Genomic DNA, 144,179 nt, shown 5'->3' with positions numbered 1-144,179 from the left:
ATTGAATTTAAATAAAATATTTTTAAAAGAAATTAAGATTATACAATTTTGGGTTTTTAACCACAATTTTAAAAAATGTTATTAAAAATACAGATAAGTATTGGAGTTTGCAGAGAGGGAGTCTGTGTGTTCTGGATGACCCAGAGGGGAGCAGTCTGAGGCTTCTCTCTTAGGCGGAGGTCTGGGTGTAGTTTGCTTTCTACTAAACCTCTGAAAAGCTGCAAAAAGCCCCCAAAGAACAAAAACCCCCAGAGAACAAAAGCCTGTCCAGCATTGGACACCCTGGAACTCTTTTACGTTGCTGGTGGGAGTGTAAAATGGTACAGCCACTTTCAAGAAGTAATTTGGCCCCCAAAGAACAAAAACCTCCAGAGAACAAAAGCCTGTCCAGCATTGGACACCCTGGAACTCTTTTACGTTGCTGGTGGGAGTGTAAAATGGTACAGCCACTTTCAAGAAGTAATTTGGCAGTTTCTTAACAAAAACATAAACTTGGGCCACCTGGGTACCCCAGTCTTTAAGCTGCTGCCTTCATCTCGGTCATGATCCCAGTGTCCTAGGATCGAGCCCTGCATTGGAGGGGGGTGGGGTGTCCATGCTCAGGGGGAGGCCTGCTTCTCCCTCTCCCACTCCCCCCTGCTTGTGTTCCCCCTTTCTCTGTCAAATAATTTTAAAAAAAGTTCTCTGGGACAGGATGGCAGAGAAGTAGGAGACCCTATTTCACCTGGTCCCCTAAAGTGAGCTAAATATCTACCAGAATACTCTGAACACCCAGGAAATCAGCCTGAGATGCAAGATTGTATACTTCTGGATTTCTATGGGAATAGAAGACATCAGTGAAGAGGTAAAGTGGAGTATGAATACTTGGACGGTTATTGGAGGATAAACAGAAGGGGGAGGGAGACACCAGAAGCAACCCTTGGAAAGTAATACACCAATACGAAAGTTCCCTGTCATTGGGGACCAGCATTAACTTGAAGTCTGGTTAAAAGCACTCAAAAAAGATCAAAAGATCTTAAGGGGCAATTGGTGGAATTGGGTGGTCACGGGCATGGGCCTAAGCATAAGAACCCGGGATGGCCACCACCAGAGATCACCTATGCCAGAGACAGTGCAGTGGAGGCTCCAGTCCATGGTCCCAGAGCCCCTGGCTCTCCGTTGCTTGCACCACTGCTTGGCTGGGAGCACTCCCACCTGCGTGTAAGAGAGTCAGGTGTAGGCATCAACCAGAGCTCTCTAGGTCCACACCGTTCTTCAGTCTGCAAGCCCTGGGTGGACCTTAGGTCTGAATGCACTCTTGCCTCTGCCTGAGAGAACTTGGTGTGGGCATCAGCCAGCGTTCTCTAGGACTGAGGCCTTCTGCCACCAGCTGAGGGTCAGCCCACACCTGAGAGAACCCCACTCAATCTCTGGTGGGATCCCTCAGGGGGCAACCTTCCATGACCCACACAACCATGGGGTCTCAGCATACCCTGAGCACACCCTGTGTGGACCTGCACCCCAGACAGCAGTCCTGGCAAAGACAGCCACCGGAAGCAGATTCCCTGGAACAATATTGCTTGGGGTTTTAGTGGCACAGGGGTGCAGAGACAAGTCAGTGCCTTGGTCAACCACTGGGACAGTGGAAGTTTGTGCTCTTCAGTGGAGTTTGCAGAGAGGGAGTCTGTGTGTTCTGGATGACCCAGAGGGGAGCAGTCTGAGGCTTCTCTCTTAGGCGGAGGTCTGGGTGTAGTTTGCTTTCTACTAAACCTCTGAAAAGCTGCAAAAAGCCCCCAAAGAACAAAAACCTCCAGAGAACAAAAGCCTGAATAACTGGTTTCCACAGAGCCCAGCCCCTTGATAGGGGGCAGGACAACAAAACCCAAGCAAGACTGACTGAAAAACTATACAGCAAGCCCTGCCCACAAAAGGCAAGCCAAAAGAACAAGAAGACAACCACCACAGAGTCCCCATAAAACTGTAAAACCCCAACATCAGGGCAAAACAATATATTAAGCTTCCAGTATTGCCCTAAAACCTGTATATTTCATAGATACAAACTTTTTTTTTAATTTGTTGTCACGATTCTGTTCTTTTAATTTATTTAACCTACTTACCTACAACCTACTTACCTACTTACCATTACAACTAGAGGTTTTATACAACATATTCCATAGTACTCTTTTAACTTGAACTTTTGTCCTACATATACCTGTGTTTTTCTTTTTCTTTTCTTTTTTCTTTTTTTTTTTGATATGCATATAGATATAAGCTTCAAGGTGATAATTTTTCCCTATTCAATACTATCCCTATATATGAACCAGTTTTTTTTAAAGATTTTATTTATTTATTTGTCAGAGAGAGAGAGGGAGAGAGAGCGAGCGAGCACAGGCAGATGGAGCAGCAGGCAGAGACAGAGGGAGAAGCAGGCTCCCTGCCAAACAAGGAGCCCAATGTGGGACTCGATCCCAGGCTGCTGGGATCAAGACCAGAGCCAAAGGCAGCTGCTTAACCAACTGAGCCACCCAGGCATCCCTATAAACCAGTTTTTTTTTTTTAAGATTTTATTTATTTATTTGACAGAGAGAAATCACAAGTAGATGGAGAGGCAGGCAGAGAGAGAGAGAGGGAAGCAGGCTCCCTGCTCAGCAGGGAGCCTGATGTGGGACTTGATCTCAGGACTCTGAGATCATGACCTGAGCCGAAGGCAGCGGCTTAACCCACTGAGCCACCCAGGCGCCCCCCACTTAACTTTTTAAAAAAATGTATTTATTTATTTATGTATTTATTTGACAGAGATCACAAGTAGGCAGAGAGGCAGGCAGAGAGAGAGAGAGGAAGGGAAGCAGGCCCCCTGCTGAGCAGAGAGCCGGATGCGGGACTCGATCCCAGGACTCTGAGATCATGACCTGAGCTGAAGGCAGCGGCTTAACCCACTGAGCCACCCAGGCGCCCCCTATAAACCAGTTTTAATCTCCCTTTGTCTCTGGAAAGTTGAGTACTTTTAAGAAGATATCAAGATATACACCCAGGAAGAACCAATCCCACATCAATGATTTATAACCACCCTCCCATCTTTCTCTTCTGTCAATGTTTCTGTGTATATGTTTTTCTTCTGATATTATATAAATCTTATTCTTGGAGTTTATTTTGGCTGTGTTCTTTTTTTACTATCACTTACTTTTGTCAGTCTTTTTGACCATTTGCATTTATATACCTCATGAATCTTACTTTTGGGGCTTGTTTTGGCAGGTTTTCTCTTTTTATTCTCTCTCTTTTTCTCTCTCACTTTTTTTCTTTTTCCTTTCTCTTTGGTGGTGACTTCTGATTGCTCCAATAGTTCCAGGGTGCACCTTACCTGGATTGTGGTTGATATATTCAGCTAAACATCCCCTCAACCACCTCCCACCAAAATGACTAGGAAGAGGAACATGCAATAGAGGAAAAATTCAGAGACTGTGCCCTCTCCATCAGAACTACTGGATATGGACATAAACAGTATGTCAGAAATGGAATTTAGGGAAACAATTATCCAGGCAATAGCTAGGTTGGAGAATACCATTATTGACAACACAGAATCTTTAAGGGCAGAAGTGAGAGTGGACCTGGCAGAAGTTAAAAATGCTATCAATGAGATACAATCTAATCTAAATACTCTAACAGCCAGTAACCAAGGCAGAAGATACAATTAGTGATCTAGAGTACAAATTGATTAAAAAAAAAAAAAAGATCAGGAAGAGTCCTGGGATGAACAACTTAGAAGCCATGAAAACAGAATTAGGGAAATAAATGACACCATGAAATGTTCCAGTGTCAGAATTATTAGAATTCATGACAGCGTGGAGAAAGAGAGAAGACTAGAAGATATAATTGAACAAATTCTGGATGAAAATTTTCCCAATCTGGGGAATGGAACAAGTGTTCATGTCCTAGAGGCAGAAAGAACACCCACCAAGATGAATGAATTTAGAAAGACCTCAAGACATTTGATTGTGAAATTCATGAATCATAATTTTAGACAAGAGCTTCTGAGGTCTGCTAGAAGGAAGAGATTCTTATATACAGAGGAAGGTCCATCAGAATATCATCAGACCTGTCCACAGAAACCTGGTAAGTCTTTCTGGGCTGGCAAGACATATTCAGGGCACTAAATGAGAACACGAAGCCAAGAATATTTTATCCAGCAAGACTGACATTGAAAATGGATGGCGAGATAAAGAGCTTCCAAGACTGGCAAGGTTTAAAAGGTATGTGACCACCAAGCTGGCACTACAAGAAATATTAAGGAGGGGTTCTATAAAAGAAGAAAAAATCCAAGAGTGACATACAACAGAAATTTACAGAGACAATCTATAGAAACAAAGACTTCCCAGGCAACATGATGTCAATGAAAACTTATCTTTCAATAATCACTCTCAATGTGAATGGCCTAAATACTCCCATAAAATGGCACAGTGTTGCATACTGGATAAAATGACAGGACCCATCCATATGTTGTCTACAAGAGACACAATTGGAATGTAAAAATACATCCAGACTGAAAGTGAAGGGAATGAAGAACCATGTTTCATGCCGACGGACCTCAAAAGAAATCTGGGGTACTGATTCTCAAATCAGATATATTAGATTTTAAGCTAAAGCCTGTAGTCAAAGATATAGAAGGACACTACATCATTCTTAAAGGGTCTATCCACCAAGAAGATCTAACAATTGTAAATATTTATGCCCCAAATATGGGATCAGCCAAATACATCCATCAACTGTTAATCAAAATAAAGAGTAATATTGATATGAATACATTAATTATGGGGGACCTTGAAGAACTTAATGAAAAAGAAATAAAATAAAACTTCCCAAATTAAAAAAAGGAGGGCATGTATTACATGGAGCACTGGGCATGGTGCATAAACAATGAAACTTGGAACACTGAAAAAATAAAATTAAATTCAAAAAAATCTAAACTTTACCATATAAGTACTGGGATTTTATACTTAGGATTTTACCCAGGAGTAATAAAATGTATGTTCACAAAAAGACATATGCATGCATGTTCATAACAGCATTATTCCTAATAACTAAAAATTAGACAATCCAAATGTCTATCAACTGGTGAATAGATAAACTGAATGGTATATCCATACAATGGAATATTATTAAACAATATAAAGGAACAATCTACTGATACATCCTAAACATGTTTGAACATCAAAAACACTTTGCCAAATGAGGAAACCCAGATGCAAAAGACCTACATATTGTATGATTCCATTACATGAAATGTCCAACAAAGGTAAATGTCCACAGAAGTACAAAGATTGAAATAAAGCAGATCAAATAAAGCAATTGCCCTGGTGTGGGAATACACAAGCAGATGAACTATAAACAAGTACAAAGAAATTTGGAGGGTGATGAAATGTTTTAAAACTGGATGGTAGTAAGAGTTGTACTTGATAAATTCACCAAAAATCATTGAAAGGTACATTTTAAATTGGTGAATTTTTTTCTTCCAAATTTTTGTTTAGATTCTAATTAGTTAATGTTTAGTGAAATATTGGTTTTAGGAGTTAGTGATTCTTCACTTACATAACCCAGTGCTCATCATAGTAAGTGCCCTCCTTTTTTAAAAAAGATTTTATTTGACAGAGAGAAAGAAAGAGAGAGAGAGAGAGCACAAGCAGGGGGAGTGGCAGGCAGAGGGAGAAGGAGAAGCAGATTCCTTGCTGAGCAAGGAGTCCTCTGTGGGGTTCAATCCAGGACTCTGGGATCATGACCTGAGCTGACGCCAGATGCTTAACGAATTGAGCCACCCAGGTATCACCATAACAAGTGCCCTCCTTACTATCCATCACCCATTTAGCCCATCTCCCAGCCGCTTCCCTCCCTCAATCTCCAGTTTGTTTTCACTCACTGAGTCTCTTATGATTTGTTCCTTCCCCCCTTTTACAGTCCTTCCTTCTTAGTCATATGTTTTATTTCTTAAATTCCACACATGGATGAAAATCATGTGGTATTTGTCTTTCTCTGACTGACTTAGGATCACTTACCATAATACATTCTACTTCCATCCACGTCATTGCAATTGGCAAGATCTCATTCTTTTTGATGGCTGAGTAATATTCGTGTGTGTGTGTGTGTGTGTGTGTACACCACATCTTCTTTATTCATTCATGAATTGGTGGACACACTTGGGTTTGTTCCATCGTTTGGCTCTTGTTGATAATGCTACTGTAAACATTAGGGTGCATGTACCCCTTGGAATCTATATTTTTGTATTCTTTGGATAAATACCTAGTAGTACAATTGTTGCGTCCTAAGGTTGCTCTATTTGAAACTTTTTAAAAAAAAGATTATTTATTTATTTATTTATGTAGGACAGAGAGAGCATGAGAGGGTAGAAGGTCAGAGGGAGAAGCAGACTCCCCATGGAGCTGGAAGCCTGATGCAGGACCTGATCCTGGCACTCTGGGGTCATGACATGAACTGAAGGCAGTCACTTAACCAACTGAGCCACCCAGGCGCCCTATTTTTAACTTTTTGAGGAACCACCATACTGTTTTCCAGAGTGGCTGCACCAGCTTGTATCCCCACTAAATTAGTGAATTTTATAGTATATAAATTATACTTCAATAAGATCAATAATAAAGATAAAATTAAAAATAACACACCCACATATGGTGAACCATCTTAGAAATAGATTCTCCAGACTGTTCACACTGCCAGGACAAGTGCTTCTTGGAACAGATGTGAGCTATCTCAGTTGAGCTCTGCCCAATATGAAGAATTGTGAGCAAAATAAATCCAAATACATATAAGTAAAATCTTATATTTCCACAGATTCTAACTTGCTTCCCCTACCATGGAAGAATTCCTACCAGTAAAGTGCACTTTACACACATAATCACTCTTCTACCTTCTAACAACCTTGGGAGGTAGGCAGTACATAGAATATATAATAGCACTGATTGTCAGATACCCTAATTTCACAAACACTAAAATTCAAAAATTCTGCTTTTCAGTTAAAGATAAACTTGTTAGCTTCATTTTACCTATTTTACATTTACATTTTACATATATAGAAACTGAAATTTATTTAATTTACTTATTTATTTTATTTTATTTATTTACTTTATTTATTTTACTTTATTTTATTGTATTGTGTTTTTATTTTGTTACTATTTTATTGTGTTATGTTAGTCACTATATAGTACATGGTTAGTTTTTGATGTAGTGTTCCTCGATCCATTGTTTGTATACAACACCCAGTGCTCCACAATCTGTGCCCTCCTTAATACCCATCACCGGGCTCACCCCTCCCCCCAACAACCTTCCCCTCTAAAACCCTCAATTTGTTTCCTGGAGTCCATACCCTCTTATGGTTCGTCTCTCCCTTCATTTTCTCCCCCTTCATTTTTTTCCTTCCTTCTCCTAATGTCCTCCATGCTATTCCTAATGTTCCACAAATAAGTGAAACCATATGATAATTAACTGTCTCTATTTTAGAAACTGAAATTTAAAGAGAAAAAAATTTTTCATGAGGTCACATAGCCTGTAAGTGACTAAGCTAATAGCTGTGCTGTTAGCCATGGTACTTTACAGCCCTACTCTACACTACAACATATTTTGTCTAAATACATATGCTCCCTCTCCAATAATCCCTCTTTCTTAAGAACTGTGGATTCTCAGAGGGTGGGATTTGGCATGACTGCTGAACATGGTTGGCCCTGGCAGTTAGGCCAAAACTGTTACTTGTCTTTCTGTTATAGAGAGGACAGGCAGGGTGACTCTCAATTCTGTGAGCCAGTCCCTTTTGCACACCTGTCTCTCTGGCTTTTATCTGTCAAAGAACTCCATCCATTGCTGTTCTGGGGAAAAGGGCCACACCCTCTCTTTAGATGACCAGGAAATGAGAAGAGATTAAAAATGAGGGGAGGTCAATCTACTTTGTAAACCTTGGAAGTAGAGAGAGTACAGCTATCTGGGAAACAGTGAAGAGAAAGTGTATTTGACGAGGAGAAAAAGGGTGAGACTTTAGGCAGTGGCCCTTTGTTTGCTAGGGGATAACTATGTTGTTTTGCTGCTTGCTTGTTGGAAAACAAGGAGAAGGCAATTAAATAGAAATGGAAAAGAGAGCCACAGATACTAAATTTTGACAAAAACATCCCACAAAGGGTGCACTTACATAAGAGACTGTTACGTTGTTAATTTCTTATGTATCTCCAGCCCAACACCTTTGTGGGCGATGGGAAAAAAATGAGTCCCATCTTAATATTAACATCCTATCCACCTCTAAACAAGGCAAATTTCGGTGTCTGGATTGAAGTTTCTCTTACCTTTGCAGGAAAAGGAGGTAGAATTAGTGTGAATGTTAGGTGTTGTAACTACACAGATGAGTCCCATCTTAATATTAACATCCTATCCACCTCTAAACAAAGCAAATTTCGGTGTCTGGATTGAAGTTTCTCTTACCTTTGCAGGAAAAGGAGGTAGAATTAGTGTGAATGTTAGGTGTTGTAACTACACAGCTGCTGTAGCCTTAATACCTTAAAAAAGAAAAATCACTTTATTCTATTGGTGGTGTTAAAAAGCCCCAGGCAACTGACAGGTTTAAGAATATTAAGCCTCTTGGAACAATTCTCAGGTATTACCAACATAGAATCCTAGGGGTTGGTCGCAGAGAGAGAGGAAGAATGAGTGAGGGAGACAGAGAGGAGTGCAAGGCAGAAAATTCAGTATCAGAGGCAGGAAAACTGCAAAGTTGTCCCTGCATATGTCATTTAATGTTGGAGTCCACAATCCCCTGGATTACTGTGTGGTTAGCATTAGGGCAGCCATGATATAGCTGCCCTGAGTTTAGAGCCTAAAAGAGTAAAATTTAATAACAATTAAGTTACATAGATTTATGGACACACAAATGATCCAGTTAAGTGCCAAGGGTGATGTTAACCCTGGGTACTAACTACATTCGGCTCACCATAGAAAATTTAAGCATAATAGAAACTGCCAGCAATTCTAAACAATGTCAGTAATAACTCCTGTCCCAAAAATCTTTAAGTTCTAAACTATTACTTCAGTTCCTCCTGAGGTGTTTTTGTTTTTTTTGAGGTTTTTTTTTACATTTTGATTATGATATAATTTTTTTATATTTTGATTTATGATTGTGAAGTCATAAAGTTCCCCTTTTTAGGGGTGCCTGGGTGGCTCAGTGGGTTAAAGCCTCTGCCTTCGGCTCAGGTCATGATCCCAGGGTCCTGGGATCGAGCTCCATATCGGGATCTCTGCTCAGCAGGGAGCCTGCTTCCTCCTCTCTCTCTGCCTGCCTCTCTGCCTACTTGTGATCTCTGTCTGTCAAACAAATAAATAAAATCTTAAAAAAAATCCCCCTTTTTAAAGTATATAATTCAATGGTTTTTAGCATATTCAGAGTTATACAGACATCACCACATCTAAGTTTAGAATATTTTCTTCACATACTGGGTTTTAGTAATACATATGTAAGCTTCTAATTAGCACATTTTTATTACTAATACTTTAATAGATTCGGATATTGCACAGAAGTTAATTTGGAGAATTTCCAATTATACTGTTGGTCTCTGGCCCAATGGACTTTAGCTACATACATTTGTTTTGAAAGTAAGTTCACAGTGATCTAGAATTGTTTCAGGTCATTGGGCAGCTACTGTCTCCGACCATTGTAATTTACATATTCACACATTTAAATAAGAGATTCCAAATAAACAATGATAGGTGTAAGCATTTCTTTTAAGTTATCTTTTTTTCTGGTAAGAAGTTTTTAGATGAGGTAAATCAGATACAAAACTATTTGCGAACAGCAAGAATCAGACTTTAATAATATCTGGTAAAACAAGCTTTAAAATTGTTCTTGGAAGATCCGTGCATAGCAATTGAGGAGAAGACTATATAACAACAAAATGTAAGGAAATGGGATATTTACATTAAGGAAAAGGAGGGGTGCCTGGGTGGCTCTCTGCTGGTTAAGCATCCGACTTTTGATTTTGGTTCAGGTCATGATCTCAGGGATGTGAGATCAAGCCTGATTCAGGCCTTGCACTGCGTGTGGATCCTGCTGAAGATTCTCACTCTCCCTCTTCCTTTGCCCCTCCCTTTAGAAAAAAAGAAAAAATAATAAAAGGTCAAAGAAGTGAGATGCCTAAATTATAACCATTACCGCTATGTCTGCTTCTGTACCTTCGCTTACTAACCCATGAGGAGATGATAAAATACCAGCAGACTTTCTATAGACACTCTGTAACCACACATCCCCCTCCCAGAATTGAACCTGACAGCAAGGCTGCCCCAGACCCCTCCCCCGCCTCTGGGCCAAGAGATAACAGCCATCTGACGACAGAGAAGCCCCCACCCGGAACTGGACGTAACAGAATGACTGCTCCCAGAGCCCCCATCCAGCTCTGAGCCCAGAGATAACCACCGTGGCTTGAGAGGAAGACCCCCGTCAATCCTGAGGTGACACATACCCTAGCAGCGCCAACTCAGCAGTTTGAAGAATGACCCTTTGTTTGAAGAGCCCTTTGCCCTAACCAATAATCCGTTCCCAGCCTTTTCCTGCTCTATAGCGCGCCAGTCATATTATAGAGTTCCTTTTTGATTTTCCCGCGGTATGTGGCGATTTGTTACAAGATACTATGATGTATGCTAAGTCCCTGCCTCCCCAAAAATAGTGTATAAAAAGTGTTGTGATCCTGAGCTCGAGACCTCTTAGCGTCACCGGCAACGAGTGCGCGGAGGTGCGGGTTCGAACTGGTAATAAATGACCCTTACTGTTTGGCTTTGACTCTGGACTCTGGTGGTCGTCTTTGGGGGGGTCTCGAAATTTGGGCACAACAGAAGAATGTCAGGAGAAACCATGGAAGACGCTGTTCTTACATTGCTAGAAGAAATAAAAATTCAATGTTTGAGTTCTAAGCACTGGACACTTTCTTTAAAGCAATGGATCAAAAAATACCAATATTTACTATTATTCATTTATTTTGTCAGATTTTTTTTTTTCCTTCAACAACATAAATTTATTCCTCACAGTATTCCTGGGTAAGAAGTTCAGGCATGGGTGGGCTTGGTTCTCTGCTCAGAGTTTGATTAAGATTAAATCAAGGTGATAGGTAGGTCACAATTTCATCTGAAGTTTAGGTCTTCTTTGGAGTCACTGACTATTGGCAGACTTCACTCCCTTGATATTGTAGGAACAAGATACTCAGCTCCTAGAGTCTGCCTGCCATTCCTTGTCAGGTAGCCTTCTCTATAACATGATAGGTAGTTTCTTCAGGACCAGCAGCAGGGTTTCTCTCCCAGGGTTTTTTTAATAGATGAAAAACTTCAGGGGTCCCTGGGTGGCTCAGTGGGTTAAGCCTATGCCTTCAGCTCAGGTCATGATCTCAGGGTGCTGAGATCGAGCCCCATGTCGAGCTCTCTGCTCAGCGGGGAGCCTGCTTCTCCCTCTCTCTCTGCCTGCCTCTCTGACTACTTGTGATCTCTCTCTCTCTGTGTCAAATAAATAAATAGTCTTTAAAAAAAAAGATGAAAAACTGGAAATTTTTACTAAATTACAGAAAAAGTAATTTCTGGTAAAGACAACATTTCAATGAAAAATTTTCATTGTGGAGACATTTGAAAGCCTCTATAATCTATCTTGAAGACAAAGACATGGAGAATATTGTAATTTCTGGAAATTTTTGTTAAATCTTATTTTTAACACTGCCAAATTTTCCTCACATTTAAGACTTTCCCTGACTCTTGTACGTCTGTTTTCTTTGTGTGAAAGAAACTCTTCTAAGTTAAAATCATTAAAATATGTAATTTGCTCTGAAGAAAGATCAACAAATCTGGATATACAATCTATTGAATGTTAAAACACGCAATCATTGACAAACTTTTCTAAATTAACACTCAAAACTAGAAAATATTATTCATTTCTTTCAAAGTCCAATAGGTACATCTGCCTCTTTCAAAAAACACATTAATGTAATTAAAAAGCATTGATGTTTTGCTTTTCAAAATTTTACCAAAATATTTCAATTTTTATTTTTATTTTTACCAACATGTTTATATATATGAAGTTAAATATATGAAAATTTTCTCCATTGGCATTTCTTTTCTGGCCATTAGTGTTATTCATTGCTTTTTATATTATTGAAACAAGTTTCATCATAAAGAATGGGTATATCTAGATGTCAGATATGCAAGACATTTGACTGCTACATTGATTGTCTTTGAAAATTATTTTTATGTTTGGTTTCTTTTTTTAAAACATATGTTATCATAATTACAGATATACTAATGACTTCCTGAAAATTACTCTGTTAGGACCTGGGGAGAAACATGACTCACATCTGGTACTCACAGCTGTCAGATGCTAGGACCAGCAGTTCTCATGTATTCAGTCATCACAATAACTCCATGTGGTAGGTTTTATTAATTTGATTTTACAGATGAGGTTGGGAGAGGTTTAGCAAAGTAAACAAGGTTTAGCAACATGGTTTCTAATTTGCGAATTTGAATCAGCCTCCAATGAGTGGTATTGTTCTGCAGGTGTTTAGGGTACAAGTTAGAACACATAAATGAAGATAAAAAAAGATAACATACTATAAATAATATATGTTAACTACCCATAAAGACATGACCAATACTTTTATTGGATCAAGACAGGGAATCATCACTAGGGACTCTCACAGTTGAAAAGGCTTTGTAGGAAAAGGATAGAGCAGGGCCTGTAAGAGTGTGTTTCCATACAGAACTACAAAAGAAATCTGTATTAAAAAATGTGCAAAGTTGGGTCTGCTCCTGGCTTGTCAGGACTCTTAAGTGCTGAATGTAATTGATTTAGAAGGACCTGCTTAGAAAAGAAAATTCATGTCCTTTTGGTCTACCCACCTATTAAGATAAAATTGTACCAACCATTTCCAATCATTTTCAAATTTGGGCTTGGATTTCAGAAGCTAATTTCACTATATTCAATGTAACAAATATTTAGAACATAATAGCTATGGACAAAGCTTTTGATTCTTCTTAAAATTTTATGATTTTTAATTACCATGTATATGCATTACACAGAAATATATATACACACAAATATCTTTTTTCACAAAAGGTAGTGATTAATAAAGCATATACATATTCTTCACACGTTGCTTTTTTATGTGAACATGTTATAGACATATATTATAGAGAGTATTAATGGTTTCATTTTAGCCAAATGCTATAATTTATTCAATCTGAACACTATTTTTAACCTTAAATTGTTTCTTTTGGTTTGCTATTACAAACAGTGCATCACATAGTAATCTTAAAACTATACCTTTTAATTTATGGGTGAATAAATCTATAGGATTTCCTAGAAATGGAAGATCTGGGTTAAATGGTATATTAATTTTTAATTTTTAAAGACAGTGCCAGGGTGCCTGGGTGGCTCAGTGGGTTAAGCCTCTGTCTTTGGCTCAGGTCATGATCTCAGGGTCCTGGGATCGAGGCCCGCTTTGGGCTCTCTGCTCAGCAGTGGAGCCTGCTTCCTCCCCTCTCTCTGCCTGCCTCTCTGCCTACTTGTGATCTCTGTCTGTCAAATAAATAAATAAAATCTTTAAAAAAAAAATGTTCTAAAATCTCCTTCATAGAGATTGACACTGATGGTTTTCAATGTAACTGGAACCAAATTATTTTCTTTTAGAAACAAAAGATTGACCCCTTACTGCTTTACTGTCTGCTGGCTCCAACAAAGCAGCTCACCATAAAAGTGCATTAGATTCAGTTTATCCCATATTATTGGAGCCTATATTGTGTACAAAACAAAACTTGAAATAGGAAGCAAGAAAATGGACAAAGGGAGTATAGGAGATACACTGCAAACACAAGAGAAGAGAGAAATCCTACTGCACAAAAACTCTTACTTTCACACAGGTCAAAAGTGCAGGGAAGTCTGGAAAGGAGGCCTTTTGTGTTCTTCCCTAGACCTCTCTCAAAGCCTTAAGAAGTCCGGGACAGGAAGGTCAGAGTCTTGGCTGTCCCAGTCTCCAGACAGGCAGGAGACTCCAGTAACGGAAGTCAAGCTTGGGTAAGTTCATTGGGAAAATGAACCCAACCAAGGTGATTAGCTAAGAAAAAGTTTGGGTGGCTGGAGATGGAGAGGAGAGCAAAGGCCTTGGAGAAGAACCAGGAAGTAAGAGGAGCTGGGGTTCTTGGGGAATAGAGGGAAAATATCTTGGGGCAAGGGGCACGTTAGGGGCCAGGAAAAGGGAGGTAGTTTATACAGGGAAAGGTCGCATTTGGGAGGTGGGGAAATGGAGATGAAGTTTGTTGAAAAGTTTCATTATAGTTACTTTCCTGTCATTATCTCTCAAGTTTTGACTTTGAAAACCACTTTAATGGGTCCCTAACACCTAGACTCACATCATCCCTATTTTATTTTCCCATTGCAAAACAGGCCAAAGCATGTGATATTGCTCAGTTCTCGCCTCTTTCTTTTTCTGCACAAATGGTTAGTACAAACCGGGACAGATAGCTATCTCATTTGTGGACCTGTATCCCTTCCCCACCTCAAAAGACAGAATGTATTATGTAGGGAGAATCCATCGTCTGGTGCAGACTAAGGTTTGCTTTGCTAAAAACAAAATCAAAAACTAAAACTAATTCCAATCCCTTTGTCATGTCCCACAACTAAAAATTCCCCTTATAGATCAAACTCAAGAAGAAAATATAGCTGGATTGCCAGATGGAGGCAAAAATGCAGTAGCTTTATAAAGTCATGGACTGGAAGTTGGGAAAAGATGTCAGGGATGCCTCTGTCTCCCACGTCAACAAATACAGGAGTCCCCAAGCCACCGACATGCATAACAAGAAACTGTGAGAATCTCTATTAGGGGTTTGAACAGGACACCATGCGGCAACAAAGGAGAGAGTAATGGAACATGCAAATGGGGGACCAAAGGGAGCACCCACATTCACAGTTAAATAAATATTTGATCTGTGATTTGAAGGATGATTATGTATTTGGCAGCTAAAGAAATGGGAAGGGAAATTTAGGAGGTTTTGGGTTCAAGGGATTTGGGGGGTACTTAGAGAAAGGCAAATTTACCTGGAGGTCTAAAATTCTTTGCTCTCTATGGTGGACAGATTTATAACTGTTCCCCAAATTCCCCATCTCCTAGTACTTATGCCTCTGTGAAATCCCTTCCCCTTGAATGTGGGCAGGTCCTGTGACTTGCTTCTAATCAACAGAATACTGCGAAGGTGACCGCATGTCACTTCTGTAATTCATATTACATGAAGTATAACACCCATCTTCCTGGCATTTATGAAGCAAAGGTCATGTTGATGACAGCCATGTGACAAGGAGCTGAGGATGTCCTTAGCCAACGACTAGCCAGGAACTGAAGAGAGCCTCTGCTGACAGCTAGAAACCCAGGCTCTCAGTCCGCAGGCCACAGGAACTGATTTCTGCTAACAATCCTCTGAGTTCGAAATAGATCCTTCCACAGTCAAATCATGAGATGGACCACAATCTGTTCAAACCTTGATTTCAGTCTCATGAGACCCTGAAGTAAAGCCCAGTCTGAATTCCTGACCCACAGAATTGTGAGACAATAAACATGTATTGTTTTAAGCTATTAAATTTCTGGTGATATTTTTATGCAGCAACAGAGAACTGATATACTCATGCCTTTTCTCTTCCTGTTTATTTTTTCCCTCTCTTTTAACTTCATTATTTTGAAGTATCTCCTTTCCTTTCACTTCCCTCTGTTATAGAGAGGAACTAAGCTGTCTTTCTTCCAGCCTTTGTCCAGAATGTTCTTTCTCCTCTTAAAATACAGCGAGTAATAACTTTAGCATTCATCTTTGTCTGGGATTGAGTGAAAAATGGAATTGTGTGCAACAGCTTGGATTTTTAGAGGCAGAGAAACTTGGGTTCAAATCCTGACCTGCCTGATTATGTGAATGTGGACAAGGTATTTAGCCTCTCTGAGCTTTGCTTCCAGGGAAATGTGTACAGAAGTAAAGGACCAGAGGGGAAACTATAAATTTCAGGAATTTGCTTGTAATTAAGCTGCAACTTCTACAGACAACTCTAAATACTGTGTTCTCAACTGAATAGCAGCAGGATCAGTGGCTGATCTCTTTAGTAATGCCAGCTGGTGTTAAATAGTATAAATATTAAAAAGGGTCCTGGTTCTAAAGGAAAAAGTAAGTGCTAGCTAGACACAGGTAATAGAAGAGGAAGGAGGAAAAAAGGATTTTATCCAGTAGAAGAGGGTGTAGCAAGCTTTATGAAAAGATGCAAAAACTAAAGTATGGTATGGTCATCCCTTTGGACCGTAATATTGGAACAGGATTGTGGAGGCCTTTAGTTATTGAATCATAGGGAACTGGGTGGGAGAGCAGAGTTTGGGAGAAGACCCAGGAAAGCTGGGGCAGCACTTGAAGGGGTCATCCATGGGCAGTGAGCATTGACCAACTTGTTCAGAGGAATTTCAATAATTTAACATCTGAAACAGCCACCCTGATGTTTCCTGGGCTGAACATGAGACTTACCATTGCCTACCCAGGAGCCCCCTCAGGTTCTTCTTACTGGGATAAGGGGAATCAATGGGTCAAATGTCTGTCTTCAGTTTCCTTTTCTCTTTGGGCTACCTGGGGAGAGATACTTAAATGTTATCACTACTTTTCCTTTCAAACAACACACACACACACACACACACACACACACACAGACAGACACACACACACACAGTTTTAAAGGAAATTGTTATGTGATGAATTTTGATCAGTCTTTCACAGTATCCCCACCTCATACCAAAATGTCACAAGGACCATCCAAAATTTGCAAACTCCAGAAGCAAAGACACACCATATATAACAGAGGAAAACAACCAATACTCTTTTAGGAGCATAGACTCACTGTAGATAAAAGCATGGAAGTCATTCACCTCCAGATCATAGAATCCCAAGGGTTCCTCTGGACTCCTCTTTTTGAAACCCTCCATTAGTGTGAGTACTGTGTGTGTACCTGACTCCAGTGTTGTTAGCGGGCTTGGTGCCATGCTGCTGCTGCATTCAGTGCCCATAGGATGGTTGCTTCCACAGGGCACTTGTTATGTGCAGTGAGCCTTGCTACTGCTGCTTTCACCAGACTTCTCAAAAGGAAATCCAGATCATGTCCTGGATCTCTATTGCACTTAAGTTGCACTGTGCTCTCTGCAGCCCTGTGTCCTAATGTTACACTGTGCTTGGTGCAAGAGACTGTGGAGTATTCCTCCTTATCTTTTCCAAACAGCTCAGACATGGTCTTAGTTTCCAGCTTAGAGGCATTCTGCATGACCAGTCTCTGCATAATTGCCCCCAAACTTGGCTCACTCTATCTCTTCCCTTTTCTTAAACTCTTCAGTCCTTTTAAATCCCTCATTCTCAGGACTTAAATTGTTCTTATTGCTGGGGTTATCAGATGACCGGGGATTTTCAGATTCTGAAGGCAGGACAAGCAAAGGGAAAGAGGTCCACTCAGTACTCTGGTCTTATGGTAGAGTCCCTAAAAGAAAGTTAACTTTTTGCACTGTTAAAATTAGCCTTCCGTTAAGTTATATGGTGACAAATAGTAGCTACATTTGTGGTGAACATAGCATAAATAGCATAGTATAGGGCTGTGGAACCACTATGTTATATACCTGAAATTAATGCAACATTCTATATCAACTATACTCCAAAAAAAAAAAAATTAGCTTCGATCTCCTTGGCTTTAATTATATTACCAAGGCTTCTCTTTGTTTTCATAGCTGTCATACATACCAGGATTCAAAAAGGAAATGTGTGAGAGAAGTTTGCCCTACCATGCCTTGTACCACTACATCTTCTAGAATTTAAGGAGAATATACTTTCAGTTTACATTTGAAGCATTTCCCCCTTTTCCTCACCTCCAATTTTCTCAAGTAAACTTTGGGAGTGAGCGCATGGAGAAAGTGGAGACTTGGCTCAATGAATAGTATGAGAAGAAAAATCACGTGTTACTTAAAATTATTCCTAATCCCAGTCTTTGGTACTAGATTAGGCTTGTCTGCTTCTCTTTCTCTCTTTAAATTATAGCATACCTTACACATATAAAAAGTGTCAAAATTATATAAAGACCCCCAACTCCTATGTTCACCCCCCCAAATATAATGAATATTTATGTTTTGCCATATTTACTATTAAAGTTAGGCATTTTATTCCCCTACTTCTTTCTGGAGAGGTGGCTTCTATTTTGAAGTTTTGTGTGATACTGTTGCATGTTTTTACAACTTGGTCACACATTTGTGGATACACAGCTATATGTAATATTATATATATCTGTATAGATATTAAAATATTAGTTATTTATAATATTGGCTTGTATATTATATTTGTGTCTTAGAATAGTACATGAATGTATCACAGTTCATCAATCTATAATTTCCTTTCTTAGCTCAAGAAAATGTTTTTGAGTTTTATTTTGATGCATATACAGTTTAAATACTTTAATTACTATATATTATATATAAATATACCACAACTTATCCATTAGCTACTGTCAATGGACACTTAGATTGTTTCAATTTTTTCTATTACTAATAATGTGTCCCTAATAGCTATTGCTTTTTGGATCTTTTTTTTTTTTTTTAAGATTTTATTTATTTGTCAGAGACAGAGGGAGAGAGAGCGAGCGAGCACAGGCAGACAGAGAGGCAGGCAGAAGCAGAGGGAGAAGCAGGCTCCCTGCCGAGCAAGGAGCCCGATGTGGGACTCGATCCCAGAACCCTGGGATCATGACCTGAGCCGAAGGCAGCTGCTTAACCAACTGAGCCACCCAGGCGTCCCGCTTTTTGGATCTTAAAATTAAGCAGTTTTTCTAGGTTAAATTCTAGAAGTGAAATTGTTGGGGCATAGAGTATACACATCTTTAACTTTACTCAATATTGCCAAATTGCTCTATAAACTCTTATGCCAACTTGCATTCCCTCATTTTCTCCCAACATTTAGTATTGCCAGGCTTTTTTGATAATCAGATGAATGGCAAGTTATTATTATTTTAAAATCTGAATTTCTCTGATTACTCCATAGATTGAGCATCTTCTACCCGATTATTGATCATTTGAGTGTCCTTGTGTATGAATTGCTTTTCACATCTTTTGTCAATTTTTCTTTTTTTTTTCTTTATGAGTTTTTAGAAGTTTTTTATATATTCTGGATACTAGATGGGTTGTTTTTAGTCAAATGGAAGTTTTAAATATCTGTGTAATCAAATATCTATGTGATCTATATAATCAGGTCTTCCCCTTCAGAGTTCATGTGTTTAGGGTCTTGTTTAAGAAATCTTCCCTATCTCAATGTCATTAAAGTGGTCTGCTACATTTTTTTCCGAAACGTTTTATAATTTTCACTTTATATTTTGTTCTTCAATTTACCTGGAACATAAGGATACAGGAACCTAATTTTATCTTTCTCCAATGGTTGAACAATTGCTCTGTTACAGTTCATATATAAGTAGATCTGGTAGGGGCTTCCTGTTCTTTTTCAAAGGTATTTTTGTCTCATACCAAACCAGATTATTTCAATTACTCTAGCTTTATAATGAGTTTTGTTTTCCTGTAGGACAAGTGCCCTTCTCTTATTTGCCTTGAAAACTAAGTTGCTTATTCATATGAATTTTAGAATCAGCTCATCAAAGTACGTGGAAGACCCTATAGGGATTTCAGCTGCAACTGCATTAAATGTAAAGATTAATTTGGGGAGAAACTGGTCTCGTTGTGATGGTGATTCTTACCATTCTTGATCATGCTATAGTCTTCATTTACTTAGGTCTTCTTAAATGTTTCTTTACTAAATTCGATACATTTTCCCATAAAGATTTTTGCATTTTTTTCTTAAATTAATTTCTTGACATTTTTGTAATTATTTGTTGCTAGTTTATAAGAATATGATTGATTTTGGTATCACAATTTTGTATTCAGTAATTCTATATGATCTTATATGTTCTAATTATTCCAAGATTTTCACACTGACAATCTTTATGGTATCAAAGTCAAAGTATACATTAAAGTGTATCCCAAAGTCAAGACTCATTACAATGTCATAGTTAAGACTCTTCAGGGGCTTTAACCTTCTGCCTTTGGCTCTGGTCATGGTCCTAGGGTCCTGGGATAGAGCCCCAAATCAGGCTCTCTGCTCCGAAGGGAGCTTGCTTCCCCCTCTCTCTCTGCCTGCCTCTCGGCCTACTTGTGATCTCTGTCTGATAAATAAATAAAATCTTTAAAAACAAAAGACTTCAAATTACCAAGTAACAAATAGACCATTTAGAATTGTGTTTGTTCTTTTCAATCTCTTTGTCTCTTAAGTATCTTATTCTCCCTCTTTTCCCCATCACCTCTTAAACTGACTAGGACTTTCAGAGACTCATCTGAACATAGTTTTCATAGCCAAGTAGTACAAAAAGGCCCTGAAGAGAAAACAGCTGTCCTTTGCTATCTATCCAGTTTTTATAAAATCAAAGCTAGTGGTTTAATTATCATAACCACATAAATATTATTCACAGCACAGCCACACAGGACTTTTTCTTTTCTTTTATCATATTTACTTGTCTTGGAGTTTATAATGCACCTATTAATTTCCAAATTCTCTGTTATTTATTTGTTTCTGTTTTTCATGTTAGAGGTTTATCTCACAGGCCTAGTGATCATTGCCTATCATTTCACTTTTAAGAGGAGGCACTTAAAAAGCTGGTTTCAGTCTCTGCATGAATAAGTAGGATTTGCTGACCAAAGGGTATTATTTTTGAGCTATCTACTTAAGTTACAAATGTCAATATTTTCCCTTGGCTATTCTGTCGGCTGGGGTGGTGCTACAGACAAAATATTTGTGTCTTCACCTAAATTCCTATGTTGAAGCTCTAATGTGATGGCCCTTGAAAGTGGGGCCTTTAGGAGGTATATCATCCATGAAGATGGAAGATGGAGACCACATGATGGGATTAATATCCTTATAAGTAGAGGAAGAGAGTTAGCCTTCTGCCATGTAAGGATAGCATGAGAAGATGTTCTTCTGCAAACAAGGATGCGGGCTCTTACAAGACACAGGATCTGTTGAGCAACTTGATCTTGGATTTTTCAGCCTCCAGAAGTGTGAAAAATAAATGTTTGTTATTTAAGCCACCCAGCTAATGGTTGTTATTCTTGTTACAGTAGCTTGAACTAAATAAGGTGGGAAGGAAATATAGAGAGAAGTTATAAGCAATCCATTAGGAAAAGGAGCTCCAGGTCTTGCTATACAAATTTTTAACTTAGCCCTCCTCTTTTAAATCCAGGCCCTTGCCAATTCTAGAGTCTTGAAGTCCAGAGCCACCCATGACAGCCTTTCTCCAGAGTAAAGATCAAATCATCTTTCACCGAGTGGGGCAAGGGGCAGTTAACTGCCTGTGGCCCTGACAGGGAATTTCACAGTGGAAGGTGTTTATAGCCCTTAGTCAGATATCTAATGTATCCTCTTGTTTTCAGGACCATACTCTTTTCCCCATGTTCATGGTTAGCCCAATTCCTGAATCTCGGTAGAATTCTATTTTTCTTCTTAGTATTTTTATTATGAGATTTTAAAAACAAGACTTTTTTATTAATACAGACTTTGACAAATAAAAGCATGTATGTCTATGATTCTTACAAGTATAACTCTATTCCACCACTTTCTTGTTTCTTTTGATTTTTATTTATTGGGTGTTTGTCATGCAGAATTTTTTGTTTTGTTTTATTTTTATTTTTTTAATTTTTTTAAAGATTTTATTTATTTATTTGACAGACAGAGATCACAAGTAGGCAGAGAGGCAGTCAGAGAGAGGAGGAAGCAGGCTCCCCGCTGAGCAGAGAATCTGATGTGGGGCTCGATCCCAGGACCCTGGGATTACAACCTGAGCCCAAGGCAGAGGCTTTAACCCACTGAGCCACCCAGGCACCCCCTTTGTTTTATTTTTAAAAATGATTTCAAAAGTTATGCCTTCCGTGTTTTGTGTTATAAATTTTTTTTCTACTTCAAGAGTTAAAAACTTTTCTTCTTTCTTTCAGAACCTTATAGTCTCTCCAAGTCTTTACATTTGGGGGGGACAATTATCAATTATAGTAATATATCAGGTAGCAGCAAGTATGCAACATTTTTTTCTTCCAGTTGGCTATTAGTTGTTTCAACACAATCCTTTGAATTATTTATCTTTTATTAAACGATGAGAAATGTCATTTTTATTTTAAATCCCAATTTGAATTAAGGTCCTTCCTAAACTATTCTTTTTCATAGACTTTTTTTTTTTTAAGTACAAATTCATACTCCATTATCACGCCTTTTCGATTATTATTGTAGTTTAATAATAGGTTGGATAATCTAAGGTTGCTAATTTGGGTTTTAATAGGTTTTGCTACTCACCCCACCCCCATAGCATTCTGGAGAACATCTCAGTAAAACTTAGGTCAAGTCCTCACCATGACCCTTCCTATTTCTCTCATATTCTACACACAATCCATCAGCTATTCTGATCCATTCTACTTTAAGAATATATCCTGAGTTTGACCCCTTCTTGCTCCATCCTACCCAAAGCTACCTTCATTTCTCTCATCTGGATTATTGCAGTAGCCTCCCAAATGCTTTTCTTGCTTCCAGGCCTAGAGTCCCTACAGTTCATCTCCATACAAAAGTGTGGAACACATGTAAATCAATGTCAGCATCCTGCTCAAAAACCCTCTGGTAACATTTGAGCTTACTCAAAGTAAAAGACAAATACTCACACAGCCCCACTGACTTCTCTGACTTCCTAGACTCCCACTCCCTCCAGTTCCAGGAGCCTCCCTGCTATCCTTCAAATACATAAACAAAACCACTTAGCATAATTTACCACAGGCCTTCGCACTCACTCATCTACTACCTGGAACTTACTTCCTTTGTATATCTATTTCAGTTGCTGTCAGAGAGGGAAGTTAAGAAGTTCGGATATTCTGTTATAATTTCTTAAGAAGTAGCTTCTAGGCACTATCCTAACAAACAGAAGATAGAGTATATTTCATAATAAAGTTAACGGCAAAAAGCAAAATACAAACTTCCCAAGTTTTCAGGATACATATACCAGCATAAAACAAACACAGGACATATAGTGAGAAATTATATTTAAAAAGCTAAAAATAAGAAAGAAATAATAAACAATGATAAAACTAAAACATACCTATTATATCCATATATGTAAATATGCTAAAACATACCTACTAAAAAAAAGACTGGTTGAATTATAAAACAAAGAGCATTCCATATTGTACATTCTGTACATAGAGAAAACACTAAATTAAAATTATTCAGAATATTTGAAAATAAAAAGATGAACAAAGATATTCTATGAAAATACATAAAAAGAAAGAGGGGTTGCAATATTAATATCAGATGAGATTAAATTCTGGAAAATAATTACAAACATGACACTTTATAAAGAATGCAATATACAATGAAGGTTTTATGATATGCCCAGCTTATATGTACAATTTGACTCAAATAGCTGGAAGTTGCAGGTGAGGTTGGGAGTGGGCAATGGTAGAAAATCTGGCAGGCTCATGCGTTGCTTTCTGTGGCCTTGAACCATCATTTAAGCACCAACTCTGCTTTTAAGGTCATATCCAATTATTGCCTGTCTAGTTATTTACCATAATTTTTTAATGGCACATTTCCATTTTTTTTTCCACGTTTTTATTTAAGTTTCTGTTAGTTAACCTACAGTGTAATATTAGTTTCAGGTGGAGAATTTAGTGATTTAACACTTCCATACATCACCTGGTGTTCATCATAACAAATGCACTCCTCAATACCAATCACCTGCAGGTGCCTGGGTGGCTCAGTCGGTTTAGTGTCTACCTTCAGCCCAGGTCATGACCCCACAGTCCTGTAATTGAGCTCAGCATCTGGCTTCCTGCTCAGTGGGGAGCCTGCTTCTATCTTTCTCTTTCCCCCTCCCTCTGCCTGCCATTCTTCTGCTCTCTCTCTCTGTGTCACATAAATAAATAAAATCTTTAAAAAAAAATTACCAATTACCTATTTCATCCATCCTGCCACCGACTTCCCCTCCAGTAACCCTCAGTTTGTTCTCTATCATTAAGAGTCTGTTTCCTGGTTTTCCTGGTTTTCTTCTCTTTTTTCCCCTCCTATGTTCATTTGTTTTTCTTTTTTTTCCTTAAGTTCCATATATTAATGAAATCATATGGCATTTGTCTTTTTCTGACTGATTTATTCAGCATAATACCTTCTACTTTCATCCATATCATTGCAAATGGCAAGCTTTGATTTTATTGTATGTATATACATCATCTCTTCTTTATCCATTCATCAGTCAATGGACATTAGGGTTCCTTCTATAACGTAGCTATTGTTTGTTGATAATGCTGCTATAAACAGGGTGCATATCTCCCTTCAAATCTGTATTTTTGTATTCTTTAGGTAAATACTTAAATAATAGTGCAGTTGCTGTATTATAGGGTAGTTCTATTTTTAACTTTTTGAGGAAACTCCATACTGTTTTCCAGAATAGCTGCACCAGTTTTCATTCCCACCACCAGTGTAAGAGGATTCCCCTTTCTCCACATCCTTACCAACATCTGTTGTTTCCTGTGCTGTTAATTTTAGTCATTCTGACAGGTGTGAGGTTATATCTTGTTGTAGTTTTGATTTGTATTTCCATGATGACGAGTGATGTTAAGCATCTTTTTATGTGTCTTTCAGACACATGTCTTCTTTGGAAAAATGTCTATTCATGGCTTCTACTCATTTCTTAATTGGATTATTTGGTTTTTGGGTGTTGAGTTTGATAAGTTCTTTATAGATTTTGGATACTAACCCTTTATTAGATGATGTGTCATTTGGAAATATCTTCTCCTAAAAGCTGCCTTTTAGTTTTGTTGTTTCCTTCACTGTGCAGAAGCTGTTTAACTTGATGAAATTCTAATAGTTTATTTTTGCTTTGTTTTCCTTGTGACAAGAGACATATCTAGCAAGAAGTGTCAGAAAGGTTACCACCTATATTCTCCTCCAGGATTTTGATAATTTCCTGTCTCACATTTAGGTCTTTCATCCATTTCAAAATTATTTTTGTGTATGGTGTAAGACAGTGGTCTGGTTTCATTCCTTTGCCCATTGCTGTCCAGTTTTCCCGACACTGTTTGTTGAAGAGAATTTTTTCCATTGGATATTCTTTCCTTTTTTTTGTTAGAGACTATAGTTGTGGGTATAGGTCTGGGTTTATTCTGTTCTATTGACCTATGTGTCTGTTTTTGTGCCAGTAGCTATTCTGGGTCTTTTGTGGTTCTACATGAAGTTTAGGATTGTTTGTTCTAACTCTGTGAAAATGTTGTGGGTATTTTGATAGGGATTGAATTAAATGTGTAGATTTCTATGTAGTATAGACATTTTAACTATATTTATTCTTCCAGTCCATGAGCATGGACTGTCTTTTCATTTCTTTGTGTCATTTTCAATTTTTTAAAATGTATGTTTTATAGTTTTCAGAGTACAGATATTCTACCTCTTTGGTTAGGTTTATTCCTAGGTATCTTATGGCTTTTGATGCAATTATAAATGGAACTGAATTCTTGATTTCACTTTCTGCTGTTTCATTTTTGGTGTACAGAAATGCAACAGATTTCTGTACATTAATTTTATATCCTGTTACTTTACTGAATTCCTTTATCAGTTCCAGCAATATTTTGGTGGAGTCTTTTGGGTTTTCTATACAGAGTATCATGTCATCTGCAAATAGTGAAAGTTTTACTTCTTCCTTACTGATTTGTATGCCTTTTACTTCTGTTTGTTGTCTGATTGCTGAGGTTAGGACATCCAGTAGTATAATAACAGTGGTTAGAGTAGACATATCTGTCATATTCCTAACTATAGAGGAAAAGTTCTTAGATTTTTCCCATTGAGGCTGATATTAGCTGTGGGTTTCTTGTATATGACCTTTGTTGTGTTGAGGTGTGTTCTCTTTCAATCTTCTTTGTTAGGGTTTTGTTAAAATAATTTTTTTTTAAATAATGAAGGGATATTTTATTTTGTCAAATGTTTTTCTGCATCTGTTGAGAGGATCATATACTTCTCATCTTTCTTTTATTTTTTAATTATTTTTATTAACATATAATGTACTATTTGCCCTAGGGTACAGGTCTGTGAATCATCAGGCTTACACACTTCACAACACTCACCATAACACATACCATCGCCAATGTCCATAACCCAACTAATCTCTCCCTATCCCCCCACCCTCCAGCAACCCTCAGTTTGTTTTGTGAGATTAAGAGTCTCTTATGGTTTCTCTCCCTCCTGATCCCATCTTCCTTCAATTTTATTTCCCTACCTCCCAAATCCCTGCCCTGCCTCTCAAATTCCTCATATCAGGAAGATCATATGATAATTGTCTTTCTCTGACTGACTTATTTCGCTCAGCATAATACCCTCTAGTTCCGTCCACATCATTGCAAATGGCAAGATTTGATTTCTCTTAAGACTGCATAGTATTGGGGTGCCTGGGTGGCTCAGTGGGTTCAGGCCTCTGCCTTCAGCTCAGGTCATGATCCCAGGGTCCTGGGATCAGGCCCCGCATCGGGCTCTCAGCTCAGCAGGGAGCCTGCTTCCTCCTCTCTCTCTGCCTAGTTGTGATTTCTCTCTGTCAAATAAATAAAATAATAAAAAAAAGACTGCATAGTATTGTATTGTATATGTATTTTCCACATCTTATCCATTCATCTATTGATGGACATCTAGGTTTTTTCCATAGTTTGGCTATTGTGGACATTGCTGCTATAAACATTCAGGTGCACAGGCCCTTTGGGATCCCTACATTTGTATCTTGAAGATAAATACCCAGTAGTGTGATTGCTGGATCATAGGGTAGCTCTATTTTCAACTTTTTGAGGAACCTCCATGCTGTTTTCCAGAGTGGCTATACCAGCTTGCATTCCCACCAACAGTTTGGGAAGGTTCCTCTTTCTCTGCATCCTCATCAACATCTATCATTTCATGACTGTTAATTTTAGCTATTCTGACTGGTGTGAGGTGGTATCTCATTGTGGTTTTGATTTGTATTTCCCTGGTGCTGAGGGATGTTGAGCACTTTTTCATATGTCTGTTGGCCATCTAGATGTTTTCTTTGCATAAGAAACAAAATCTTTATAGATTTTGGATATTAGCCCTTTATCTGATATGTCATTTGCAAATATCTTCTCTCATTCTGTCGGTTATCTTTTGGTTTGGTTGACTGTTTCCTTTGCTGTGCAAAACCTTTGATGAGAGACTTTGATGAAGTCTCTCAAAGATTAGTTGACCACAGAGTTGAGGATCCATTTCTTGGTTGTCTGTTCTGTTCCATTGATCCATGTGCCTGTTTTTATGCCAGTACCATGCTCTCTTGATGCTTACAGCTTTGTAATAGAGCTTGAAATCTGGAATTGTGATGCCACCAACTTTGGCTTTCTTTTTCAACATTCCTCTTGCTGTTCAGGGTCTTTTCTGGTTCCATATAAATTTTAGGATTCTTTGTTCCATTTCTTTGAAAAAAATTGATGGTGTTTTGATAGAGATTGCATTAAATGTATAGATTGCTTTAGGTAGCATAGACATTTTCACAATATATTTTCTTCCAATGCATGAGTATGGAACGTTTTTCCATCTCTTTTTGTCTTCCTCCATTTCTTTCATGAGTACTTTTTTTTATTTTTCTATTTTTAAACATTTTTTATTTTATTTTTTATTATTATCTGAGTACAGATTCTTTGTCTCCTTGGTTAGGTTTATTCTTAGATATCTTATGGTTTTGGGTGCAGTTGTAAATGGGATCAACTCCTTAATTTCTCTTTCTTCTGTGTTGCTGTTTGTGTATAGAAATACAACTAATTTCCGTGCATTGACTTTATATCCTGACACTTAACTGAATTCCTATATGAGTTCTAGCAGTTTTGGAGTGAAGTCTTTTGGGTTTTCCACATAAAGTGATAGTTTGACTTTTTCTTTGTCAATTCAGATGCCTTTTAGTTTTTTTTGTTGTCTGATTGCTGAGGCTAGGACTTCTAGTGCTATGTTGAATAGCAGTGGCGATAGTGGACATCCTTGCCTTGTTCCTGAGCTTAAGGGAAAAGCTCTCAGTTTTTCCCCATTGAGAATGATATTTGCTGTGGTTTTTCATAGATAGCTTTGATGATATCAAGGTATGTACCCTCTATGCCTACACTATGAAGAGTTTTGATCAAGAAAGGATGCTGTTCTTTGTCATATGCTTTTTCAGCATCTATTGAGAGTATCATATGGTTCTTGTTCTTTCTTTCATTAATGTATTGTATCACTTTGATTGATTTGCAAATGAACCAACCTTGTCACCCAGGAGTAAACTCCACTTGGTCATGGTGAATAATCCTTTTAAGATACTGTTGGATCCTGTCGACTAGCATTTTGGTGAGAATTTTTGCATCTGTGTTCATCAAGGGTATTGGTCTGTAATTCTCCTTTTTGATGGGGTTTTTGTTTGGTTTGGGGACCAAGGTAATGCTGGCATCATGAAATGAGTTTAGAAGTTTTCCTTCCATTTCTATTTTTTGGAACAGTGTCAGGAGAATAGATATTAACTCTTCTTTTTTTTTTTTTTTTTTAAAGATTTTATTTATTTATTTGACAGAGAGAGATCACAAGTAGGCAGAGAGGCAGGCAGAGAGAGAGAGGGGAGGAAGCAGGCTCCCTGCCGAGCAGAGAGCCCGATGCGGGACTCGATCCCAGGACCCTGAGATCATGACCTGAGCCGAAGGCAGCGGCTTAACCCACTGAGCCACCCAGGCGCCCCGATATTAACTCTTCTTTAAATGTTTGGTAGAGTTCCCCTGGGAAGCTCTCTGGCCTTGGGCTCTTGTTTTTTGGGAGGTTTTTGATGACTGTTTCAATATCCTTACTGGTTATGAATCTCTTCTATTTCTATTTCTTCCTGGTTCACTTTTGGTAGTTTATATGTCTCTAGGAATGCATCCATTTCTTCCAGATTGTCAATTTTGCTAGTGTATAGTTGCTCATAATATGCTCTTATACTTGTTTGTATTTCTTTGATTTTGGTTGTGATCTCTCCTCTTTTATTCATGATTTTATTTATTTGGGTCCTTTCTCTTTCTTTTTGATAAGTCTGGCCAGGGGTTTATCAATTGTATTAATTCTTTAAAAAACCAGCTCCAAGTTTTGTTGATTTGTTCTACTGATCTTTTGGTTTCTATTTCGTTGATTTCTGCTCTGATCTTCATGGCTTCTCTTCTCTTGCTAGTTTTAGGCTTACTTTGCTGTTCTTTGTCCAGCTCCTTTAAGTGTAGGGTTAGGTTGTGTACTTGAGATCTTTCTTGTTTCTTGAGAAAGGCTTGTATTGCTATATACTTTCCTCTCTTGACAGCCTTCGCTGTGTCCTAAAGATTTTGAACAGTTGCATTTTCATTTTCATTTGTTTCCATGTATTTTTAAAATTCTTCTTTAATTTCCTGGTTGACCCATTCATCCTTTAGTAAGGTGCTCTTTAGCTTCCATGTATTTGAGTTCTTTCTAGCTTTCCTCTTGTGACTGAGTTCTAGTATTAGAGAACTGTGGTCTGAAAATATGCAGAGAAAGATCCCAGTCTTTTGGTACCAGTTGAGACCTGATTTGTGACACAGGATGTGATTTATTCTGGAGAATATTCCATGTGCTCTAGAGAAGAATGTTATTCTGTTGTTTGGGGATGGAATGTTCTGAATATATCTGTGATGTCCATCTAGTCCAGCATGTCATTTAAAGCCTTTATTTCCTTGTTGATCTTTTGTTTAGATGACCTGTCCATTTCAGTAAGGAGGGTGTTAAAGTTCCCTACTATTATGGTATTATTATCAATGTGTTTCTTTGATTTTGTTATTAATTAGTTTATATAATTGGCTGTTCCCATGTTAGGGGCATAGTTATTTAAAGTTGTTAGATCTTCTTGTTGGAAAGACCATTTAAGTATGTTATAATGCCCTTCCTCATCTCTTCTTATAGTCTTTTTCTTAAAATCTAATTTATCTGGTATAAGGATTGCCACCCCAACTTTCTTTTGATGTCCATTAGCGTGGTAATTGTTTTCCACACCCTCATTTTCAATCTGGAGGTGTCTTTGGGTCCTAAATGACTTTTTGTAGATAGCATATTGATGGATCTTGTTTTTTTATCCATTCTGATACTCTATGTCTTTTGATTGGGGGCATTTAGCCCATTTACATTCAGGATAACTATTGAAAGATATTAATTTAGTGCCATTATATTGCCTGTAAGATGACTGTTACTGTATATTTTCTCTGTTCCTTTCTGGTTTACTACTTTTAGGCTCTCTCTTTGCTTCGAAGATTCCTTTCAATATGTTCTGTAGGGCTGGTTTGGTGTTTAAATTTTGTTTGTTCTGGAAGCTTTTTATCTCCTCTTCCATTTTCAATGACAGCCTCACTGGATATATTATTCTTGGCTGCATATTTTTCTCATTTAGTGCTCTGAATATATCATGCCAGTTCTTTCTGGCCTCCCAGGTCTCTGTGGATAAGTCTGCTTTAATCTAATATTTCTACCATTGTATATTACAGACTTCTCGTCCCAAGCTGCTTTCAGGATTTTCTCTTTGTTATGAATACTTATAAGTTTTACTATTAGATGACAGGATGTGCATCTATTTTTATTGAGTTTGAGGGGCATTCTCTGTGCCTCCTGGATTTTGATGCTTGTTACCTTTGCCATATTAGGGAATTTCCTCAGTTAGGGAAATTCTCTACTATAATTTGCCCCAATATACCTTCTGACCCTCTCTCTTTCTTCTTCTTTTGAAATCCCAATTATTCTAATATTGTTTCATCTTATGGTATCACTTATCTCTTGATTTTTGCCCTTGCAGTCCAGTAGTTGTTTGGCTCTCTTTTACTCAGCTTCTTTATTCTCCATCATTTGGTCTTCACTAATTCTCTCTTCTGCCTCATTTATCCTAGCAGTAAGAGCCTCCATTTTTGTTTGCACCTCATTAATAGCTCTTTTGATTTCAACTTGGTTAGATTTTCATTCTTTTATTTTTCCAGAAAGGGATTTTCAAACATCTTCCATGCCTTTTTTGAGCCCAACTAGCACCTTGATAATGGTCATTCTGAATTCTGGTTCTGACATATTACCAATGTCCATATTGATTAGGTCTCTAGCTGTCGGTACTGCCTCTTGTTCTTTTTGTTGTTGTTGTTGTTGTTGTAAGTTTTCTGCCTTGTTATTTTATCCAGAGAAGAATATATGAACAAGAGAATAAAATACTAAAAGGGTGGCAAAGACCCCAGAAAATATACGCTAACCAAATCAGAAGAGACCTGAGACTGGGGGGAGAAGAAAGGAGGAAAAAATAAAACTAAAAAATTAAATAAATAAAATTAAATATATATATATATATATATATATATATATATATATATATATATATAATACTGGTGAATAGAACAGAGCCACCACTTGATTTTTTTTAAAGATTATTTATTTATTTATTCGACATAGAGACATCACAAGTAGGCAGAGAGAGAGAGAGGAGGAAGCAGGCTCCCCGCTGAGCAGAGAGCCCGATGCGGGACTCGATCCCAGGACCCTGAGATCACGACCCGAGCCGAAGGCAGTGGCCCAACCCACTGAGCCACCCAGGCGCCCCACCACTTGATTTTGAATGTATTCTGGTCTCTTAGAAGAAACTAACTCCCAAAATGTTAAAGAAAAAAAACCTTATATATAAACAAAAATAAAGGTAAACATGATGAAGGGATGGAATATGACTGTAAAGATGAAAATTTTATAAAGATTCTGAAAAAGGAATTGATAAGTTGGTTGGAAAAGAAAAAAAGAAGAGGAGAGAATGAACAGGCTGGAGACTAGAAGAAAGCAAATGCCATATTTAGGGTATATTTTGATCTATTAGAATAAATTATATTCCAAAATTTTAAAGAAAAAAAAACTATATGTATACAAAAATAAGGTTAAATACAATGAAGGGATAAAATATGACTATAACAATGAAAATTTTAAATTTTTTTCCTTAAAAAGGTATTAAGATAAAATAGTTTAAAAACATTAAAAGAGGAAAGGAGAAAGGTTTAAAAAAATAGAATAAGAACATAAATTCTTAATTTTTTTTTTATAATGTGTTAGGAACTTTTCTTTTTTTTTATTTTTGCATTATTATTTTTTTTATTTATAATTTTTTATTTTTTATAAACATATATTTTTACCCCCAGGGGTACAGGTCTGTGAATCACCAGGTTTACACACTTCACAGCACTCATAAATTCTTAAAATTTAACTTTGCAAGACTAAGGAATCATGGGGGAAAAGCTATGAATTCTATGCCTTGCTTTCCCTTAGCTCTGGAGTTCCATAATTCTTGTTGATGGGTGAACTTCATCTTGGCTGGAAGTTCTTGCTGATCTTCTGGGGGAGGGGCCTGTTGCAGTGCTTCTCAAATGTCTTTGCCCAATGGAATGGCACTTCCCTGTGGCTGTATTCTTATAACATTTTATCTTCAGAAACAGATAGTGAGTCAGTTTTGACCCATGGGCAATAGTTTGCCAATCTCTGTAGAGATAGGCAAATCACAGACTTATACCCCTGAGAGATGGAGCCCAAGACACCTCCAGTTTATATTGGCTCTTGGAGTATGTATAAATGTCATTTTTCTTTTATTAATGTGGTATAGCATATTGATTGATTTGTGAATATTGAATCACTCTTGCAGCCCAGGAATGAATTGCACTTGGTCATAGTGAATGATTCTTTTAAGGTACTATTGAATTTGATTTGTTAGTATTTTGTTGAAAATTTTTGTATCCATGTTCTTCAAGGATATTGGGCTGTAGTCCTCCTTCTTAGTGGAGTCTTTGATTTCAGAATCAGGGCAGTGCTGGCCTCATAGAATGAGTTTGGGAGTTTTCCTTCCATTTCTATTTTTTGGAATATTTTGAGAACATACATATTAAATCTTCTTTAAATGTTTGATAGAGGAGGGCTTGGGTTGTACAGTTGGTTAAGTGGCTGACTCTTAATTTTGGCTTAGGTGGTGATCTCAGAGTTCTAAGATCAAGCTCCTCATCAGGCTCCACACTCAGTGAGGATTCTGCTTAAAAGATTCTCTCTTGGGGCACCTGGGTGGCTTAGTGGGTTAAGCCTCTGCCTTTGGCTCAGGCCATGATCAGGGTCCTGGGATTGAGCCCCACATTGGGCTCTCTGCTCAGCATGGAGCCTGCTTCCCCCTTCTCTCTCTGCCTGCTGCTCTGCCTACTTGTGATGTCTATCTCTCTTTCTAATAAATAAATAAAATCTTTAAAAAAAAAAAAAAAAAGATTCTCTCTCCCTCTCCGTCTGCCCTGCACTTGCACACATACAGGTGTACTCTCTCACTCTCTCTCTCTCAGAAAAATAAATAAATCCTTAAGGGAAAAAAAAAAAGTTTGGTAGAATTCTCCTGAAAGCTGTCTGGCCCTGGACTTTTGTTTGTTGGGAGATTTTTGATTAGTGATTCAATTTCTTCATTGATTATCAGTATGTTCAAGTTTTCTATTTCTTCCTGTTTCAGTTTTAGTAGTTTTTGTGTTTCTAGGAATTTACCCATTTTTTCTAGGTTGCCCAATTTGTTGACATATAATTTTTCATAGTATTCTCTTCTTATTTTTCTGTTTCTGTGGTGGTGTTCTTATTTCTCTTCTCTCATTTGTGATTTTATGTATTTGGGTCCTCTCTCTTTTCTTTTTGATAAGTCTGGCTAGGGGTTTATCAATTTTATTAATTTTTTTGAAAAACCATCTCCTGATTTCATTGATCTGTCCTAGTGTTTTTGTTTTTGTTTTTTAGTTTCTATATAATTTATTTCTGCTCTAAACTTTATTTCACTTCTACTGGCTTTAGGCTTCATTTGTTGTTCTTTTTCTAGCTCCTACAGGTGTAAGGTTAGGTTGTGTATTTGAGGTTTTTATCACTTCTTGAGATAGGTCTATATTGCTATACAATTCCCTCTTATGACCATTTTTGCTGCGTCCTAAAGGTTTTGGATAATCGTGTTTTCATTTTCATCAGCGTCCATGTATTTTTTAAATTTCTTCTTTGAGTTCCTGGTTAATTCATTATTCTTCACTAGCATGTTGTTTAAAATCCATGTTATTTGTGGTCCTTCCAGAATTCTTATGGTTGACTTCAAGTTTCATAGCATTGTGGTCTGAAATATGCATGGCATGATCTCAACTTTGTTGTACTTGAGGCATGATTTGTGACCTGGTATGTGATCTATTCTCAGAATGTCCCATGTGCACTTGAAAAGAATGTATTTTGTTGTTTTAGGATGACATGTTCTGAATATATCTGTTAAGTCCATCTGGTCCAGTATGTCATTCAAAACCATTGTTTCCTCATTGATTTTCTGCTTAGATGATGTGTCCATTGATGTATGGGGCATGTTATAGTCCCCTACTAGTATTGTAATATTATCAGAGTTCCTTTATGTTTGTTATTGTTTTATATATTTGGGTCCTCTCATGTTGGGGGCACAAATATTTACAATTGTTAGATCTTCTTTTTGGATAGTCCCTTTTATTATAATACAGGGCTGTTTATCTCTTATTAGAGCCTTTGGTTTAAAATCTAGTTTGTCAGGTTATACATATTGCTACTCTGGCTTTCTTTTGACATCCATTTGCTTGATAAATGACTCACCATACCTCAATTTCAATCTGCAGTTGTCTTTAGGCCTAAAGTAAATCTCTTGTAGGCAGCATATAGATGGGTTTTGTTTTTAATCCAATCTTACATCCCATGTTTTTTGATTTAAGCATTTAGTTCACCTGCATTTGCAGTGATTATTGATTGGTATGTATTTAGTGTCATTTTATTGATTAAGTCATTGTTTCTGTAGATTTTTTCTGTTCCTCTCTAGTCTTTGTCATTTTGTCACCATGTACATTTGAGTGATTATTGATAGATATGTATTTCTGTTAAATATTTTTTCTGGAGATTTCCTTATTCCTTTCTAATGTTTTTCTCTTTTGGTCTTTCTTTCCCACTCAAAAAGTCCCCTTTTATTTTTCTTGCAGGGCTGGTTTCATGGGCATGAACACTTCTAGCTTTTGTTTGTCTGGGAAACTCTTTATCTCTCCTTGTATTCTAACTGATAGCCTCGCTGGGTAGAATATTATTGGCTGCAGATTTTCCCCATTCAGCACATTGAATATACCATGCCATTTTTTTTTTTTTTCCAAATTGCCTGGTTTCTGTGTAGATATTTTCAGCTTGCCTTCTTCTCTTGTAAGTAGGGGCTTTTGTCTTGCCACTTTTAGGATATTTCACCACTATATTTTGCAAATTATCTACAATATATCTTGGTGTTGGTCTGCTTTATTGATTTTTATGGGAGTTCTCTGTGCCTCCTGGATTTATATGCTTGTTTCATTCCCCAGATTAGAGAAGTTTTCAGCTATTATTTTTCAAATAAACCTTCTTCTCCCTTCTCTCTTTTCTTCTGAGACTCCAATGATATGTTACTATGTTTGTTGGAGTCACTGAGTTCCCTAAGTTTACTCTCATGATCCATAATTCTTTCTCTCCTTTGTTCAGCTTCATTATTTTCATAATTCTATCTTCTATATCACTTATTCATTGCTCTGTTTCTTCCATACTTTTGATCATTGCATCCACTTTATTTCAAATCTCAGTTATTACATTTTCTTCATTTTGACGTAATTTTTTTAACTTTTATTTCCACAGTAAGGGACTCCCTGATGTCTTCCATGCTTTTCTCAAGCTCAGTGAGTATCTTAATGGTTGTTGCTTTAAATTCTCCATCAGACATATTACATTATATCTATTTTGATTTTATCTCCAGTTGTGACCTTTTCTTACTCTTTTTGAATGAATTCCCCTGGCTTGGCGTTTTGTCTAGGTTTCTGTCTTTTTCTCTGTGTTGGAGAAGCTTGTTGTATTTCCTGCTCTGTAAAGTAATGGCTTTATGAAGAAGAGGTCATATAATGTCCAGAGCCTGGAGCTTCAGGGAGTGTCTCTGATGTGTACTGCATGACACTGATGCTGTGTTTTGGCTGCTATATCCCTCAGGTCAGTTGTCAGCAGAAGGCAGTGTTTGGACCTTGTCTAGAGTATGGTGAGTTTTAACTACGTACGATGTTTTGCTTGTTAAATGAGACCTGATGCTAATTCTATTAGAACTGAAGCCTTTCAGAACTCTGTGGTTGGCAGACATGATATATATATAGGGGTTTGTGCTGTTCTCCTGGGGAATGAGCCTGCTATGCTGGTCCTAAGACATCCTTGCCTGAGAAAAGCAGTATCAGGAGAGCATAGGTTTGGGTGGGACTTGGTGTAAGCAGGTTAGGCAGCATTATGGGTGCTGTGCTGTTTATTAAAGTTGGTTTACACTGAGGGATGGGGGAGAGAAATTGTACCAGCCAGCACCTTTGTCCCCAGAGGGGGAACCTCGTGCTTGCTGCTTTCAGAGATGTGCTCCCAGAGAAACAAATAATTTCCCCCTTGTGTGTTCAAGTATTTTTTTGATCACTGTTTTCATGCTGTCTGTCTCTGGGTTGCTTGTCTGCCTGGAGCAGCACAGTACACTTTGGGCTGTATTCCAGCCAAGTCTGCTAACTTTCAAAACTCCAGACTTTAGGGATGTGGTATAGACAGGGTCCTGTGCTGGTCTTCTGGTGGATGGTCTTGCCACACTGGGACTGATGCAGGTTTGACCAAGAAGGGGAGTGGCAGGCACCAGGATGTAGGAGAATGGGATATGGAGCAAAGCAGGCTGAACAACCAGTGTCCAGGTTAGCCACCCTTAGCAGATGTTTTTGTGCCCATGCTGAGGTGCAGGGGAGGGAAATGGCACCTTCTGGCTCTTTTGTTCCAGGAGAGGGAACTCTGTGACCAGCACATCTCACATATGTGCTCCAAGAAGAGCTAATATTCTCTTCATGCCTTAGGCTATTTTCAGATAGTGCCATCTGCCCCAGGGTTGCTCGTGTGCCTTCTCTCCAAGAGCAGGACAGTACATTCAGGGCTCTATCCCAGCCAAACCCTTGATCTCTAATCTCCAGTCTTTGAGCCCAGCTGGTTGCAAAAACTCACAAAAATCAGCCCCTCTTGATTTCCCAGCTAGTGGCTTTGGGGGAGTGTTATCTTTGTGCATATCCTTGTGCATTCTACCCACTCACCTTTTTCTGCAACCAGTGCTCCATTTCCTCTGCAGCACCCAAGATCGGTTTCTCTCCCAAACCATGTCTCTGCACTTTCTACTTTCTTTGATGTAGCATCATTTCTCCTTCTATTTGTGCAGTTTGTTTTGTCAGTCCTCACATCAATTTCTTGGGTATTCAGGATGATTTGATAGTTAATCTAGTTGTGTTCAAGGGAGAAGGCAAGCCTAGGGTCCTCCTACTATGCCACCATCTTAGCTCCCCCTCCCAATCACATGTTTCTTAACTGAAATAAGTTTAACAAAAAGAGTTAAATGAGAGTTAAGCCCCCCCCCCCAGAAACCCAGCTGTTCCTCACATCTGAAAAATGTGTTCCATGTTACCAAATTATTCAAATGAAGCAGAAATCCATCTTATTATATAAAATCTTCTGACTTTTTACTGTTAGCTTGAAGAAACAAACAAAAACTGCCTGTTTCTCTTTTGACCACGGGTCTACCAGCACTCAGTTGTTGTGTTAGTAGGTACTGAGGACAAACAAATATATTTCCTTTATTGTCTCCTCCCTCCAGCATCAGCCAATTGTTCTTACAGTTCAGTTACCCCTACTCCTTCTCCCTTCATCCTCAGCCATTGATAATGCCTCTTATGAATTGCCTGGACTGTGAACTCTTTAAGAACATCCTTTCTTATTACATCCCCTCTCCACTTCCTCCTGTCTACCATAGTTTCTGGTACTTAATGGTGTCATGCATTTATTTGTTGATTCATATACTCACTCAACAAATGTTAGATAGCAGAGAAACAGAAGAGTTTATAGGCTAAATGAAAAGTTTTATAATAAGTATAATAAGGACTTGAACAAAAAATAAGAATAGTCCTGTGGGATGCAAAGAAGGGGCACCTAATCCTAAATGAAGGGCTAGAGATGCCTCCCCCACTCCCCAGAGGAGGCAATATCTGGAATAATTCTTTGATTCTTGAAGAAACTGGTTTTATCCAGAAAAAAGAAAAAAGGTGTGCAGAGCCATTCCAAGAAGAGAAAGCAGTCTGATATGGGAGCTCATTCCAGAGCATTGGTTGGGAATGATGGATGATGGTGCCAGAGGGTAGTCAGGATTGGTCAAAAAGAACTACATTGAAGGCGGCACCTGGGTGGCTCAGTCAGTTAAGCATCTGCCTTCAGCTTAGGTCATGATCCCAGGGTCCTGGGATTGAGCCCCACGTCAGGCTTTCTGCTCAGTGGAGAGTCTACTTCTCCCTCTCCCTCTCCCTGCCTTTCCACCTGCTTGTGCTCTCTCTCTCTCTCTCTCTCTCTGTCAAATGAATAAGATCTTAAAAAAACTACATTGAATAAGTTCATGTGAGACCAGCACACAATGCAAACTAATGCCTCTTTCTCTCTCTCTCTCTCTCTTTTTTTTTTTCCAATTGTTTTATCCCCCCAGTCTATAATTTCTTTCAATTCTCTGACTGGGAAAATCTCACTTATCCAGTGAGATTTACTAGTACAAATTCCAGTTTTTCTGGAAAGATGGTCTCAACCTCCCTCTAACCCTTATGAACAGAATTTGAGTTGATTGAACCTTTGTACTTTGCACATATTTATATTTTCATTCTAATTATTTGTTTTATATTTATTATCAGTTTTTCAGCTAGGCTGGAATCATCTTATGTTTATAAAGTTAATTTTTTTTAAGTTCATCTTGGTATCTAAAACATCCATTAGATATTTCTTATTTGTTCCTTGAATGAAGAGATTGTCATCAGCTTCTCAGAGGAAATAGCATTTTAGATGGATGTTGAGAATAAGTAACATTAGACACACACACATGCATGAGGGATGGCATATCATGCAAATGGAAAAGGAGCAAAGATTTTTTTTTTCTTAAAGTTTTTATTTTAGAGAGAGAGAGAGAGGGACAAGCAGACTCTGAGCTGAGTGGTGAGCCTGACCCAGGGCTTGATACCATGACCCTGAGATCATGACCTGAGCTGAGTTGGATGCTCAACCAACTGAGCCACCCAGGTGCCCCAGGAGCAAAGATATTTCTTATTAAATCATTTTGGTTAAAATGACTGCCCAAGTGATTAGAAAAGATAAAGAAATTTTTTAAAAGTTTATTTATTTATTTGAAAGAGAGAGAGAGAGAGAGAGTGAAAGAGAACATGAGAGGGGAGAAGGTCCGAGGAAGAAGCTGACTCCCCATGGAGCTGGGAGCCCAATGTGGGACTCGATCCCAGAATTCAGAGATCATGACCTCAGCTGAAGGCAATCGCTTAACTAACCGAGCCAGCCAGGTGCCCCGAGGATAAAGAAATTTTGATGGCATTTGCTAAAAGGAAGGCTGTCATGAAATTCCGTTTCACACTGAATTCTTCCACTGCTTTGACCTATGTTCAAATATTTCTGAAAAGGTGAAAGTATTTATTTATGCAAGTGCAGTTGAAAAGACAACTATGACAGGTCTTTCTTTCCTTATTGTGTGTATTTTAATACCCAGTTTATATTTGACTTTCTCTATGCAGTCTTTTCCAATTATTGAAATCCTAGGGGCTCCTTTCTCGTTTCCAAATCCCTCCAGACTTTCTGCTGGTACTTCTTCCAATAAAGATTATAACCCCTGAAGAGATGCTTACTTCTTTTGTAATTGCATATTTTATACTTTGAATTGTATTTATAAAATTACTTTTTTGGCATGTGGTTGATATTGTAAGACATCATATTTACCACACATATGCGTATAGAACAATATACATACATTATTGACTCTTCGTTTTACCTTCTCACAGAATTATAAATATATGGAATCCTTACTAAGAAGGAAAAAAAATCTCAAACTTCAGAAAAATATTATTAGAGAAATGTTCACTCAAGAAATGTATTATTTTCAATATTTCCTTTGTTTAAAATATATTTGAAGACAATGGGAGATCAAAAATTTTATTTGATATTATACATGAAGCTTCTTAGAGCTCGTTTTTTCTCAGCCTACTGATAAGGAACAGTCTGAGATCGCTTGCTTGCTTTGATCTTCCTACTATTTGTAGTTTGATTCTGCCCTCAGGGTTTACATTCTCCTCTTTTTCTCCTAGGACACTAATACAAAATTTAGCTGATTGGAATGGCTCCTTTGAAATCAATTGGTACACTCCCTCTAGTCAACAGTACTCCAGTTTTCCTGATCTTGATTAAACGTTAATGAGAAACTTTTAGAAAAGAGACTTTTCACCGCCCTGGTATCTTGGAATAGAAAGGCGTGCCCAGGACTCCCCCTGGTGGTGATGGTCACTGGGGACATACATGGGAATGTTTAGAATTTTGCATTTCTCACTAGGCTTTCCTTCTTCTTTTTTTTCCCCCCTTATTTATGTATTTATTTATTTATTTTGCTAGTTCCATGGATTCTTTCTTTCTTTCTTTTCTTTTTTAATTTTTTCAATTTATTTATTTTCAGAAAAACAGTATTCATTATTTTACCACACCCAGTGCTCCATGCAATCCGTGCCCTCTATAATACCCACCACCTGGTACCCCAACCTTCCACACCCCTGCCACTTCAAACCCTTCAGATTGTTTTTCAGAGTCCATAGTCTCTCATGATTCACCTCCCCTTCCAATTTACCCCGACTCCCTTCTCCTCTCTAACACCCCTTGTCCTCCATGATATTTGTTATGCTCCACAAATAAGTGAAACTAGACTTTCCTTCTATGGAGTGGTTACTAATAGATGAGGCCAAAGGAAGAAAGGGGAAGGATGACATTTAGGAATGTCATTTGGGTTACTTCTCTCAGTTTAACTTTCCAATCTCATCAACTCTGTGTGGTGTGTTTATTGTTTTTGTTCTTTTTTAGTTACTTGGTCTTAGACTGTATCTATCAAAGGATATATTAATCGAACCAACTTTGTACTCAAATTATAGTTTTTGATCAAGAAAAAGATTTCTTTGAATTAAAATGGTCATGGTAATGTAGTAGTAATGGCTCATACAGCATTCTGATATGCTAACAGGTGAACAAGAATTGACAGTAGTGAACAATTGAGCATACTTTCCAGGTGTTGGGCACTATGTAAAAGACTTCATATACATTTTATATGCATTCATCTTCATGACAGTGCTATGAGATAGTCCTATTATCCTTGTTTTACAGGGACTCAAATAGATTAATTGGTCAACTAAGGTCATACAGTCGAAAAGGTGGAGTCTTTAGCTCTTGGCTTTGTTAGGAAACTTCCAACGTACTTACTCACTGATGGTTAATGAATACCAAGAATGGTTTTAGTATAAATATCCACTTAATTTTCCTCTTCAACATTACATTATGGTATAGTTTAACTTAAAAATCACTATTATTACTGAGATTATGAAACCTTTCATATTCAGATCAAGTATTTTTCATTATGCAGTGAGAACATTATAGAACACCATTGATTTAACTTCTTGTCCTCTCTGGTGACATGATCAAGGTTGAATACAGGACCTTTTAAGTTCTCGCTAAAGCAATAAGGGCTAACCTCTTCTACCTGGGTTTAATGCTAACTTTGTCTGCTTTCATCTGGTTAGTCAGGGATGACAACTGGATTTTATCTTACACATTAAAAATTGGGAAAAAAAATACTGAGAATACAATCATTCCACAAGAAGTTGCACTGCTGACATAACAAGTTTAGGTAGAGCCAATCAGGGCCATGTTGGATGAGAGGGTAAGGTGATCTCTGGTCTTCCAGACTTGAAACTTTCTCTTCCCCTTCAAACACTTACTCATTCTGCCTTAACCTGGTTCTGGATTTTTGCCCCTTGTACTCTTACAGTGTTTGTACTTATCTCCGTAAGGGCTATTCAGCTAGAGCAGCCCCACCCCATTTTGTTGTTTGTGCGGTAAAACTAAATTGACCCTGCCCCCCAGGGGAACTTAAAAGCAAGTCCGGGAAACCAGTCCCAGGCAACAAAGCCCAAATACAAGGGTGGGTCTGGTCAAGTGGAGTCAGTGGGGGCACATACTGTCTCCTAGCTACCAAGAAGTATAGGCCGCGCCCTTAGGGTGCCTTTTGGGTGCTAAGGTGGTAGGCTAATTCAAAGAGATACTATGGGGTGACTTGTCGTTCAATTGGCCACCCGTGTTTGACCTAGCATGACTGTGCAGCTTTCTCTGTGTATTGCAATCTCATTGGCCACCTGTGTGTGGTCAGGCTCAACCACATGGCCTTTGCTCTATAAAAGTTAGTCTGAGGCAGGGAGTGGTCATGCTCTCTGTAAGAGGTGTGGCCCCGGCCAGTCGGTTTGATTCTCGATGCTTGGCATGAAATAAAGCTTTGCTTGACCTTCGCTTTCTATCAGTCTCGCTCCTTTAATCACGGACTCATTATTGGGGGACCTAACATTGAAGACCCAACAATCTCCTTCACCTCATCTCTCTAATCATACTAATAAGGGCCTGTTGTAATACCACCCTTTACCCCTCCTAAGACTTGGGGGCTGATAAACTCTGTAAAGGCAGGGATTGTTTGAGTCTTGTTACTTACAGCCTGGCAAACAGTAGGTGCAGAGTAATTAGTTGTAGAAATTACTATAGAAAGACCTTATAATTAACAACAAAACCTGCTTTTTTCCCCAGGAAAAACTGGAGACTATTTTAGAAAAATGTCCTGGGAATGTTAACAGAAGTATGCCAATATTGAATCATTTCTCGGTATTATTTGTGTAGAAAACAGCTCTGAATCTTTTTGTACTACTTTTAGCAGGAGACACGCTTTTGCGGTAAGGAAGCCAAGACAGTTTGTATTATGTGATTAGAAGGAATTGGCTCATGAGATTGTAAAGGCTGCTGACAAGTCCCAAGATTTGCAGGGTGAGTCAGCAAGCTGGGGACCTCAGAGATCCAATGGTGTAGTTTCAGTCCAAAGACTGGCAGTCTTGCAAGAGTCACTCTCGGGAAGAGCAGATGTTTCAGTTCAAAGGCAGTCAGGCAGGAAGAATTCTTCCTCTGGGGAGGGTCAGCTTTTTTGTTCTATTCGAGCCTTCAGCTGGTTGGATGTGGCCTACTCAACATTAGGGAAGACAATCTGCTTTAGTCTATCAATTTAAATGTTAATCTCATCTAAAAACACCCCCATGGAAATAATTAGAATAACATTTGGCCCAATATCTGGGCAGTCTGTGGTTTGGTCAAGTAGACATATATAACTAACCATCACAGAGGCCCACAGAAAATTATTTCTTCCAGTAGCAGAGCAGGGATTTTAAGATGTCTGATTTAAAGAGCTATATTGTTGTGTCAGGGCACACACTGCCTCCAAGGAGGTAATAAATGCAATTAGAAAGCCTTCCAGGTTGACAAACTTCAAAACTTTTAGTCTTTTTCATAGCAGTTCCCTCCTCCCCCCAAAAAAAATCCTAAAGCAATGTCCACAGATTTTAAATATTCTAAGTACCATAATTTTCCCCCAATTATAATGCATCATGCACATACTGTCCTCAAACAAGCTGATTTGGGTTGTAGGATTTGTTGGTTTTTATCCTAGAAGTTTAGGCATGTTTAAGTATTAATTAGACTAAATTATATCACTAATCTTGTCAGGGTAAGAGAGCTACTTAGTAAATTTTCCTAATAAGCATGTCCAAAGGTATATATACTGGATGTAAAGGAGCAAATTTGAAAAAAGGAAAGATAACCAGGACTTGGGGGTAGAACAAGACAAAAATATTGACTTTTGGGGGATTATCATTGTATCCTTTTAAAATTACATTCCAATCTCTTACTAATTAAAACAAGTCTTTATTGAGTACTTGCTATGTGCTTATATTGTTCTGGGTACGGGGTATATTGTAATTAGAATTTGAAAATTTTTCCTTCTCAGGGGTTCAAAAAAAAGTGAGTCATGTAGCATGACCAAGGACTTTGGCAAACAAGATGACAAAAGCATAAGGAGTAACAAAGCCAAAAACTGCAAACTGCTGTAAGTGACCAGCCTCTTGGGGGTACAAAGATACTAGAGGAACAGGGACTTGAGTGCATACACTGGATGGCAATGTTTTGAGAAATGTAACTTATGGTTTAAAATTTTTATTATCAGAGAATCTATACTAGGTGGCATCCGGGGTTCGAATGGAAGTGGTAACCAGCAATGGAAAACCAATGTATTTTAGCTTCTGTGCTAGAAGCAACTTCCCAGTGGATGCCGGAAGAAATAGTATTAAAGAACTGATTGCTTAAGTGATGATCAAAATGCTCTCCATTTGAAGAGACACAGAGATGAAGAGATCGGAGAAAGGGTCATGTGATGACTCCAGGGCAACTGCAAGTTGGGAAGATGAAGGCTGAGGAATTTTAAAAGTATAAAATAATAGTATTAAAGTGAATATACAGCCTTCTTGTCTAGAATGAAGCAAGCCTGTATCAAGAAAGTCTCGGATAAAGAAAACGGATTTCTGTGCAGATGGAGTACATAAATGAAACTCTTTCATGGTTGGGAGATTTTGAAATATAACAGATTTAGCTAAGTGTAATGGATGATACGGCTGTTAAGAGACATACTCTCTCTTGTCTATCTTGAATATGGAGTTAGATCAGCCACTCACTGCCTAATCCAATAATGAAAATGTTAGTAGACAGGATTACCAGCAGAAGAAATAATTTATCCCCTAGTAATGAGCATGTAGGCAGGTGGGCAATATTCACAATTATTTTAAACATAAGGCTGGAAATCTATACGACTCTATACTTACTAATGAAAACAACTTTTGAACTCAGGAAAACCAGGTCTTAACAGAAATTGACCTCTGCTTATCTGTAAAAGAAAGGCTGAAAGAACAAGAAATAGTCTATTCTCACAGGTAACAGGGGTGGCTGAAAACCATTTAGTTTACGCAATGTCTGGCTGACATTCTGAGCTTGGCATTCTACTCTTCATGTTTGAGGCTGTACTGCCTTTTTGTTATTCAGATTTTAGGGGTAATACCATATCAATGCCCCTAATCTATAATCCTAACTATATTCACCAATTTATTGATTAAAATTTTATTCCGTCTTTCCTCTTTGTCATAATTCCTGGCAACTTTAGTTAACTTATACCATTCTTTTGTTTATGAAATACTTAAGTCCACAAAAACATAGATTTTTCTCAGGAAAGGCATATACCCAATTAACGATCCTTTCTAAATTTCTGTGTTGTATATTTTAATGCTTTAAATAAAGGATTAAGATGGATAGCCATTATTCTTAGTTTGGACCCATTCCATGATCATACATCTGAATGGAAATAATGATTTCTTGGGGTGCCTGGCTGACTCAGTCAGTTGAGCATCTGCCTTGGGCTCAGGTCATGATCCCAGGGTCCTGGGATCCAGCCCCAGTGTCAGACTTCGTGCTCAGCAGGGAGCCTGCTTCTGCCTGCCATTCTGCCTGCTTGTGCTCTCTGTCAAACAAATAAAATCTTAGAAAAAAATTCATTCTTTAAAAAAATGATTTCTTCTAAATTTACTTTGCATGAAACCTCAACACATTGTAATCATATGTGAAAATTTTCAAATATATAAACTATCAGAATGAATAAAACTGTATTGTTTTAATATCCTAATAAAACAGTAAGTCCCAGAACTTTAGATAGGATCACGGGTTAGTGTTTCCCAGGTTTCCAGATTTCATGTAGTTAAAAAAAAAAAAAAAAGTGGGGACCAATACAGAGCTGTCAACTTTTTATTTTGCCAAGTAAGGATACTTTAAAGCAACTAATAATACTATCAACATTTCATAAAAGGATATTTCAATACCACAAAAGTTGGAATGATCTTATAATAAGAATTAAAGTCAAGCTACCTATCAGCCTTTAACTTTTTTTCCCCCTTCTGGATGCTGAAAATTTAGGGTTGTCCTAAAATTTGCAAATAAATTGCCTAAAATCCCATTTTCTCCAACCATTTTAAATAGAGGCTGAAAGGTGAGTGGCTTTGTCTGAAATCAGCTTGTGTTAAACTCAGAGAGGAAGCATAGCTTCTGACAACTAGTAGATAATACACTCTCACAGAAACATAATCACTAAACATGTTGCTGATTAGGAACCTTAATCAATGTTTATCTTCAAACCAAACCAAACCCAAATCCTTCCTAACTAATGAAATTCAAATCCACTTACTTTGTAGTATAAAGACTTGTTATACGCAGCCATACATATTATAAGGAAAACCCCAAATCATAAATTATAATTATGTAACCTATATCATAAATGATATAATCTTATCTGTAAGCTTTTAATTATCCAAAATGTTTCATTCTTAAGTACATGGTCTATGGAAGATGCTTAATAAATGTCTGTTGTACTAACAGAGGAGTGTCACTTTCAATCACTGCAAAACAAGATTCTTCCTAACATTAGAAACTCTCAACTTAGCATGGAATCCTATTTTGGAAATCACTGGAACATTAATGTATAGAGAAAAAAAGATAGTGGTGGTGTTGGGGAACCCAATTTGCCTGACTTCTCAAAAAAAAAAAAAAAAAGCAATCAGATACTTTGCAGTGCTTAATGAGAACAGTATTTGCACACAGTGATTTTTGGGTAAAAACATCACATTAATTTAACCATACCCACTTAACCTTTTTAGGATAAGTAACAGGAAAGTCTTAATATTCTAAAGGAATAGTTCAAGAGCATGAAACAAATTTTTACCATCACCCTGAGGATACATTTATCTAATTATTTTGGACTAACAAAATTCTACAGTAGATCTGCATTTCAATTAGGCAATCACCTCTAATTCCGCCATAAACATACACATAATCTTATTCCTTTGAAAAATAGTTTTGAGAATTGGCACTAATTCCCCCCCATAGCTATAAAAATGCATGACCAATAGTGTAATTTCAAATTTAAAATTAAAAATACAGTTTAGTGTGTTAAAGGGATGCCCCTTTATCAGAAACCAGGAGTTCATGGATTTTTTTTTTCCTTAAATCAACCAACCTTTAAAAGCATGATGCTTCTTTTGCAGACCCGCTCATACTTAAAACAGGGAGCAGAGGTAAGGAAAGAAATTCATCTTAAGAAACTGATAGGCAGGGGCGCCTGGGTGGCTCAGTGGGTTAAGCCGCTGCCTTCGGCTCAGGTCATGATCTCAGGTTCCTGGGATCGAGTCCCGCATCGGGCTCTCTGCTCAGCAGGGAGCCTGCTTCTCTTTCTCTGCCTGCCTCTCCGACTACTTGTGATTTCTCTCTGTCAAATAAATAAATAAAATCTTAAAAAAAAAAAAACTGATAGGCAGAATCAGGGTTTGTAGTATTTTACATTGTATATTTAAGATGTGCCTTTAAGACACATCCGTATTAAGTCATATAGGCTGCTTACTATCAGTATACACAATTTTGGTAAAAACTTTACCTACTGTAATACACAAAATTGTACATTTAAAAAAATATCACTGATCGTACATGAAATATAGGAATGCTAATATTTGGTTTAATTCCTGTGACTTCCATGGTAATTCTGGGTTTTGGCATATAGAAACTTGTTATTGACTACTACTGAGAATTCAAGTAGACTAAAAGAAATGGTAAGAATATTTTTGTTACCTTTGTCAAGTTGTTTGTATTACATATATATTCTGTCCTGGCTTTTCCTTCTAATCCATAAAACCCAAAGAACTAATCTCTAAAAATTCACCCGTTAACTACTCCTGTCTTAATATTTTTATTGCTAATTATTTTCAGTTTTCACTTTTTTTCCTGAATCAGGAATGAATGCAATATTTCTGAGTCTTTGAAAAATATTATATAAACAAAAACTTGTTTTCAAATTTTTGCTTTTAAGATCATGTAATTTAATAGAATGTAGTTGTTTTTTTCCTCCCAAGTTTCTTTACTAGAAATATGCATGTGCCTGATTTTCGAGAGTAGGAAATAAAATCTACCTGTGCCTTTGATCTAGCTTTGTGACTACTATTTCTGTCATGGATGTGTGGCTTTCTGTTCAAGAGGCTTGACATCATGTGTTCCAAATCTTTCAATGTTCCTGCTTCAAGTGCCACTTCTTGGAATAGAACCCTAGAACATTAACATTTTAAGACCTTCTTCATGACTACTTTAAATCTAATATCACTTTGATCTAAATTTCCAGTACTGGTTCCTTTAATAGGTCAATTAAATACACATGAAAATGAATAAAGAAGCTACTGTGCCCTTTTATTTTAGGCCCAGCCCACGTATAATTAAGCAGAATAACATTCCAAGTTCATTTTGATTAAAAACTATGAAAATATAGAAGCTATATTTTCTCAGTGTCATCATCTCTGTCAAGTAGAGAATCATGGTCGTAACAGGTTTTTCCTATATTAAGAGATTAGTATACCTTAATCACACCCAATTTACTTTCTAGGTTAACTAAGTAATATTAAAAGGTGGTAGTTTTCTTTGAAACTTATAAGTACAACCTGCATATACAGGATTTTGACAATAATTTAATGGTAACTTTAATACAGAACTATATTCTAATATAATTACTTTAAACATAAAGAAACGGATCCTTACAAGACCAAAATAACCCACAAGCCATGAAGTTGGTTTTTACTTTTTCCTTTTTTACGTTTTAACAAATGTGCACCACAATGGTTCAACAAGTAAGGCAAATGCCATGAATATGAAAGCTGCAGTTTCCAAGAGACCACATCTAGGACCCAGGGGAGGCGAATTAGACAGAAGTCGCAGTCATTCTAATTAAACAATCAGAAAACATCTTAAGTTTGTTTGCAGTGTCAAAACTGTCTATTTAAGTTTCCTTTCTCTTAATGATCAGAGGTCCCACGTTGTCACCAGTCTCTTCGTTGTGTTTTGTGTGAGATCCATCGCAGAATGGGAACTAGAAAAAGAGAGAATGTCAATGTCTAATTGCAAAATCACTATTAGCTTAGCAGAGTGGGGGTGATGCTTTTTCTCAATAAAAAGATTTTCTTAGCCCACCTTATATAAGTATTCTTAAAGAGCACATTTGAAGTACAAACACCAAGCAGAAGGAAGAAATCAACTTGTGGATAATACAGATGATTAACTGCATTTCCATTTGTGGTATTTGTTCATGGATGCTGAGTATCTTTTCTCTGTTTATATGTTACAGTTACAATTCCCCATCTAGTGAACTATGTCCATTTAGAGCCTCAGTTCATTTGTTTAGAATCAATTTGTGTGTTATCCCTTTGATCATCTTTGCAGCAATTTTTCCCAAACGTTTTTGCTAATTTTTTCATGTTACTTTCCTATTAGTTTCATACAAACATGCCAGTATTTCCCTTTTTAACATTCTTCATGGAGACATCTTTCTCCTAGAGTAAATTTCTTTACATGATTTCACATTTTAAATATAACTGACATTTTGGGATTCAGTGGTAGAAAAGTGACAGTAGTAAATTTCTTTTAATTAATATTTTGACAAAGAAAGATAGCAAAAGCAGGAAAACAAGCAGGGGGAGTGGGAGAGGAAGAAGCAGACTCCCCACTGGGCAGGGAGCCGGATGTGGGGCTAGATCCCAGGACCCCGGGATCCTTACCTGATCCGAAGGCAGACGCTTAACCCACTTAGCCACCCAAGCACCCCAGAAGTAAATTTCTTTCCTTTTTTTAAAGATTTTATTTTTATTTATTTGACAGAGACACAGCAAGAAAGGGAACAGAAGCACGGGGAGCAGGTGAGGGAGAAGCAGGCTTCCCTCTGAGAAGGGAGTTAGATGCGGGGCTCAATCCCAGGAACCTGGGATCATGACCTGAGCAGAAGGCAGACTCTTAATGACTGAATCACCCAGGCACCCCCAGAAGTAAATTTCTAACAGTGCCTGTCAGTGTGCTCCAAAGAAGTCCTAACAGATGTTCTGATTTGGTTTCATTATGTTTTAAAAAACATATATAATTCTCTTGATTTGTAGCATACATTTTTAAAATAAGTCCTGTTATTAAAAAATACAATTTTAGCTCAAAATTTCCCAGGCTGACTGAACCATGGATGCTTTTTTTGTTGTTGTTGAAGATTTTATTTATTTATGTGACAGAGAGATCACAAGTAGGCAGAGAGGCGGCGGGTGTGTGGGGGGAACAGGTTCCCCACTGAGCAGAGAGCCTGATGGCAGGGCTCGATCCCGGGACCCTGAAATCATGACCTGAGCCGCAGGTAGACACTTAACTCACTGAGCCACCCAGGTACCTCTGCCATGGACGCTTTTAACTCTGATATCTATTATTATAGTGTTCTACAGAACACACTTTACAAAATGATGTTCTAAGATCCTGTTGCTTCAATATTAATAGAGTTTGTACAATTGTTACACCTTCATTCCTAATTTTACAAAGTAAGTTGTACCTGTAAAAATGCCTATTGATAGGTTCTACATTATCATACTCATCAATCTACTCTGCTGGGGTAATAATGATGTCTAAAATATGCTTCAGTATTTGGTAGAGCTAGGTTTCCTTCAAATTATTCTTGTTAGACTTTTCTTATTTATTCTCTACCTATCTTTATTAAACTTTGCCAATTTTTCTTCCAGATAAACCTGAGAATTATTTTTTTGCCAAGTACTATTTAATTTCTCTTGGAATCCTCATCTTAAGGTCTCATGCATACTCTGATAACATTATTTCTGTCTTACATATTTTATAGTTATCATAATTAGGTATATTTTCATACCTAACTACTTATATATTATCAACAGTTTTTGCAGGTACAGCCTTCCTACTGTTAAATGACAAAAATAGGAATGTTTTACGTGTCTCCTCAGGATTTTACACTTAGAAGGTCCAATTACTAGTAAATTATTTTTTCTTTCCTTCTATATTTATACCTTTTATTTCTATTTCACATTAAGTAATGATAGCTAGCATCTTTGTTTTATTCTTGATGTCTGAAGTGTACCTAACATTCTAGAATCTAGAGTCACTGTTTGGTTTAAGGTACACTAACTATTGCACTGAAGAGGCCAATTTAGATGACTGGAATCTTAGCCTTAAGATTAAAATTGCCTCATTACTCACAGTGGAGGCAGTATAGTTTTAGATACCTGAAAACAGACAATAAGGGTATATAATCTTCAACTCTGACATTAGAAGTGTCTATTCTAAGATTAAAATCTCATGTTAAAGAAATTCAATTTTAATTTTACTATTTGTATATAATTCCAAGATACAGTAAATTAGTTAAAATTTACAGCAAAAGTCAAGGTACGAGCATATCTAATATTTCCAAGTAAAAATTCTATCTTGGGGTAGATGGCAACATCAATGCAATGTATGTAATGCTTTCTTTTCTTCTTTCCTTTCTCCTCCCTCCCCTCCTCTTTTCCTCTTTCTTCCCTCAATAGGATATGGTACACAGTATATTCCTGTTAAAAACAAGTCCTCACAACAAAAACAATCAATCAAAACTCATTTTTTTCTTGGCATGGATAAGAGGCCATAACAATCCACAAAAATCAAACTAAAATGTACCCTATAGCAGAGATCAGCATTTCAAGGTGACATACATTTAATAAACAAACACAGATGATTTTACAGTGAGAATACAAATTTACATTGTAAAAGACTCCATTTTTTATAAACAGCACACACAAAACATGTTACTGAACAGTTTTACATATACAGATTATAAAATGTATTTCTAAAATATAAAGTATTTAAAATAGAAAAGCCTTAAATAACTTACTGAAATAGCATGTTTCTTTCTTTTTGAATCTCATTTTTAAAATACTGAAAAATTCTAGAAAAATAATACATGTTCAAAAATTATCTCCCTCTCTATATAGAATCAAGAACAGGAGAGAAATCTACAGAGAAATCTACAAAGAACATCTTATAAAACGTTAAGAAAGCCATATATCTAAGATGAGAATATACTTTTTATATGATAATCTAGGTATGCCTAGAAACAGAAATTTGTCTGTTTCCTGTTTTAAAAGAAAACATATTTCTTTAAAAAGCAGCGAACAGGGGCACCTGGGTGGCTCATTGAGTTAAAGCCTCTGCTTTTGGCTCAGGTGATGATCCCAGGGTCCTGGGATCAAGCCCCACATCCGGCTCTCTGCTTCCTCCTCTTTCTCTGCCTGCCTCTCAGCCTACTTATGATCTCTGTCAAATAAATAAATAAAATACTAAAAAAAAAAAGCAGCCAACAGTAGATTTTGGCTATTTGTTCAAAAAACTTTCATGCTTTCATAATATATAAAGTTTTTATGACTTTAAAATGTAAACTAAGCATTAAAAATCATTTTGTTCAGAGACACATATATCTTTTAATAGTACCTTATTAATCTCAGGAATTACTGACTTAGGGCAGAATCTTCTCCCAAACTTCATGTGAAGATTAGGTATTTTCATATTTACTCATCAGAGTTTTCACTATAAGTTAATGAAAAAAACTAAACTCCTCCCCCCCAACCAGGACCAAGATGAGTTACTACAGGACCGGATTAGCAATTTCTTAAGAATACACTATACATATAAATGGGATATATTTATTGAAATTAATTCATGATTCTCAATATGAATGTCAATTACATGGCATTAAAATCCAGGTGGTGGGTATTTATAGAGGGCATGGATTGCATGGAGCACTGGGTGTGGTGAAAAAATAATGAATACTGTTTTTCTGAAAATAAATAAATTGAAAAAATTAAAAAAAATTCAAATTGTAAATTATGTAACAGTATTTATGTTTTTCAGGAAGTGTCTTGTTCTATTTTTTAACTTTACTATGCGAGAGAAAGAAAATATGTGTATACTTTCAAATGTAATCTAGGAAGTATAGTATTTTTTGTATTAATGCAATTATATATCAAAAACAAAAAATACCCTTTCACTGAAGATTTGAAATTTGTTAAACAGTCAAGCAAAGAGATGAAATAACAAAAAAACCCACAAAGGGTATATTTAATTCACGTAGTCATCAATATTTAAAAGTAAAACCTAAATAACCGATGGAAAAAAGTTTAGCTCATGAGTGATTCTAAAATCTAACATGCCAGTGTTTGTTATTATTAACAAATTCTGGAGAAAAGCTTGCAAACTGAATTGGCTGAACTTCCTGTATGTCCAGAAAATATCATGTATTTGTTAACCCAATTAGTAAACTACAAATCCCACAGATTTTTAAAATTAGAGAAGAGAGGACTTAGAGAAGAGGCTTAAAAAATGATTAGGGTCGGGGCGCCTGGGTGGCTTAGTGGGCTAAAGCCTCTGCCTTCACCTCAGGTCATGATCCCAGGGTCCTGGGATCGAGCCCCACGTCGGGCTCTCTGCTCAGTGGGGAGCCTGCTTCCTCCTCTCTCTCTGCCTGCCTCTCTGCCTACTTGTGATCTCTGCCTGTCAAATAAATAAATAAATAAAATCTAAAAAAAAAAAAAAAAAAGATTAGGGTCAACCAAAAAAGGCCTAGAAATTCTTTTCATTTAGAAAGCTAGCAACATCATCAGTCTTCATAAAATACACAAGATTTGCATCTTTTTAAAGGCTTTAATCTCGAGTTATGTTTCTGGTTTTTGGGTATTTCAAGATAAAAATAAATAAATGATCCTCACCTTTTTTATCTGCAACAATTAAAACAAATTATTTTCCTTCTCCAAACTTTGTATTTTTAATGAGTTTGAATTGTATTTCCCAAGGAAGTTGCCAGGGGCCATTTTGACTACCATAAACTCTGAGAAATAGTCTTGCTTTGGTTGAGAAAGAAAAGCAGTAAGATCTGACATAATCTGAGAGGATACGACATTTTATTCCATTCTTAGCGACTTACTTTAAGTAAAATGTAAGATAGTAGTAAAATATATTAAGAGAAATTAAGATTTTATAAGACTATCCTTATGTGGATTGGTCAAGCTATGCAACCGTCACTCAGAATTTTGTTTCAGACTCCATGCACTCTCTTCCAAATCATTAATAGGCTGGAGACTTCCATAAAGCACAGACACACACAACCTAAAACAAAACACACCACTAACAAAAGACCTAATTAAAATCCTGAAGTTGTAAATGAAACAAAATGATTCTACACAGTATGTTCAGTTGCATTTCAACTTCATTTGAGTTCCTGACAGTAACTGGCACACCTTTCCTCTATTCTTATTTCTTAGTGTGTGTGCATCTACTGTCCTTGTTCAAACTCTCTCCTGCCTCCTAGATGGCCAAAACACAACTCAGGTGAGTGGGGGTAGGGTGGCAATCTAGCAAGACTATGCTGCATACTCTTCCCTCTAACATTAAAGTCCTCTCACTTTCTTATTTCTAAAATAAAGCTCTCTCTTCCTTCCTGAGTTTCACATTTGAGCTCCCACTCTCATCTTCCACCTCTTTCAAGACAGCACTGTCTCAAACACTATCTTTCCTGCAGTCACTTCTCTATTGCCTCCTTTCTTTCTCCTGTCACATATGGATAGCCCTTTTGTGAAATATGATGAAATAACCATGTTTCTGAAACAGCAGACGGCATACCAATCCTGGGGGGGGGGGGAGGACAAACAAGGCATATTTAAAAATGTAATTTCTGCACACTGCTAAGAGAGGATTCATTAGGCCTGAGAAAACCACTCAAAAATGTTAAACCCACACAATGGGCTACACTAGTGATTGTACCTTAAGAATGAATCAGAACAGAATTAAAGATTGTATCATATGTAACTTTTCTGAGATAAGTAGAAAGGTGTTTTCATTTTGTTGCATTATAAACACAACTGGTTTATATGAAGAAAAAAAAATTACTGATTATGAACTCAATACAGCCAAAGGTATTAATTAAAGTCTTTTGTACACTGGTAGAGAAATGTGTGAGTTGGCATCTCTGTGATAACCTTACATACCTCCAGAATGGGGGAGTTTCCAAAGATATCAGAAGAATAAGAACATCCATTAACAAGAATAAAATTCAAAGTGAATTCTTAACTGATTCATGTGGGAATAAAAAGTTCCTAAAATTCAGTGAAAATTCAGAACTGACAAATACTAGATGCAAAGAGGATCACTAACAGCATAAAAGATAAGTTTAAAAAAAAAAGAAAACGGGAAATAAATTCACTGGTCTGTCATTCCTTTCCTTGATGTCTACTTATGGGAAATGACTATCTCTGGTTTAAGAATCTGGAAACTGTGGGATGAAAAAATAATCCCAGAATGTTTTGTTGAATTATAAAGTCTAATAAACATTTAAACCAGTAGCTTGTGTCCATTTATGATTCTTCCTGATATACTTAAGATCTTAGACCTCATACGTTCCTATTTGCTTTTATTGACCCTTTCTTTACCCTCTGGGAAAATCCAACCAAGGCAAACACCCCTTAGTTGACCCCAAATCTACGCTTTAGATTTCACTAAAGCAGTCATCTTTCTTTTCCTTTCTATTTACTATGAAAGTTACTGAAATTTTAACATATACTCAGACTCAGACTCTTAGCATTTCACTTTTAGTAATTCACACGTTAACCCACTTAGACACAGCATAGCTTCTATTCTAATTATTCTGTTGAAATGACAACAAAAGGTCAATTGCCTAATTGTTTAATGCAACTCATACTATAATATTGACCTAGTTGTCTTTACACAAGCCTATGTTCATAGCCAAGTCTTTAAGAATATCATGGCTTCATAATGGAAAGGAGAAAGTTCCAGTTTTCTTCTGACTCTGGCCCATTTCATCTCCTTTTTTGGCTCTTATTCCTCTTTCCAAAAATGCAAAAAATTCCCCAAGATTTCATGCTTGATTTTTATCTGCATCACGGATCTTCTTAAGCATTCTTAATGCTTAAACATAAGCATTCTTACGTTTAACTCCTCAGTTTTGCTGATTTCTATCTCCAAACCTGATATCTCAGCCTTAGACCCACATTTCAGATTATCTGCTGAACATTTCCATTCAAATGTCACCTCAAATTCACTTTGGAATTGAATTCCTTGTCACCTTTCTAGAAAATCAGCTTTTCTTCTTGGAAGTCCTATTTCTGTTAGCAGCACCATCTCTTCTAATACAACAGGTTTAAATTCGTTAATTAGTTTCAGTTTTTCTCCACCAATCTCCCTTATCAATCAGTCAGTGCATTAAGCTTATCCTTCCCTCAAAATGTTTCCTCTATGGGTTCATTCTTTTCCATTCGTAGAGCTATCACTCTCGCATAAGTCTTATAACTTTGGAAATTCCTGACAAGAAGTTCCCCATGTCTGCAGGCACAAACTCCTCGCAAAGATACTTAAGACTCTCCTCAATTTGGACTTATTCCTGGGGGGGATGGAAGAGCAGTGACCAGACTAGATTCTTTATTGATCCCACCACTTTGCTCACTTGAGTCCTTTCCTACAGATTTTAATAAAGACTTTCCCCCCAAACTGGTAGTTTATTTAAATACCATCACACTTTCCAAGGGCAATTTAACTCCCATGTATATCACTACGCTATCCTAGAAAATTCTAGCACAGTGTAAGCCCTTTCTTTTATTTAAAGCACTGAGTCTACTGTACACATTTATGATACTTGGTATATTACAATTTACCTTTTCTAATAAGTATATAGTAGACACTAAATGATCATTGACTAAAGAACTACTAAACTGACTTAAGATTCCTGAATTTCTAAAGGCATTGTTTTGTATATTTTGGTGATCAACAGCAGAATAAAACCTATAATGAACATTATTTTTAAAATACAAACCAGGTCTGGTCTACAGAATATTACTGAGGATTATTTTCTAGCAACCCCACTAGTACTTATAAATAATCCTACATACCAAATGAACACTGTTCTTTTTAAGGTACAACCTGTAATGGAACTATTAATTTTTCACATTCCATATGTTCATCACCAAGCAGTTTCAAATACAATGACATTATCTCGCAACGTATCACTGGATTATACATCATCATTTTATTGGTGAAGAGAGTTAGAATACACTTTCTAGTACCTAGTTTGTAACGTCTTCCTTATTTGATATACAATTTGTGATAATGGTTTCCCACTGTGGAAAGAGATGGTCCCTGACACGTGCTTTCAGAAACAGATAAATCATTTTTATCGTCTATTTTCTTTCTTTTTTTTTTTTTTTTTAAGATTTTATTTATTTATTTGACAGAGAGAGAGAGAAAACATAAGCAGGGAGAGGAGTGGGAGAAGCAGGCTCCCTAAGAAGGGAGCCTGATGCTGGACTCAATCCCAGGACTCTGGGATCACGATCTGAGCTGAAGGCGGACGCTTAAGCCACCCAGGTGCCCTATTGTCTATTAAGTGTTATAGTATCATCTTTGGTGAAATCCATCTTATTTAAATACAAATAGTGGCAGTACACTCACCATATTTCTTACAATACATCACATTCAATGTATGAAGCTTTTCAAGATGACCTTAGGAAAGGATTTACCATCTTTACCTCACTACCTGCCATCACTGTCTAAAAGCTGCAGGTATCACAGATAAGAGTTCCAAATGGAACTTGATGAAATGTAATTATCACAAAAGAAGATTTATTTATTTATTTATTTATTTATTTCAGAGGGAGAGAGGGGGAGAGAGCAAACACAGGCAGACAGAATGGCAGGCAGAGGCAGAGGGAGAAGCAGGCTCCCTGCTGACCAAGGAGCCCGATGTGGGACTTGATCCCAGGAGGCTGGGATCATGACCCGAGCTGAAGGCAGCTGCTTAACCAACTGAGCCACCCAGGCGTCCCACAAAAGAAGATTTAAAAAATCCTGTTATGTATTTAATTACAGGAGCTATAGCTTAAAGAAAGCTTAGATACAGTGTCAATATATCAGATAAGAAATTTTCAAAGATAGTTTTCCAAGTTTCTCCTGAATTTTCTAAAACTTGTCCTAGAATTCAGGAACTTAAAAAGCTCAAGAAAAGAATCTACCCTTCTGTGTTTCTTTGTGTTTTAGGCTGCATACTCTTTCCTGGGAAAGTGGAGGCAAAGATCCACTTGGGGAGGAAATCCTAAGAATAAATAAAGGGATTTTTTTTTTTTTTCTCTTCTTGATCAAGAATACAGTTACACTCACCTGAACTCAGTAAGGGAATAACGCAATTTTACTGCATAATAGTTATACATTTTAGGAAATATACTCATGAAGAGAACATGAAAAACAGAGAAGAACAGAATGCATTAGAAAAGAAAGAAAGAAAAGGGGAGCCTGGTTGGCTCAGTCAGTGGAGCAGGTGACTCTTGATCTCAGGGTTGTGAGTTCAAGCCCCATGATGGGCACAGAGATTACTTACAAATGAAAAAAAAAAAAAAGATGAAGAGATATCCTAATAATATCTAGTGATACATGTTTGACAGAATAGTTTAAAAAGAAATGTTACATTAAAGATGGCACTAACATAAAAGACTTGTTTTCCTCACCTTTTTGGACCTCCAACAACGGCAATACACAGCTTTATCTCCCAAATCCTCCATATCAAAAGCATGTACTATCTTGGGGTTGTCTTTCTGGATGTGAAGGTTTACCATAGATTTGTTGCGATGATCTTTAACATAAAATCTTTTGTAAGCTAGATAACCAACTGCAGCTGTCCCAGCAGCAATAGTAACTGCTGCGATCCATTCAACTAGAGCGGGGAAGGAAAACAGGAATAATCATCAAAACCAAAATATAAACTAATAATGTGTATTTTTACTAATATGATATGTTCAGGAAATCTAGTTTTTGAGTTAAGCATTCCGACAGTCAAAAATTTTTACTGTTAACAAAATAATCACAACACAATGGTGTAACAATTCTTAAGATTTTCCCCAGCCTTTACTGAGGCTATTGCGTATTTTCTATTGAAAGATAATAGCTAAATTGAGATAGAGGAAATCTTAAAAAAAAAAAAAAAAGAAAAGAAAAAAGAAAAAAATGATGTTTAATAATAATTTTTAAAGTGTTCATAGATTTAAAATAAAATGTAAACCTGAAGATACCTACTGCTTAAAAAAAAACCTGATAAAAAAATTCAGATTATAAAGACTACCCCCACCCAAAAAATCAGGAGGTGATTATGTTAACAAACTGACTCATCAGAGTTCATTTAAATAGTAGGTCCTTTAGTGATTTTAAAGTGCATAACCACAAACAGCATTGGTATCTGAAGAGAAAAAACAAACAAAAGGACAAATAAAACAAAGTTGCCCTTAAACATTCAAAGAAATATATCCAGCAGGATTCTGGGATTCCGTCACTCAAAAGTTTTTGTTTTTGTTTTTTAAATGTCAAAGTGCTTTCTCATTAGAGAAGGGCAGAATGTATTAAATCAGAATGTATTAATTTCTTATTTCAGAGAAAACATGAATATAATTACAGTTATATTCTCAATAAAGTCTAAATTTCCATTACCCACCAGTGGATGATGATTTGAATTCCCTACAAACGTCATTTTAAATTTAATGACATTTTTCTACTCAATTATTTGCTTGACTAACAGACCATCTACTTATTCTTTTCATGTAGCTTTTCAAGCAGCCCTTAGAAACCCAAGCACTTAACTACCCCAGTTCCACAGAATGTTGGAGAGTAGAAAGTTCTGCATAGTCTGGTTAGCCTCAGCCTCAGAGGAGAGTTGTCTATTCCCAGCGAACTGCAGGAAGAAGTTGAACAGGGGTCAGGATAAACACACTGGACTGCTTCCCAGCACTTCCTGAGTCAGATCTTCTCTGTGTTTGTAATAAGTTCCCAGACTATCAAATAAAGCTCTAGAGAGATAAGTACAAAAAACACATCCCAAGAACAAATAAAAACATATAATGAATAATTAACTGTATGGCTTATTTGCACTATTGAGTCAAATTTCTTATTTGTGATTAATCACCCTTCCTAATAGTGCCCTACATTAAACTGGAGCTCATTCTTACAAAACTATAATGGGAAGGAACAACCATTCTCACTCTTAGTTCCTTTTATCTTGGGTCCTCTCTTTTAACTCATTCCTTGGATTCTACTTTCAACTACAGTATTCTTTACACAATAGTTTTCCTTTCCACAATATTTCTATTCTTCCTTGCTAAAATCCTTTTAAAATAAACATTAACATTATGTCCTTCCCAGGTGCTACAGGACTAAGACAAGTTAATAAGTTATTTGACAACTTCAAACTTTGGACTCACTAAAGAACGTTTTTTTTTTTTTTTAAAGATTATTTATTTATTTATTTGACAGAGAGAGATCACAAGTAGGCAGAGAGGCAAGCAGAGAGAGAGAGGAGGAAGCAGGCTCCCTGCTGAGCAGAGAGCCCGATGTGGGACTCGATCCCAGGACCCTGAGATCATGACCTGAGCTGAAGGCAGCGGCTTAACCCACTGAGCCACCCAGGCGCCCCGAGAACGTTTTTAACTACACATTTTGTGTAGATTGGTCTTGAATTTTAGTGCAGCTTCATGATATTACCCTGTAGCAATTCCAAACAGGGCTGAAACTTCACTCTGATTTCTAGCTTGGTTCATGATAGTCCTTTCTGATGTATTATTTACCATGGAACTCCCATGAGAAGGGACATGGCAGGAGCTGTAGCAATCTGCTTCTAAGTTAATGGAAAGCCACTCTGATTAGCTAATGTACGTATCACAAAATGGGCTAAAATACTGCTATGCATAGTATATATTCTAGTGTATTTGCTTAAATATTATCTTTAGTATCAACTTAAAAGGAGGAAATACCCCAAAAGAATAAATTAAGACAATAAAAATTGTGAAATCTTAGTTACACCCTACTTTTTAGGTGAATTATGAAGTAATCCCTAACAGATTTGCTTTAATAGTGCCTACATATATCAAAAAGGTCTGAAACCCAAAGAACTAAAATTGATTAAGATTAATTTGTCTCACAACGTAAGAAAGAAATCCTATAAGAATTTCTACCTGAAAACCGTAATAGGCCAAAAGAATCTTTCTTAACCATCAAAACAGTCTTCTATTCTCTTTTCTCATATTAGCCACTGAATCCATATAGTGACTTTTTTTTTTTAAACCTTTACCTCTCTGGAATTTTTGACAGTGGAATAAATGACAGAATAACTGACACACAAAAGAGGCAATAGCAAATGAAGAAATGGAAACTGAGTCTAGATATTATTGAAAAGTAGCTGCCCCACAGGGAATCAAAACATGCAGTGTTACTCTACCCCCTAACAAAGGTGACTTATGACCCTATATAAATGTCATAGTAGCGTATGTGTGCTAGGAAAATGGCTTTGCATTTGCTCCAGTGGGTTTTTTAGAATCAGGACTAGATAAATTCTTAAGAATTTCCATCCCCCACCCAAAAACCTAATTCTCTAATCTCATAAAAACAAATGTAAAAGTTCCCAGAATAAGAAATATGTTACTGTTTTATCATTTCATGATAAATGAATCATATATATATATATTTTTTTCCTGGCAAAAAGCTGTGGATGCCACTAGCAACTCTAGGGGAAAGAAGGAAAAGGAAACTGTAGAGACAGGCAAGAATGACGATTGTCTGAAAAGTCAACAATTAGAATAGAGAAAGAAATGAAAACCCAATATAACAAACCATTAAAAACAACAAAACCTAAGTAACATTTAGTTTTTGATAGTGGGCATATTCTTTTTTTTTTTTTTAAATTTTATTTATTTATTTGAAAGACGGAGATCACAAGTAGGCAGAGAGGCAGGCAGAGAGAGAGAGAGAGGGAAGCAGGCTTCCTGCAGAGCAGGGAGCCCGATGCGGGGCTCGATCCCAGGACCCTGAGATCATGACCCGAGCCAAAGGCAGCAGCCCAAACCACTGAGCCACCCAGGCGCCCCAATAGTGGGCATATTCTATTAAGAATAAACACAACCTCAAAGGCAAAATGAGACTTTACTAAAACCCAATTTTCAAAGACATTTCAGCTGGCACCTTTCAGACATTCTTTCCTAACTGGGGTCCAGAGAGCACTGAGCACTACTGCTGCCTCTGGTTTTACCCTCACTTCCCTTCTCTTATAAACATCTCTCAAGGTACAGTATTCCTACAGTTAGATCAAACCCCACCCTTCCCAATCTTGCTTAACCATGCTTTCTCTCTCTACAAATACAATGAATAAACCAATATAAAGAACAAAATACAGGAAATACATTTCTAAATAATCCTTTCCATTCTTACTCTTCCCTTGGTCTACTATTGTATAACATTGATTTGTATAGCAGAATACTGGTTTTCTCTCAGGATAATTCAGATATCGAAAACAATCTCTTGTTTATAACCCATTCCCCAGCTTTTCTCTTCTACTGTGGAAATTATTTTAACTTAGACAGAAATCTCACCCTGTTTCTGTTCCTTTAGTCCCTTATCTGTCCAAAACTGTCCTCTTTCCCCCAGTGTCAACTGCCACAGAATCAGAATGTCCTTTTCTTCTCAGGAGAGGGGGAGGGGAACTATGTTTAAATCTTTCCCTCCCTAAGGTCTCTCTCCCAAATCGGCAGGCTGTGCCTGGTAGTTTTTTTCTTAACACCTGGCTTACAGGTGGTGTTCAATGTTAGCTGAATAAAAAGAAAGAACAGATTATTAATTTGAATTTGCAACTCCATCTGTCTATTTTATCATCACATTGCTCTTACACCAATTGACTTATCTTTGGCCTCATCTTAACCTACTGTGTAAGTGTGGGACTTAAACATTTCTTTATATTAAAAATAAAGCTTTAGGAACGCCTGGGTCGCTCAGTCAATTAAGTATTTGCCTTCGGCTCAGGTCATGATTCTAGGGTGCTGGAATGGAGCCCTGAATTGCATGGGGTTCCTTGGTCAGCAGGGAGCCTGCTTCTCCTCCTGCCTGCTGCACCTCCTGCTTGTGCACTCACATATGCGCTCTCTCTCTCATAAATAAAATCTTAAAAAAATAAAAATAAAACTTTATTATGGAACACTTCAGACATATACATGGATTACTATAATGAACTCCCATTTATCCTCACTCAGCTCCAACAAGGATAAACTCACTGCCAATCCTGTTTCATCTATAGTCCCTAATGTCCCCCAATATTTATTTATTGTTTATAACCTAAAGGAGCAGATTCAATGACTTTTAGAGGTATCAAGGAGCAACACATATACTAAACTTCCTAAAAGTCATATACTGGGTTGAGGAGGGGTCACTAAAGATGGGGGACTCCATTGCAGTGAAAGATGCTTAATGTTAGAAACTGTAATAAACTAATAGTATCTGGTATCACATAAAAAAGTAAGTTCAGCATAAGTACATTGATTATACGTCAATAAGGGAAAACCAAAGGTTGGCATCACCCACTCAAGGTATATCAAAAACCATCTCACTGAATAGGATCTCTGGATTTCAATTCCAATGTCTTATCCTCATTGACTTGCCCAGATTTATGTCCTGGCCTGATCCCTATTAATTTTATTTATAACCCACAACCCATTCTTTTTCTTCTGAATACAAACAAGAATTCTACATGCATAGGCAACACCCTTTTATTTTTTATTTAACATATACTTAAAAAGCACATACTATTTTTAAGCCCTTTATAATTATTAATCTATTTAGTTGAGAAGAGACATCTTTTCATCTTCCCCAAATTAAAAAATCAAAATTTCAGATTTTTTAGTGTGGTTTAAAAATTGGGAACAATTTGAGGTCTAAATATTATAAGGTGGACTCCCAATATATTATCTGTCCCTTCCTTGCCAAACTACTGTGTTTGGAGAAGAAGATAAGAAGGTGCTGGATAAAGTGATTTACAAAGGTTTTGAACCTTTGCCCACAGTCCTCCTAACAAACTTTACACTTTTAAGTGAAATAAGAAGTAGTTACTTCTCATTACAAAGTTGAGTACTTCAAGTTTAAGCTGATAACCCTCTTCAACAAGCAATTTCCTATTCCTAGAAAAAAGCAAGGAAAGTCACCTTTGGATTCCCTTATGATTGGATTACACACACACACACAAAACAGCAAGCTAATGGGAAAGTTTCCTTTGGATTCCCTTATGGTTGGATTGAACACACACACACACACACACACACACACACACCCTTGTCTCGATTGCAAGAAAGATTGGCCAACACTTATGGTTGGATTGAACACACACACACACACACACACACACACACCCTTGTCTCTATTGCAAGAAAGATTGGCCAGCAGGGAGTCTGAAGGAGTCCTAGGGTTCACTTACTTCACATTTCAATGGGCACTACACCCTAGGTTTAAAATACACAAAGTGACTCCACATTTTAAAATCGTGTTGGCATCTTTCCATATCACAAAAGTGCAAACTGTCTTCCTATAAAATTATCAGTGGCTCAAGTCATACGATAACTTATTTTACACAATAGTTTTATTCCTGAGAAAATACAGGCTTGGATTTTTTAAAAAACAAAAACAAAAACCGCTATTTTAAGAGCACCAAGGTACCTCTATTTAAAGATGAGCATGCTTTGAAATAAGTTTTATAAATAATCACCTCCTACAAACTTCATTAGTAAGTTAAAAATGTCATGGGTTATCACCCTAACTCTGCCAGGTAACTTTTAGAAACAGACATGAAATTCTCCAATTTAAAGAATAGATTACAAAATTAGGTCTCAGGTAAACAGAGAGCCTTTACAGAACCCGGGAACTCTAGATGCTCAATATTTACTAAACGAATCAACAAGGCTCTTTTTAATTAGCTTCTGGACAATCTCTTTACTTTTACTTTACAATTGTTAAAGGTAACCAAACTATGAGGCGTGGCGTTATATACCTGGGCAGAGTATTTTATTACTGGTGCACAGTATTATATTTAACAGTTCTACCACCACCAAGAATTGTTATAATGTGAATCTCGACATTAATAGATTCTAGCAAATCTCTTAATTTTAACTGGACCTGTTTCCAAACGCCAGACTAGAGCAAAGGAAGCAAGGCTGAGAAAGCCGAGAGTTCAGAGAGCTCCGTTTTCAATCCTCTCTCCTGGACTACTGCCACGGAGTGGCAGATGCCAGAGGGATTAAAAAAAGGAAAATTAAAAAAAAGAAAAACCCACAATAATAACAACAAAAAACCTGGGAAAACTGAAGGTCTTGGATTGGGTTTCTTTCCTTTAAAAAATGTACAAAACTAAGATGTGATTAGTCACGCATTGCTTCAGGGTTGCAGAAAATTGATGGTCTGACTCCACGGTGATTTAAACTTGAGAAGGGGGAGCAGTTCTTTTTTTTTTTTTTTTTTTTAAAAAAACCTTTCCTCTTTTCCAAGCTCTGTGATTTAAGAAAACAGAGGTGTCTCAAAGGAGAACAAGAAAAAAAAAGCTAGCGGCGGAATCGTTAGGTTTTAGGACACGGCTAGTTAAGGAAAACGTGGTCCAGACTTGGGTAGATGCTTCCATGGCCCCAGTACCCCTTAGGCCTGGAGAGATCACCAATTCATATCGACATCGCCCCCGTTCCTGGTTTGGCCCAGGGAGTCCGCAGGCCCGCCCTACGCTTGCCCTTCTACATCTCAAGGTTACAGGGCTGGCGGGCTCGCAGGGCAGCGGTAACTAACAGCCCAGAGAGGCGCTGAGGAAGCTGCAACCGGTGCGCAGGCCTCCAGCCTCACCCGCTCCCAGGCCCCACTTCACCTCGTACGCTGGAAGTCAGACTCATGGCGCCGTCGCTTGCAAGGAGTGTGCACAGGACACTAGGCACAAAGAGGTTCTTGCGGAGGCCCGGAGTCAAGGTTCGAGAAACGTCCTACGCGTACCGACTCCAGGCCGCTACGGCGCAGGCGCCGCGGCTGGCCGTGAGCCGGTGTGTATTGCTACTCTAGTTGATGCTGAGCATGCGCGGAGCTGCGTCCCAGTCTAAAGTCTTGAGTCCGGATTTTGACAGCGGGAAAGTAGGGAGGAGAGGACCTAGAGTGGTAGCAACTGAGTGTGCGCAGTCGTAGGGGGCGGAGTCCTGGAGCCTGGGGCAGGGCTTGGAGAATAGAGATTCCAGGCCAGATTTAAGTCTTTTCCAGGTGTGCGGGTTTCTTACGGCGAAGGACAGGTGCTGGTAGTACACTTGACATAATCAGGTATCTAAGATTTTATCTACAGTTTTCTTGCTCAGTTCGGCCACGACCAGTTTCCATTATAAAATGCCAGTGGCAGACAAGTCCTATTTTAGAACCTCACCTCGCTCTCCATGTACGTCACTTTCTAATGCTTTTGAGCCAGTTATCCATTGAGGACCCTGGAACCCGCGCTAGGGGCTGAGTAGGAGAAACAAAGCGGCTTATTTCTTCAAAAAAATGTACTCGAAAAGATACTAAGATTATTCTCTATCTCCTACAGTCTGCAATTAGTGTCAGTTACAAAATATTTTATAAAAGCGGTTTAGGGGCCCAAATTTGGGGAGGGGGGTTAGAATTAACTCAAAGGATGTTTTGAAGGTGCATTTTCTAAGAAGCTGCTTGTTTTTACTATTCTTGTTTCCATGCGGGATGGGAGCTGGAGGAAGTTGATTGCAGGTAGCCTCCCAAGCCAGGGCACCACGGCCTCCCAATTCTCAACACGTGACTGATTGCTCCTCACACCTGGAAGCCCCTGGAGTCTTTGAGCCGGACCCCAGGAAGCGCTGAAACGCCCACTGAATGAATGAAGCTACAACAGCCCGGCTGGTACTGTAAAGCCAGCTCGGCGGTGTGGGGGGGGGGGTGTGAGAAAGACCGCGAGGGCCCTTGCCCCATCCCGTAGCCTTCGGTTCGCGCCGGCTGCGCCGGGCTCCCGCCCCGCTGCAGGGGGTCCCGTCGGGCAGCTTCTGGGCATGCTCAGTAGCAGCGGCGGCAGCGGGTCGCGCAGTCGGAAGCTCGCGGCTGCGGCGGCGGTGCAGGCGGCGCTGACGCGCTCGGCAGCTGAGGGGACTGGAGGACGGCGGGAGGGGGCGGGGGCGCAGGAGGTGGGGCCGCCCTCGCCGTCAGGGCCCCAGGGAGAGCGGGGCGCCGCCGCGGCCGCCGCTCCTCGGCTCGGTTCCGTTTCCAGGGCTGAGCCGGCAACGGTAGCCGCAGCGGCAGAGCAGCAGGAGTCGGGAGCCGCGCTCCGCTGGGAGTCGGGCAGGGGAGCGCTCGCGCTTCCGCGGCGTCATGGGCCCCCTTCCCGGGCCTCAACGGGCACCAGCCGCGGGAACCCCCGGGCCTCCTCGCGGCCAAGCCTAAGCGACCCTCGGGTTCTCCGGCTCCCCCTCCTTCCGCCTTATTTTTTTCCTGCTCTCACTGCGGCTATACCTTCAGCTTCGGCTCCCCGTTATGGCAACGGAGCCGCCTTCCCCCCTCCGACTTGAGGCGCCCGGCCCCCCAGAAATGCGGACCCCACCGGTGAGCGAAGCCCCCCCCGAGGGCACCCCGAAGCCGGCAGGCGGCAGGCTCTGCTTCCTCAACGGATGCGTGCCCCTCTCGCATCAGGTGGCTGGGCACATGTACGGGAAAGACAAAGTGGGTAAGTGGGGGGGTGGCGTGGGGCTCGCCGCTCCGCTTTCGCTTGTGTGAGCCCCCGGCCGGTCGAGGCAGCTTGGCGCTCACTGGCTGGGCTAGACTCCCCTCCGGTTTGCGCACAGCACCCCAGGCCTATTCCGCTTTCCCCCGTAGCCTCGAGACCTATGCAGCAGAGGCTCGAAAGGGGGGGGGGGATTTCTAGGGTGGGGGGCGTCAGGCCAGCAGCGGGAGGTGGGGGGGGGGAGGAGTGCCTGGTCTTCCCAAGAGGGTGGTTGTTGATTGGAGACGGGGTTATTAGTGAAAAATAGGAACTTACTGAACGGGGAAGTGAATTCTCCCCTGAGCACAAGGTCTGTTTATTATAGGCGGGGAGCAATTGCACAAGAAAAGGAATGAAATGCAGATGATGCTAATCTAGTGTTTCTCTCCTGTGTGCAGCTGCATAGCTGGAGGGGAAGAAAAAACACAGGGCTTATTTCACTTACTTATTTACTGGGAACGTTTTATTGGCTTACCCAGGATCTTTCTTCCCATTCCTTTGAGAGGTTTTTCTGGTGTCTCCTGGGTTTTTCAGGAGGCGTGGTTCCGGTAATGCAGAAACTCGAATTCGTGGTAGGAAATATACCCTGCTGTTACTAGAAAGGTACACAGTTAAGGCATTCAATTATTCTTGATTATCTTTTTAAGACTGTGTCATGGTCTGTGTAACACATTTTGTGAGCCCACCACGTTTAAAGCACAATGTAGGACCTATCGCAGTTGGTTCTCTTGGTGATGTAAAAGTTGAGTTTAGGAACCGTAATTCACCTAGTTTACTCACACTCCTTCTCCGGGCCATGATTGCTTGGGGAATCTGATGTATGAGTATGTGAGTAATGAAGATCTTAGACTTAGAAACCATTAGATACAGTTTGGTTTATGTTAGTAAAATGATTCGGGCTTAGGGTAGTAAGATAATATTGACATTTTTAGAAGAGTAACTGAGGCTGAACCTGGTTAAGTGGCAAGCCTGAAGTCACGTCACTGCGTGTTAGAATGGGGAAACCAAGCGTCATGCCTCAGAACACTGTACATCGTGTATTGTTCTTGCAAATAACTCATCCAACAGGGATTTTTGAAAGTGGATGAGTATTTGTTTGAATCTTTGTATGTATGTTATTTCTCAAAGAGCGGTATTTCTTCCTGCTTTTATCTTTACCCACCTTTCTTTTTTTTCATGGTGAAAGTTAGGTGTTAATGATGTCATGTAGACTCTGCCTTTGTCCCCACTGAACTGTGAGTTCCTTTAAGTTAGGGACCAAATCTGTTTATCCTCATAGCCTTGTCCTGGGATTGGGGCTTAGTTAAATTGAGAAATGTTGAAAGAGTGAAAAATGACAGTTCTTTTAGTACACAAAGGCAAGGAAACAAATATAGTTCTCAAGGTACTTAGCCTAGATGTAAGGAAACAACTTAAGATGCTTTGCACAGACACATTCTTGTGTGTGTCTCTTCTGGTATTGAAAGTTTGAGAGTAATTATGGAATTATTGTTAGTAAATTTATACTGCATACCTACTGATTTATTTTAATGAATTGTAATGATAATATTCCTAATAGTATTTTAGAAGCCTTAAAAAAAATAATTGTTTTCGTAAGGGTCCCTAGAGATTGACTCATGTACAAAGGAAAATAGATAAAATACCCCAGAATACACACAATTCCAATGGTGATTGTCATTTGAGACTGTAACCACTGCTTATCAAAGTGTGTAATAGTGAACCTATTCAGCCTATTCACAAATGTACTCTAAATGTGACTTTATACCACATTGCAAACAGTGACTGAAAGTTGTTTTGGCACCCAAATTACCTAATTGAAGGAGTAGTTAAGATTCTAAAAGTCCTTAATTTTATTTATTATTGCATTCAATTTAAAAAATTTTGTAGGATACTCTTGACTAGGGATTGTCTGTATCACTAGTGCACAATGCCTCGAACATACTGTGCTAGCAACCTAATAAATATTTTATTGAATTTAATTCATAGTTATTTACACAGCCTAGCATATGTTATTAATGAAAGGACACCTGAATGATGATAATCTTATGTATTCATAAAATGGATAACAAGATGCTCAGTAATTCAAAGTTCAAGAATTTATTGTGTCTCTCTACTATCATAAATCACTTACAGTTGTAAAGTACTTTGTGTAGATTATACTTTGGCTTGGCTGTCAACTGAAATTTTCAGAGTAAATTTTCTTAAAGACATTGTGTGGATATTTGTTTTGCCTTTTAAAATTTTTCTTACTACCATTAACTAAGGGTTTTTCAGTTTTGGATTGATAATCTATCTTACCTATTTCCAAAAAGAAGTTGTTGGCTTTGTTAAATTAAAAATTAAAAACATGAAACCAATTGCACAAAAGTACTTGAATGTAAAAATAGATCTTGTTATAGTTGAGTAATAAGAACATGTTATAGTTCTGCTATCAGAGTAATATTTTGTGTTCTTCACTGAAGTATGATTTCAGTCTTATATCTAAGAATACAAAGTGTTGGTTTTTTAATTGTAAAAGTAGTACATAATCTTTTAGGAAAAAAATTCAAATGGTATAATAGTACCCTTCTCCCTACTCTCCCTCTCTTATAGGTAGTCACTGATAACTGGGCCCATATGTAAATACACTAACAGAACTCTAATTTTTGTACAAATAGATATATTAGCAACTTTTTAAAAAAAATATTTTATTTATTTATTTGATAGAGATCACAAGTAGGCAGAGAGGCAGGCAGAGAGAGAGAGGAGGAAGCAGGCTCCCCGCTGAGCAGAGAGCCCAATGCAGGGGTGGTGGGGAGGGGTCTCCATCCCAGGACCCTGGGAACATGACCTGAGCCAAAGGCAGAGGCCTTAGCCCACTGAGCCACTCAGGCGCCGCGGTATATCAGCAGCTTCTTAAAAATTCTGTATTATGGGGGCACCTGGGTGGCTCAGTGGGTTAAGCCTCTGCCTTTGGCTCGGGTCATGATCTCAGGGTCCTGGGGTCGAGTCCCGCATCGGGCTCTCTGCTCAGCAGGGAGCCTGCTTCCCCTCTCTCTCTCTGTCTGCCTCTCCATCTACTTGTGATTTCTCTCTATCAAATAAATAAATAAAATCTTAAAAAAAAATTCTGTATTATGTAGTATATCCATATTTTTGTATTCATAATACACTTTATATTTAAAAAAAAAAACTGGTGTATTCCATAGTGTGACTCTATCACAATTTATTCCAACAATTCCGTAATAGTGCATTTTTGTGCAATATAGTATACTTAACACATTGTGCAACATTATAGGGAGGTTTCACATTCTTAAGAGGGAGGAATTTGGTTTAAATTCCCAAAGCTCACCAAAGTTAGCATGAAATCCTTTTTCTGTTTTATTATTTAACATGTACCATTAATTTCTTTCAAAATTCCTTAAAGTTTCAAACAAATATTGAAATCCTGTATTTGTTTCCTGATCTAAGGATATAGAAATGAGGTGGTTAGGGTAAAAGAAGTATTTAAACTGGTGTTATCTATTTTGGCTTATGGTCTGTTTTATTAGATATGTTCTAAAACTAATTGACTTAAAATAATTTCAGACTTACAGGAAAGTTGCAAAGACAGTATAGAGAACTTAACATTTTATGGAATTTCTTTCTCTTGCATATTATTTATTGGGGGGAACTATTTGAGGATAGGTTGTATATATCTCGTCCCTTTATACAGTAATATGTCAGTGTGTATTTCTGTAACCATGGCATATTTATCAAATATATGAAATTTAACAGTGATACAGTGCCTTTATCCATAATCCATATTCTAATTTTGTCAGCTGTTCCGGTAATGTCTTTTATCATACTTGTTTTCCTCAGTCCAGGATTTACTTAAGGATCATTTATTGCATTTTGTTGTCATGTCTCTCAGAATCCTTTAATTTGTAACAACTCCTCAGCCTTTATCTTTTATGACATTGTCATTTTTTAAGAATACCATCTAGTTATTTTATGAAATGTTCTTTAATTTGGATTTCTGATGGGTTATAAGATTCAGGTGATGTGTTTCTGACTGGATTATTATAGAAGTGTGTTCTCCTCAAGGTATCACATCTGGAGGCCTACAATGTCCATCTCTCCATTATTAGTGATATTTATTTTGATCATCTGGTCCAGTTGTGGTCTGGCTTCTCCAGCATGTAGTTAATATTTTTCACTTTGCAACTAATAAACTGTGGAGAGACACTTCGAGATCATGGACATATCCAGATCCTCCTCAGACTTCATCTTAGATTTGGCATCTATTGGTGATTTTTGCCTGAAGCAGTCTTTACTCTGAAAGTTGAAAAATTGTGATTTTTCTCCCCAGTTCTATCACTACCTCTATTTATTTTCATAGTCAGCATTCTAAAAACAGCCCTCAATTTACTCCTGTATATGTCCTTTATTAATAGTTTGGACCCATAGATTCTTATTTTATAGTGTCATGACCCATTATAGAACGTATTTATTTTGGTGTTCAAATTGTCCCAGATTTGTTGAGTGGGAGTACTTCCTTCCTTTCTGTCACAAGTTATTTTAGACTTATACTTTCCCTTCCCAATTCTAGAGCCAGCAGTTGCTCTCAGGAGTCCTGGTTCATTTTCAGTGGGAAATGGTATTTTGAAACTAAGATCTGGGTGCTAGATGTGCTCATTGCTGTTGGAGTATTACTGCTTCTTGGCCCTTCCAAAGAACATAACTGAGAAGAATGTATAAATATTTAGAAATCATAATTTATACTGATATTTCCAATTTCTTTCCAGTACCACAGAGTTCTTTTCTTTCCTAATTCTAAATTTGTATTTCCTATCTACCTCAGTGAGAACCCTGGCTCGCAACACTGTTAATGTTCTTTTGGGTGTGTGTGTTTTTTGGTTTGTATGTTTTGCTTGTTCCTGTGATTTTCAGAATTTCTATACCTCTACTACTACAGAAAATAAACCTAGAATAAAGAATTCAAGATGAGATTCCCTTATACTAAGGGTATGTGGTTGGAAACACTTCAGAAGCTATTGGGTTAGGGGTTTGTGGGGTGAGGGGGGTCTGGTTATTTTCCCCCCTCTTCTCTAAAGTAATATTATTTATTTGAAAAACAGTTGGATTCATTTGTGTTTAAATTCAGTTCCCTCTCTTCATTTTTATTTAATTATGTATTTTTGAATGTTTATAAAATTAACATTCTTCCAAAACTCAAAACTTTACAGAGAGATCTATCAGAAGTATCACTTCATTCTCTGTCACTCCACCCATTTCTCAGCATCCTTTGTAGGTAACGAGTCTCATTTTCTGATTTATCCTTGCTAAGTTACTTGTTGCAAGAACATGCAGATATATATATATATATATATATATATATATATATATATATATATATATAAATTTTTGTATTTTTCTTTCTTTCTGACACAAAAAGTAGTACACTTTACTGTTTTGCACTTCAATTTTAAACTTAATATATCTTAGAAATCAGTAGTATCAATTCATAGAGTGCTTCCTCATCCTTTTTAACAGTTAGTTGTACTCCATTGTGCATATATACCCCTGGATTTCTTGGATTTGCTTTTAGACTTGTATTTATTTTCATTGATTTGTTTATCATAGAAGTAATATCCCATTGTCTTAATTCAGTGAGGAATTGAGTATTAATGTATGGTGGAATAAGCATCCTGTTTTCTTTTTTGAGATTGTCTTGATGATTTCTGATCCTTTGCATTTCCATATAGATTTTAAATCAACCTGTCATTTTTCCCAAGAAAAGGTAAGATTTTTGTGTTTGCTTTGAGTCTATAAGGTGCTATGGTGAAAATTGATTTCTTTATAGTACTTGCATCTTCCAATACATGAACATAGCAGATTTCTCCATTTATTTAGGCCTTCTTAAATTTCTCTTAGTCATAGTTTTCATTGTAGAGGTCTTATACAGCATTTACTAGATTTTGCCCTAAGTATTTGATGCTACTATAAATTGTACTGCCTTTTTTAAGGAATTTTTATTTTATTTTGGGAAAATTTCAAACTGAAAAGTTGCAAGAATAGTATAATCAATTAATGTATACCATTCATCTAGGTTTACCTGTTATTAATATTTTGCCACATTAGCTTTATCACTTTCTACTTGATAATGATTTAGCAGAATCATTTAAGATTAAATTGCAGACATTATGACCCCTTTTCCTCTAAATAATTAATTCCTAAAAATGAGAACATTCTCTTACCTAACCATGGTACAGTGATCAAATTGAGAATATTTAATATTAGGCTTTTGTCATTTTTTTCCCCTGTAATATCCATTGTAGCAATTTCCCCCATCCAAGACTGCATGTTGCATTTAGTTGTTAGGACTCTTTAGTTACTTATCATTTGGAACAGTTTTTCATTTTTTTTCTTTTATTTCATAACTGTGAAATACTTAAAGAGTATAGGCTTCGTCAGAACACTATTTGAGTTACATTGTATTCTTGAAGCATTATAAAGCACAGGATGTCAGTTGCATTACTGGTGATGTGACTTTGACAGCTTGGTTAGGTGATATGTGCCAAGTTTTCCACTGTAAAGTTTTCATTTTTCCTATTGTAATTAAGTAATTTGAGAGGAATAAAAAAAAGACTGATGGAGACTTAAAATCCTGTTCCTCAGTTTTCATCCAGCGTTATAAGCATACATTGACGATATTTGACCAATTTATTACTGTGGTAGTTGCAAAATGGTAATAACTGTCATTCCTGTTAAATTTGTTAGTTGGCATTTTGCTTTAGGGAATTGTAGGTTTCCCTTCTCTCTCTCTCTTGCTTTCTTTCATTATAAGGATTTTTGCAGACTCCAGGCAATGGGTCTTATCCATTATTGTTACTACTTACATTGATGCTCATCTTGTCCCAAATTTGGGCAGTATGAGCTTCTTCAGGCTGGTTACTTGGTCTTTTCAACATTTCCCATTTTTCCTTTTTTTTTTTTTTTTTTTTTTAAAGATTTTTATTTATTTATTTGACAGACAGAAATCACAAGTAGGCAGAGAGGCAGGCAGAGAGAGAGAGGAGAAAGCAGGCTCCCTGCTGAGCAGAAAGCCTGATGGGAGGCTCAGTCCCAGGACCCTGGGATCATGACCTGAGCCAAAGGCAGAGGCTTTAACCCACTGAGCCACCCAGGCACCCCTCCCAATTTTCTTTTGAAGCACTTTCTCACTTTCTAGCATAAAAAAGATGTTCTGTGTTTATCTTGTACTTTTTCTGTTCCAGCCCTGGAGCAATCTTATTTTTCTTTAAGAACCTGGTTCCTTTAGGGAAGAATGGTATTTAAAAACCAGAGTATGGGCACTAGGTATACTCATTGGTCCTTGGGTATGGTTGCTGGTTTTCCTTAAGCAGATTGGACTAAGAGATATGTAATTTAATATTTTTAAAATTTGGGTTCATACCTATACCTATAATTTAAACCTAATACCACAGGGTTTTTCTTTACCTTCCCCTGTTTATATATCTCTTCTTTCTCTTTGAGAATTCTGTCTTATCCAAAATATCAACGTATTTACTCATACTGAAATATTTCAACCAACTTTGCATTCCTGGAATAAGTCCTCATGGTCATGATAATATATTACTGGATTAAGTTTACTGATGTTTCATTAAATATTTTTATGACTGTGTTCATGAGGTCTATAATATTAAGTCTGTTGGAATTTTTAAAAAGAATATGCTGGTTTCATAAAATTAGTGGGGAAATTTTCCCCACTTTCCTGTTTTCTAAAAAAATTTGGGAAGAGTGCTATTATCTTTTTCTATAAATGTTTGATAGAATTTACTGTTGAAACCATTTTGGCCTACAGTTATCTATAAAGATATTTAAAATTATGAATTCAGTGTTCTTCATAGACCTAGGGCAACTCAGGTTTTCTGCTTCTTGTGTTTTAATAATTTATGTGTAAAGGAGTTTATTCATTTTATTTAAGTTGGATTTATTGGTATGAAGTTCATAACTGTCTTATGACTTTAATGCTTATAGCATTTATTGTGAACCCCATCTTTCATTTATTCCTCACTATGGTAATTTGTTTTTTTCTTGCTCCATCTAGCTAGAGTTATATCAGTTTTATTGATCTCAGAGAATCTTTTTCATTGATTTTTTTTTTCCTGTTGTCTATTCTTACTTCATTGTTTTTGTTTTTATTTGCTCCTGCCTTTCCACTTATTTTGGGTTAATATTTTACTTCTTTCTAGCATCTTAAGTTGGAACTCCCCCTTTCTTTTTCTTTTTTTCTAATAGAAGTATTTAAAACTACTCATTTTCCTCTGAGTACTAAGCAGTACTTCAGGTACATTTCACAAATGTTGTTAGTTTTTATTATTATTTAGTTAAAAATGTTTTTTAATTTCCTTTGTGTATTTTGATCCATGGATTAACTACAAGTGTGTTTACTTCTCATCTCTTTGTTATTTTCCCAAATATCTTATTTCCATTGTGGACAGAGAATATTCAGTCCTTTTAAATTTAAACTTTTTTTTTTTTTTTTTAAATCATTCAGCACATGGTCAGTCTTGGTAAATGTTCCATTTGTACATGAAAAAATGTTCCATTTGTACATGAAAAAATGTCTATTCTGTTGGATATAGTATCCCGTAACTGTCAATGTGATTGTTTGATACTGTTGTTTAGTTTTATGTGTCACTACTAATGTTTTATCAATTTTTGCGAGAGTAATTGCAGGTTTGTCTCTCTTCTCAGTTCTGTCAGGTTTTTTTTTTTTTTTTCTTCATTTATTTTGAAGTTCTTATTAGGTACACACATTTAGGATTGCTGTGTCTAAATGAATTGACTTATGAAATGTCCCTTTTTGCATAATATAACATTCCTTTTTCTTGAGTTCTCTATTATTAACATAGTCTGATATATGGTAATAATAATATGTTAACTTTCTTATGAATGGTAGTTGCTAGTATAGTCCTTTTTCTTATCCTTTTACTTTTAACTCCTCTGTGTCTTTATATTTAAAATATCTAGGAGTTTGGGGGCGCCTGGGTGGCTCGGTGGATTATGTGTCTGCCTTCACCTCAGGTCATGATCTCAGGGTCCTGGGATCGAGCCCTGCATCGGGCTCTCTGCTCAGCACAGAGCCTGCTTCTTCCTCTCTCTGCCCTCCTGTCTGCCTACTTGTGATCTCTCGTTCTCTGTGTCAAATAAATAAATAAAGTCTTTAAAAAAAAGTCTAGTAGGAGTTTGTATTTTCTATCCTATTTAGAATTCCTGTGTTTTTAGTTTAGTCTCTGTGTTTTTAGGTTTTTTATTAGTTTTAGGACATTTTAGACATTGTCTTGTCAAGTATTTCCTCATACCCTTTCTGTCATTTAAAAACTTTTCCCTTCGTCTTTTTCAATAACTTGTTTACATAATTGAGATTAAATAGAATGTATAATCATTTTAGTATATTTGAATTTTCCATGTCATATATTTTTTCTCATAATAAAAGCAGTGTGTTTATTATAGAAACTCCTGGAGAAAGTTACAAAAAAAGAAATAAAAATTACCTAGAAAGTTCTTGCCACAGATAGAAATTTTAACATGCACTTATTTTACATAGTTGTAATCCCACTACCTACATAATTTTTTCATTTTAGTAAAAAAAAAAAAAAAAGGCCCCACAACATTAAATTTACCATATTAATCATTTTAACCATACAGTACAGTAGTGTTAACTATACAAACATTTTTGTGCAACATATCTCTCAGAACTTTTTCATCTTGCAAAAGTGAAACTATTCCTTGAGCAACAAATTCCCCTCTCCCTTCCTCCAGGACCTGGAAACCAGCATTGTAATTGCCGTTTCTAAGAGTTTGACTACTTTAAATACCTTATGTAAGTGGAATCATGCAGTATTTGTATTTCTGTAACTGTCTCATTTCACTAAACATATGCCCTCCATGTTCATCCATACTGTAGCATGGAATGAAGAATTTCCTTTTTGAAGGCTGAAAAATATTCCATTATATGTATAGATCACATTTTTAAATCTTTCATCTGTTGATAGACATTTAGGTTACTTCCACTTTTGGCTATTGTGAATAATGGCTTCAGTGAACATGAGTGTGCCTTTTCTTTTTTCTAGGATTCTAATAGTTATCTTAGGCTGTTCAGTATTATTCCACAGATTGTAGATGCTTTCTTCTAACTTTTTCCACTTTTTTTTTTTCTTCTGTTTGTGTTTCAGTTTGGGTAATTGCTGTTGACCTGTCAACAGCAATTCCTTCCTCTTCTATATTTTGATTCCTTCTATATTCTGATTCCTTCCTCTTCTATACTTTGTCTGCTTATGAGCCCATGGAAAGCACGTTTTTGTCTCTTTATTCTTTTTTCTTCTTTTTTTTAAAATTTCTTTTTTTATTTGAGAGAGAGTGAGCAAGAGAGGAGAGAACACAAGCCAGGGAAGGGACAGAGGGAGAGAGGAGCAGACTCCCCACTGAGCAGGGAACCTGTTGGGGGACTGGATCTCAGATCTCTGGGATCATGACCTGAGCTGAAGGCAGACACTTGCCTGACTAAGCCACCCAGGTGCCACTCCCTTTTTCACGTCTAACATTCCATTTGTCTCTTAAGTTTCTGTACTGAAATTTCCCATCTTTGCATGCATGTTATTTACCTTTTCTGTTATAATCTTTAACATGTTAATTGTGGTTATTTAAGTTCCTTTGATAATTCTGACATTTGTATCATCTCTGAAACTCTTCTATATGTTGCATCTTCTTTTGGTAGTGTTTTTTTCCCTTGCTTTTTCATATGTCTTGTAATATTTTATTAAATTCTGGACATCACATGTGAGACTGAAAGCAAACAGTATTTATAACTGAAATGAATGTACCTCTTCTGCTAGGCAGTTAGTGTTGGTGATTGAGCCAATCTAGTCTGGAATAGAGCCAAGTTTGAATTTTGTCATACTTACTTTCTGTTATGAACTGAATGTTGTGTTGCCCCAAATTCATACACTGAAGGAACAACCTTCTTCAGTATGATTGTATTTGGAGAGGGTCTTTGTGGGGATAATTAAGATTAATGAGGGCTTAAGGGTGGGCCTGACCCAAAAGGATGAATGTCCTTATAAAGAGAGACATGAGAGTATGTTTTTTCTCTCACTGTCTCCACCATGTGAGGTAAAAATAAGAAGGCAGCTGTCTACAGGCTAGGAAGAAAATTCTCACCGGGAGCTAAATAGGTTGTCATCTTGATCTGTGACTTCCAGCCTTTAGAATTGTGAAAAAATAAATTTTTGTTGTTTAAGCCACTTAGTCTACAGTATTTTGTTATGGAAGCTAGAGCAGACTAATAACACCTTTAGTGCCCCTCAGGCTTGAAGTTTTTCTCTTGTAATCTTATGTTTAGAATGGGGTTGATTTGCCAGAGGAGTTTTCTCAACATTCCTGTTTAACCCTCTACTTTATGTCTTCTTTGTGTACTCATGCTTCAGAGATAATTTTTCTCCATGTTCATGCCTTTTCTCCAAATGTAGGCTACTGTTGCTTATTACTTGGTAATTACCAGCCTGATGCAAGGCTGTAGGGGGTGTTTCTTGTTGTCTTGGTCAGCTTCAATATTAGGTAGGCCCTCTGACCCTGAGTCTTGGGATGGGATTTTTAGATTTCTGTCTCTTAAGTGAAAGTAGAAGTCCAAGAAGTTTTTTTTGTTTTTTTGTTTTTTAATTTAATTTTATTTTTTCAGTGAAGGAATTTTTTTTGACATAGTCTCTTTTTTTCCTTACAATACTTATTTGAGCCCTGTTGTGTTCTAACATGTGATTTGATGAAAATCTCAGTATTTGAAAATTTAAGATTTTAGCATATAAATTTGGTAATGAGTGTTGTTGGTATAGGGACAGGACCACTGCTAGTACATATGTGATGGCTTTAAGAAAAGGGTTCTCCTTTGAGTGGGCTGATAATGAGAAGTTGCCCCTTCCTGCTTCAGACTTGGTATCTGATTTCCGTCCCCACTTTTCCCAGTGGTTATGTGCCCTCAAACTATCTGTACGTAGTGCATCTGAATCAGGAAAAACTTTTAGTTGGTTTCTTATAGTAAATGAGAAAAACTTATTAAAAAGTTACAAAATAGGAAGTTCATATAGTACCACCTTTAACATATTTGTTTTTTTCTGTATACAAGAGTGGAATCAGTTTACACTACTGCTTGTGATTTTTTTTGTTTAACTATAAATTACTTTCTCCCTGAAAGACTATTACTGAAGAATTTCTATAAAATTTAGAAATATATTCTAAATTTATTAGAAAGTCTGAGAGGGCTCTAAAGGGAATAGTAATTTGAGACAATAAAACCACACATCACAATTTGTGTTCTGGTGCTTTGCATATAACAAGCACTGAAATCTATTGGTTAAATGTTGAAATTTCTGAAATAAGGAAAACAGACCCCTTAATTTTTATGAAAGTGATTTATCTGTAACTTTAAGAACTCATCTATCTTGTGATACAAGGTATACCATTATCAAATCATTAAAAAATAGCTGATTTTTGTTCTATAGGTATCCTGCAACATCCAGATGGCACAGTTTTGAAACAGTTACAGCCACCTCCAAGGGGTCCAAGAGAGCTGGAATTCTATAATATGGTAAGTGAGGTAAGGTTTGTTTCATTGTATTCAAAGAGTTTTTCGTAGTTCTCTGATGACTAGGTAAATTCATTTGACAGCATGTCCTGGTATATTGTATATGTGACTAAAACAAAAGCTTCATGAATATAATGTGTATCTCTACAGTCTAGTATTTTCCACTATACTTCATTTTAAAAATTTTATTTATTTATTTTAGAGCACACGCATGAGCAGGGGAGTAGGGAAAAGGCAGAGGGAGAGGAACTCGAATAGACTTCCTGCTGACTGAGGAGCCCAACTCGGGACTTGATCTCACAACCCTGAGATCATAACCTGAGCTGAAATGAAGAGTCGGCTGCCCAACTGACTGAGCCAACCAAGTGCCCCTAGTCTACTTTATTTCTTAAAGATCCTTATTTCGATCTGCTAAATTGATTTCAATTAATGGATTTAGACCTACATTCTAAAAACCCCTTAATTGGGACACCTGGGTGGCTCAGTGGGTTAAGCTGCTGCCTTCAGCTCAGGTCATGATCTCAGGGGGATCCTGAGATCGAGTCCCCACATTGGGCTCCTTGCTTAGCAGGGAACCTGTTTCTCTGCCTCTGCCTGCCACTCTGCCTGCTTGTTTTCTCTCTCTCTCTCTCTCTGTCTGACAAAAATAAATAAATAAATAAATAAATAAATAAATACCCCTTAACTGAGAGCCCATTGCAGAAGTGCTGAATTTAAGTAAGTGTTTTTATTTTTACTACAGGACTTTTTTTAGAACCTTAAATGTGCTAATACATACTATGAATCTTTAAATTTGGGGAAAGGGACATGGCATACTTAACATCTAATTAACTCTATGAGTAGGAATACTTTTTAGTGCATTCACAGTGTTTTCAACTCTCAACTCTGTCTAGTTCCAAAATGTTTTCATCACACAAAACCCTGTACCTGTTAAGCCATCCCTGGCAACTGTTGATCTGCTTTCAATGGATTTACCTATTCAGGATATTTCATATAAAAATTTTTTTAAAAGATTTTATTTATCTATCTGACAGAGAGAGATCACAAGTAGGCAGAGAGGCAAGCAGAGAGAGACGGGGAAGCAGGCTCCCTGATGAGCAGAGAGCCGGAAGTGGGGCTGGATCGCAGGACCCTGGGGTCATGACCTGAGCCAAAGGCAGAGGCTTAACCCACTGAGCCATCCAGGTGCCCACAGGATATTTCATATAAATGGAATTATGTATAATATGGGCCTAGCCTGGTTTTTTAGCGTAGAGTTTTTTTCTTTTAAAGATTTATTTACTCATTTTAGAGGGAGAGAGAGCATGAGCAGGAGGTGGTGAGGGTGAGGGAGCGAGAATGTCAAGCAGACTCTGTGCTGAGTGTGGAGCCCAACTTGTGGCTCTGTCTCATGACCTGAGCTGAAACCAAGAATTGATTGCTTAACCAACTGCATTACCCAGGTACCCCTAGCATAATGTTTTTAAAGTTCATCTACGTTATAGTATGCATCAGTACTTTGTTCCTTTTTTTTGTTTTTTTCATTTTATTTTTTTAAATTTTTTATAAACTATATTATAATGTATTTTTATCCCCAGGGGTACAGGTCGGTGAATCGCCAGGTTTACACACTTCACAGCACTCACCATAGCACATACTCTCCCCATTGTCCATAAACTTTGTTCCTTTTTAAGGAAAAGTAACATTCCGTTTTACTTCCATACCCCATTTTGTTTATCCATTCACCCACTGATGGACATTTGGGTTGTTCTCATCTTTTGGCTTTTGTAAATAGTGTTGGCTATGTACATTTCTGCATTAGTGCTTGAATACCTGTTTCCAATTTTGGAATTGGGTCATTTGAATATTCTACAGGAACTGTCAGTGTGTCCCAGAGGGGCTTTACCATTTTTTTATATTTTCACCAGCAATGTATGAAGTTTCCAGTTTCCCCTCATCCTCACCAATATTTGTCAGGGTTTTTGTTTGTTTTTAATGGCCATCCAAGTGAGTGTTGAAGTGGTTTTTATTTTTTTGTGGTTTTTGTTGTTGTTTTGTTTTGTTTTTGTTTTTGAGAGTGCAATACTAATTTCATTGCAGTTTGTTTGGTTTGCAATTCCCTAATGGCTAATGATGTTGAGTATCTTTTCATGTACTTACTGACTATGTATATTTATTCTCTGGACTAATGTCTTTTCAAATCCTTTGCTTATTTTTTCATTTGGTGGTCTTTTTAATTTAGTTTTAGTTCTTTATGTATTTTAGATAAAAGTCCCTTATCAGGTAAATGATTTGCAGATATTTTCTTCCATTCTTTGGGTTGTCTTTTCACTTCCTTGGTAGTGATTAGAAGCACAAATGTTTTAAAAATTTGAAGTCCAATTCATCTGTTTTTTATTTTGTTGCTTGTGCTTTTGGTGTCATATCTAAAGTCATGAAGATTTATGCTTATTTTCATCTAAGAATTTTGTAGTTTTAGCTCATTTAGATGAAGTAGAAAAAACAGTACAAGCCAAAACAAAAAACAAATACTAATATAAATGCTTTTCCAGTATTAACTTGTTTAATCCTCAGAAAAAACCTGTGAGTTAGGTTCTATATTATCCTCATTTTATACCTGTACATATGAAGGCATCATTAGTTGAAATAATTTTACCAAATCATTCAAATAGCTAATGATGGCCCTAGGATTTGAATGTACTCAGTCTAGCTCTTGAATATGTACTTTTAACTGCTACACATGCCCTCCTTTTTAAAGAATGTATTTTATATTCCCTCTGTAAAAGTCTTTTACATAATTTGTTCAGCTTACTCTTTGTACCTCATTTTTTGTTTCTGTCATAAATATTTTTTTGAATTAAGTTTCCCAATGATTGCTAATATATAGGAATGATATTTGTATTTCTTTTATCTAGTAATCTCATTGAACTATAACAGTTCTAATTGTTTCCTGTGTAGACAGTTAAAGCTATGGTGATTGGAAGGGTTTTTGTTGTTATTGTTGTTTAATATTTTATTTATTCATTTGATAGAGAGAGAGGGAAGCAGGTTCCCTGCCCAGCAGAGAGCCTGATGCAGGGCTCAGTCCCAGGACCCTTATATCATGACCTGAGCCAAAGGCAGAGGCTTAACCTACTGAGCCACTCAGGTGCCCCTGTTATTGTTCCTTTTGAATCCATATATTTCTTTTAAGTACTTCCAGTACAGTGGTGAATGGAAGTAGTGATGGGGGAAAGAAAGGGCATCTTCTTCTCATTTAAGAAAAGTACTTCTAAATTTCTCCTTTTAAGTATGGCTTTCTCTTAAGTTTCTGATACTTCTTCCCAGGTTAAGGAAATTGCCTTCTGTGGGCGTCAAGACTGTCAAAATATGAAGGTACACTCTGTCAGTTTATTAGCACCACGCTCTAACCAGCTGAGCTAACCGGCCCACCCTCACTCTGTCAGTTTAATAAAAGGACTGTTTACAAAGGTGTGGTCACAGTTCAAGGCCACCTACAAGAGATAATGCTATATCATCTCTGGGCCTGAAAGGGTAAAGAAAGGGACTGGTTACTAGAATTAAGGGAAGGTAACTTTACTAGAAGGTATGAACTGAGAAGGAGGAAATTAAAGAAATAAATAACCTTACCTCAACACTTTTCCTACCCTCCATTATCTTGTACTATTAAGAGACACTGGTTACTAGAACTAAGGGAAGGTGACTTTACTAGAAGGTATGAACTGAGAAGGAGGAGATTAGAGAAGTAAATAACCTGACCTCAACACTTTTCCTCCCCTCCACTATCTTGTACTATTAAGTCCATCACTGGTGGACAAGGGATGCCCACCGATCTAGTTGATTGAAGTTAGTTTCTTGGGAAAAGGGGAAGTTACACAATATCCATTCTATTTTTATTTCAAGAATGGGTATTGAATATTTTTCAGCTACCCTCTCTGTATCTATTGAAATGATTTTATGAGTTTCCTCTTTTAATCTGTTAATGTAAATGTCATAATAGATTTCTAATCTATTGTCATCTTTCATTTTTGGAGTAAAACCTACTTGTACATGTCCTTCTAATTTTTTCTTAATAATATGCATTACTGGATTTTGTTTGCTAGTGTTTTATTTAATATTTTTTCCACCTATTCCCAAAAATGAGATTAAATTATTTTATTGACATATTTTCCTTGTCTAACTTTGATATCAGATTTCTTATTCTTCATGAAAGGAGGGGCATTTCTTTTTTTATTTTATGGAAGAATTTCTATCAGATAAGGAATTTGTTCCTTAAGGGCTTTTTTAAAAAGAGATTTTATTCATTTATTTATTCATTTTATTTACTTATTCATTCACCTATTCATTTTTAGAGATTTATTTATTTATTTTTATTTTTAGAAATTTATTTATTCCTGTTGAGCAGGGAGCCCAGTGTGGGGCTCAGTCCCAGGACCCTGGGATCATGACTTGAGCCAAAGGCAGACACTTAACAATAAGCCATCCAGGTGCCCCTCCTTAAGGACTCAGTAGAATTTAACTGTATCATTATAGCCAGTTGTCTTTTTTTTTTCTTTTTAATATGCTTTTTTTTTTTTCCATTTCATTCCTTCTTTCCTGGATTTTTTTTTTAAAGATTTATTTGTTTATTTGAAAGAGAGAGAAAGTGTGAGCATGAGAAGGGGAAGAGGGAGAGAATATCGAAGCAGACTCCTGCTGAGCATGGAGCTGGCTGGACACAGGACTTGATCTCACGAGCCATGGGATCAGGACCTGAGCTAAATCTAAGAGTTGGATGCTTAACCTACTGAGCTACCCATGGGCCCCTGGGAAGGGATATATTTTTAACCACTGATTCTGTTTTTTAATATCTTGACTTTTCTGTCATTGTGATAGTAAAATATAGTTGGATTACATACAACTTCTTTTATATTCCTAATATTATTTGTTTATTTGTTGCTTCTGTCTTTTTGTTGATCAGTTTGGCCCCCAGCAGCATCTTTTTTTTTTTTTTTTTTTTTTGGTCCCTGGCATTTTTAGAGTGTAATGGTAGGGGAAGGGAGAGGATGACAGAGTTTTTACAATTCAGTAGTTAGATTTTCTTTTACTCTCCCTGTTTCAGTATAGTAACTCTGTCTTCATCTGTGAGAACCAAAGAGAACCTTTGGTTCAGATCTTCAGAGTAGACCTTTATGAAGCCCAAACATTACAGCTCAGTTTAACGCTTTTGGTTTCCTCTTTATTTTAGACCCCTACGAGTTTCCTTTTCTCTTCCTTGGGAGCTCAGGTATACATTTAAGAAAATGTTTATTATATTTTATCCTACATTTTTCCAGGTAGAAAGTTTTTTTTTTTGTTTTTTGTTTTTTTTTAATCATCTCTCCCTCCTCCCATATTTAAGAAAGAAGAGAAAGTTTACCTTTTATATATACTCTTCCAGTACTTTTATCTTTTTTACTTAAAAATATATCATGGATTTTAAGTCCATATCAACATAGATATATACTTGGTTCCTCCATCCTGTTGTTATGTCTTCATGAACACTGTGCCCTCACTGATGTTATGCCAGGAACAAAAGGTTGGTAAGGTATACCCTTCCCTTACTTACCTTGGCCTAGAGTTGACTAATACCATTTCTGCTCACATTTCAATAGGGAAAACTGGGTAATACAATCTATCACATGGATATTTAGTGAGTCTGCCACACTTGAGTTTATTTTGTAGAATTGTTTTATGTATAACTACTAGACATGAATATGGCTTGACAAATAGAATTGTAATACTGAGATTTCACAAATATTTTACACCAGTGAACTTTAATGGTTTTGGATAATTGGGTAGACCATATTGTGAGAATTCATTGGATAATATGTTTTACAAGTTGTTTTAAACCAAAGATATTTTCTTTCCCTACTCTTCTAGGGAAAAAACTAAGAATCTAGTTCCAGGATATGTGAACATTTCTAGTATTTTCTAGAATTATTACCCGTTATACATCAAGGAGTTAAATGACAAATAATTAGACTTACATTGAGTTAAAGGATAATTTTTTAAAGGTAAAATCATAACTCCCGAGTGCCTTTGTTAAGTCAGTTAACTATCTGCCTTCAGCTCAGGTCATGATCTCAGGATCCTGGGACTGAGCCCTGCATCCAGCTCTCTGCTCAGCAGGGAGCCTGCTTCTCCGTCTCCCTCTGCTGTTCCCTGTACTTGTGCTCTCTCTGTCAAATAAATAAATAAAATCTTCTAAAAAAACCATAACACCCTTACAGATATAAAATGAACATGTGTTAAAGATTTTGGTAAACTCAGCAGATATTGAAACTGGTTCAAAAGAGAATCCAAAGAAGCACAAATTTATAAGAATTAAAGGGAAGTTGAAATAAGTATATATCTTCTGCCCTCCCATGAGGGGTAGTGGAGGGTGGAAGGAAGTGAGCTGAACTTCTTCCAGCCAGAATTTTTTTACATTTCCATGGACAAGAATTATTTTGCATTTGTTGAAGCTTTATCTACAACTTAGTTGTAAAATAGTTCAAGGACAGTGAAAGGCTAGAATTAGATAACCAAGAAAGATGTGCTCTAAACAATCATACTTTTTTGTTGGAGACACAAAGTAATCTTTTTTTTGCTTCCAAATGTATTTCCAATTGAAACTCAATACGAGATTATGATTCACCAGTATCATTTTATTTGAGAAATGTGTAGGGCAATTATAATGCATTATAAGAAACTGCCATGCAAATGTTATATTTCTCTCTGTTTCAGGTTTATGCTGCTGACTGTACTGATGGTATTCTTTTAGAGCTACGAAAATATTTGCCAAAATATTACGGCATCTGGTCACCTCCCACTGCACCGAATGGTAATCTTTTCTTAAAAATCTGTTCTTTACTATTAATTCATGACAATGACTTTTTATTTTGATTTTTAAAATTATTTTTAAAGATTTTTTTTTGTTTTTGAGAGAGAGAGTATATAAGCATGGGGAGCTGGGGGCAGAGGGAGAAGCAGACTCCCCACTAAGCAGGGAGTCTGATGTGGGACTTGATCCTAGGAGCCTGAGACCATGACCTGAGAGTGTCTTTTTAAATGCCTTTATATAAATTTAAGCCTAGTTTTATACAGACAGAATATATGTGGTTTTCTTTCTAGTCTTTTCTTCACTTCATTAAGGGAATCGTACTTCTTTCTTTCTTTTTTTAGGATTTTATTTATTTATTTGAAAGAGAGAGAAAGTGAGAGAGCAAGCGTGAGCAGTTGTGGGGTGGGCAGTGGGAGAGGAAGAAGCAGACTCTCTGTTGAGCAGGGAGCCCAATGTGGGGCTCCATCTCAGGATCTGGGATCATGAGCTGAGCTAAAGGTAGACACTTAACTGACTGAGCCACCCAGGTGTCCCTGCTTTTGTTTTTCATACCCAGTTTCTTAAATGGCGTATAGCATTAATGACCAATGGGAAACCTAGGTGGCTTAGTTGGTTGAGTGTCCAACTCTTGATGTAAGCTTAGGTCATGATCTGAGTCATGACATCCGGCCCCCTGATGGCTCTGTGGTTAGCAGGGAGTCTGCTTCTATCCCTCCCTCCCTCCCTCCCTCTTCTTCTGCCCCTTCCCACCACCCTCCACTCACATGTGCACATTCTTTCTCTAAAATAAATGTCTTTAAAAAAAAAATTAATGATCAATTTCTTATAATTGAATAACAAAATCTATGTACTTAATACTGTGTAAATTTATAAATGTTCTTTTTTCCTTATTTATTGGGCAATTTCTTTTTTCATTTTGAGTAGGAAAACCAAGAAAAATATTTTGTTTACATAACTTCCTCTGTCTTGTTCTAGGCTTTAAATTGCAATCTTCTAGGGGCGTCTGGGTGTCTCAGTCAATCTGACTCTTGATTTCGGGTCATGATCTCAGGGTTGGGAGATTGAGCTCCATGCTGGGTGTGGAACCTGCTTAAGATTCTCTCTCTCCTTCTCCCTCTGCTCCTCCTCTCTCCCTCTCTTTAAAAAAAATCACAGTCTTAAAAAAATACTGCTAAGTTTCGTGGTTAGAAGACAAAATGATCTATGTAAGGTCACATCTCTTTCTTAATGAATACTTGAAGTATTTGCCTTTTCGAAGCCTTTGACAGAGCAGAATTAAACAAATAGCATGACTGCTTAATGATTGAAGAATCATTCATGAATAAGTGAAGAGTTTCAAACTTGAGTGAGTTTGAGAAAAACCCAGAGACTTGTTAAAATGCAAATTAATAGTCTCAACTCCCAGTGTTTTGATTATGCAGATTAATGTTAGAGTTTAGTGATATGCTTGTTAAAAAAAAAGCTACACTTTTTTTTGGATGTAGCTGCATTTTGAGAAGAGGGAGAGAAGGAGCTCCAGCTTGGGCTTGTTCATCAGCTTTGTTTTTCTTCTTTTCTTCTACTTATTTACTAGGTAAGGAAGTGTCATTTGTAGGGAATCATGGTATCTTCCTGGTATTCTCAGGTAATAGTAAATCTATGATTCCCCGGGTATTTAGGATTCTTCTGTATTTCAGTAATATGAAAAAAAAAATGAGTGAGTTTAGCTTTTGTCTTCTTCCTTTTTTATTTTTTCCCTTTATTTCTTTCCTTTCTCTTTTCCCTTCTTTCTTTGTCTTTTTGTCCCAAATATACAGTATATCCTGATTGAGATCACCATATTACTTAAGTTACTTCACAAATCTTTATGATCATCTTACTTCGTAGAGGTTTCCGTTGTAACATAAAATAATTGGATTCCATTAAACTTTGCCACTGGTTGCTGTTTAATTTTGAGCGAATCATTACTTGTCGTTAAAGTGACTGAAAGATTAACAGAGGTCGCTGAGGATGGTACTGTATTCAACATCCAGATAAGTAAATACTCATTTTTAAAAACGTTGTTAGGAAGGCGTAGAATAACTGAGCAAACAGCATCATTATTTTGAAAAGTAGAGTATATAGAAAGAATCTGGGTAAGAAGAAATATTTTAATTAAAAATAACATTTTATAGCTTGGAATTACTAGCATATGATTTAAATATAAAGGACTTACTAGCAATTAACAATCTTCTTGGTCTTCAGTACTAAATAGAGAGACATCTATACTAAAATAGAAAGAGTAGTTTGAAGTCCAAAGACTTGGGTTTTGTTTTTTAAAGATTTTATTTATTTATTTGACAGATAGAGATCACAAGCAGGCAGAGGCAGGCAGAGAGAGGAGGAAGCAGGCTCCCTGCCAAGCAGAGAGCCGGAAGTGGGGCTCCGTCCCAGGACTCTGGGATCATGACCCGAGCCAAAAGCAGAGGCTAAACCACTCAGCCACCCAGGCACCCCAAAAGACTTGGTTTTACCTCGATTTTTTCGAAATTTTGTGAAGTTGGTAATCATGAACCTTTTTTTTTTTAAGATTTTATTTATTTATTTGACAGAGAGAGACACAGCGAGAGAGGGAACACAAGATAGGGGACTGGAAGAGTGAGAAGCAGGCTCCAGGCTGAGCATGACTCCCGATGTAGGGCTCCATCCCAGGACCCTGAGATCATGACCTGAGCCAAAGGCAGACACTTAATGACTAAGCCACACAGGCACCCCAACTCATTAACCTTTTTGAGCTCTACTTTTTCTTTTATAAATTGAAAATAATACCACATAGATTTGAGGAGTTGCATGTTATGTAAGAATGCTTTGAAAATTCTAATATTCTTATTTGAATTTCTCTTACGGAGAAGTTGGTGCTACTGGGATAAGAAAATGAGGTGAGGAAAATGAGAGGAGAAAATGTAAATAAAAGGGTGGAAAGGACAGGAATCAAACTGTATATAGAGTGGTTTAGTAATTGAATAGTTGCCTTGGTAGATTTCCTATTGTTTTTCAATTTTTTTGCTCTGGAGGAAGTTACACAAAAATTCTTGCACTGTGTAGGTGTTTAGCTTTTTTTAGAGAATCCATGGGATCATTTTTCTGTTATCCTTTTGATAATGAAACAAATATAAATATTTATATCATGAAACCAAATATTTTCTTAAATTTTAGAACACTGTGGTTTGCATTACTGTATTTTACATAGGAATAAATGGCCTCCCCAACCCACCCACCAGGTGGGTGCTTATGGTAGTTTTATAAATTATTTATTATTTTTCAGGTGCTAATGGTAGTTTTATAAACTTGATGTAGTTCTTACAGCCCAGAGTAGTAAAATGTAGAAAGTACTGCAAATTTGCTTAGCAAATTATTGTAACTTAAGTGAAGTGTAAGATCATGCTGACCAATAAGGTTTGTTCCTTTTGATTTTTTTATGATAGCTTTATTAAGATATAATTTATGTATCATAAAACCCACTCATTTAAAGTATACAATTCGGTAGTTCTTAGTATATTCATAGAGCTATAAAATCATCACCATTAGCTAATTTTAGAACATGACCAATAGATTTTTTTTTTTAAGTTAAAACATTTATAAATTATCTTTGAAGATTTTGAGTTAGTTACATATATTAAATCTCATCCTTATCTATATAAACATATGATGCCTAGGATATATACCATCAAAAAGATTTTTATTGATAGTTATCTAGGGAGATAGAAAAGTATATCTTTAGTGGGTTTGAGCAAATTGAGAGTTTTTAAATGTACTTTCCAGCTTGATTAATTGTTAGGTGTCTGGATCTAGCTACTAGTCAAATTTTAGGAAGCATGCACTGAAATAAGCTCCTGTACACTTAGGTCAAATTTGGAAGCTCAAGGTCTCTGCCTGTGATTCTTTCTACTTTCAGATTATCTTGCCTTTAGAAATGACCAATGATTGCAGTTGAAAGCAGAAGCAAAAGGTCTTCTCTGTTTTTCCATATGGCTTCCTGGTTGGGCGGGGGCTCCTCATCTGGCCTTTTCTCCTTTTTTGAGAGGTTCAGAAATGAAGATAGTAATTAATACCTACTGGACTTTCTGGAGATGGTGGGGAAGAATTTGATGAAACTTGGAACCCATATTCTCATAATTTATATAATCAGTAATATTTAGTATAAGAGCATCTAAATAACTCTTCCTTCAACTCCCTGAATGCCCTCTCCCTAGTCCTTCCTTTAAAGAAACTAATTATCTTTACTCTTTAGTTATATGTAGGTCTTTCAGTTTTTCTACACTATTTCAAATGTTTCTACTTTTTTCTCTTTGATACTGGGAATTTTCTGCCCCTTTCTTAGGGTGTCAGGAATATATTACAGCAGTAGAAAATTTGCTATAGGAACTTTTTATGCATAATGTATTACAAAGCAATGTATTACATTTAATTTATATTAAAGGTAATTATATTTAATTATACATATTTAATTAGAAAATATATTTAAAATAGGAAGCTTCCTTCAGCCATAGTAGCCTTGGGTAATCTTACACTGTCGTCAACAGCATGAAGTATATAATATTTTGAGCATGCTAGCCATGTCATTGGTAAAGCCACTGAGAAATTTTACTTAGTAATCTGCTTATAACAGCATGAAGTGCTGTATTTCTGAATACCTGGTAGTTATTTTCATGATCTTTGCCTCAAAAAATTAATGAATTATAGAAATTCTGTGTATGCTTCCATGAATTTGTAGATAAATAATGGATTTATCTCTTGTAGCCATAGCCTCTTAAACTTAACTGTATTTCTAGTCATTATGATCTCTTATAATGAGTTCCATGTATTTCTGAAAAGTAGATGGCCTTTTATTTATTATACAATTATTACAGAATATCTCCTTAGATCTGAGTTTCATAAATGCCAGTCCTTTGACCTCTGGGAGACTGGTTGTATCAGTATCTGTTGTCTTAAATAGAGGTTTTCAAAATTTAAAAAAGTAAATCTAGTTATTATTCTATCAATCTTTATAATGTATACAACATACAGTTATACACATGTATGTGTAAAAATCACCTCTCTTCATTCAAAATCATATTTTGCAAGTTACATCATATTAAATAATCATGATTATTTTCCAAACATTGTATGAAAGTATTTTCATTTATTTCCTTGACCTTGGTCAGAATGAACTTAAAAATAATCCAGATAGAACACTTATTCTTAGTCCATCCGATTTTTTGGATGAGTTTCATTTTTTTTTTTTAAGATTTTTTTTTTTAATTTATTTGACACAGAGAGAGAGAGAGACAGCACAATTAGGGGGAGCAGGAGAGGGAGAAGCAGGCTCCTTGCTGAGCAGGGAGCTGGATGCAGGGCTCAGTCCCAGGACGCTGAGATCATGACCTGAGCCAAAGGCAGACGCTTAACCGACTGAGCCACCCAAGGTGGCTAAAACCCTGGATGAGTTTTAGAACATATTTTCTGTTTACCTGAAAATTAAAAAATACTACTTCATTCTATAGCCAGAGGGGCCTGGCTGAAAACGCTTAACCGACTGAGCCACCCAAGGTGGCTAAAACCCTGGATGAGTTTTAGAACATATTTTCTGTTTACCTGAAAATTAAAAAATACTACTTCATTCTATAGCCAGAGGGGCCTGGCTGAAAAAGCATCCTTTGTTATCCAGTCTGTGACATTGCTTTACAAGTGAAACTCCCCTGTAGTAAAATGCCTTTGAGCATTTAAGTTACTAAATCTCAAGATTGACTTATTTTGAATTAAGCTGTATGCTAGTGAAATAATTTGCTAATCGCATTTTGCAGAAAGAATTAATATTCAGACTTAACTCTAGTGATAACCTGTTTAAAAAAAAAATCTGTAAAGCTGTCAGTGCTCAGATCATGTCCCATTTTCCTATTTATCTATTTCATTCAAAAGTACTTGTGGCAAGCTGCTAGATATATGACATTATAGCCTTAAAAAAAAAAAAAAAAAACCTGCATCTCTGAAGCAGGTTTTGATGTTTATTTTTACAACTAAGGGAAGGATAGAAATCACAATCTCAAATTCTGAGTTTCACTTACAAAAAAAAAAAATCAAGGCCAGGGAACTAAAAGAAAAACACTAAGCCAACTCAGCAGGTTTTAATTTAAGAATTATTAACTTCCCCTGGGGCTAATAATACATTATATGTTTATAAAAAATTAATTTTAAAAAAAAGAGTTATTAACAAGGTTAATAATATTTTAGCAGTTGTTTGGTAATTTGAGTCATATATCCCATATCAAGAACCTGAAAGTAAAGTAAAGAAAAACACATTTGGCTAGTTGAAATATATGTCAAATAAAACCCAAGATGCTCAGGCCTGTTTACTGAAGGAATGACTCAGTTATTACAGTGGTAGTAAGGCCAAATCCAAAGTCCCACTGGGCAATAGGAATGAGAAAGGTAAACATTTATTCATTCAGCAAACATTTATTGTATTCCTACTATATATGGGATTTGCATTTGTATTTTCCTCCTTCCCAAGAGGGGAAGAGGAAATAGAGATTTTATATTATGGTTTGTAATCTACTCTTGCTTCTGTCATCTCTAATTATTACAAGAAACAGTTTATTCTTTGTTTTTAATCACTACCAAATTGGCAAGTAGAAAATAATAATCCTACACTGAGAAAAAGATGCTGTGATAGTTAGCTAAGTTCACACACTATCTTTATACTCTCCTTAAGACTTTTGAGGTCTCTTTGAGTTACAGAAAGTAATGATACACTTGTGTATGTCAGGGATTTACTGTATTGGGTTCTAATTAGTTTTTTCTGATATTTGAAATATAAACCTTGTTACTGAAATTTTTATATAACTGTAGCAAAAGGATGGCTATGTTTCCTTTACTTTCACTCAAGGTAGCTGGAGATGAGAGGAGAGAATACAAAGGCACGGTTCTGTGCTGCTTTCTTCCCCATCATCTCATCCCATCCTGTGGTTATCTTTGAAAGCACAGAATCTTGGGTGGGTTCCAATTTCTTGATCAGAATATTCCCACAGTGCCATACTTTTCATTGTCAACAGTCCTGTGTCTGTGTCCAGACCTTTTGTTTTCTCTTACTGAACATGTCTGTTTTTGATAGTCCTTTTTTAAAATGTGTCCTACTTCTTCCTCTGTGCCAGTGCTAGTTTCTTGGACTATAGTTTTTTGTCATTTTTGGTCTTGACTTCACCTGGTTCTACAAAATCATGACCTTGCCCCCATCTTCCTTTTACTAAGAGATAAAACTTACCTCTTTATTTCCTATCCTTTTTTTTTTTTTAAGATTTTATTTTATTATTTATTTGACAGACAGAGACCACAAGAAGGCAGAAAGGCAGGCAGAGAGAAGGAGGGGGGAGCAGGCTCCCTGCTGAGCAGAGAACCCAATGCAAGGCCCAATCCCAGAACCCTGAGATCATGACCTGAGCGGAAGGCAGAGGCTTTAACCCACTGAGCCACCCAGGCGCCCCTATTTCTTATCCTTTCAAGGAAAAGATTTATGCCCCTTGAATCTGAGTGGCTTAAAACTTTCACAAGCTCTATGAGGATTGTTCTCATTTTTGGTTCAATACAGCCTTCTTTGTTGTAATTTAATAACTATGCTTGGTGTGGGTCAAGGTAAAGGAAAATAGGACAAGTCTTTTTTCTCTAGTAGCCTTTTATTCATAAAAAATACATATCTTCTCAAACTTTGCTACTTTAGTAAAAAGTAGATAAAATCTTTTCTGTTTTTGAGAAAAAGTTTTTAGGAGAAATGCTTCACTTATTCATAACTGAAAGTTATGATCTCAGAACTTTGGGAAGATGCTTTCGTCAAGTAAAGAATTTCTTTCCTTTCTTCCCTTTGTACCTAGACTTTACTTTCAAGCTAAGCTGTAATTAGTTCAGTTACAGTCTTTAGTAACTAGAACTTATAATTTTTTACTTGAATCTCCATTTATAGTAGTCTTCTGTGGGAAGATGTATGCAGGATGCCAAAGTAGTTTACAGATGAATTTTTTGATGAATGCTTATATTCTGAAAAGCAAGATACTTATTTTTCTTTTGAGACTAGTAATACTAGAATGTGTATTTGGCAGTGACCATAATGTAGATAGATTTACCTTCTTTTTAATGATTTTATTTATTTATTTGACAGAGACAGACACAGCGAGAGGGACACAAGCAGGGGGAGTGGGAGAGGGAGAAGCAGGCTTCCTGCTGAGCTTGGAGCCCGCTGTGGGGCTCCATCCCAAGACCCTGAGATCATGACCTGAGCCAAAGGCAGACAGTTAAATGACTGAGCCAACCAGTCGCCCCTAGATAGATTTACTTTCTTAAACTATGCTTCTGTTGTGTATTCTGTGGGAAAGATTTATTCCTACTATTAATTTTAAATGAAAATTTTTAGGAATTATTAAAATACTAAGCGATCTGCTGAAGCACAGATGACATAAAATGTATTCAAAAGGGGAATGCATTTTGAAAAAGCTTTTGAAATAATCTCATTTTAATGTCCTTAGGAACTTTATATCTATTTCATCCTTTTGCTTATGATTGAATATTAATTTAATCACTTCCTGCAAGAGTTTCTCTGTGATATTTATACTTGTTATAAATTTGTTGGTCAGTTTTTTCTTCTTCTTTCAGTTGGAATAATAATAATTGTTGACTCTGGTTTTATTTTAACTTTTTTCTCAGTTTTAAGATTTTCTCATTTTGTTTTCCTGTGGAAGTTATTTGGGTAGTAATGTGTTTTCCTATTACTAATTAAGGTTTTTCTTTAATAACAGATTTATACTTAAAACTGGAAGATGTGACCCATAAATTTAATAAGCCCTGTATAATGGATGTAAAGATAGGGCGAAAGAGTTATGATCCTTTTGCCTCATCTGAGAAGATTAAGCAACAGGTCAGCAAGTACCCATTAATGGAAGAGATTGGGTTCTTGGTGCTTGGCATGAGGGTAAGAGTGATTATTGGTAACATTTCTCTTTACATGTTCTTCCCTTGGAAAATATAGATGTTATTAGAATACTTACATATTAGAAGATAATATATTTTGGATTTGGGTTATTCATATCTCCCCAATGCAGGTAGAGATTTTAATCTCCTTTGTTCACTAATAGATGGTGGGTGTCTGGAGTTATTCTGACACATAATATGTAATTAATAAATGAATGAATGGCTGAACCATAAGACTCTGACTCTGATAATTTTGTTTTAAAGAAGCTTTAAGTTTAGGTGCAAAATAATGTGATAAGTAAAAGTGATATTACTCGTGATTTTTCCGTGAGAAAAGTGTTAAAGTTTATATTTTCATTTTTTTCTATTTTTAAAATAGAAAAAGAAAATTTAAAATTGGGTTATTTCTAGAGACTGTATTTTAAAACAGTTGTTTTATTTGCTCATGATTCTGTAGGTTGAAAGTTTGAGTTGGGCTCAGGTAGACAATTTGCTGATCTCAGTTAGGGTCCCTCATATGGCTGTATTCCTCATATGGCTGTGTTCATTTGATGACTCAGCTAGGTCTAAAATGACCTCACTCTCATGTCTAGGAGATCATACTGTTGGCTGGGCCTTTTTCCCTGTGATCTCTCGTGTTCCAGCAAGCTTGCTGGAGCTTCTTCATATTCCAAGAAGGGAAGAGTGAGAGCTATAAAGTCTCTTGAAATTTACATTAGGAAGTCATGTGATGTGACATCTGTAGGACAAAGAATATCACAGGACCAGCCCATATTGATAAGGAAAAGAAATAGACTTCAATTCTGATAGTGGGAATGGAGAGGTCACAATATAAATGGTAGTGCACACAAGGTTGGGAAGGATTGTTGAAGCCATCTTTGCAAACAGTATGCCACAGTTAAGAAGTAATGTGGAATAAAATTCTCTAAATACATGGTATGCTTTCTAGATGTGTGGAGGCAAAATTTGGATATATGATAAATGATTGTTTACCTATATAAGTATAGTGGGTAGTTTTGAAACTCATCATGTAAGATGATATATGTATAGGTGTTCCTTTTGATTTTTAAACTATAATACAGAAGTGTTATAGATGAATTGTTAGTGTGATGGTAATAATAGCACAGTTAAATTTGGTATTCTGGTTATAAATAAAACCAAAAAATGTACAGTTATTTCATTTTAGAATACTATAATTAAATATGGTTATATGGTAAAGAAAAAAAAAAGGTAATGGAATAATGTTAAACAAGAAATAAGCATGGAGCCTGACGCAGGCCTTGATCTCATGACCCAGAGATCATGACCTGAGCCAAAATCAAGAGTCAGACACTTACAGGACAAGCCACCCAGGCACCCCTCCACTCAATATTAAACTTATTCTAGTCTGGCTTCTGTTTGATCATCCCTCCAGATTTGCTCCTTTCTAAGGAGGTCCCTAAAGACCTTAACAATCTTCATTGTTAAGTAGGTCCAAATGACATTTTTTCATTATTCACTTTACTTTGAAAAGCAACTTTCAGTGCTATCTAAGTTATCCTTGAAACTTTCCCTCTTCGTGTTCATGATACCCTCTCTTGGCTGTTTCCTAAGATCACTTTCCTAAGACCACTTGTCTTATTTACCAGCTAATTTTTTTCTGTTTACTCTTTAAATGTTGATGTATTCTGCTCAGTTCCATTTTACTCCCTCGTTTTTCTTTCTGTTTCTTCCTGAGCAGTGTCTTTTGTTCTTAAATGGTTCATTTTTACTTATACTGGTTAAACCCAAGATGTATCTTCTACCTCTGGTTTATCTTTGCTCTCCTAATCCGACATTTACTTGGATAATGTAAAGACATCTAGAATTAAAAACTGACACACATCCCTCTTGCAAACTAACAACCACAACAATAGTAACATCTCTATTATTCCCTATCCCAGTAAATGGCATCACCATACATACAGTTTTACAAAGCAGAAAACTTGTAGTACTATCACATCTCAGAACCATTCATCAGTTCTATTGATCTTAATTTCCAATGTCTCTTGAGTCACATTATCCCTTTCCAGACTCTACTCTTAACCGATCTCTCAAGTTCAGTTTTGTTCTCTTCCAGTCTGTTCATCAAATATTGCAAAAGACATACCTAATTAGGACATTACCCTATTTAAAAATTCTTCAGTGGATTTCCATTACCCTTAGGGTACATATACAGGATAAATAAGACATTGTGTGATTTAGCATTCTTGGGATATGTTGTTTCCCCAGACAAGTAGTTCTTCTGTTTGTATTTTTTGAGATACAATTTATATATCCTTCAATTCACTTATTTAAATATATGACATGATTCATTGGTTTTAGTATATTTATGGAGTTGGGCAACCATCAACACATTCAACTTCAGAGTATTTTCATCACCCTCAAAAGATATATAATAACTAGCAGTTGCCCCTCTTTTTCTTCCAGTCTTTTAATTCCCCCTAGCCTTAGGCAACCATAATCTACTTTCTATCCCTATAGATTTGCTTCTTCTGGACATTTCATATGAATAGAATTGTACAATATAATAGGTGGTCTTTTTTTTTTTTTAAGATTTTATTTATTTATTTGACAGACAGAGATTTTTCCAAGGAAAACATCCAAATAGCCAGCAGGAACATCAAAACGTTCTCAACATCACTAATCTCAGGGAAACACAAATCAAGACCACAACGACAATTACCTCACACCTGTGAGAATGGCAAACATCAGAAAGACAAGAAATAAAAAGAATTGCCCAGAATATGGAAGAAAGGGAATTAACACTCCTTTGGGAATTAAACTCAGCATCTCAGCATCAAGCCACTAGAACTTTAAACAGTTTGAATGCGAGGAATGTAAATTAGGTATAGCTACTATGGAAAACCGTATGGAGGTCTCTCAAAAAATTAGAAAATAGAAATACCACATGATGCAGCAATTCTACTTCTGGGCATATATTCGAGAAAATGAAAACAATTATCATAGAGATACGTGCAATTTATACTCTAATGTTTAAAAATTTCCCTCCAGGAAAGTCATGCCTCTAAACAAACAAACAATCCCTTCTTATCACTGACTAGACTGTAATTTACCAAATATATCAAATATTCAAAAATATATTTAAATACTTTTCTGTTCAGGTAGTAGTAGAAGAGGTTTTGCAGGCAGAGTAACTTGCCAGTTTTCTATGCTGGTTTAGGATCTCTCTTTTTTTATATTTGTTTGTTTAGATTTTATTTATTTATTTATTCGTTTGTTTATTTAAGAGAGTGGGTGTGAGCAGGGGGGAGAGAGAATTTTTTTTTAAATTAATATATAATGTATTATTAACCCCAGGGGTACAGGTCTGTGAATCACCAGGTTTACACACTTCACAGCACTCACCATAGCACATACCCTCCCCAGTGTCCATAACCCCACCACCCTCTCCCTGCCCCCCACCCCCCAGCCACCCTCAGTTTGTTTTGTGACATTAAGAGTCTCTTATGGTTTGTCTCTCTCCCAATCCCATCTTGTTTCATTTATTTTCCTACCCCCCAAACCCCCTACGTTGCATCTCCACTTCCTCATATCAGGGAGATCATATGATAGTTGTCGTTCTACAATTGACTTATTTCGCTCATTTTTTGATGGCTGCATAGTATTCCATTGTGTATGTATGTATGTGTATGTATACACACACACACACACACACACACACACCCCACATCTTCTTTATCCATTCATCTGTTGATGGACATCTGGGTTCTTTCCATAGTTTGGCTATTGTGGACATTGCTGCTATAAACATTCGAGTGCACGTGCCCCTTCGGATCACTACATTTGTATCTTTAGGGTAAATACCCAGTAATGCAATTGCTGGATCATAGGGTAGCTCTATTTTCAACTTTTTGAGGAACCTCCATGCTGTTTTCCAGAGTAGTTGCACCAGCTTGCATTCCCACCAACAGTGTAGGAGGGTTCCCCTTTCAGAGAGAGAGAATCTTAAGCAGGCTCCACTCCCAGCACAAAGTCTGACACAGGGCTCAGTCTCACGACCCTGAGATCATGACCTGAACCAAAATCAAGAGTTGGACACTTAACAACTGAGCCACCCAAGTGTCCCTAGGTATTATTTACTTTTAATGACTTTCAGTAATTATACTATATTTCATTGATCCCAAGATGATGTGGATGATAAGACTGAAGAAAAATGAAATCTTGCCATTTGCAATGACATGGCTGGAGCTAGGATGTAGTATGCTAAGTAAAGTAAGTCAGAGAAAGACAAATACCATATGATCTCATTCATGTGAAATTTAAGAAAGAACACAGATGAACATATGTGAAGGGGAAAACAAAATGAAGGAGAGAGGGAAACCATAAGAGATTCTTAATGGTAGTGAACGAATAGGATTGATGGAGGGAGGTAGGTGGGGGGTGGGCTAGATGGGTGATAGGTATTAAAGGAGGGCACTTGATGAGATAAGCAGTGGGTATTGTATATAAGTGATGAATCACTGAATTCTACTCCAGAAACCAATATTGCATTCTATGTTAACTAACTAAAATTTAATTTAAAAAAGAAAGCTTTAAAAAAAAATTAATTTTCAGGTGCTTGGCTGGCTCAGTTGGTGGTACACATAACTCTTGTTTCAGGATTGTGAGTTCGAGCCCCATGTTGGTATAGAGATAACTTAAAAAATGAAAAATAAACTTGAAAAAAAAAAGACTGATTGATTTAATAACAAGATTTATTGAGATATGTGTTACAAAACAGGTAGAAACAGAGTAGAGCCTGTAAGAGCAAGGGAGTCAAGAAAGGAGCGTTATAGAGTGACTTTAGAAAAGATGGTACAATTTTTCCATGCTCTCTGAAAGTAGAGTGCTCCTATGAAACTTTTTGTGATCTGATATGGCCTCAAGTGAAAACTCAGTTACCGTTAACTTATATGGAAAAGTTTTGAGTTTTCCCACACTCAAGAAATAACCCCTCAGGTTCTTCTGATACCTTAGGCTCCATCTTGCTAATGGATGCACAAAATTCATCAAGTAAAGCACAGATACTCACAGTTCAAAGGTATGGCATCCTGATCCTGGAATGCTGACTGCAGTTCCCTGTGAAGGAGTTGGTGGTGCTGCTCTTGCTGCTGGGGGTTCATGTTGCCTCTATAACAATTACCTCCAAACAAAGGCTGAACACTATTTTCACTTTTTGCCTTTCTTTATAGAAATGAAAGTCCTCTTTGGCCTCTTTTGGTTAGCAAAAACAGATACTAATGTAGTTCTTTCGTGAAAGTAAAGTGGTGTTACACAAACTTCTGAAAAGAGAGATATCCTTTGAACTGGCAACAAGGGAAAGTAAAAAAATTGAGAAGTAATGTGTATTGTGAGACAGGAGTTTATGTAAGGTGACTGAAACATAATGTATATAGGTAGGTGAGGTGTATATTTTCTTAAAGTGTTAGATTTAAGAGAAGTAACCTGCTTTAGGACTTACTGGGTTTTTTAAAATAGTGTCCTTATGGATTGACTATTATATACATTCTTGTTTAATTTTCCAGTTTTGTATTGATTCTGAAACCAAGATGTAATTATAGGGATTTATTATATTTATTAGCCAAAAGTAATTAAAATATAGTGTATAGAAATTTATCTGAAATTTCTTTAAATCATAGAATTCAAGATTTTAAATGATTTAATTTTCAGATGTTCCACTGTATTTTTGGCAACAACTTAAAGTTTTGACAAAGAAATACTTTTGAAGGGAAATACTTTTTCTTAATCACTGATTCCTAGTTAATTGGAGAAATGATTCTTCTCTTTTGGTATTTATTGAGCACATTATTTAAAGATCAGATTCTTATCTTTTTTTTCTTTATAATATGATAATAGTAACCTCTTACATCTTGAATTGACTTAATAGGAAAGGTGTTTTGCTAAAGATATTATTTGTTTGCTCCAGATTTAAGTTCACACAAAATGAGCAACTCATATGGTGAAATATGATCTAGGAAGGGCTAGAACTTGCTTTTGCTTGTTTTTTGTTTTTGTTTTTAAGTGGGCTCCACGCCCAACGTAGAGCTTAAACTGTGAGATTAAGGGTCAGTCACATGCTCCCACTGACAGAGCCAGCCAGACTCCCCAGCTTTTGCCTGTTTGCCTGTTATTCTGCCCTACTCATGTCTCCCAGCTTTCCTTTCCATTAAACTTTTTTTTTTCTACATGTTTTCAAGATTGGTGTGTAACTTTTGATTTATAAGTATCTTTGCTGCTGACCAAGACTGGGCAGTCAGTAGAGATCGAGAATAGAGATGGAGATACTCTATTTCTTTCCATTCCAGTGTTAACTGTAAAATAGAGGAAAAGAGAAGATCAATAAAGGAGTTCCACTGAAACTATTTAACTTTAGTCTGTGTGTGAAATGTAAATTCTTATATGTGAAATACAATTTAGCTCAGATAATACACCCCTTATTCTAATAAGTAGAATAGTTTTTATTTTGAAAATCATGGGGTTTTTTTGTACATTTTCTAGTTTATGGTTCACATAACTATGTACTTAAAAATTTGAAAATTCTCATTTTTTGCATTGATCTATTCAGATTATTAATTTTCTCAATTTCATCCTTTTTTATTGCAATATAATTGACATATAACATTGTGTAATTTTAAGGTATACAACATGTTGATTTGATACATTTATATATTGCAATATGATTACCACCTTAGCATTAGATTAGCTAACACCTCTATCATGTTGGAAATTCTTATTTATTTAATTAATTAATTTACTTTTTTTTTTTTTCCCCCAAGAATCCTCTTTTAAACCTGTTTATGTGTATAGAGAACATGAGTGGTTATTTTAAAAAACATTTTGGATATACTTAACAGTTCTTATAAAAATAATATTTCCTGTAGCCAAATGTAATTTTTGATGTTTATAAAGTGCCTTCTTCCATTCATAGTAACACTTTGCTCAAGATAAATTACACACACACACACACACACACACACACACACACACACACACACACACACTTATTTTAAGGATTTTATTTATTTACTTGACAGAACAAGAAAGTGCAAGCAGTCAGAGCAGCAGAGGGAGAGGGAGAAGCAGGCTCCCCACTGAGCAGGGAGCCTGATGCGGGCTCAATCCCAGGACCCTGGGATCATGACCTGAGCCAAAGGCAGTCACTTAACTAGCTGAGCCACCCAGGCACCCCAAATTATATTTCTTTAGTAGGCAGTATGTGTGTGTGTTTAAGAACATGATTGTAGGGGCGCCTGGGTGGCTCAGTGGGTTAAGCCTCTGCCTTCTGCTCAGGTCATGATCCTCAGGGTCCTGAGATCGAGTCCCGCATCAGGCTCTCTGCTCAGCAGGGAGCCTGCTTCCCCCTCTCTCTCTGCCTGCCTTTCTGCCTACTTCTGATCTCTGTCAAATAAATAAATAAAATTTAAAAAAATAGTGATTGTAATTGAACTTTTCTCAGTTAAGTATAGCATTTGAAATAGATGGTAATTAACTGTAACAGACTAAAAGATATATCAATTCCCAAATCAGTGTATTTTTTGTTTGTTTGTTTTTAAGATTTTATTTATTTATTTGACAGACAGAGATCACAAGTAGGCAGAGAGAGAGGAAGGGAAGCATGCTCCCTGCTGAGCAGAGAGCCTGATGCGGGGCTCAGTCCCAGGACCCTGGGATCATGATCTGAGCCGGAGGCAGAGGCTTAAACCCACTGAGCCACCGAGGTGCCCCCAAATCAATATATTCTTAATACTTCCTAAAAATATTTATTTAGGGGGTACCTGGATAGCTCAGCTGGTTTAACATGTGACTCTTGGTTTCAGCTCAGGTGGGGCTCTGCACTTAGTGGGGAGTCTGGTTGAGATTTTATCTCTCTGCCCCTCCGCCCACTTGTGCATGCTCTCTCTCTCAAAAATAAATAAATCTTTAAAATATATGTATTTATTTTAAATTTGAGAAGGTACATTATTGTATGCCTCAAACTCCAAAAATTGTAGAAACATACACAGTGAGAAGTCACCTTCCATACAGGATGTTATTATTTTCTCCCCAGTGTATCCTTCCAGAGATATTTTTAACATATACAAATACTACATATATGTGTTCTTTTATCAAAAAACCTACTTTGAACATGGTTTTGTATATTACTTTTTTTTTTTTCCATTTAACATATCATAATAAAGATCTCTCCACAGTGGCACACTGTTACTACACCGTGACTTAACCAGCTCCCTTTGATTGTTTCCAGTCTTTTGCTATTACAAATAATGTTACAAATGAATAAACAGAGACCTACATCATTTCACCAGTATGCAAGCATATTTATGGCACAAGTTCCTATAGGAGAATTGCTGGGTTATATGCATTTGTAATTTTGGTCGATATTGGCAGTATCCCTGATAGGGAGCAGTAATTTTGAACCAGGAGCAGTTTTGCTCCAGGGAAACTTTTGGCAAAGTCCAGGACACTTGATTTTTCACGATTTGGGGGAGGGCTGTGCTCCCCTTGTGTTTGAGAGCTGATTTATGTGAACTGTTGAGATCCTTTTTTCATTTTTTCACATAAAAGTAATCATGCCCTTTGTTCATTATATAATTTTAAATACTTTTTCTCTGTGTCTATTTGTCTTTTGATTTCTGCTTGGCAAAAACACTATGAACATTTTTAAAAACATACTGTGTATGAATGAAATTTCTGAGTTCTGTTTAGAAATGCGTTCCCTAGTATCAGTTATTCTTCCATCTTTGTGGGGATACTTTTATCATTTCATTTTGTGCATTTTGATATTTGATATATTTGGACTTTATCCTTGTATAAGGTATAAATACAACTAATTTTTTTTCCAGATCACTACCTAAAGACTCTATCATTACTTAATTATCCATCTTTTTCTATTGATTTAAAATACTGTTCTCACAGACTTCTCATGTATTTGATTCCAAAGATATGTTTTAATGAAATCAGTGTCTTAGAGATATCTGAACTCCCATGTTTATTGCAGCATTATTAGTGATGGTTAAGATACGGAAACAGATGAATGGATAAGGAAGATGTAGTTTGTATATATACACACACAACAGAATATTATTCAGCCACAAGAAAGAAGGAAATCCTACTGTGCTATAGTATGGATGAACCTGAAGGGCATTTTGCTGAGTGAAATAAACCAAAGACAGACAAATGATGTGTGGTACCACTTACACGTGAACACCCCCCCCCCCAAAAAAAAAAGAAAGAAAGAAACCAATTTCATGGAAACAGATTAGAATGGTGGCTCCTAAGGGTTGGGGGGGGGGCAGAAATAAGGAGATGTATGTCAAAGGGTACAGACTTCCAGTTACAGGGTAAGTTCTAAAGGACCTGCTGTACAGCATGGTAACTCTAGTTAATAATACGGTACTGTGTACTTGAAATTGGCTGAGAGTAGCTCTTAATTAAGCCTTCTCACCACACATGCACAAAAAATGAGTTAACTGTGAGGTGATGCACATGTTAATTATCTTGATCTTAGTAATCATTAACAGTGTGTATGTGCAGCAAATAATCACGTACACTATGATTATATTTCTCATACGTTCCTCAATAAAGCTGGAAAATATAAATATATTTTAATATCTAGTAGGATGGCAAGGCTAGTCCCTCATTACTCTTATTTGGATTTCTCCTGCCTATTGTTTTTTTAAATATGAACTTCAGAATTAGTTTTTATGGCTAAAAATGTTTTTATTATAATCTCACTTTAGGTTTTAAATAAGTAGTAGTAAATTGATTTAGTTGTTGATTTAAGTAAATTAAATTGTTAATTTAAGTAGGATTCATACCTTTATGATGCTGAGTTTCCATTCTGAGAACAATGGGGGTGATTTGTATGTCTTAAGAATGTTTTAAAGATATCTTTATATAGACTTACACTTATTTAGTTTATTTCTTTGTTGTTGCATTGGTAAATAGGGTCTTCCATTTTATTTTCTAACTGGTTATTTGTAAATATGAAGGGTTATTTCTGGGTACCAATTTGTACTCAGTAACCGTTTCAAGTTCTTAACTGTTTGTATTAGCTTTTCAGTTGATTTTCCAATACACAACTATTATCTATAAAGAGTAATATATTTATCTCCTTTCCAAATTATTATACCCTTTCTCTTGTCTATATTTGCTAGAAATTCCAGAATGATATTAGATAGATGATAAAAAAAAATGTGGTAGAATACTTTTTCTAAAAGCTTCTTGTATTTAATAAGGACAAGATGTTTCCTTGTTTCCTTTTTAAACTCGAGGCTAACTTTTGGTGGATTGATGTTGATAATTCTTTCATATTGGAAATATTTATCAGTCCTTTTAAAGAGTTTCCATCAATAGAGGATATAAATTTTTTAGATGCCTTTTCAGCATCCATTGATATGATATGAATTTTTTTCTTCTTGAGTCTGTTAGAATGAAATATGAGTAGATCTTCCTACCTTAACTATCATTGCATTTTTGGGTAAACCCCACATGGTCAAGGATGATTAGTTTTTAATATTCAGTGCTTTTTCTCACAGGTTTACCATGTTCATTCTGACAGCTATGAGACACAAAATCAGCACTATGGAAGAAGCTTAACAAAAGAAACTTTAAAAGATGGTATGGATTGAAAAACTTATTTCAATACTTTTATTACTGCACAGTTATCAAAATAATTCTAAAATAATTTCGGTCTCAGTTCTTTGGTATAATGATGGTATAATGATTTGATCCATAATAAATAAATGTAAACCCTTAAATTTATACAGTTGGGTTATTCATAATTCCTAGTTTGTAATACACCAAAACTATGAATCCTTGAGTGCCTTCTTAAATTTTAGTTCATTTCTTATTATACATTAAAAAATAATGAACATCTGTGAACCAGCCATATAGTTCAAGTCCTGAAACTAGAGGTTGTCTTTCAAATCCTAGTGTGTAAATCATAATGTATTAAAACTGCTTTTTACATAAGAGACTTTAAGATGTATATTGTTGTATGTAATATATTTTTATCCAAATCTCCCATGTCTAATTTAGCTGTATATTATAAGCTTCTAGAACCACATAGTAAAAATAAATGGCATTAGAAGTAGTTTAAAGCCTGTTAACATAAATGCCTCTAAAATCGTTACAGCCGAGCTATTACAAAAGCAATGATACCCTAATAGATTCCTGGAAATAATATTCTATTAAAAACTTTATTCTTAGCTTTGCCTGAGATGGGAAAGAGCTTACGTGTAGTGTAGTTTGAAAAAAAATTTTAATTTTATATATAGAAGACAAACACACACAGTGTGATCTTAACAGTATCTGCCTTGGTTTACATAACCAATAGCAGGATAATACTCAGATTGGCTCTTTGTTAAAATATTTTGCAGGCTAATGTGAGTATACATTTTTAGGAATTTCTACCCATAGTGGAGGAACAAACTATTTAAAAGCAGAAATCAAGTTATATATACCCATAAATTTTCACATATGATAAAATAGGCATAAACAATGTGAAAGAGGCTTAATAATCTGATAGTTTAAAACACATAAAAGTCTCAGTTTTGAATAACATATTCAACCTGGAGTAGCTTTGATCCCCAAAGTGAGCTTAACTTTTGTGAAGACTGATTTAATCAATATTATTAAGAACAGAAAGAATTTATTATAGTTATGATTTGGTATTTTGGTAATGGGCCATTGTTGCCATTACCAGTAGTTGTGATTTGACTCTAGGTTTTAGATTAGCTCTTGAATGTGATTCTAACAAACAAGTAATCTAATTAAAAATAAATCCCTCACACTAGCAAATGAAGCAAATCTTGGAATCACATTCCTTAAGAGAATATATATAGAGAGAGAACTAAACTACCAGTCTTTGTATAATAATTTTTTAAATCTAAATAGTATGTTTTACTTTACCGAAGTGTCATTTTCTAATAAGAGAATCTTCACTAAAAATTATGTTGAGGTTCAGGTTTCTATGTCTGACTAGAATTTTACCTGTTCAGCTAATTGCAAGGGGTGATAGGAAGAAATTGAAGAATTGTATTTAAGATGAGTTTATTTCCCATGTGACAGCTAGTTCATAATTTCATTACAATCCTAATATTTTCCTGTTTATAGGAGTCTCCAGGTTTTTTCATAATGGATTCTGCTTAAGAAAAGATGCTGTTGCTGCCAGTATTCAGAAGATTGAGAATATTCTGCAGTGGTTTGAAAATCAGAAGCAGCTTAATTTTTATGCAAGTTCATTACTGTTTGTTTATGAAGGTTCATCTTGGCCAACTACTACAAAATCGAATGACAGAACTTTGGTAGAAAAACTTCTGTCCAAAGGGCAACTGTCAGACACAGATGTACTAGAGTACAATAATAACTTTCATGTGTTAAATTCCACAGAGAATGGAAAAATAGATGCTTCAGTAGGCAAAAGCCTCTCCAAGATGTATGCTCGTCACAGAAAAATGTGTTCAAAAAGGCATCACAGTCAGACTTCATTGAAAGTTGAAAATATAGAGCAAGACAATGGGTGGAAAAGCATGTCACAGGAACATTTAAATGGAAATGTACTTTCCCAACTGGAAAAAGTTTTCTATCATCTTCCCACTGGTTGCCAAGAGATTTCAGAAGCAGAAGTGCGAATGATAGATTTTGCTCATGTGTTCCCTAGCAACTCAATAGATGAGGGATATGTTTATGGGCTGAAGCATTTAATTACTGTACTGCAAAGTATTTTAGACAATTGAATCTTTTGCTGCAGTCTTTGTAAAGGATGGGACAATCATAAGAGCAGCAGTCAATATCTCTGTACTTGTAAAGCTATGTAAAAAATTTATATTGTGAGTCTACATTTTGTCTTTATACTTTTGGTAGGAGGGTTATCTTTTTTATAATCTTACTCAGGAAAACTAATTATTTGCTCATTAGAAAACTATGAAGAATAAAGAAACTTAGGAATCTTAAGCAGGGAATGTGGTGGTACATGGCTTAAACATCTGGCTGAACAAAGATGCAAACCATTATTCAGTCATTAAGAGTTTATTTAGCTTTCTGTAGCCAATTTGTCATGAACTCTCTGTCCACTGAACCTTGACAATGAGCCATATCTAAACTCATTAAATTAATGGAACACTTTTAAAAATCTAGAAAGCACAGGTTGATGTCCTTGGTATTACTATGTATGAAGTCATTAAAACTGGAGAAAATTCTACTTCAGAACAATTAAGTACTGTTTAGGTTTTATGTTAAAAGTTCAGACCAGCATATCAAAAGGTGCTTCTTAGTAAAGCAATTTAGAATTATTGCATTCCAAAAGCAGATTTTCTCTTTTAATTTCCATTAAAATGGGTATCTCAATATATTATACTTCATGAGAAAAATAATTAAACAACAAGAACAACAACAAAAATCTTGAAATTAATGTCAGTAATTATTCTTGTCAGGGTTAGGAGAAGAAATAAGTTATTTGCAAGGAACAAAATGGTTTTCTTTTAAAATCTCTCATTGATGTGAAAATTGGAATATATATTTACTACATTTGAAAAGTGCTGTAAACCGTATAATACCTTTTGCTCTAAATGCAGCTTTAAAAGGTAGATTATTGAAGCTTTGTCTTATTTCTCCTTTAAGTAGCTTGAGAATTTTCTCATTTAAAATTCATGTATTTATAAGTCCCCATTTAGTTCAACAGTAGTATAAATATATGTTGCCAAAAAAGTGCTTCTCAGAATTTTAGAAAGCAATGAAGGACACCATCAAGTATTGTGTTATCAAAAGTACTATGTAAATTAGTGCATCTCTATGATTGGTGCATATCTAAATTCATCCTTCTATGTCACTCTTAAACAGTTTTATACCCTATTCCAGAGAGAAATTATGATTTAATTTTGTGATAGGTGGGGGGAATGCTATTTTTCCTGGAAAAATGAGATTTTTTTTTTTTTTTAAGATTGTATTTATTTATTTGACAAAGAGAGATCACAAGTAGGCATAGAGGCAGGCAGAGAGAGAGAGCCCGATGCGGGACTCGATCCTAGGACCCTGAGATCATGACCTGAGCTGAAGGCAGCGGCTTAACCCACTGAGCCACCCAGGCGCCCCGAAAAATGAGATTTTTAAGTATTTTCTGCATTTCACACTTACCACCTAAAAGGATTTACAAATATATTAGCTGTTTATGAAAGCATTAATTGTACTTTGACTTACTAATAACACATCTAAATAGTTAACAGTTTTGCCATATTCCTGAAAAATGTTTCAGATTTGTGGGCTGTTGGACTTTTCCCTCTTTTTCCCCCTAGAATTACAAATTAAAGTTTTAAACTAAGCAGCTTTTTTTGGTGTGGAGGAAAGTATCACAATTTTATCTTTATCTCTAAGCATACTTTGCAAATATCTGAGCACAGACGGAAGTACCAAATGCTCTATGATTCTGTGTTTGGTAAATCTATTAAACCTGAATTACTTTAAAATTCATATACATTTTGTTAGAGCAAAAAAAAAATTTTTTTTTAGAGTTAGTATAAGTATTTTTCGTAGAGACTTCATATTTTTCTTACTGCCTAAATGGGTATTGGCTATAGCTTTTTGGGGGAGATAAATTTCAAGTGCTCATAAATAGTCAAATTTTTAATTTTACCTTTTTTCTCCTACCGTATAGACTTCTGTTGTTCTTATTTGGACAGTAGTTCAGTAAGTCTTAATAAGCTCAGTTAATTAATAATTTTGAGTCTTTTAACAAAAATTTTTTTGTAGGGGATGGTATCGGTCTATGTACAGTAAATTTAATAAATCTAAGTATTACCAGACTTTTGCACATTTTAGCTCAATAAAGTGTGAATCAGCTTTCTAGATTTTCTTTATCCATATTTGGAAATACAGTTTTGGAAAAATCAGTGTCTTACCTTCTTGATACAGTAGATAATCTTGGTTTTAATAAAACAAAAAGCGCTTTTATCATTTGTTTTTCAGGGAAGGGATTAACATTTAATTCTGTTTGTTTACATTTTTATCACTATTATCCAATGCCCATTTTATGTTACATTATAAGTAATCTTACATATCACAGAGGAAGTATCTGTTTATGTAATCTAGATGTGAATATTATACTGTCTAGCCCAGTTTAACATTATGTTTAGCCATTTAACATTATGCTGAAATTTACCACTGTGGGGAAGAATGATCACTATTCACCAACCATATTTAAACATGTACATGTTTAAGAAATAAGCATAATAAGGATATAGTTTGGGTTAATAGGATTATCATAGGTTTTTTTTCCCCCTAGGAAACATAAATAATGATTTTAGTGTATTTCTTATGGAATGCACTCATGAAAAGGACTTTAAGAGATTGTGGATAGTATAATAATACATTTCTCTAATAAAAATTTAAATTGTATAATAGTTTTATAATAAAGTATTTACACTAATATTTTAATATGGATAGAAGTTGCATAGATTCAGATAAATTAAAAATTGATAAATGCTAAATATTTTATCTAAATAGTTTTTCAAGAAACGATTGTGAAAATGTGTATATTAAGTGGCTCTAACATGGAGCTTTGTGGTATTTTCAACTCAGTATTCATTATTCTTTGTTTTATATGTCTAGAAAGATCATACTTAGTATTCCTCTTTACACTACAATTTGCTATTATGGGGCTTTAGATTGTGTTAAACTGAATAAGAACTTTTTTTCTGATTTTCAGTATAATTTACTATTTTATGATTTCTAAGGCAGTGTTCTTCATATTATCTCTATAATATCTCTATATTGATAATATAACTTAAGAAAAAGTGATTAATTTTCAAAGATTTCAGTTGTAGTTTTCATATTTCATGCAACTGAAAACTTTTGTTTCTAGGATTTGGAATATTGTAGAAAATACAGGATGAAAGAAAATGGTATGAAACAATTTTATTTGAGAAATTACTGTTTTTAAAACACTGTCATCATTTTAGTACTCTCTTAACAGTTAGACATTTGATACTTAAAAACTTGATTTGCTCTTAAAATTGTTTACAATGCTTTGTAATAATCTTTCTTATTCAGTGCCTTTAACCTTGATTTGATATGATTGTAGCCTCAGTTATCATTCCACTACATCCTGCAATATTTTTATAGCCTAGACAGCAATTTGTTAAAAAAAAAAAAAATGTCAATTTGATCATGTAAAGAGGTAGCAATTGTCTATCAATGCTTTGGGAAGACAAGTAGAGTTACCTATAGGCCATTCTCCTTAATTCATTCAAAAATATCGGATGTCTACCATGTGCCCAGCATTTTTGGCCCTGAATATGCAGTTCAGACAAAGCCCTAACCATTGTCTGCATTCTGTCTGGATGGGGTGGGTCTGGGGACTTAATTAAAAGAGAGCTACAGAAAAATATGCATTGTCAATAGTGAGCTAACTAGCATTTGAGTTTGTGTAAAGATAAGGTAATGATTATTGAGCTGAGATAAAGCAACTGACAATATGTTGGGTGAAAAATAATACTTGCAGCATTATAACCTCTATTTGACTCTTGAGTTCAGGTAGTAATTATAGATAGGATAAAAAGGCCTTAATTTTTCACTTTTTTTGCTGGTAAAGGTACGTTTATTTTTAGGCTGTCCATTTAGAGTAGTGTTTTAACAGAACATTACTGTGAAAAACATTCCATTACATATTCATAAGCAAATTACTGCACATTTTTAAAATTGTATTTTACAATTTCATACAAGTACTTTAGACCTCAGTCTCATCTTCAAACCACTGGTATTTTAAATTTGGCAATGAATACGAAATTTTTGACTTACAGAGTGATTGTATTGTTACTTAAAATGCCTGTTAATATTTTAGGAAGGTTGGAGTCTCTGTTTTTTGGTGTTTAAATTGTTACTTATGTTGATAGTGTCTAATAAGAGGAAATAGCATTTGTGCGATTAAATTAGAATATACTTTTAAAAGTTTTAATTGTTAAACTTTGTCATCATGGGCTTATATTTTGGCCTGGTGTTCACTTACAATCTGTTAGTAAGTTTAATTATGAAGTGAAATAGTTTCAAATAGTAATGCACCTGCGTATAAATGAAATTGGTGTGCACAAAGACACTTTACTATAGGGAGTTGTACTGGAAGATTTATGAAAGCATGTGAAATTGCACCTAAAATTGTATTAGTGACTATGCTAAATTTATTTTACTTGATGAATGAATGTATTTAGTGTAGTCAAAGTTACTTTGGTTTAAATGTCTACACAATGTCTTTTTTTAAATGTGTTTGTAATTTGTAGTATTGATGGGGGGTATTTGGACTTGGACTGCAGGGGTTATTGTCAATGTGTGATTTGTGTTTTTATTTTATAGAATCATCTAATGTGATATACCGATTTTTATAAGTGATATTTAGATAATTCTAATAACTGTATATTTGACAACCTATTAAAATGTTTTGCAATTGGAGCTTTTCTTTATTAATTGTATTATGCTAACAAACTCATGGTAATTGAAAAATAACATACTCATTCAACAAATATTTGAGTGCATGTTATGTACCAGAAACTACAGGAATCATGAAGGATTCAAGGATGATTAGGACAAGCTAGTAACAGAAAAAAAAAAATGCATTGCAAATGAAAAAAATGTTAACTTTTTTGTCTGAATATTTTTCTATGAGATGTACTAAAGTCTTTGGAATCAACCTTGTAGGGGAAGTGGAAAACAGGAGAACAAACTGACTTGGCTGTGAAGATATATATTACAATTGTAAAACTTCAGAAGTGGGTAAGATAGTTTTACCTGTATTTGAAGTTTTGTGAATCAGCTACTTAATCAGTGACCTAATTATTTTCATTCATTAATTAAAAGGAGAGGGTATATCAAATGCCTGTCCCAATATTAGGCACCATATTTGGCTTTGGAGATTTTGAAAAGTTGCATAAGAGATTCGGTACATGTTCTCAAGATATGTACTACCTGGTAGAAAGAAAAAACAATATAAATATGGGGTAAAATATTATTGGGGTATGACTGATACTTAACCGATATACAGCAGGGCTGTGAAAGAGAGGAGTCAGTTCTGATAAAATGCAAGAGGAAGAAGGGATTTATAGTCTCATTGCAATTGTGAGTCAAGGCTCCAAAAAGCTAGAGGGCATTCCTCTTTATGCCTGCTACTATGAACCATGGGAAGGAGCAATACTATGTGAAGTAGTTTCTAAGACTGGCTGCCTAACTGCTGAGAATAACAGAATCCCATAGCTGTAGTCCCCTAGTTACAGCTAACTGTAAGAACTAAGTAAAAGCTGAAATGAAGGGGCACCGGCTGGCGCAGTGGGTTAAAGCCTCTGCCTTCGGCTCAGGTCTTGATCTCAGGGTCTTGGGATCAAGCCCCACGTCAGGCTTTCTGCTCAGCAGGGAGCCTGCTTCCTCCTCTCTCTCTCTCTCTCTCTCTCTCTCTGCCTGCCTCTCTGCCTACTTGTGATCTGTCAAATAAATAAATAAAATCTTAAAAAAAAAATGAAGTAAGTGAAAATGACCACCTGAGAATTTCATTGAAAATGCAGATTCCGATTCAGCAGGCCTGGATGGGGTCTGTGATGCTCCTGGCCCATGGACTACTCCTTAGTAGCAAGATTTTCAAAAGGTTCTTTCGGTGTAGAATGTGCAATAGAGCTTGGATCACTTTTATCCAAGCAACCAGAGCTATTTGAAAGCCAGGGAGAGTGTTGAGAAAGAATGTGAGAAAATAACAGGCAGTAATGGCTCACGTTAATACCGTCCATTCTTTTTTTTTTTTTTCCTTAAAGTTATTTATTTATTTATTTATTTATTTATTTATTTATTTATTTGATAGAGATCACAAGTTGGCAGAAGGCAGGCAGAGACAGAGGGGGAAGCAGGCTCCCTGCCGAGCAGAGAGCCCGATGTGGGGCTTGATCCCAGGACCCTGAGATCATGACCTGAGCTGAAGGCAGAGGCTTAAACCACTGAGCCACCCCAGACGCCCCAATACTGTCCATTCTTGAATGGAAGAAAAGTTCATCTGCTATGTCAGGCCATTAAACTTTCCTCCTCCAGGTCTTAGGGCTCCTGTAATAATAGGCTAATCTTTTTCTATTTGCAGCTGTTAGCTTTTCACATGTGTGAACGATGCCTACTTTGCCAACTGAAGAAAACAGTCTGCATATGCTTGTTAATTACATTGTAATTGCTTTAGGGAGAAATAATGTGGTACAATTGGTTTGGACACTCAGATGTTTTGAGTCTATATGTTTCTAAAGAGAAGTTAGGAAGGTTTTGGGTTTTTTTAAGGTTTTTTTCTTTTTTAGCTGATCACAAGCCCTATTTTTTTTTTTTTTCAATTTCAGTGTTCCAGAATTCATTGTTTATGCACCACACCGTATTTTTAAAGAGTGTGGCATGCAGGCAGAGAATTTTAAACTGTGAAGCCCAATGTGGGGTCCATTTCACAACCCTGAGATCATGACCTGAGCCCATATCTAGAGTCGGATGCTCAATGGACTGCGCCACCCAAGCATAAAGGAAGGTCGTTAAAATTGTTATTAATTAAAGTAATATAATTTGACAGAGGGCTTTGGGATGGGCACAAAAAAGATGCTGAATGTGGAAGCATCATGTGGACACTTGTTATCTATGGAAGAATGAACAGTATCACCTCAAACATTTTAAAGATTGTAAGTTTAAGGTAAATAGGCTGAATTTATAGCTTATAGGGCTTTGATCCAGTTCAAAGAGTATCTTTATTTTTGTGAGTTTGTAAAGAAACCATAACTTTTAGTTCTCCTCAGTCTTAACTTCCATTTTCCACTCCCTATTGTGGTCAACGCTAACCCATCCAGGTTATGCCAGAGGCAGAGAGACCAATCTCAGTAATGGGCTAGCCTAACCACTCTGTCAGCATGATTGCTGCATAACACCCTAAAATGTAGGTGGCTTAACAATTGTCCTTTATTATTTGTATGGATTTGCAAGTCAGTTGGGTGATTCTGCTGATCTTGGCTAGATTTACTCATGTTTCTATAGTCAGCTGTCAGGTCAGCTGAGTTGGGGGCTGGGAGGGGGTGGGTTGTGAGCTAGTCCAGGATGGCTGGGATGACATGTCTTAACCTTCTTTCATCAGGCTAGCCCCAGCATTTTCTTTTGGTAGTTGTGGGAGTCTAAGAGAAGACGCTGAAACCATGCAAACAGGTTTTCAAGATTGTTTGTGTCAAGTTTGCTATTATTGCCCAACCCAATTAGTGTGGGCAGCTACGGAAGGGCACGATGCAATTAACCACATGCTCCAAACTCAGACCAACTCATATAGGACACCAAAATATTGTCCTGGCTTATCATGGTCTATGTTTTCATCAGGCAGCAAAGTCAGATCAAGTGGACAATGTGGACATTCCATAAGAATGATCCGTTGATCAGAACAAACACAGATAAACTGTGTTCAAATTTAAAAATCTCGTCTGTTTTCCCTTTTTTAAAGATTTCACCCAGGTTCCCACACTTTACTTCCCCTAGGTAGAACCCTCTGGGTAGTCTCACAATGTTGCCATCCTCAGTTTGTAATAATATGTTATTTGAGGAATGGTTTGGTACGTTTCACCCCCCACCCTGAAGTTTTTACTTAAATTCAAGTAAATTAACATACAGTGTAATACTAGTTTCAAGTGGAGAATTTAGGGATTCATCACTTAAATACAACACCAGGTACACATTGCAAGAGCTCTCCTTAATCCCCATCACCTGTTTAACACCTCCTCCCATCAGTCTCACCTCCTCAGTAACTATTGATTTGTTCTCTATAGTTAGAGTGTTTTTTGGTTTGCCTCTCCACCCCCGCCCCCATGTTCATTTGTTTCTTAAATTCCTCAGATAGAGGTGCCTGGGTGGTTCAGTCAGTTAAGTGGCTGCCTTCGGCTCAGGTCATGATCCTGGATTCCCGAGATGTAGCCCAGCATTGGGATCCCTTCTCAGCAGGGCATCTGCTTCTCCCTTTCCCTCTACCCCTCCCTCCACTCATGATCTCTCTCTTTCTGCTCTCAAATAAAATCTTTAAAAAGTCCCACTTATGAGTGAAATACGGTATTTGTCTTTCTCTGACTGACTTATTTCACTTAGAATAATACTATTTAGCTTGGTCGATGTCCTTGCAGATGGCAAGATTTCATTCTTTTTGATGGCTGAATAATACCACAAGGTATCTTAAGCAATCTTTATGGGGTTCCTTGGTGATGACTTGAGTGTCAATTTTCTTTCAAGTGTATATAAACTTACGTTTCTATGACAAAAATTATGCAAAAGACATGTACTTTCTATTACATATTGCAGATAACTCTTTTCCAGTTGATGAAACTATGTTTTTAATTGAATTAGTACTTTTGGTTCAGTTTTTAGGTACAAGAGCTACTTTATTCTAAAATATTATTTGAACTTGAATGCCCTGTTTTATTGTCAGGTTAGCTAGATTTTAGTTTTCATTTTCTCCCCACTTTTTTTCTGTTATTAGTATATAATATACCACTGAGGGTGAAAATCCTTTTATTTTTAAAGTTTTATTTATTTATTTGACAGAGAGCTCATGAGAGAGAGAGTGTGAGAGAGGCAGGCCGAGAGAGAGGGGAAAGGAGGCTTCCTGCTGAGCGGAGAGCCTGATGTGGGGCTCCATCCCAGTACCCTGGGATCATGACCTGAAACAAAGACAAAGGTTTAACCCACTGAACCACAGGTGCCCCTAAGGGCGAAAATTATTAGAAAGAATGTCTGTTTATTTCATAATTTCTCTTTTCTATGAATTTCTCATTCATTTTTCAAGGAGGAGATACTACTATGGTTTTTACCCTTTTAGTATGTTCTGAATATATTTCTTGGGGAAAATAAAATTAAGAAGTCTTCTTTTAAGAGTAACAACATCTCTCTACTTATCCAAAGCAGTCAGGGATTTTATCCTTAATTTCCAGTTCCTAGGTTTTTAGTAATTTTGTATAACATCAAATAGGTGTAGTTACTGAGCAAAATTAGACATTTTGCTCAGTAACTACACAAATCCATGCTATGTAGCTTTTCCTGGCTGTTCGATCTTTATTTTTCTTTTATAGCTTTTGTAGAGACATTGCTTTTACAGAAGGGCTCAAGTATTGGAGTCTTAGGAATATGATATTCAGGGGCACCTGGCTGGCTCAGTCAGTTAAGCCTCTGCCTTCAGCTCAGGTCATGATCCTGGAGTCCTGGGATCCAGCCCTGCTTCAGGCTCCCTGCACAGTGGGGAGTCTGCTTCTCCCTCTGGCCCGCACCAAGCTTTTCCTTTGTCTTCCTCTCAAATAAATAAATTAGATCTTTTAAAATATATATATAATATAAACTTTTGAGGTAAGCCATAAATAGCAAATAATGTATTAGAAGCTTCACATAATAAAGCTACAAATAACTTCAGGTGTCACAATGTTCTTAAACTCTTTATAGTAATCCATCCAAAAAGCATTGTACAATTTCTTATATTTTCAGAAGAAGACATTAAAGGTAAGTAGTGACTGTTTTTTCCTCTACCTAAACAACTTTAGGCCAGGAGGTATAGCCACTTCCAGAATCATTGTTATTCCTGCTTCCTTCCTTAAACATAACAAAGCAAAAGCAAACTCCTGTGAAGTACCTATCTTTCCTTACTGTGCCTTCTACTCACAGCCCTCCAGTGATGTAAAATACATCACTGTGACCTGGCTCACAGTCAAGTCTCTCCGTGAAGTTTTTTAAAGGCGATATCCGTGTATATGCACTCAAACTGGTGGCTGAAGTCTGAAGAACGGTCTTACTGGAAACTGTCCTGTAATCTGTGGAGTGTGATGCTAAACTCAAGCAGTTAGCATCAGGATTATATTGCAGTATTTTAATGTGTGTTTCTGTTTAAATCCCCTTAGTATGTGTATACATATGTATGTACATATATATACACACAAATTTATATATTTGATTCATTAACATCAAAATCATGGCCAACAGCACTATAACTCATCCCTGATCAAAGCTTATCAAATATATGTGTTTCTTTGCCAGACACATCACAGCCTTCTTCTCTCAGATACACTAGGTAGAAGTTCAGCCCTGCTCAAGGGCCATTTAAACAATGATATCACCCAAAAAAGGCACAAAATTACAAAAATATAGCACAAAACAAAATACAAAAAAGAGATAATATGAGAAGTGAAATGAAGGTAGAGCACTGCCTTGTTCAACTTCAGCTGGGCAACTCAAATTTTTTGCTACTCTGTGCATGTCCACAAATTATTGTAAAAATGGCATGAATATTGATTTGAAGCTATAATAAATTTTACTGAGTAGGTGAATTTGCAAATATGGAATCCATGAATAGTTAGGCTCAACTGTAATAAAGAGTGAGAATGTTTATATCAGCCACTGCATTATTTACATATTATAATCATTTATAACTCAATTCTTTTAGTTTGGGGTCTAGGCATAATTAGTTAGAAACACCTATCCCGGGCACCTGGGTGGCTCAGTGAATTAAGCCGCTGCCTTCGGCTCAGGTCATGATCTCAGGGTCCTGGGATCAAGCCACACAACGGGCTCTCTGCTCAGCAGGGAGCCTGCTTCCTCCTCTCTCTCTGCCTGCCTCTCTGCCTGTTTGTGATCTCTGTCAAATAAATAAATAAAATCTTAAAAAAACAAAACAAAACAAAAAGAAGCACCTATCCCACATCCTGTAAGAAGTTCAATATACTTCTCCAGGGCTTGTTCTCAATAGAAACTAGCCCCAAGTGTGTATTTCTCCAAGCATTTCATTTCGTTTATCTCTACAACTGTACTTTCTGCTCCATACAAAACCAAGAGTGGGACTCAGCTCTTTTTTCTTGATTTACTCTCAAACTGTTTGCACAAGGCATTTGTATAGCAGGCTAGGGAAGGCTGAGAAATTGAAAACTTGGTTATGCTGTAGTAACAAAAACAGAATAGAATATTAAACATCCTTGCCCTAAATTGTCCTTTATTTCCTCCATCCCATCTCCTGGAACTTTATTAAAAATAAATAGCTACTATAGTCATTAGTCTGTTTTTTCCTCTTTCCTAGCAATATCTGTAAATAGAAGAACAGAGATTTAGTTTAAGTCTAATGAATTATGGTAACCACTCTTTGGCAAGCACAATTGGCTGTGGCAATTTTAAGTCCATTTTCCTCCTTTATGTAGCTAATTTCAAATCCATTTAATCCTCACAAAGTCTTTATAAGAAAGATTTATTTCAGATTTACAGACTAGGAAAAGGCCTATTAGAGGTTAAGTAACTTATCAGAGTTCAGACTTTAATACAAGAAATTCAACCTAGATCTAAGAGGCCACGGTGCTTAACCACCACACTAGATTTGCTTACTACTCAGTTCTTTAAATTCCCTAATAAGGAATGTCTGGATGAGTAAGAATATGCCACTTACTGACCTATAGGAAAAAACACCCGCAATCAAATGCTGAAAATATTATCCAAATTAGAAATGTGGGTTTATGAACTCTTACTCTCCACAGAGGTATTCTGGGCAACTGGCTGGCTCAGGAAGAGGAGCATGTGACTCTTGATCTCAGGGTCATGAGTTTGAGCCCCAGGTTGGGTGTACAGATTGCTAAGAAAAATAATAAATATAACTTAAAAAGCAATCAAGAGGGATGCCTAGGTGGCACAGTCATTTAAGCGACTGACTGGGTTTTGGCTCAGGTTGTGAGATCCAGCCCCATTATCAGTTCTGCACTCGGTGTGGAGTCTGCTTAAGACTTTCTTTCCCAGGGTGCCTGGGTGGCTCAGTGGGTTAAAGCCTCTGCCTTGGGCTCAGGTCATGATCCCAGGGTCCTGGAATTGAGCCCAGCATCAGGCTCTCTGCTCAGCAGGGTGCCTGCTTCCTCCTCTCTCTCTGCCTGTTTCCCTGCCTACTTGTGATCTCTATCTGTCAAATAAATAAATAAAATCTTTAAAAAAGAAAAAAAAGACTTTCTCTCCCTCTCCCTCTGCCCGTCCCCACCAAAGCTGACATACAACTCTCTTAAAATAAATAAAATCTAAAAAGAAATAAAGAGGTTAAAATTCTGGAAGTAAAAATTGGTTAATCTCTATTTAGTGTAGACTATGACACAGGAATGGAGATTTTAAAATTGTATTTAATTATACTGGTTAGCTATTTGCAGCATTGTAATGGTTTTCTGATGCTGTTAGGCAAATTTGAAAGGGTGCAGATTAGAGCTAAAAGTACCATGGTGGGAATATGTTTACATTATATAAATTAATTTAAAATTTTAACTTACAGCTAAGTAGAACTTTCTCATGAATACATAGACAAAGTAAATGAATGCTATCAAGATATACCATGTATGGAAAATTTTCTTTTATCCTTTTACATTTTATTGAGGTATAATTCAAGACCTGTTAGCAAATTTGAGATTTAAATTACAATCGATTTTAGAATTTCCCATTACCCCCAAACTGTTCCTCAGCCCATCTGCAATTTTTTCACTGTTTTTAACAGGCCTGAGGTAGGAACACACATGCACACACAGGCTTTACTACTTGAATTAAAAAGGAAAATCGCCTGGTACCACCTAGTGGTGTTTATGTAGATAGCAAGTTGATACTGGAGTTCTCAAAATCCTCGATTTGAGAATCCTTCAATGGGATCACTACATAAGCTACAAATATTTATGGTTTATCATTGAAACTCAACTCAAAAATACCCATAATCTTATCTAAAAGCCTTACTAGATAAATTTATTGAAGTTTAATTTTAAAAAGTAACAGTATCTTTTCTTTGAATGAGAGTTTAGTTGGGACCCCAGTATGTTTAGGTTGATAAATGCTTAACAGCTTTATTTGAGGCAAGGATAAATCATTTGAAGCCAGGATCCTAACCAACTTACTCCCTGACTTGGTAAGAGTAACTTTATAAAGAAAAGGCTGCAGAGAAATACACAAAAATACAAGGAGTGGTTATACTTAGGTATTTGAAAATGAGTTAATTTTTCCTTTTATTTTTCTCGAGTATATATTTAGAATTGAAAAAAAAACAAGCTCTATTTTCAAAAGTGAACATCAAATTTCACCATATCACAAAAATGCCTAACAAAGTACCTTAAAGGCAGTAATTTTTCATGACTATTCCCTTTCTTGGTTCCTCCCTGTTGGTAGCAGTAACTGCCTCACTCATAGGTTAAGACTGAAGGCGGTGGTTATCTAAGGGACACCTGCCTCAGCCTCTCAGTATGACTCCTTGCTGGGGACTCCACCTGTTACCTCGTTTCATGGGAGCTCAATGTTCCAAGGTTAATTAAATATGATCAACAGTGTTATTATAGTGAAATGTACATATTTCTGATAGTATTACTAGAAAACAGTGCTTTATTATAAAAAATTATTCAGGGTGAAAATAGTTTTGGCAAAGAGTTATGCAATTAGGGACATCAAATTGAATAATAATACTTAATTTAGATTCCAGTTCTGGCTCTGATTTATACTATCCACGTGACTGTGGTAAAACCACCTGACATCTTTGTCCTGAAATTCTCAACTGTAAACTGGGGATAACAAAAATACCTTGTAAAGTATTTGTAAGGTTGTTACGGGAATTAAATTAAACAATACATGAATACTATATATTAAGCTCTAACTATAAGGTATTGTTACTATTATTGCACTGGTAGTATTATTTTCTTAGAGTGGTGTAACTTAATATGTGACTGGGGAATTCTGATCACACCACTCCTACAAGTGTAGATAGAACATAAAATACAGTATAGGAGAGGTAGATGCCGGTGCTGTCCGTGGTTCTGAAACCACCATGATTCAGCAGCCTGAGACTGTTTGGAAACCTCAAGACACTGGTGATTCTTTTATTTATTTTATTTTTTTAAATACTTTATTTAAATTCAATTTAGTTAATGCATACTGTATTATTAATTTCCAAGGTAGAATTTAGTGATTTGTCCATTGCATTTAACACCCCGTGCTCATTACCTCAAGTGCCCTCCTTAATGTTCCTCACCCAATTACCCCACCCTCACTCCCCTCCAGCAACCTTCAGTTTGTTTCCTAAAATTCAGTGTTTTGTACTGTTTGCCACCATCTCTCTTTTCATCTTATTTTTCCTTCCCTTCCTCTATGTTCATCTGCTTTCTTTCTTTTTTTTTTTTTTAAGATTTTATTTATTTATTTGACACACAGAGATCACAAGTAGACAGAGAGGCAGGCAGAGAGAGAGGGGGGAGCAGGCTCCTTGCCGAGCAGAGAGCTGGATGCGGGGCTCAATCCCAGGATCCTGGGATCACAACCTGAGCCGAAGGCAGGCTTAACCCAATGAGCCACCCAGGTACCCCTCATCTGCTTGTTTCTTAAATTTCACGAGTGAATTCATATGGTATTTGTCTTTCTCTGATTGACTTATTTTGCTTAGCGTAACAGCTTCTAGTTCCAACCATGTCATTGCAAATGGCAAGATGTCATTCTTTTTGATGGCTAAGTAATATCGCTATATATATATATATATATATATATATATATATACCACTTTTTCCTTATTCATGCATCTGTCAATGGGCATCTGGGCTCTTTCCATATTTTGACTATTGTGGACATTGTTGCTATGAACATTGGGGTTCATGTGCCCCTAAAAATTAATGATTTAGAAAACAACAGACATTGGTGAGGATGCAGAGAAAGGGGAACACTTTTGCACTGTTGGTGGGAATGCAAACTGATCCAGCCACTCCAGAAAACACTAAGGAGTTTCCTTAACAATAGAGCTACCTTATGATCCAGCATTTGCACTACTAGGTATTTCTCTAAAGGAATATATTTTAAGGTGAGAAATATCTTTCATACTAACTAAAGAAGAAACACTGAAGAGAAAGTGTTGAGGATCTGCAATGTCCAAATCACTACTACAGTGTCCTGGGTTCTCTGGAAAGAACTACCTTGTATTAAACATCTTGATAGCAAGGTTCTCCCCCTACTTTAAAAAAAATTATTTTCAGTGTTCTAGAATTCATTGTTTATGCACCACACCCAGTGCTCTATGCAATATGTGCCTTCCATAATACCCACCACCAGGCTCACCCAACTCCTCACCCCCCTCCCCTCCAAAACCCTCAGTTTGTTTCTCAGAGTCCACAGTCTCTCATGGTTTTTCTCCTCCTCCAATTTCCCCCAATTCCCTTCTCCTCTCTATCTCCCCACATCCTCCATGTAATTCATTATGCTCCACAAGTAAGCAAAACCATATGATAATTGACTCTGCTTGACTTATTTCACTTAGCATAATCTCTCCCAGTACCATCCATGTTGATACAAAAGTTGGGTATTCATCTTCTCTTATGGAGGGATAATACTCCATTGTACATATGGACCATATCTTCTTTATCCATTCATTCATTGAAGGGCATCTTGGTTCTTTCCAGAGTTTGGTGACTGTGGCTATTGCTATGAATACTGGGGGTACAGATGGTCCTCCTTTTCACTGCATCTGTATCTTTCGGGTAAATAACTTATAGTGCAATTGCAGGGTTATAAGTAGCTCTATTTTTAATTTCTTAAGGAATCTCCACACTGTTTTCCAAAGTGGCTGCACCAACTTGCATTCCCACCAGCAGTGTAAGAGGGTCCCCCCTTGGGCACCTGGGTGGCTCAGTGGGTTAAGCCTCTGCCTTCGGCTCAGGTCATGATCCCAGGGTCCTGGGATCGAGCCCCACATTGGGCTCTCTGCTCAGTGGAGAGCCTGCTTCCCTTCCTCTTTCTCTGCCTGCCTCTCTGCCTACTTGTGATCTCTCTCTGTCAAATAAATAAATAAAAATCTTAAAAAAAAAGAGGGTCCCCCTTTCTCCACATCCTCTCCAACACATGTTGTTTACTGTCTTGTTAGTTTTACCCTTTTTAACTGGTGTAAAGTGGTATCTCAGTGTGGTTTTGATTTGAATCTCCCTGATGGCTAATGATGATGAACATCTTTTCATGTGCCTGTTAGCCATTTGTATGTCTTCTTTGGAGAAGTGTCTGTTCATGTCTTCTGCCCATTTTTTGATGTGATTATCTGTTTTGTGTGTGTTGAGTTTGAGGTGTTCTTTATAGATCTTGGATATCAGCCCTTTGTCTGTAGTGTCATTTGCGAATATCTTCTCCCATTCCGTGGGTTGCCTCTTTGTTTTGTTGACTATTTCCTTTGCTGTGCAGAAGCTTTTGATCTTGATAAAGTCCCAAAAGTTTATTTTCACTTTTGTTTCCTTTGCCTTTGGAAACATATCTTGAAAGAAGATGCTATGGCCAATGTCGAAGAAGTTACTGCCTGTGTTCTCCTCTAGGATTCTGATGGATTCCTGCTTCACGTTGCGGTCTTTCATCCATTTCAAGTTTATCTTTGTGTACTGTGTAAGAGAATGGTCAAGTTTCATTCTTCTATACATGGCTGTCCAATTTTCCCAGCACCATTCGTTGAAGAGACTTTTTTCCACTGTATATTTTTCCCTGCTTTGTTGAAGATTATTTGACCATGCAGTTGAGGGTCCATATCTGGGCTCTCTACTCTGTTCCACTGGTCTATGTGCCTGTTTTTGTGCCAGTACCATGCTGTCTTGGTGATCACAGCTTTGTAGTAAAGCTTGAAATCAGACAGTGTGATGTCCCCAGTTTTGTTTTTCTTTTTTTAACATTTCCTTAGCAATTTGGGGTCTCTTCTGGTTCCATACAAATTTGGGTATTGTTTGCTCCAGCTCTTTGAGAAATGCTGGTGGGATTTTGATTGGAATGGCATTGAAAGTATAGATTGCTCTAGGCAGTATAGACATTTTAACAATGTAATTCTTCTGATCCATGAGCAGGGAATAGTCTTCTATCTTTTTGTGTATTCCTCAGTTTCTTTCATGAGTGTTGTGTAGTTCCTCGAGTACAGTTGCTTCACCTCTTTGGTTAGGTTTGTGTGTGTTGAGTTTGAGGTGTTCTATATTATTAATTTCAAATATCTTATGATTCTTGGTGCTATAGTAAATGGAATTGATTCTCTAATTTCCCTTTCTATGTTTTCATTGTTAGTAAGAAACAACTGACTTCTATATATTGATTTTGTATCCTGCCACATTACTGAATTGCTGTATGAGTTCTAGTGGTTTGGGGGTGGAGTCTTTTGAGTTTTCCATATAAAGTATCATGTCATCTGCGAAGAGAGAGAGTTTGACTTCTTCATTGCCAATTTGAATACCCTTTATTTCTTTTGTTGCCTAATTGCTGTTGCTAGGACTTCTAATACTATGTTGTGGTGAGAGTGGGTACCCTTGTCGTGTTCCTGATCTCAAAGGGAAGGCCATCAGCTTTTCCCCATTGAGGATGATATTTGCTGTGGGTTTTTCCTAGATAGATTTTATGAAGTTGAGGAATGTTCCCTCTATCCCTATGCTTTGAGCGTTTTAATTAGGAACAGATGCTGTATCTTGTCAAATGCTTTTTCTGCATAAATTGAGAAGACCATATGGTTCTTCTCTCGTCTCTTATTGATTTGTTCTATCACATTGACTGATTCGCAAATGTTGAACCACCCTTGTGTCCCATGGATAAATCCCACCTGGTCATGGTGGATAATCTTTTTCGTATACTGTTGGATCCTGTTAGCTAAGGTCTTGTTGAGAATCTTGGCATTCATATTCATCAGGGATATTGGGCTGAAATTCTTTTTAGTGAGGTCTTCACCAGGTTTGGCGATCAGGGTAATGCTGGCTTCATAAAAAGAGTTTGGGAGTTTTCCTTCTGCTTCAGTTTTTTGAAGCAGCTTCAGAAGAATAGGTATTTTTTCTTCTTTGAACTTTGATAGAATTCCCAGGGAATCCATCAGCTCCTGGGCTCCTGTTCTTTGGGAGGTTTTTGCTCACTGCTTCAATCTCATTACTAGATATTGGTCCATTCAGGATGTCAATTTCTTCCTGATTCAGTTTTGGAAGTTTATAGGTTTCCAGAAATGCATCCATTTCAACTAGGTTGCTTAACTTATTGGCATATAACTGTTGATAATAATTTCCGATGACTGTTTCTATTTCCTTGGTGTTAATCGTGATCTCTCCCTTTTCATTCATAATTTTATTAATTTGGGTCTTCTTTCTTTCTTTTGGATCAGTTTGGCCAGTGGTTTATTGATCTTATTGACTCTTTCAAAAAACCAGCTCCTAGTTTCGTTGATGTGTACTACTGTATCTCTAGTTTCTATCTCATTGATCTCTGCTCTAATCTTGATTATTTCCCTTCCTGTGCATGGGGTTGGCTTAATTTGTTGTTGATTCTTCAGTTATTTAAAGTGTAAAGAGACTTTATGTATTCTGGATTTTTAAATTTTTTTGAGGGAGGCTTGGATGGCCTATGTATTTCCCCCTTAGGACTGCCTTTGCTGTATCCCATAGGTTTTGGACCAAAGTGTCTTCATTCTCATTGGTTTCCATGAATTGTTTAAGTTCTTGATTTCCTTTATGATCCAAGCATTCTTAAGCAAGGCGGTCTTTAGCTTTCAGGTGCTTGAATTCCTTCCAAACTTTTTCTTGCGTTTGAGTTCCAGTTTCAAAGCATTGTGGTCTGAGAATATGCAGGGAATAATTTCAGTCTTTTGGTATCGGTTGATTCCTGATTTGTGAGCCAGTATGTGGTCTATTCTGGAGAAAGTTCCATGTGCACTTGAGAAGAATGAGTATTCTGTTGTTTTAGGGTGGAATGTTCTGTATATATCTATGACATCCATCTGGTCCACTGTGTCATTCAATGCTCTTGGTTCTTTATTGATTTTCTGCTTGGATGATCTATTACTGAGAGAGGCATGTTAAGATCTCCTACTATCAAATGTATTCTTATCAATATGACTCTTTATCTTGATTAATAGTTTTCTTATATAATTGGCTGCTCCCATATTGGGGGCATAGATATTTACAATTGTTAGGTCATCTTGGTGAATAGTCCCTTTAAGAATTATGTAGTTCAAACACACTTTTTAAAGAACTTCTATCTTCAGGAATGAACACATTAGTGGAAGGACAGTTTCTCAACTGTGTTGTTTCTTAGAGTTAAGTCAATGGCCCTTTCCTTCAGCTTCAATATGCACACCTGAAAGTGCTTGTATCTTCACAAATCAAGACGTTATTTCAAAGGTGCATTCTCTTTGCACAAATGACTTGCTTCTTAGAATGAAGTAAATGCTACTTTCCTGATGCATTCACACACACTTTTGCAAATGCCTCCATCTTGATGACAGAGCATGAGAGTTGAAAGATGGTTTTTTGACGGTGTTCTTTTTAGTGTTCAGTAGATGGCATTTTTCTTATGGATTCATTGGAAGATGCTTGAAAGAGTGTTTCTATATATGGTTCTTTAGTAAAGTAAAAGTTAAGGAAGTATAGGGCACTATATTTGGTAAAGTAAGTAAGGGCACTTGGTAAAGTAAGTATAGGGCACTTTCCTTATGCAACCACACATACATGGGAAATCACTCTATCTTCATGAAAGCATAGGGTACTTGAAGGAAGCTTTCTCCACAGACTTCTTTTTCCAAGTTCAGCCTACAGCACTTGCCTTCCCCTTTCATGCATACATGGGAAAACACTTCTGTCCTCATAAAAAGTCATTTTGGTTGAAAGAGGGTTTTTGTATATGGTGTGCTGAGGGCAAATAGTATTGGCCATTTCTCTGTGCTTAACACACACAGTTGAAAATGCTCTTATCTCTGTGAAACAGGTCAGTTACAAGACACTCTGTCTCTGGGAATCTTTTTAGAATTAAGTATATGCTACTTCCTGATGCTTCTGCATGTCCATTGCAAAAGACTTCGATTTCTGTGAGTGACGATGCAGGAGAATGGAGGTTTCTCTACAGTTTTCTTAGAGTTAGGGACAGGGCACTTTCCTTATGCTTTCACATATCCCTTTGTCAAGGCTTCTATCTCCATGAAAGAAGATACGCTTTCTTTCTGCCCCCAGAAAGCTCCCATGCGTGGGGGCTCTTGGGGGAGCCACATGGGCCCAGACTGTGTTACTGGATGGCTCCAACATGTACTGAGCGAGACAGCACTCTAGACCATGGGCGCCAGTGCAGCCCGAACCGCCACCCAACGCCGGCCAATTCTCACAAGCTTTCTGCCCAAATCAATATTGACTTGGGCAGAAATCTCGTGAGAACTGGCTGGAAAAACCCCAGTGAACTCACTTCCTGTGGTGCATGTCTGCAGGGCCTCTGCCTGGGCCTGAACCTGACCTGGGTCCTGAGTGGTCATGGCTGGAACCCTGCAAGAAAGCCCTCTATGAGTCAGGTGCATGGGAGGCCAATGCCTCCTGCTACTCAGCCCCCTGGAGTGCCCGGTCTGGCGCTGGCGGATCAGGCCTGCCATGCCCCTAGGCCCTGGCCCAAATGCTTGGTTGGGATTTCAGGCTTCCATCCCCAGTGGACTGTCCCTCGAATCCTCCAGATTGGGGACCCCTGAGCCACACCGCATGACTCCACCTGCCACGCAGGAGGAAACTGTGCTGCTCGGGGCTGTGCAAAACCCTCCGAGAAGGATTTACCTGCATGCCCTGCGCTGAGGCCATCCCCCACCTTCGGTGTCCCACTGGGCCACTAACATGGAGGCTGACTCCTCTCCCTCAACCTTGCCCCTAGAAAGCTTCCATGAGGAGGGTTCCTCTCAGGAGCTGCCTGGGCCCAGCCCATTTTCTCAGATGGCTGTGATATGCACCTAACAAGGAAGTGCTCTAGACCCCAGGTGACAGCGTGGCCCAAATCACCACCCAATGCCAGCCAATTCTCACGAGCTTTCTGCCCAAATCCATATTGATATCGATTTGGGCAGAAAGCTCGTGAGAACAGGCTGGAAAACCCTGGTGAACTCAATTCTTGTGGTGCATGTCTGCAGGGCTGCTGCTTGGGCCTGGCCCAGGGTCCTGAGTGGTCACAGCCCAAACACAGTGAGAATGCCCCCCTATGACCCAGATGCATGGGAGGTCAATGCCTCCTGCTACTCAGTACCCTGAGGTGACCACCCGGGCTCTGGTGGATTGGGCCTGCCATGACTCTAGGCCCAGGCCCAAACCCTCAGTTGGGTTTTCAGTCTTCCTTCCCTAGGGGCTGTCCCTCAAGCCCTCAAATTAGGAAACTCTGAAACACACCCCATGAGTCCACCTGCCACCCAGGAAGAAAGAGTGCCATTCAGAGCAGCAGAAAACCCTAAGAGTGGGAGAAACCTGCATGCGGCCCCTGAGGCCACCCCCCACTGGGCGCCCCACTGGACCACAAATATGGCCGCTGAGGCCCAGCCGAAACCCCTCCCTCAACTCTGCCCCTAAAAAGCTTCCCTGCATGGGGGCCCTTGGGGGGATCCACGTGGGCCCTGCCTGTGTTCCCAGATTGCTGCTACACACACCTAGGGAGAAAGTGTTAAATATCGCGGGCACCAGAGTGGCCTGAATCGCTGCCCAATGCCAGCCAATTCTCACATGCTTTCTGCTCAAATGGATATTGATTTGGGCAGAAAACTCATGAGAACTGGCCAGAAAACCTCCGGTGAACTCGCTTCCTGAGACACATGTTTTTAGGGCCGCAGCCTTTACCTAGAATAGGGTCCTCAGTGGTCACAACCCCAACCCTACAAGAAAGCCCTCTACAGGCCCAGTGCATGCGAGTCCAATGCCTCTCACTGCTCAGCCTCCTGGAGCAACTGCCTCAGCGCAGTCCCTAGTCCCTTACCATAACCCTAGTTTGGGTTTTCAGGCTTCCATCCCATGAGGCCTGGCCCCCATGACCCCCAGATTAAGGACTACTGAGTGATACCACAGGACTCCACCTGCCACGTGGGAGGAAACCTTGTGGTTTGGATCTGCGTGGAACCCTCAGGGAGAAACCTGTAAGTCCCCCTCAAGCCACTCCCACTATGAGAGGCCCCCATGGTCATAAAACTGGATCCTGCTGCTGCCCAACACATGCCTCAATTCAGCCCTGAGGGGAGCCCGCATAAGCACCTGCACATTGGGCCTGCCGTGCCCTTAGGTCCTAACCCTAACCCTAGGTGGGGTGTACAGGATTCCATGCCCAGAGGTCTGTCCCACAAGCCCGCTGATGGGCATCTCAGAGACTCACGCTAGCATAGATTAAGGATGCCTCAGTGACACCCCAGGACTGCACCCGCCATACAGGTGGAAACGGTGCCCTCTGGAGCTCTGAAGAACCCTCAGAGGGGGAGAAACCTACATGCCACTTTGAGGACACCCCCAGCTTCTATAGCCTCCCTGGACACAAACTTGGAGTCTGACGTGCCACCTGATGCCCACCCTGACATCAGCCCACTGGGGAGCCCACCTCAGCACCGGCAGATGGAGCCTGCCTAGCCCCTAGGCCCTTACCATTACTCTAGTTTCTGTTTTCAGGCTTCCATCCCAACAGGCCTGCCCCCCAAACTCCCCAGATTAAGGATCTCTCTGCAACAATCCAGGAATTCGACTGCCATGCTAGAGCTCCAGTTTCTTCAGAGAACCCCCCTATGAGGACCCCCCCACGTTCTGCAGCCCCCCAGCTACAAACCCAGAGCCTGATGCACCGCCTGACCCTCATCCTCAACTCAGCTCTTTAGGGAAGCCACCTTCAGACCAGCAGTTTGGGTCGGCCACGCCCCTAGCTCAGCTCTCCTCAGGGACCCCTGTCAGCTCTAGGCAAACCTGGAACTCCCCTGCCTACCACAAAGCCCTGGGATTCACCCCCCCCCATTTTTCTTAATTTACACTGGCCCAAGGCTTTCATGAGAAAGGGGGAAGGCTACCTCCTGAATGCTTAACACCCCTCTCCTCTTCTGCCATATTTTTCTCCACTTACCTTTGTACCTGGGCAAACTGGAAGGAACATATCAATGGAACATGTACATGCTCTGAGATCTGAATGTTTCATTGCAGCTTTCTGAGGACTCCTTATGCAATCAGAAACTAGTGTATCCTACCACAGTGTGTTTGAAAATGATCATATACAGACTAGAAGAGCGAAAACCACTCCATATTTACCTCAGTCTTCCTGAGGTAGTACATGGTCTTCTTTTCCTCATTGACTTCAATTCCAATATGTTTCCATGCAGTGTTCATTCCTTTGCTTCAGGGGTAGGATTTCGTGATTCCTCACTTGACCCAGAGCTCATCACAAGTGCCCTCCCTAATAGACATCACACATTTAACCCTTCCCCCCACACCCCTGCCTCTAGGAATCCTCTGTTTATGCTCTAAGGTTGATTCTTTTCCTCATTAGCCTTTCTCCCCTCACTATGTTCATCTGTTTTCTTTCTGAAATTCAATAGGAGTCAAGTCATAGGATATTGGTCTTTTGTTACTGATTTTGCTTAGCTAAATCCACTCTAGATCCATCCACATCCTTGCAGATGGTAAGATTTCATTTTTTTGAACCTGGCTTCTATCCCATTAAGAAGATTTGGAGATTAAATATATATATGTACATATATATATATATTTAATATGTGTGTGTGTGTGTGTGTGTGTGTGTGTGTCTGATCACTCATCAGTGAATGACATTGGGACTCCCTCTATCATTTTGCTATGGTTGATAATGCTGCTGTAAATATCACAGTGCTTGTACCCCTTTGAATGTGCATTTTTGTGCCCTTTAGGGAAATACCTAAGAGTATTTCCTAAGGAGGAAATGGAAAACCTGTGGGAAAACCTGACTCACCCAGCATCAGGCAAACAGCTATAGAAATTCACCCCAGGTTTCCTGATGCCAATCCCCATGAAGCCATCAGAATGCCTCTACCCCAGGGAATTCCCAAAGACTCTCCTGACTTCACCACCCATGAAACAGCAGAGAAAATATGACATGTCCAACTATCTAGATAGTCCATCAAGTGAAACTAGAAAGTCAAGCTTCCCTTTTTAATCATCCAAGGCTCCTTGGAATCCTTTTGCATTTTCCCTCTGCCCTCATTGGAACTCTTGGGATAAAAAAGATGAATCCATTAGGATACATCACTTTTGACAAAAGAGAAGACGTCATCCAAGTCTCTATCTGACCACAAACAGCCACCTAACTCTAGATGCTGGCCATTCCACCACAGCCTAGGACCAATGGAATAAACACCGGTAGATAAAGGAACACATCCTATGTTCAAAACACACACTGCGTCAGTCTCATCTTCCCTTTCGAATCCAAGGGATTGCCAAGGAAAGAGATATTCCAAATACCTTTGTAAGCCAGAAATAAACAGAGAAAATGAGAACCTCTGCCAGGTGCCCCCTGCAGGGAAACTCAGGAACTCTGGCACCCACTTTACATTGCTGACAGCTGCTTTAGTGTGACTTTATGGCTCCACTGGAGACAAGAGAAAACCCAGGAAGTTTGGGGTGAAAGAGAAGTTTTACCTCCCATCCTGGCATGGATGTAACATTGTGCCCCATGGGCCTGCTGTTTTCTCTGAAAGCTGACGTCCTGGGACAAGCTGCATAACTGAGTCACATGCTGATTTCCAAACTTCAGGTCTCATGGAGCCAGAGTGAAGAAGGGTTGTCAGGTGGGGATAAGCAAGCACCTCCCACCTAAAGCCTGCACACCTGCTCCGATTCCTGGGAGGAGAGACACATGCTTGTTTCTTAAGTGGTCATTAACTTTCTTCTAAAGCCGACCAATGCCTTTGTCCTTTTTGGAGAAGCAAATTTACTCTTCCAAACACTCAACTCCTCGGTTCCAAATGCACCACGAGTCAGGTCCAGACCCCCACCGGGAGGACCCTCCTGAACAATCCTGACAGCACATTGCTGGAAAACCTGGGGCAACAGGGCACAATGCTGAGTGGGGGCCCAGCTCCAGGGGTTATTACCATCACTCTGGAGCCTGGAGAAACAGAGTCTTTAGCTCACCACTCCCTCCAGTAAAAACAAGTTGACTGCAACCTCACCTTTCAGCGTCTCTCACCCAGCACTTCAACACTGCCCTCAGACCCAGCAGGCTGCGCTGACTCTTCTGTTTCCCACCGCAGCTCGCCACTGCCTCCAGTGGTGTCAAGAAGTATTGCCATGCCTTGAGCGGTCTCTCACACCACAGCTCACCACTCCCTCCAGTGGCATGAATCGGCACTGCCGGGCCTTCCACAGACTCCTAATGCAGCTCACAACCCCTCCACAGGTCTAAAGCCACACTGGCACTGTCCCTCCAGAATGGGGACCTCTGGGTCACAACTCCGGAGTCCGCCTGCCACCCAGAAGGAAACTGTGCCATTAGAAGCTGTGCAGTACCCTAAGAATGGAACAAACCCACATGTCTCCCTGAGGACACCCGCAACCTCGATGCCCCCACCCCAGCCACAAACTCACAGCCTGACGTGTTTCCTGACCCCCATGCTCAGTTCAGCCCCAAGGGTTCCTGCCTCAGTGCCAGCAGATCGGGCCTGGATACCCCTAAGCCCTAACCCAAACCCTAGGTTTTGTTTTCAGGCTTCCGTGCCCAGAGACCTGGCCAACAAGCCCTCCAGATTGGAAGCCCCCCGAGCCACACCCAAGGACTCCCTGCCAGCCACCCAGGAGGAAACTGTTCTGTTCAGAGCTGCCCAGAACCCTTGGACCTGGAGAAACCCGCATGCATTCCTGAGACCACCCTCACAGCAGATGGCCCACACGACAACAAAACCCGGAGCCTGATGTGCTGCTTGAGCCCCATTCATGACTCAGCCCCCAGTGATCCTGCCTCAGCACCAGCAGATTGGGTCTGCCATGCCCCTGGGCCCTAACCCTAACCCTACGTTGGCTTTTCAGGTTTCTGACCCCAGAGAACTGTCCGCCAAGCCCTCCACATTAGGGACATCTGAGCCACACCCCAGGACTCTGGCTGCCACCCAGGAGGAAACTGTGCCAATCGGAGCTGCACAAAACCCTCAGAGCAGGAGAAAACTGCATGCCCCCCTAAAGGCACCCCAACCATCAGCAGCCCCCAGCCACAAAGCCAAATTTTGCAGTGGTGCTAGACAAATGCCCTCAACTCAACCCTGAGAGGAGCCCACCTCAGCCACAGCAGATTGGGCCTATAATCCCCCCAGGCCCTAACTCTAACTCTAGTATGGGTTTTCAGGCTTCCATTCTGAGGGGCCTGGCTCCCAAGCCCTCTGGATAGAGGACCCCTGAATGACACTCCAGGACTCCACCAGCATGGTAGGAAAACTGTGCCATTTGGGGCTGTGCCAAACCCTCAGTTGGGGAGAAAACTGCTGCACCAAAAAGTCACCCCAACCATCAGCGACCCACAAACCATAAAGCCAGATTCTGCTGTGGTCCCCAAAAAATGCCCTCAACTCAGACCTGAGGGGAGCCCACCTCAGTGCCAGCAGATTGGGCCTGTAATGTTCCTAGGCCCTAACCCTAATCCTAGTTTGTGTTTTAAGGCTTCCATTCTGAGAGGCCTGGCTCCCAAGCCCCCTGGATAAAGGACCTCTGAGTGACACTCCAAGACTCTGCCAGCCACACGGTAGGAAACTGTGCTATTTGAAGCTGCACCAAGCCCTCAGAGGGGGAGAAACCTGCATGCCCCCCTCTAAAGCCAACCCCATCAGCAGCAGCCCCCCAGCTGTTGAGCCAGATTCCACCATGCGGCCGGACGCATGCCCTCATTTCAGCCCTGAGGGGAGCCCATCTCCACTCCAGCAGATTGAGCCTAGGCCCTAACCCTAACCCAAGTTTGGGTTTTCAGGCTTCTATTCCGAGGGCCCTGACTCCTAAGCACTCAGATAAAGGACCCCTGAGTAATACTCAAAGACTCTGCCAGCCACACAGTAGGAAACCATGCCATTTGGAGCTGCCCATACCCTTAGAGAGGGAGAAAACTGCACGCCCCCTTAAAGCCACACCAATCATCAGTAGCCCCCTGGCCATAAAGCTGGACTTGCTGTGATGCTAAACAAATGACTCCAAGTCAGCTCTGAGGGGAGCCCACCTCAGTGCCAGCAGATCAGGCCTGCCATGGCCCTAGGCCTTAACCGTAACCCTAGGTAGGGTATACAGGCTTCCGTGTCCAGAGGCATGGCTCCCAAACCTGCCAGACTGGGGATGCCTGAGACTTGTGCCTGCACTATTCCAGCCTCCTAGGATGAAATGGTGCCATTTAGAGCTGTGCAGAAACCTCAGAGCAGGAGAGACCTGCATGCCCCCTGAGGCCACTCCCAGCATCTGCGTGCCGCCTGGACCCAAACCCAGACTCCCACCCTTCCACCTGACACCCGCCCTCAATTAGGGATTAATTAGGATTAATCCTAATCCTAACCCTAGTTTGGGTTTTCAGGCTTACATGCCAAGAGGCCAACATGACAAAAAGCCCTCTATGAATCAGGCGCACATTTGGCCAACGCCTCCAGCTACTCAGCCCCCTGGGTTGCCTGCACCAGCACTGGCAGATGGAGCCTGCCATGCTCCTAGGTCCCGGCCCTAATCTTCCGTTGTGTTTCATGCTTCCATCCCCAAGGGCCTGTCCCTCAAGTCCTCCACAATGGGGAACACTGAGCCACAGCGCATGACTCTGCCTGCCACCCAGGAGGAATCAGTGCCATGCAGAGCTGCAGAAAACCTTCAGAATGGGAGAAAGCTGCATGCCCACCCTGAGATCATCCCCCATATTTGGCGCCACACCGTGCTGCAAACTTGGAAACTGACGCCCAGCAAGAATCCCTCACTTAACTCTTCCCCCAGAAAGCTACCCTGGGCATGGGCCCTCGGTGGAATTGCGTGGGGCTGACCCATTTTTCCAGATGGCTACGACACACGCCTAGCAAGAAAGCAGTCTAGACCGTGGGCGCCAGTGTGGCCTGAATCGCCACCCAATGCTGGCCAATTCTCACGAGCTTTCTGCCCAAATAGATGTAGATTTGGGCAGAAAGCTCGTGAGAATTGGGCAGAAAGCTCCAGTGAACTTGTTTCCTGTGGTGGGGACACTCAGCTTGAGCCCAGCTTCAACTCAGGCCTCCAGGTAGCTCGCCCCACAGCCGGCAGATCTGGCCTCCCATGCCTTTGGCCTTAATTCTAACCCTAGTTTGGATTCTCAGGCATTCATCCCAGAGGCCTGGTCTCGAATCCCTCCATATGGGAACCCCTGAACTACAAAACAGGATTCTTCCTGTCCCCCAGAATGTAATCTTGCTATTTGGGTTTATGCAAAACCTCTAGACAGGAGAAACCTCCATAGCCCCCTGAGGCCACCCCCCATTCAGTGCCCATGATGGATGCAATCTCCAGCCTGAACCACAGCCTGACACGCGCCCTAACTTCAGATCCCGGGAAGCTCATCTCAGCATCTGCAGATCGGTCCTACCATGCCCTAGTCCCTATCCCTAGCTTGAGTTCACACTTCTGTCTCCAGACTCCTGATCCACAAGCCCTCCCAACTGGGGACTCTGGAGTTATACCACAGGACTCTGCCTGCCCTCCAGAAGGAAAACATGTCCTATGGAGCTGCACAAAACACCCAGATTAGGAGAAACTTGCAAGGTCCCCAAAGTCACCCCACTGTCATAGGCTGCCCTGGACACTGACGCACAGTCTGACACTCATCCTGAGTCCTGCCCATCAAATCAACCCCTTGGATGGCTTGCCCCAGAGCCACCAGCTCAGGCCTACCATGTCCCTAGGCTGCATTCCTATCTCTACCTTAGGTTTTCCAGCATTCCCCCCACTCCCTGCCACAGAGGCCTGATCTCAAATCCCTCCAAATGGGAACCGCTGAGCCATAAAACGGAAATCCTTCTGACCCCCAGAAGGTCACCCTGCTATTTAGAGTTCCATAAAACCCTCAGAGTAGAAGAAACATGCACCACCCCCAAGGCCACCCCCACTTTCAGAGGTCTGCCATGGATACAAACTCGAGCCTGAGCCACAGCCTGACTGCCAATATAAACTCAGACCCCAGGCAGCTTGAATCAACATGTGAAGACTGGGCCTGCTGTGCCATAGGCCCGAACCACAGACCTCTCCGTTCCCAGAATTCTGGCCCCAGACTTCTCCAGACTGGGGATCCTGGGGCCACAGAGATTACATGGGAAACCACATTCTTCCAATACTCCATCCTCAGAACAAAACTATGAACTATACTTGTCAGTCCTGTGTGCAGGCTCACAGTGAGTCCTGTGAAGGCCAGACACCTTCTTGAGAGCACTCAGTCTCTCAATCCTCTCCTAGGACAAGGAGGATGCTGCTCTCCCTGACTTCTGTACCAACTAGAGAATACTCGCAACAAGTCTTGCCATACTCCATGCAAATGCATATTTTCTGTCTACAGAACGATGGAGGGTGAAACACCGCAGATTCCCCACACCTTCTTGAACCTAGGTAAGTTGGAGATATAGCTTGGCCAGTGCTATTATCCCCAACCACACACACACACACACACACACACACACACACCCTTCCCTTGTGCACTCCAGACCCATTTCCATCCACTTCACTGATTCTCAGCCATTGTCTCTGCAGAGAAGTACAGAGATGTACAGAGAATCCCACCGAGATGCTGGGATTGAGGTCCTAGGTGCTAAGTCAGCACCTTGGACCCACTTACTATCAGAAATTAATATTCATTTTATTAACTGATGCATCCCAGAAGATCTTGCCACCACAGCCAACAGAAAAGTCATTACAACAGAGGTCTTAACAACGTGTGCCAATCTCCATGGCTCCACTCCCTGGTTCCGGGGATTGGCTCATCCATGGGCATGTGACCTGGTCCCAGCCAAAGAGGTGGGAGGAACCTCGTCTCAGCCTGCAGAGCCAAGCATGGGCTGGGCCACCCAGGCCAGGGGCTTTTCCATTGCAACTGCAGAAGTGGCCTAGGCCAGGCCCATGCCAGTGGCAGAGAAGGCCCAGAAATTCACGTGTTCCATAACATTGCTGAGGGCTGAATCAGACTCATCCTGAAGCCCACACATGCTATATCCTCCTCTAACTCAGGAGAACCCTAAATGTGCTTATGGTCTTGGCCTGAATGAGATGACCATCTGTGTGGTGTATAACTCGTAAGATATACCCACCCGGCAATGGGGACTTACTCAGCCAAAGAATACCTACATGGAATTCAACCACAGACAAACGTATTATGGGAAGCTTGAGGCCTACAGAGAAATGGCTGGGGTGGGGGTGGGGGGATTCCTGAGGCCTTAATTGTTGGCCAATCTCACTATCATCTTTTGTCCTTTCAAGTAGAGGGGCCGGATTCAGGCAGGATATATCCCAGAGGACTCCCACCCAGCCACTGGGAAAGTGTACTCCCACTCTGCCATTGGAAAAGAAGAGCCCTGTTCCCCATCAACGATCATGTTGCAAATCTGGGGTGTGGGAAACTACCACCTATGGGCCAAATGGAACCTCCCCCTGTATTCTGTCAATCAAGTGTGCCTGGAACATAAGTTATGGATGGTCTGTGGTTGCTTTCAAGCCACAATGCAAGAGTGGAGTCATTGTCAGAGAGACCACATGGCCTGCTAACCTAACAGAAAATCTTTACAGAAGACTTTCCAGAATAGTCTGTGCCGATTCCTGGTTCAAAGATCCTAGGATCATGTCCCTTCTTTGAGTAGAATGTAGCACCTTCTGGGAAAAAATCCAATTTCTTCATCCTCAGAGGCAACGACTTCCATCCTTTTAGGCAGAACTCCATCTCATGCCTCCTCTATATACACCTGGAATGGCACGTCTACAGATCTGCAGCCCAGTGGGAATTCACTGTCATTTACATGGCAGTGATGCTCAGAAAAGGAGGTGTAAGTGTGAACTTGTGAGTGTGAACGTGTGTTGCCTCTTTGTTAGGCACAGTGTGCAAGGAGGAGACAATAGAGTAGCATGTTTTCTGTCCCATAGGAATGGTCGGCCATACCATGTGGTTCCAGGATCTTGGAAGGAAGTCACCTTCGTAGAATAAACTTCCTCTGGGAGGACTCCCAATTCCCTTGTCCTGGACACAATGTTCCACTGAGGCTGGGGACACACAGAGAGACAGAGACTGCCCCTGCCCGTCAGGGTTTTGAAGCATACCTGTTGTTCCAGGACAAAAGATCTTGTAACTATTCATCCATCCATCATCCAGCCAGGCATCTGTGAGAGATCTACTCCAAGCAGAAAGAACAGACTGAGAGACAACAACTGACAGCCTTGTGTGACATGTGCCATGACAGGGGACACTCAGGAGTGCTGAGGGTGTGCAGGGTTCACCAGATCTGGCGGTAGGGGGACCGGAAATCCTCCAGGAGGGTGATCACAGCTGTTTCACTATGGGGGATGCTCTGGAGGACTGGAGGTGTGCAGGGTTGGCCAGACAGGGTGGCAGGGGGACCAGGAGTGCTCTAGGAGGATATCTGAGATGTGCTTTTGTGTGGCTACACATGTCAGTGTGACTGGGCATTGGCCAGACTGGAAATGACAGCGCGGGTGAGGGGCAGTGTCCCTAAATTGTCTTCTGCAAGGCAAAGTTCAGTAACGAGATTTCTTTCAGTATGATTTCATATCACATGTGTCCTTGAGTCCCTAAAGCTCATTGTGTATAACATGAAGTACGTAGTTTGCCATTGTTTTCAAGCAAGCCTGAGGTGCTGGGGTCAGAGTGCACTGAATATTTCATACTCTGCTTTCAGAGTATGATGACTTTTCCTGCCTTCACCTCCAACCCAAGGACAGGGAACCAAAGCAACACAGACCTAGACCTTGAAATGTCAACAGAAATTTGAAATCCCAAGTTCTCCCAGGAGCTAAATGTTCAGGACCATGGTGACAGAAAGGGAAAACAGAGAGTAAGGAACCAAAAGAACATGTCATGTGCATGTGAACTAGCCCACTTCTCTACCTGTCAGAAGCAAGTCATGCCTGACCAGAGGGAGTCCCACCTGCACCCAGTCCATCTTTTTGCTGCCCTTGAGCAGGGCAGAGGATGTGCTGAGCTGGGTGTGGATGTCGGAGGGGAGATGGCCTGCTGGCCACAGATGCTACCTGTCAAGTACCTATAGGACGAGCCCTTGGTCCCCAGATAAGATGAAACGGTATTTATGTTTAGTGACCTATATCCAGGGATAGGGAATATGCTCAGTGGTTTGGTGACTATATCCTCTTCCACTATATTTTTTAAAAACCCCTTAGGCAGGTAAGATTGACATACAAAAAGCTGCCCATAGTTAATGTACATAACTTGACTGTGACCCTCACCGTAATCTCTACTTAAGATATGCCCAATTTAGAATATTGCTCATAAATTAGAGGATGGTGTTTAGGAGCTAAGGAATTCAGGGACCAACTTTCTTCTGTCTTCTCCCTGGAAGCTGGTAACGCAGAATATATAGGGCCACGTGCTATCTGGAGAGTGGCCACATGGGGGCAACAGTGAGTAAGCATTGCCCCAAATCCCACTGCAAAGCCAATTCTTCCTTCATCCTGTCAAACCTTGTTCATTCAATGTTTACAGATCATTGTAGAGATTATGAGAAGTGTAACTTTGCTGAATTTTTAAAAACCAAACTAATCCTTTAAACCTGTTCAGAATAGAAGATGTTTTCTAAAATCTCAGAGTTGGCAAGCAGATGAAGGCTAGGGACCTGGGGAAAGGCTATTACTGTTGAATCTATTCAGGTCTACTTAGGAAACAAGGATGAGTTTTATTCCACTTCTTTGCAGTAAGAATCGGTGTCCACTCACAGTACTGAATCCATACAAAATAGTACAGCTCAGAGGAAAACAAAGGAGAAACAGCAGCCTCCAGAACCAGAGAAGGAGTCACACCCAGGAACCAAGAAGACCGACCACAGAGGCTTTGCTCAGGCCAATTTGCATTTCTGTAGATCCTCTGGAGCTAGAAAGCCCCCAATGCCCCTGGGGGTCTTGGGTCAGGGCACACCCTGATGCTGCACTGTTGGAACCCATGCCAAGCCTCCTGGTCCCTTCCTCCATGAGACAACCCCTGCTCCTGATGACCAGCCTGCTTCTTGGAACTCCCATTCCCCTTTCAGACCAGATCGTTCACTTTTTATTATCATGGCCATAATACAGAGTACATTTAACTACTTTCTATTCTGTCATTTAAATGGTTTTTGTCATCTTTGCTTTGAAATGATACATTGCATCATCTACCCTGATGTAGAATCCCTTAGTTGCATTCCATGACTTAACTGTGGACTCCAGTGCCCTCACAGTGTCATGGGTGCTAGTGTCCTGGGCAAGGTCCTCATTAAGCCAGCCCAGTGGTTGCAGTGAAATCCTGACCCTGGTGCTGCTATTTTTGTGCAAGGCAGCACAGCTGAACCTTGGTTTGGGTACAGGATTGCTCATGGCCCTTTAGCCACATCAGATGTCATGGGGGCCCACCCTGAAGACTCTTGCTAGTCCAGTGTTTCCCTGGGGAATCCCCATGGAACAGCCATTGTGTCCAGTGGGGGAACTCATTAGGAGTGGGGAGGATGGGAGTCAGGACTCCTGAGATAGAATTCATATTGGAGACTGCCCAGAACTTCCTAGGAGTTTCATTCCATAATCTTGCATGAATCAATTAATCTAAAAACACTTCCACATTTTAGAAAAGATGAGCCTGAAGCTCTGAGGAAGTGACTCTCCTAGGTCATACTGGAAATCAGCAAAAGAGCCAGACTGAGATGGGATCCCCCAGCTGCAGGATCCCCCAGAGCAGCTTTAGTTAGAGCTGCAATCACCCATTTATCTTTCCTGGAATCCCCAACTGTCATGAAACTCTTTATGGGGCATATTGTGGGAACAAAGATCATGTCAGTGCCACAGAAATCTTTGAAACTGGATATAATGAGACTCCATGATGTCAATGGAGTCCCAAGCCATAGGCCAACTCAGAGTTTGTCTGCAAAGATAGGGTTGGTGGGAAACCCACATGTTGACAGAGGGTAGAAGATGGGAAAAGCTAGGGAGAGAGGGGTGCTCACGTCACATCTGGCCCTAGATAACATGGTGGTGTCCAGCAGGACACGCCCCCCAAAAGTCCCCCAGTGGCATCACAGAACTCTCCCCTAAGGTTTGAAGCTGAGCTTCATACATAGGTCATAAGTGCTCCGACTAGCTCAGGGAAGCATGACACAGGACATAATAAAGCCACAGTTTTGAAAGATGTATATTCATGGAGCAATAGCTTTCTCCAAATATATTCTGATATGGCAAAAAAAAATTCACTGGTAAAACATAGATATTTTTAATTAAAAAGAAAGCCATACTTCTTCAATTAATAAATATTTATGGAGTATATACTTCATGCAAATATATGGCTCTAGTCCCACCTGGGGGCTTGTGAAGAATGTGGGATATAATCAATGGATCAATTTTTAGGAAGGAATGTAGGCTAAGGGCTAAGGGATCCATTCTATTCAGAGTGGCCCATTAAGGAAGCCCCTGAGAAGATGCTTTTAGCCAAGACCAGAAAGACAGAGAGGGAGACAAACTACAGAGACTCTTCATTACAGAAACAAACTGAGGGTTGCTGGAGGGGAGGTGGATGGGGGGTGGGGTAACTGGGTGATGGGCATTAAGGAGGGCATGTGATGCAATGAGCACTGGGTGTTATACACACCTGATCTACTATTGAACACTACATCTGAATCAAAAGATATACTGTAAATTGGCTCATTGAATTAAAGGTAAGCAAAAAGAACTCAAGCAAACACTCCTAAAAATTTGTATTTTTAGATACTGAACAGTCAACGCAATGTTGAGAAGAAAAACAAAGTTGGAGGAGTCACAATTCCAGATTTCAAGTTATGATACAAAGCTGTGGTCATCCTCACAGGATGGTACTAGCACAAAAATACACACAGTGACCTAGGGAACAGGATTGAAGCTCAGATATAAACCTGCAATTGTGTGGCCTATTAGTGTCCCACAAAGCAGGCAAGAATATCAAAAGGAAAAAGGACAGTCTTTACAACAAACGGTATTGGGAAAACTGGACAGCTTCGCACAGAAGAATGCTTTTTTTTTTTCTTTCTTTCTTTTCTTTCTTTTTTTTTTTTTTGCTTCCTTATGGCATACAGACACATAAGCTCAAAGCAGTTTCAAGACCTTAATAGAAGACCTGAAACCATAAAAATCCTACAAGAGGGCACAGACAGTAACTTCTTGACATGGACCAAAGCAATATTTTTCTAAACTGTCTCCTGAGTCAAACGA

At 38.1% G+C, this 144,179-nt stretch overlaps 2 protein-coding genes and 1 long non-coding RNA gene across 7 annotated transcripts; 2 read left to right on the top strand and 1 right to left on the bottom strand.

Annotated features, from left to right (window-relative positions):
* The first annotated feature begins 43,484 nt into the window (after positions 1 to 43,484).
* Positions 43,485 to 48,748, top strand: LOC309859082. The gene is made up of 2 exons (XR_014308533.1): positions 43,485 to 47,277; positions 47,480 to 48,748. It is a non-coding gene; the product is annotated as an uncharacterized lncRNA (long non-coding RNA).
* A 6-nt stretch (positions 48,749 to 48,754) lies between these two features.
* Positions 48,755 to 66,039, bottom strand: CISD1 (CDGSH iron sulfur domain 1). 2 transcript variants are annotated; one of them, XM_082719504.1, is made up of 3 exons: positions 65,762 to 66,039; positions 58,566 to 58,771; positions 48,755 to 49,072 (listed from the first exon to the last, which is right to left on the bottom strand). In XM_082719504.1, the coding sequence occupies exons 1-3, from the start codon at positions 65,784 to 65,786 to the stop codon at positions 48,983 to 48,985; spliced, it is 321 nt and encodes a 106-aa protein (XP_082575630.1). In that variant the 5' UTR covers positions 65,787 to 66,039; the 3' UTR covers positions 48,755 to 48,982. The 2 variants fall into 2 exon arrangements, with proteins under 2 accessions (XP_082575630.1, XP_082575629.1); XM_082719503.1 differs by lacking the exon at positions 65,762 to 66,039 and adding an exon at positions 59,692 to 59,774.
* Positions 66,040 to 66,932: 893 nt separating this feature from the next.
* IPMK (inositol polyphosphate multikinase) lies at positions 66,933 to 109,403 on the top strand. 4 transcript variants are annotated; one of them, XM_082719501.1, is made up of 6 exons: positions 66,933 to 67,597; positions 80,155 to 80,249; positions 86,964 to 87,060; positions 95,841 to 95,959; positions 106,569 to 106,650; positions 108,148 to 109,403. In XM_082719501.1, exons 1-6 carry the CDS (start codon positions 67,408 to 67,410, stop codon positions 108,768 to 108,770), a joined length of 1,206 nt encoding a protein of 401 aa, XP_082575627.1. In that variant the 5' UTR covers positions 66,933 to 67,407; the 3' UTR covers positions 108,771 to 109,403. The 4 variants fall into 4 exon arrangements, with proteins under 4 accessions (XP_082575627.1, XP_082575628.1, XP_082575625.1 ...); XM_082719502.1 differs by having other exon boundaries at positions 66,939 to 67,597; positions 80,155 to 80,240; XM_082719499.1 differs by having other exon boundaries at positions 66,940 to 67,597; positions 95,841 to 96,013.
* The last annotated feature ends 34,776 nt before the right edge of the window (positions 109,404 to 144,179 follow it).

The sequence above is a fragment of the Mustela nivalis genome (genome assembly GCF_964662115.1).
Source record: "Mustela nivalis genome assembly, chromosome: 2".
In the NCBI taxonomy this organism is placed as follows: domain Eukaryota; kingdom Metazoa; phylum Chordata; class Mammalia; order Carnivora; family Mustelidae; genus Mustela; species Mustela nivalis.
This window is presented reverse-complemented; position numbering and strand designations above follow the sequence as displayed.

Excerpts from the sequence above, each read along its gene's own strand:
- IPMK (XM_082719499.1), top strand. The coding sequence starts at position 67,408 with ATGGCAACGGAGCCGCCTTCCCCCCTCCGACTTGAGGCGCCCGGCCCC. Across the intron at positions 80,250-86,963 it reads TCTATAATATGGTAAGTGAG|GTTTATGCTGCTGACTGTAC; the intron begins GTAAGGTTTGTT and ends TCTCTGTTTCAG. Across the intron at positions 96,014-106,568 it reads TCTTGGTGCTTGGCATGAGG|GTTTACCATGTTCATTCTGA; the intron begins GTAAGAGTGATT and ends TTTTTCTCACAG.
- CISD1 (XM_082719503.1), bottom strand. The coding sequence starts at position 59,731 with ATGCAGAACTTTCTACTCTCCAACATTCTGTGGAACTGGG. Across the intron at positions 58,772-59,691 it reads CAACATTCTGTGGAACTGGG|TTGAATGGATCGCAGCAGTT; the intron begins GTAGTTAAGTGC and ends TCCCCGCTCTAG. Across the intron at positions 49,073-58,565 it reads GTTGTTGGAGGTCCAAAAAG|TTCCCATTCTGCGATGGATC; the intron begins GTGAGGAAAACA and ends CTCTTTTTCTAG.